The sequence below is a fragment of the Amphiprion ocellaris genome, chromosome 18 (assembly GCF_022539595.1).
Source record: "Amphiprion ocellaris isolate individual 3 ecotype Okinawa chromosome 18, ASM2253959v1, whole genome shotgun sequence".
In the NCBI taxonomy this organism is placed as follows: domain Eukaryota; kingdom Metazoa; phylum Chordata; class Actinopteri; family Pomacentridae; genus Amphiprion; species Amphiprion ocellaris.
In genome coordinates, this window is record NC_072783.1 from 19235863 (window position 1) to 19370434 (window position 134572).

General features: G+C 39.0%; 1 protein-coding gene across 1 annotated transcript; it reads left to right on the forward strand.

Annotated features, from left to right (window-relative positions):
• Positions 1-43556: 43556 nt before the first annotated feature.
• Positions 43557-118094, forward strand: LOC111570565 (urotensin-2 receptor). Its single transcript, XM_023273408.3, has 4 exons — positions 43557-44142; positions 45595-46310; positions 50475-50853; positions 112728-118094. Exons 2-3 carry the CDS (start codon positions 45597-45599, stop codon positions 50850-50852), a joined length of 1092 nt encoding a protein of 363 aa, XP_023129176.1. The 5' UTR covers positions 43557-44142; positions 45595-45596; the 3' UTR covers position 50853; positions 112728-118094.
• Positions 118095-134572: the final 16478 nt, after the last annotated feature.

A 134572-nucleotide genomic window follows, 5' to 3' on the forward strand; every position in this document is an offset into this window, starting at 1 on the left:
ATGTCGCTGTAATACAAGCAAGGCATGGTTCTCTCTTCAGTTTCTCCGGGTGCCGTCTCTGTCTATTTCTTATTATCAGTCTTTGCTCGCAGAGCCATCCAGGCCTGTGGCACATGAAGCCCCTGCAGCCGATACGCTCTGACACATCTTTTCCAATTCGCCTTATTCTACCGTGTGGTGATTGAGCAGGTTAAGAAGGTCCTGTGGGCTGCTGTTGAGGTTGAGTCTGGACTGTTCCAGTACAACGACCTCATCCTGTCTCCTGTCAGCCGCTGAGCTCTCTGGCAAAACAGCAAAAAAAATGGATGATGAAGCTCACGCATACAACTTCCAAAAAATAAACAGAAAGAAGATGAAGGATCTGTGCGTGTGTGTGTGTGTGTGTGTGTGTGTGTGTGTGTGTGTGTGTGCTGGAGGATTATCTCTGGTGTTGCAGATAAAGCACTGGTGCCTGTTGGGGGAAAGGATTACGGTTCAGCTAGACAGTGATGACTCAAATGTGGAGAGCAAATACCATAATTAAATTTGCACATTTGAGCTGTTCGCCAATGAGACTGTCCACTGGGAAAACAAAGAATTTTCAGGTTACTGAGATTTTAAGGTAATACAGGCCATCTAAGGTTGCAACTTCGATTAAAAGCATGTAGAATATCAGTAGAATACCATGTTGCATTAGAACAGCTTTAGTTTCTCTAATTCTGTCACAGATGAATTACTGAATTATTTTCATGCTGTAAAAATCTTTAAGTCCAATGATACTGAGGCATTATAGTCCGTGCTACATTGGTCTATTGCACATAAGATTTTAATTCCATTTCAAATTTAATTATTCTGGTAATTTCCACAGCTTTAATTTAAATGTTTCCCCTTTGATAAATGCTTAAAGTCAGATAAAATAACTAACAGGGATGATATCAGGTTGATATCAAGTACTGAAAATATGATTTTTGTTCTACCGTCAGTCCTGTAGGTACTGGACAGACTAGGAAATAACAACTTGGCATGGTGGAATCAAGTGCAGGTAAAAAATCTATAAGGGTAATGGATAGAGATATTTAGCATTTGAGTCAACTGATGAAGGACAAATTATCGACAACTAAAAGCCAGTATGCAAACTGTTGCAGAACATGTGAAACAAAAGGAGGAAACATATCTAATAATGAATTAAGGCACACCTCATATCAGCATGTCATCAAAATGTTCATATCCTGAAAAGCTACCTTTATTGTTCGTGAACTGGGTCAGCTGCATCTGTTGCAGCAATACTCCAAACATAATTGAATTCTGTATCGGGAATTATAGAATTTCAATGTAATGGGCATTGACGACCAGAGGTGGGTAGAGTAGCCAAAAATTGTACTCAAGAAAGAGCAACGTTACTTCAAAATAATATTACTCAAGTAGAAGTAAAAAGTAGTCATCCAAAAAATTACTCAAGTAAGAGTCAAAAAGTATCTGATGAAAAGGCTACTCAAGTACTGAGTAACAGTTTGGAATGTCCGATTCATTTTTTTTTTAAGAAATGATGTATTTAGATGGACAAAAATGTAAAATAATTCTGGGATTTCCAAATAATAAAATGAAAAACTAACAAAAATAAATAACATCTTTACAAAATGACAAGTTAAGGCACAAGAAAAACAAATTTCCAAATCTCAGTTTTTCACAGCTTAAAGCTTTTGAAACAAATACCTGTAGTAAGGTAATGTTTTTATGTTTGAACAGTGCAAACTACTTCCAGTGACAAGATATATTGTATGCTATATTTCACTTCCCTCCAAATGGTAGAAAATAACAATACAACTAGGGCTGGACCCGAATATTTGAATATTTGGTCGTTATGGTGGTATCCGAATACTAATTTTGAGATCTGAATATTTGGATTCCAGAGTAACGGAGTAAGAGTAGTGTGTCTTCTTCACAAATCTACTCAAGTAAAAGTAAAAAGTATGGCAGAGTAAAACTACTCTCAGAAGTTTTTTTTGGCCTTTTGTTGGCTTTATTAGATAGACATAGTTGAGAGGAAGACAGGAAAGTAGGGAGAAGAATCTTGAGAAGACATGCTGTAAAGAGCCTTGGGCTGGAATCAAACCCAGGTAGCTGCATTGGGCTGCCAGCTCAAGCAGTTGAGCTATCTGGGCGCCTTGAATCTGTATTTTTCAGACTATCACCAGTACGCTGTTCAGAAATGTTGACTGGATGAAAAACACTATATGGAGATGTCAACAAAGTTAAAAAAAAACTGGAGGTGGTCTTTAGGATTAGGGATAAATAGTAATATTTGCTAAATATTGACAATCAACACATCTCATCTCAGGCTTGAAGTCAGCACTGAGTTCTTAAATTTTAAATCAAGACCTTTCTCTAACACAGCTAAATGCATTGAACTGCCTTAACAGTCAAGAGTGGATACTGTAGTCTAAATATATATATATATGTCTGGAAGCACATTTTGCATATGAAAAGAAATACACTGACAGATGAAGTGATTGATCATCTAGTACAATGAAATGTTCTGATGGGTGACCTTGGGTCCTGGCATTCATGTGGATGTACACTACCATTTAATAGTTTGGGGCAGCCAGGCAATTACATGATTTCCATGAAAACTCACACTTTCATTCATGTGCTAACATAATTGCACAAGGGTTTTCAAAGCATCAATGAGCCTTTCAACACCATTAGCAAACACAATGTAGCATTAGAACACAGGAGTGATGGTTGCTGGAAATGGACCTCTGTACCCCTATGGAGATATTCCATTAAAAATCAGTCATTTCCAGCTAGAATAGTAATCTACCACATTAACAATGTCTAGTTTGTATTTCTGATTAATTTAATGTTATCTTCACTGAAAAAAAATGCCTTTATTTCAAAAATCAGGACATTTCAAAATGACCCCAAACTTTTGAACTGTAATGTACTGGACACCCAGTCCCATGGCAACAGCACTTCCCAATGGCAACAGCTTCCCTCAGCCTGACGATGTACTCTACCATGTCACAAAACTGCTCAGCAATGGCTCGAGGAACAAGACAAAGAACCCAACTGAAATAAACAGGATCCATAGAGGCTCCCACCCCACAACCCACAGGACTCAAAGGATCCACTGCTAAAGTCCAGACATCATAGGACATCCCCAGAGGTATGTGTCTATACTCAAAGCACACTGAGCTTCTTTGGCACAAAAGGGACCTACTCACTGTTATTCAACTGATATCAGTGGTGTAGCTGGTGGGTGTATGTCCATACTGAGTTTTGTTAAGTGTTTGTCAGAACATTTGCATACAAGGAAAGCACTCAGAGAGCACAGTGCTTCACCAAGGCTGCTCAGTCATTGTATCATTTCCGACGTCTGAGATATTGAAAAAATTCGTGAAATCACGGCACTATAGAATGTGGCCATTTAATATAGATGTACCCACAGACAAAATGACCTTGTGCTGAGCACAGGCGTGTGTTATGCATGTCTACGTTATGTACAGATACCAAATCGCATCACCTAAATATGTAGCAGGTAGCGAAAATTGATGCACCTCGGAAACAGTAGGATCGCAATCATGTGATTGTCAGCAAGCAGCTAACGGAGTGTTCACTTTTTGCCATAGCTACAGTGATGCCGTGTCGCTATCTCGCAATGATACAAAAAACTTTAACAAATCCGCGGATCCAGAGTAAAAGCTGCATTCCTGCCAAAATATAATTACTTGGTTCTTGTGTCATTTCTGACCTTCCCTGAAAATTTCATCCAAATCTGTTAGTCCATTTTTGAGCAATGATGCTAACAGACAGACCAACAGACAGACAAACAGACAGACAAACATATACCGATCATCACATGACTCCTCTGTTCCTTGGTGGAGTAATAACTGCTGTATTTATACTCAGCATCTCTTCTTAGGCTGGAGAGTCTAATAGAGCAGCACCTGAGCGCAGAATGATCTGAACTGATAAAACCTTGACACCACTATGTGCACAGCCAGACCCAGGACTCATAAATAAAATGTACTTCAACTGAATATTTATCTTCTGCCCATTTTTTCTGAAATTGTGTCTAAAATAATCGTATGCTGAATAATGTGTTAATATGCAGTGCGTCCTTGTCTGCCACTAGAGTGCATTAAATATTTAATGCTGTGGTTTCATTGCTTCATTCATATATAGTGTTTGACAACTTTTCACAACTTGAACCATGAAACATCAGAATGAATGACTTCATTTTATGTATTCCTACGTGTATTCCACCTTAGCCCGATTTAAGACGCTCAAGGATCAAAACAGCAGCAGAACTTCTTGTTACATCGTCTTTCTGTCCCTACATTTCTTTCTTTATTTTCTGATTACAAAACTGTCCTGCTTTCACACAGCTCTTGTGTTTGTTAAATCCGCAGAATATCTTATACTTAGTTAAATGTGAAGCAGCCAATGATGCACCTCAAGGCCTTTCTATGAATTAAGTCCCTGAACTGGACCTGAAGCATGACCCTGACGATTTTAATCTTCCATTACTATAACTTAATGCTCATTTAAACTTTTCCTTGTTTGTTCCTCTGGGTTCAATTTAAGCTGAGGAACTCATGAAATGCTATCCACTGGGATTAGTGGAATACTTTTCCAAAATCCGTCTCACTGGATTTAACTCTGATAAATCCAAAGTCTGTCTCTGTGAACCAGCAGTTTTAAGCATTTTGCTGTTGCAAGAGGCAGAAACTTGCTGAAATTCACTCACTTGCCTTCATCAATTTTCTTTTCTTTTCTTTTAGTTAGGATATCCTGTATTCTCCAGTTAGACTCAGGAGAACATCCTTAACTGCTGATAACAGATTTAGTGGGATTCAAATGAATGGAGGTATCAGCAGGACGCTAGAGCCACAGCTTGGGGCGAGTCTTCAGAGAGTCTGTTGTAGTCTGCATTCATCAGTGAGTATCTCTGAAACTCTGTTATCCAGCTGAGGGGTCCGCTGGACCAAAATCAATTTTGGGAGTTGCCATGGAAAGCTTGACTATTGGAAAAACCTAGATCTCATCTTCCTTGCTTCACTGCGTTCGCTCCCTGCTGCTTTTTCAGGGTCAGGTTTCTTGGTGCCACTGTGCATACGCATTTTAAATGTGGCATTACTTCATCGATTCACAAAACCATGTGGGGACAATGCTGACCTCAACCATGTAAGTGTTGTACCTACTCACAGAAACACCGATTAAATTAAAGCAGACACACTTCTGTTGTCAGACTATGATATAAACTTTTAGTCACACTTCTGAAACAAGTCGAGTTTAGCTCAGCTACTTACTCTTACATGAGACTGTCTTCTCTTTCCCAAAAGCGACATCCCCAAGTGTTCTGTCTTCTTTTAACATTTGTGTTTCATCTCCTCCTCTTTTTATGCTGTAGTTTATGCTCTAAGGCTTCATTAATTCTTAAAAAAAGACAACTTGCTGTAGTGCAGAACCCCTAAAGCCCCAAAACATGTTTTAACTTGTGTACACACGACATCAACTTGAGTGCACAAGTAATTGTTTTGTATACAAAGATAATAACTTGCACAGGATAATGACTTGCATGCACAAAACCATGTGTTCCCATAAGATCATATTTTGTTAGTACCAGACAATATCTTGTATAAAAACTATGTTGCTTAAACAAGATAATCTATTCACACAATATAACTTGTTTGCACAAGATGAGTTGTTTACAGTGGTGGAATGTAGCTGAGGACATTTCAGTAGTTTTTTTGTTTTCACAGCTCTACTTCTTTCTGCTACATTTCAGAAGGAAATGTGTATGGTTCAGAGATGAAAATATTGGTGCTGAAATGGACAAAATGTCTTCCCTTAATCACTTTACATGACTCAAGGAACCATTGTTTGTACATGTCTTTCCATTCATATGACTGAGAACAGTTCAGACTTGTGTTGGAAGTAATATGGAAATAGTGAGATTGGGCTAAAAAGTCGTAGTATTCAGGATGTTGATATATATATAGGCACTTTAAGAACAAATTCACTAGAGATACATTGTGGGTTTTTACTATTAGGTTTTGTTAGAGTACTTTTTCTTTGTAGGAATAAGCGTCTGAGGCGAGATGTATACACACAACTCCTTAACCTGTTCAACAACTTTTTCCATGACATGGGAGCATCAGGAATGTTGGTTCCAGACTGTAAAATAAAAGTTGATGCACTCTACTTTTTCTTCCATTGCCTCAGAGTCACCACAAAAGGTGCCAAGAAGCCTGGAAATTCTACAGTCCTAGAACCAAAAATAATCAAGCAGCCCAAACTTGGACCACGGTATTGAGAAAAACGATTGGTAGTACCATAAAATAGGAATTCTTTGGTTTGAACATTGTGACTGTCAGTAGGCTGCTGATACTAGGATTCAGGTATCATGATGTTTGGATGACTTCAATGTGTGACAACCTGGATGTCCCAGAGCTGTTAGATCTGGTTGGAGTCCAAATCCTTGACATCCAACTACCCCATGAGCTTACCCCTGAGGAACCTGGCCAGACTGTCCAACAGTGACATTCCTTGGATTGGAACACTTTGTGTTCACAGTTCAATGGTAGAACAACTGGAACACATATTTCAGGACTCTACGTAATGAATTTCATTTCAGCTATGAGAGGCACTCAAAATGAAAACAATTCCTTTTCCAATATATTTTCTTCCAAGGATAGAAGGTTTGTTCATGTCATTTTATTTACCTTACTGCAGTGTCTTCACAGAAGGGAGTGCTTTTATTTTTCCATTAGTGCCCTTAAAATAGCGATAAGTCAACAGCAAAGTGACTTGAAAAAAATGTTAAGTAAAAAACAGTAAAGCAAAACTGAATAAATGCCATTAACATGAGCATTTTAAATCTAAAATTATAACTCTAGACTAAACAGTAGGTACTGGCAGTAACCCTGCATATCTGGAGAATAGTCTGTTGATAATTCAGGTTGTTTTTTCAGCATCCATAGCACCTCTGTGCCCTTTAGCCCACCACTTATTAGTGCAATATGCCCCTCACACTGGCTGATCACCGTTATAAAGGTTAATGGCACCAGGAATAGCAGCATTCCTAATTGAACACCTAATTGAAGAAACACGACTAAACAACAACAAGGTTTTTTGATGTTGCTGTTTGTTTGTATTTTTTAATTTAACCAGTCACCCACATACCCCATGATGGAGGATTTTTCCTGCATGCCTCAATGTAGCATGGGCTTGATGTTCTGCTCCCTTGGTAAATACAATGTTTTTCCTCCACGGTTGTCTGAGGTGATATAAACCAGGAACAGTGCTGTATCTCCAGTGTTCCTACACAGTATTTTTGTAAATGCCTGCTGAATACATTATAGTCATCAACTTGTTTATTCTGTACCTCGTTTCTCTGAAGAAATTCAGTGACTTCACAGTCCAGATGTATTCCATTGTGGAGCTGGTAGCACCGTACTGAAAAGAAGGACAGTTTAAAGTCATCCTCCAGTGTAGCGGTTCCCCCCATTGTGAGTGAAAATGTAACATTATATTTGAAGGTTTGTTCACAAGACAGACATCCGACTGCCACTGTCATGACAGCTGAAATGAATATTAATAAATATTAATTGTTATCATGAGTTTAGATTTTGTAGATTATGTGGATCGACTTTACTCATTTATTATTATTTCTGCTAAACTGATGCACAATTTTTGTGTTTTTTGTTTGTGGAAGTGACATCTCACATTTCTGTACATTATGGATGTATGTTTGATATGTTTAAGAAACTCTAACTGACCTGTGTGAGTCATTGCTGCACCGGTTAACATTAGTAGCATTTTTTTTTTTTACAAAACAAAGTACCTCTGCTACATATGAGTTTTACTGAGAATAACAAATGCAGGTGCTTTAAACATATATGTATATATATATATATATATATATATATATATATATATATATATATATATATATATGGGACTTTAACACGTTAATTCCAATTAATTAATTACAGGAAAATTATTTTATTGCACCTTTCTCAGTTCCCTAATTTGTAGCGCACTCATACCACTGATGTACACTCTAGCCCAGTAGGTGGTGGTATTGAACCGAAAGTCTGTTCACCAGCCGTGAAAATGAGTGAATTAGCGCAGAAAGGTCAGGCCAACATGGCGGCTCAGTCACAAACTTTCTCTTTTATGACAAAAACTGAAGGCATTTGAGAAGAGAAATAAGCTGCTGAATCTGTCCTTGTTTCAGTTCAATGATAGCTAGTTAAGACATTTAATGAAAGTTTCACAATGCGTTGGACCTCATTGCATTTGCATGAATGAAACTACGTTATGCAAATGAGCTCCGGGGCAACGCACCATAAGTTTATCTACAACAGTCCTGGTACCAGCAAATAGTGTAGCCAGCCCATAATACAAGAGGGGTATGTCTCTGCAGACACATACTATTGGACAACAGACAACTTTTCAAAACACTGAAAGTGTTTAAGTTTACAAAAAGTCATAAAATGTTAATTATAATAGCTATATTTGCATTTTGAGTTTGCAGTAATCTGTGAATGTAGTAGACAGATGAAAAATGCAGATAAATACTATTTTGTCAAACACTGCAATTTGACAAAAATGTGATTAATTGTGATTATTTAATTACAAAGCCTCCAATTTATTAGGTAAATGTTTTTAATCATGCCCCACCACTAATGCGTCTGTGTGTCTATATATATATATATATATATATATATATATATATATATATATATATATATATATATATACATATATATATATATATATATATATATATATAGATAGATATACAGATATAGATATAGATATATATATAGATAGATAGATAGATAGATAGATAGATAGATAGATAGATAGATAGATAGATAGATAGATAGATAGATAGATAGATAGATATATGGATATACTTCTGCATTCCCCCTGAAACTACACATCTGTAGTTGTCATTAAGTGACAGTTGGTCAGTTATTTCAATTCTCTGCAAGGCTGACACAGTCTGGGATGTTTCTCTTTGTATTACATGCCACTTGTCTTTGTCATTCAAACCAAAGTTATGACAATTGGCAAAAACTTATCTCCTAAAAAAAGTTTAACCGATTACATGAAATTCTAAATTTTATAGTATCTGTTTTGTTCTGATATAAACTGATTGAATATTTGCAGTAATATTTATAATGTACTTTATGCAGAATTGATTTGTCCCTAAACTGAGTGACAGTCTTATTCTTACATGTTCTTCATGAGTTGACTAATTATTTACATGACAGAACCAGACCTCTTCCAGTACAGCAACATATCGATTTATGCACTATTTTATTACTCCGCCAAGGACCCAGAGTTATGTGACGATCTGCGTACATTTGTCTTTTTGTCTGTTAGCAACATTACTCGAAAACGGACTAATGAATTTGGATGAAATTCTCAGGGAAGGTCAGAAATGACACAAGGACCAAATGATTACATTTTGGCAGTGATGCGGCTTATAGTCTTTAACCATGGATTTGTTAAAGATTTCTGTATCATTGTAAGACAGTAGCACAGCATGACTATGACAACAAGTAAACATTGCATCAGCTGAATGCTGACAATAACATGATTGCGATCCGACTACAAATCAACCGTTGCGGACTTATTGGGACTTATCTGTTGGAAATGATAAAAGGAACAATTGATTAAATTGTAGAGGTGTTTCCGAGTCCCATCAATTCCCACCGCCCGCTACATGTTTAGGTCACGTGATTCGGTATCTGTACATAACGTACACATGCGTAACAAATGCCTGTGCTCAACGCAAGGTCATTTTGTTTGTGGGTACATCTATATTAAATGGCCATATTCTATGTTGCCATTATTTCTGATCATCAGTAACTAATAAACAAATGCTGTGAAAAAAAACAATTCTGAATTTCTGCCAATAATGGGGGAATGAACAGCCTTCACAGAGTACTGTGCTCTCTGAGTGCTTTTCTTGTTTAAACTCTGATGGTGCTAAAACCAGGTAACATTTCACCCATTAAGTCCCCTGTTATTTAGTTTTTTGTTCATTTAAAGCAAATTGTTGCAACTCTGTCTGCCTCCCAGGCAGATAGCATGTTGGCTGCAGTTTAGATCTACCTGTAAAGCAAAGCTGTTTGTACAATCTGACAGAGTTAACACACTTCAGACTGTGCTTATTATACCTGCTGTGACTAGAGAGCAACAACACCATACTGACACTGACTCTTGTTTTGGTTTCCTGTGGCCAGACTGCCTTTCATTACTGTAAGTTAGAGTCAGCTGTCCTGACCCATGTCATTTCATGTTGCTACATGTCATCAGCAGGTGATAAATGCTGCCAGGCTGACGCAGCTCTACAACAAATAGATTAAAACCAGATTACAGTGTGACACAGCTGCAGAGGGACACCACTGTGACTGATAGAAAGCAGAGTAAACCTCTGATAGGTACAGACTAAGCAAACAGAGGGCAGCTGTGTCACAGTCTGGTGCTTGGTCTGAATCATGTCAGAGTTTTTTCAGTTTTCTATAGACACAGGGACATCCTACATACACTACCGGTCAAAAGTTTAGAGACACCTTCTCATTTAATGTATTTTCTTTACTTTCATAACTATTTACATTGTAGATTCTCACTGAAGGCATCAAAACCGTGAATGAACACATATGGAATTATGTAGCAAACTAAAAAGTGTGAAATAAGTCAAAACATGTTTTATATTTTGGATTCTTCAAAATAGTCAACGTTTGCTTTGATTACTGCTTTGCATACTCTTGGCAATCTCAATACAACAAACAAAGTTTTTCAGTTCAAATAAATTTTGGTTGACGACTGAATCAATGAATAGACATATGTGAAGTTAAACAACAAAAGTGTTTGTTTCATTTATTTTTCTTTGCATTTTTCACCTGTCTACTACATTCATAGATTACTGCAAACTTAAAGTGCAATTATAGCGATTGTATTCAACATTTTAAGTTTTTTTGTGAACTCCAGCACTTTCAATGTCTTGACATGTGGTCTATTGTGGGCTGGCTACACTGTTTGCTGGTACCAGGATTGTTGCAGCTAAACGTATGGTGCGTCACCCCAGAGCTCATTTGCATAAAGTAGTTTCATTTATGCAAATGCAGCATGGGGAGCGGAGGTCCTGCGCATCGCAAAATTTTCGGCAAACGTCTAAACTAGTCGTCGTTCACATGTTGGCATGTTGGTCCGATGTTTCTGCGCTGAGTCACTCTTTATCGCGGCTGGGGAATAGATTTTAGGTTCATTACCACCACCTACTGGACTGGAGTGTGCATCAGTGTTACTGGTGTACCAGAAATCAGGGAACTGAGAAAGGTGCAATTAAATATGTTATTTTTTCTGTAATTAATTAATTGTAATTAACACATTAAAGTCCCAGCACTAATATACATATAAGAAATACACTATACACTTAAGTTACAATATGATATTATATATAAACGTGTCTGTCTACTGGTAAATTTATTACATAAGTACGTGGAGGCAGGAACCTCACAACACAAGCATACTCCCAAGTTATTTTAAGATTTCTATTATGTTTACAAACATCAAGAAGTCACAAGTAAATGGAAACCACACTATAGCACATTTAAACAAGGAAAGTTTTTCATCAAAATTATTCATTAATCAAGTAAACATAAGAAAATATATGTTCATAGCACCACAACGATAGCCTGATATCTGACAGAACTGTCACATATTATTAAACAGAAGCTGTCAGCTCAAGTCTGTAGTGGGCAACCATAATGGAGCAGTTCATTCAAGCTGCTCTTCATATTTTTGGCTACCAGATGCAGACACAATAAACTGGGATGCACTGTGTCTTCTGACACCTTTCTATCAGAACCAATATCGACTTCTTCAACAATTTGAGCAACAGTACCTCGTCTGTTGAATCAGTACACAGATCAGCCTTCGCTCCCCACATACATCAATGAGCCTTGGCCACCCATGACTCTGTCACTGGTTCACCACTGTTCCTTCCTTGGACCACTTTTGACAGATACTGAACACTGCAGACCAGGAACACCCCACAAGAGCTGCAGTTCTGGAGATGCTCTGACCCAGTGGTCTAACCATCACAATTTGGCCCTTGTCAAACTCGCTCAAATCCTTATGATTGCCAATTTTTCCTGCTTTTAACATCAACTTTGAGGACAAAATGTTTACTTGCTGCCTGATATATCCAACCCACAGGTGACACGATGAGGTGATAATCAGTGTTATTCGCTTCACCTGTCAGGGGTCAGAATGTTTTGCCGGATCAATGTAAATCAGTGCTTTGATTCTCCCAAGCTTCATGTGACTTTGGTTTTTTTTTCATATCAATGTCCATTTCCATATCCAAGAGTGTGATACATAACTGATCTGATTAACAAAATAAATATGTCTCAGCTAGCAGTGCGATAAATATTAATCTACTTCATTTGCAAATCAGCTTCATTTACTATTCTGGCTCCTTTCCTTGTAGAGAATCTGTGTGTCCTCTTGGAATATTTTGTTGCTGTTTTATAGTCACTCACTTGCTAAGCCTAGAGGTTAGTGTGTCTCATTGTCATTATGAAAATATAATAAATATGCTAGTGACTAATAGATTTTCATAATTAATGAAGGAAACATTGCCATCTCCTGACCTTTCTCAAAAGAACACTTGTCTCAGCTGTGCATTTGTAGTATAGTGCTGCATAATTAATGTCAAGTTCACACTTTAGACTACAAATACTGTTTATTTAGCAGCCTGTGGTCTTATTGGATTCAGATTGTTAATACATTTTGAATGAGCAATAAATATGCATCCACCAAGTGTATCACCTGTGGAACTTCACATCTCATCACATATTCTCCAAACGAGAAGGCCTGAAATTTCTCTGACTCTGTAATAATGAGAATGGATGGATCCGCCAAAAATTGTCCAATTATCCATCAACAAATGCTGCTCGCTTGGTCCCTCATTTATAAACATAACTTCTCGCCTCACAAACATTTTATCTGGAGAAACAGAAACATATTTAATGAACTGAAATCCTCTTCTATGAGAAACGTTTTGAGAATCATATTATCTTGGTGAGGCAGTTATTTAAAGCTGATGAGCTTTTCCTACTCAGGATTCTTCACAAATTGTGGCCTAAGTGTAACTTGGAGTATGGTGTAGTCAGGGAAGCTGTCCCTTCTGCACAAGAGAGTAGATGTTTTATTGATAACACTGGAGTCTGGTTTTACTTTGTGCCCTAGAAATGTTAGATATTTAGACTTTTTTTTAGCAAGCCTTTGTGGATAGGTTGTAACCAGCCTTGCACATCTGAACACTGCAATTTCACCTCCTACTACTGCTCCAGCTCTGTCAGGCTGCAAAGGGGTCTTGAATAAACTCCAGCACAAATTCTCAATCTGATTAAGGTCTGGGCTCAGACTCAGCCTCTCCAAAACATTCATCTTGTTGTCTTTAAACCAATTGTGTGTAGCTTTGCTGTATGCTTCCGGTCATTGTCTTGATGGATAACAACTCTTCGTACAAGTCACAGTTCTTACAGTGACTGCATCAGGTCCTCTTCCATGGTTTCTCCTTACATTGCTACATTGTTTGTATCCTCTGTCCTCTGTCTTTACAATCTTTTCAGGGTCTCCTTTAAAGAATCGCCCCCACATTGTGATGTTGCCAACAGAGTGCTTCGTAACATCCTGCTTCTTCATGGATAATTGGCTAATAGCGATCTGATGATTCAATATATAATAATAGTATATCGGTAATGAGGGGTATTTTTTCTGCATTAGGTGCTTTAACTCTAAATATTTAGTGCATTTTCCTGGTTATACTTACCTAATTATGTTCAGTAACATATTCATTGCAGGACAGAGTACTTTTAAGTATGGTGTTAGTACTTTTCCTTAAGTAAAGGGTTTAAGTACCCCCTCCACCACTGCTAATTTGCTGCTTATACATTAACAGATATACATTGTATAGTATATTTGTTTTAAATTTGATCCAAACTTTTCATCCTAAATGATATCATTTAAACAAATGAGTTTAAAGTTCTTCTAATTAATCTGTAAAAATTACACATTAATTTCAAAATATTTCAGTTTTTGTTCTGCTCTTTTTGCTTTAATGACAGCAGCACCCAAGCTGCTTGAACTCCACAAATTTCAGACCTGATAAGCCCTGTTGTTCCAGAATGACCCGACAGTGTTCCAAAGAGCTTCTTCTAATGTCAGGAATGTTTTGCTTTCTCAGTCCTTAAGTGGCTCATGAATGTTCAGTGGGGCTGAGGTCAGGTGACTGTGGAGGAAGGTCCCTGACAGTCAGCAACTCCTTGGTATGCTTTGGTCTTCAGGTCAAAGCTTTGAGATGTGTTTGGTGTCATCAAGTATCAAAGGATGTGGATACTTCATCCACCACTGATTGTTTGCTTAAGATGATAAGGTTTGTAAGTAGTCACAGGTCATATTCTGGCATAAATTTGTACAATTTCTCCTCAAGTGTCATATCTTGAAAATGCATTGTTGCTCTATTTTGGGTGTTTTATAATCACAGAGTTGGAGTGGGAAAAAGCTGAGAAAACAAAATGGTGCTCCCTACTGCAACAGCTTTACAGCCAGTCAGAATTTTATCCAGTTTCTTATTCAAAATCTGACAGCGATGGGTCATCCACCTGAAGTTTTGAATAACCATGTCCAGTCACTTCCCGCTACTTTCACGGTGAGCCGTATCACAGAAAAGTTATATTTCTTCGCTACAGCCCTTTCTGTTACCTCTGAAATACTTCAGCTATGAGCAAAGCACACCTGGGGTACGTTTCACAAAGCAAGTTCAACAAACTCTGAGTGTAACCCTGAACTCTGAATTGATCTACTCTGAGATAGGAAATTCTGAGTTTTCGGTTCCAGAACGGCTGATTTGAGTTGGTTTAATCAACTCGGAGTAGTTTCACCCGGAGTTAAGTGCATGCACCACAACTATAAAAAGCCAGGATCAATGGAGCCATGATGTGACGAGTCACCATGACAACGGGGAAGAGGAGGGCTGCGTTTTTCACCCCACTTGAATTGGAAATCTTAATGCACTCATATGGCGAGTTTGAACACATTTTTAGAAAGAAGTGCAACACCGCTGCAGCTGCAAAAGAGAGGGAGACGGCGTGGGAGAACATTGCTGCCCGGGTCAATGCGTAAGTTTAAATCACAACAACATTACAGGGAAAACTGTTTGAATGGTAGCCTATAAAGTTATTTAATTTAGGTGCAATCCTGCGGGGGAGAAGCGCACGTGGCAGCAGCTTAAGATCAAATATAAAAACATTGTTCAAACAGGTAAGAAGTCGACATAATCTCATAGAGGTACCTCATTTGGATCATGTTTTATATTGTTTTACATTGTATATACTGGGCTACATTAGCATCATCTAATGGTACACATGTGAAAAATAAAAGGTAACCAATGTAAGAAATTTTGGAACAGTATAAAATATTATGATTAAAAACGTTGTGTTAGTCGAACCAAATCACTAACTTGCTTAGCATCACAATCGCTTCCTCCGTATTATTTAGGATGTGACTTTTTCTGTTATACTATTGGTTTTAAAGAATGTTCTATATAATATCGTTATCGAATGAGGATTTTACTGCACAAAATGTACGAGCATGTAACAATGAAAAACTCTTTTATCTATACCTCAAGTTACTGCTTTTACTAGCATCCCTGGTTTAAACATGTATAGTAGAATTCCTGTGTTTTCATTATTAGTCATATTGATTATGTCTTGTTTTTGCTGTGGTATCCATGAAAACAGCAGGAAAGACACAGTTCCCGTCTAGATGCTGACATGGACAGTAGCAGCTCATTTGCATTTAAAGCTACAGACACTGAAACAGCCTGTTTAGAACAGGACTAAAACCAAGTGTTACACAGACAGAGTGCCATACTTTGAACTGAAACTTGAAAGATACATTCTGGGAACATGTGAGACCTATATTAGCTTGTTAAAGATGGTTACAATATGGGACCCTTAAGGTGACCCAATACAATCCCTGTACACAGACACATTACTCACTCGTACTCCAGGGCAGGTTAGCAGTTGGGAGCAGTCTTGGTATTTCCCACTGATTCTCAACTAAATCATACCATCTGCTTAACTCTGTCACTGTGTTTCCTCAAAACTTATCCTGTCTGGGACATTTCTGGTCCACTGCTGACTGTGCAGACACAAAACTCAACAGACACTCATGCACACACAAGTACAAACTTTGCACAAATGTAGAAGACAGCAGATATCCCATCCCAGCACCATAACCAAGCTGTCATGGGGCTCATATTCCTCTGAGTTACGGCCCGTTGATCTTATTTACATTACTTTAAAGGCTTCCCTGTACAATATGTCTACATGCTTGACTGGTTGTTGTTTGGCAGCCTGTAGAACTGCTGTAAAGAAAGGGTCATGGAAAGGTAAAGCGGGGATGAGATTAAACAGACTATACTTGAAGCTTGAATGAATACTGCACAGCTGTTTTCATGGTTACAAATTCACCAGACCTGCCTTAAAACTCCCTGAGTTACAGAGATCACCAAAACTGGAGGATTTAATCAAATTTATTTGTTGTTCTTGTGTGTCTCCTCATAGGTTATGGCACTGTGAATGGGCAAAACTGTCTCAAAGCCTTCTAAACGACCCTCATCAATAACATGACACCCAGCAGTGGCGTAAAGATTTTTACATAATCAGATTCAATAGTCCTGTGAGGTAGCATTTCCTCAGTATTTGAAACCGTTTCTGTGTAACCATAAAACAAAACAGTGAAGTGTGATTCAATTATGAACAGATCACTATCTACATCCTCATCTTACAGTCGAAAGAAAAGATTAGCTGAAGACAATGGCACAGATGTCCAAGACAAAAATATCAATCCGCTGGGTGAGTGTAGGAGAAGCCGAATAATTAAGCATCAGGATGTAAACACATCGCTGTTGTTGCTTTGAAAATGTTCCATGCACATGTCCCTGCCAAGAACATTTTCTTCACACTGTCCCTTGGTTACATTTTCTGAGAACAAGTAATTATCCTGAATTAACACAGTGAGACTGTGAGCGAAATGGCTGCTGGATTCACAAAGCACCTGTAGCTAATTCAAGTCAGGTAATTAGAGGATGATGAAGTCTCCCTGCCAGGCCTTCTTTTTTTCTTGAAGAAATTGATTTTCAAGTTGACAGGGAGCTTGCTGTTTTTGTCTTTTGATTGTTATTTTTTTTACAAGTAGGACTACAAGTAAATCTAATTCAGGGATTGTTAATAGTATGATATTTTTATGAGACTAATAAAATACACTCAAGTGCTTGACGTCATATAAAAAACAAGTTTTTCAGCGATTCCTTTAAATCACAGAAAGCATCTCAACCGTGTTTTTCAGTCTTTTGTTTCACATACATTTGCCAGAACACGATTTAATCAATTGTTCCTTGTATCATTTCCGACAGATAAGTCCTAATAAGTCCGCAGCGGCTCATTTTTAGCAGGATCGCAATCATGTGATCGTAAACAGGCAGCTGATATAGTGTTCACTTGTTGTCATAGTTACAGTGACGCCGTGCCGCTATCTCACAATGATACAGAAACCTTTGACAAATCTGTGGATTGAGACTATAAGACGCATCACTGCCAAAATCTAATCACTTGGTCCTTGTGTCATTTCTGAACTTCCCTGAATTTCATTCAAATCTGTTTTTGCAAACAGACAAAAAGAAAGACAAACCAATGCCAGTCAACACATAACTCCACCGAGGCTCCGCCTCCTTGGCAGAGTTTCTTGATTCATTAGCCACTACAGTTCCTGTTGGATGCATCAAGGTATGATATGTTTCACCACACACCTAAAAGGCTTCCATGAGAAAAAAAGATATCAGAACACAGTTTGAAGATGGGGTCACTGTTTTATAACTATCATACTAGAGACATTTGAGTGTGGAGTCAAGGCTGGTACAGTAAAGTTCAAATGACTGCAGACACACTGCATTTATCCAATATCACTGTATATCTGTGTGACTTTATGGAACCTGCAGTTTGAGATTAAGGGTATGATCCGCTTTTACAGCACCAACCATGTGCAGGTTTGACTCTACTGCAGCAGCTAACTGGCAAAATCACAGCCGCTGTAGCCCGGAGGAGGATTTGAAATTGTAACAGCAGAAATAAGAGCCACAGTGTGTCAGATTAGTTGAAGTGCAGTCACTAATATTAAATTGTTATTATGTTTGTGGCTGCTCATATTTTTAGATAATGAAGCAGCTTGCTTCCTGATCACAGTTATGATGAACCAGCTGTTTTAATTACAGTCATTTAAAGAGCTCCATGAAATCACCCAAGAAGCGGGAGCTGAACTTTGTTTATTAGAATTTTCTTTAATTAATAGGCTCTGATGAGTCTGTGTATCTAACTACAGTCATGTGAAAAAGTAAACATATTGTTACCGTTTTAACATAGTTGGACAAGCAAATAAATCATTTGACTGTGAGGGAAAACTGCTACACAAGTGCCGTAGATTTCAACCAACTGACGCTTTGATGCAAAAAGAGGTCAAGAGAAACAACAAAATTTCATCACAAGGAACATAAATTTGACCTGAAAGGGAGTCATGCCAGGTTAAAAACTTCTGGTGTCCAACAAACAAACTGGTCTTTTGAAATGACGTGATCTGGGCAGGAAAAACTAAGAGGAAGTTTTTTGGCCACAGTCAAGCCTGTGTTGTTCTTTCCACATCTGTTACTATGTGATGGTTCACATGACTGAAATTTCATCAGCCGCTCAAGTCTGTGAAAGTCCTTGCTGATCTTATTTGGAACTTAGTGTGCTACAATGGCAGTTGTGTCCTTGCATGGAATATTTAGACGTCAAACTACTGTACTTGTCTAACAGAGTTTTCTAATTGGACTACAAAGTAGCAGAATAACAACTATGTATCCATGGTGTCCACAGCTATCCGTGTGTGTTTCTGCAAAGGAGTATGACCAAGACTTAACAGTGGACATGTTTAGTGCAGGCCAAAGGCAGCTCTTCAAGAGCAGAACCTGATCCCTGCTCGGCAGGATGGTAGTGGAAATGTTCTGGTTTACGGTTTCTTCACTGTTTCATGGATGGAACATCTTTCAGTCATTGATTCAAATTAGGGCTGGGAATTTCACACATTAATTTTGATTAATTAATTACAGAAAATGAAGAAAAGCATTCAGAGAGTGCAGTACTCCACCACGGCTGCTAAGTCTTGCATGATTTCTGATGAGTGAAATCTTAAAAAATGTTGTGTTCCGCAGCGGTCGATTTGTAGTAGGATCACAATGTGTTAGCTGGAAGCTGATGTAGTGTTCATTTGTAGTCATAGTTACAGTAACGTCGTGCCACTATCTTGTAATGATACCAAAATTTTTAACACATCTGTGGATCCAGACTATAAGCCGCATCACTGCCAAAATCTCATTAATTGGCACTTGTGCCATTTCAAATATCAGCTAAATCCATTTTTGAGTAATGTTGCTAACAGAAAAGCAAACAGACAAACTAACATTGATCGTCACATAATTCTGCTGCTTTACTTGGTGAAGTAATAATGCGGGGAAAAAAAATAATGCATTTAATCACACCCCTGTCAGTTACCTAATTTCTGGCACACCGGTAACACTCCACCCTGGTAGGTGGCGGTAATGCATCTAAAGTCTGCCAGCCGCATAGAAAATGCACAGGATGCACTGAGTGATGTCAGTGCACAAGAAAGTTTGGAGAACAGTGATGGAAAATGAGACTGCATTGAGCTTGTTGGGGGTGGAAAGTTTAAAAATCTTCCCGATGGCAGCTTGGATAAAAGCATGGTTGTGTGCAATTTGTGCAACAATAGGTTTTCTTATCACCGCATAACTTGAAACTGACAGTATCACCTCAGTGCAAAACTAATGTTAGCTACGACAGTCCTGGTACTGGCGAATGGTGTAGCCATCCCACAATAGACCACTTTTAAAGACAATGAAAGTGCTTGAGTTTGCAAAAAATCTTAAAATGTTGAATATAATCGCTATAATTGCACTTTGAGTTTGCAGTAGTCTGTGAGTATAGTAGACAGATGAAAAATGCACATAAATGCATATAAATGAAAACATAAACATAACATTTTTGTTGTTTAAGTTCACGTATATTTATGGATTCTGTCATCAACCAACCAACATTTTTTTAACTGAAAAATTTTGCTTATTGTGTCAACTATTGCTGTTTGGAAAAAAGATTAGTCACAATTAATTAATTACAAAGCCTTTAATTAATTAAATACATTTTTAACTGTGTCCCACCACTAGTTTTTATTTGTATATATATGTGTGTGTGTGTGTGTGTGTGTGTGTGTGTGTGTGTGTGTGTGTGTGTGTGTGTGTGTGTGTGTGTGTGTGTGTGTGTGTGATGTATGCAGTGTAAGTTGTTTGTTTCCCTGGACTTGAAAGGGAAGTTTTTCTGACAAATATTGTTTGTTTACCACATTGCTAATGTGGTAAATGACTGTTCTAGCAGGAAATGGCTGATTTTTAATGGAATATCTACATAGAGGTACAGAGGAACATTTCCAGCAACCATTACTCCTGTGGTCTAATGCTACATTGTCTTAGCTAATGGTGCTGAAAGGCTAATTGATGATTAGAAAATCCTTGTGCAGTTATCTTAGCATATGAATAAAAGTGTGAGTTTTCATGGAAAACATGAAATTGTCTGGGTGACAACAAACTTTTGAACGGTAGTGTAGATAATGGATGGATGGACTTGTTTAGTTTGTGAGTTATTTATTTGTATTAGTATATTTCAGTTGAATGTGTTATCCGTTATGTTATTTCTTCAGCTGTTGTTACACAACAATTTTCCAATTTCAGATAAATAAAGTATCTATATCCGCCTATCCGTCTAGACATATGTATAATGGTAGGCTGTCCCCCCAAGACATGTCTGCAGTCTGACTGAACCAAGCTTGCCTACTTTTGCTTTTCTGTCTCTTGGTATTTTACTTTTTTTTTTTTTAACTTAAAAAATATACTTGTGCTTTAAGGCTAAATAAGAAATGCACGAACTCCGCTGGAGAATACATGCAAACTATCTTATATAAAATCTTGCTCTTGCGTGTCTTCTGCCCATATTTCATTATGTGTGACTCATCCTTTCTTCCTTTCTCACAGAGGTCGTGACTCAAAGTGTCTTTCTGTTTTATCTGGCTTTAACTTCTTTTTCAGAGACAAGAGTTTCCAGTTTTCACAGCATTTCCTTCTCAGCTCCCACAAACTAGAGTTCAGTGTCAGCTGATGCTTCAGGTCATAGGCTAATGGTGCAGCACTGGGAAAGGGACAGGGAATATTATGGGCAAAAAAAGGCAACACAGATTAAGTAGCATGCCCTTGATGTGATTCCAGAAACTGTCGGACAGTTTGTGAGATGAAATGAAATGGTAAAAAAATAATAAAATCTTTATGATTCCAGCACCACCTGGAGATCCCAGCAGAAACAAAAGAGGCTGACAAGGTTTTAAATTCAGTTACAAAGTGTTTATTGAAGTCAGGTTTTGGTGGAAAAAAACTGTGTTGTGTAAAGGAAAGGCAGATCTATAAACACATAGATGCACAGATGTCATTTCTGACAGGAAGCACACATGCATACACAGAAGCGAGTGCTTTTCAAGAATCTCTGTGGGATGACTTCTGGTTTTAGAAAATACAAACACCAGTGAGTCATACTCAGACAGAAAATACCTGCTGTGCTTGCATGCTGACTGTCTGTGATCAGTAGTACAAATAATTGCCGTATTTTACAGGCCTTTATTAGTCTTTCTTCCTGTTTGGAGCCTGTTGTTCAATCATTCAATACATCCTTTGATTGAAATTCTCATTTTCTACCGTGGTATCAAACAATGCTCCTTGAAAATGTTTGGGAAATTATCTTCAAGCTGTGTGTTAGATTTATACAACCCCAACGGGGTGTCGGAAATTGCATTTTCTTTCAGTGCATTATGTTTTCTTAAGCACTAAATGAACTGGTCTTCCAGTGGATTTTACAAATGACTAAATCAAGGCATTCTGACTTTGAAATATTTCTGAGCTAAGTGCTCAAAATGATCATGTTAACAGACTGAATTTTATCGGTTGATGTTTTCAATGTTAGTTTAGCATGTAGCACACTAGCAATTGATAATTAGCATTATACATGCTGTAAAGGCTGATGAAAATGTCATAAATCAAAGTATCACATACATAAACAAGAAAAGCACTCAGAGAGTGCAGTACTCTGCCAAGGCTGGTCAGTCATTGTATAATTTCTGATAAGTCCCTATAAGTCCGAAGTGGTGGATTTGTAATAGGATCGCAATCGTGATTTTCAGCAGGCAGCTGACGTAGTGTTCACTTGTTGTCATAGTTACAGTGACGCTATCTCGCAATGATACAGAAATCTTTAACAAATGAGGTGGTCCTTGTGTCATTTCTGACATTCCCCCAAAAATTTCATCCAATCCGTTGGTCCATTTTTGTGTAATGTTGCACATGGACAGACAGACTCACAGATTAATGAAAGGACACATATATCCGCCATGTTCCTTGGCAGAGTAAAAATTCCACCTGATAACAGTGCTGGCTAAAATACCATAAGTGGCCATCAGTGTTCGTACAGGTCAACATGAATATTCATCCCTTCATCCATTTTCTTCTACTCTCCCTGGTTCTGGGCAGTCCAGATGTTCATTTCCCCAGCAGCATTTTCCAGTTTCTCCTTGGGACCTCAAGGTCTTCCCAGGACACATAAGATATGGAATGCGTTCAGTGAATTCTGGCTCTACCCAGGGGTCAGGTCCAAGTTAGTTGGGCCTAAAACAGCCTTCAAAGGACAGCACCCAGGAGTCTCTCATGAGCAAGAACCTGAGATACTTAAACTCCTTCCTCTGGGGCAGACACCCACCCAAACCGAACAATCCAAAGTCTAACGATCATGTTTTTAGACTTGGAGTTCTCATACTCGTCTTGGCCACTTCACACTTGACTTCAAACCGAGGTCACAACTTGACCGCTGGAGAAAACATGCAAACTATTTTATGTAAACTTTTGCTCTTGCGTGTCTTCTGTCCATATTTCATTATCTGTGACTCATCCTTATCTGTGATCATGAAGCCAACAGAACCACATCATCTGCAAAAAGTAGAGACACTCCAAGGTTCCCTAACTGGACACCCTCCTCACCCTGGTTGTGCCTTGAGATCCTGTCCATGAGTGTCAAAATTAGGATCGGAGAAAATCGGGAAAGGGGAGTCCAACACCTACAAGAAGCATGTTTGACTCCGGCATAGAAAATATAATAATGTATTAATTTTTTTTTTTTTTTTCACCAAGATCCATCATCTGGGGACCATAAATTTATGTACAAATCTTAGAGGCGAGACAAAGTTGTTGAGATATTTCAATCTAATGTGACTGGCCAACTAACAGTGGTATTCCTCGAGCTCCACATCTATTATGGCTAAATTGTAAGATCTTGATATTTAGTCCCCAGTATGAGCCCTGGAGATATTCCATCTTGTATTTCTCATAATTATTTTGAAGGAAGTCAGTGTCAATGTGTACTCCAACTTTTATCTTTTAAATTTAAATTCCAAGTCCTAGCCAAGATAAATTTGATAACATTGTTCTGAATGACTACATCAGTGTTGATTAAGCTCCTCCAGATCCTCAGATCATTATACAACTGTTTTCACAGGGTGTCTGGTCGTCCTCATCACCAGTTTGCTTCATGAGTAGAATTACTGCAGCGTGTCTTTAAAAGTGGCTGTGCTCCTTCAGACTAATTAATACAGGATGATTAATGATGCAAAGCTGGCAGAGAATGTACTCGTACATGATCCCCTCATACGATCTGGCAGCCGTACAGTATGTTCCTTTGTTGGTTTGAAGGCTTATTAGGACATTTACACGGTTAACTAATTATTTTTTGGCAATTACAACCATTGCTTTAATGTCTTTATTGTACAAAGTGTACTTTTGCTTAATGTGATGCTGAAAGTTTATGGCTCAGATTTTCCACCTGTAAAAGCACGCTAATGTGTACGCCAAGAACGGAAAAAAACCTTCTGCAATAAATCTACTAAATTGAATCACAGAACAAAACTAAAGGCAATGTTAACGTAACATTCAATCATATTGGTGCATTCATCAAAATGATGGTCGCTGTTGTTTTAAGCTCCAAGTCCTAATTCATCTTATTGGTAAGATCGCAACAAAAACAACCAAAATGATATGATTTTCCAAAAAAAGCTGACTTTATCTCACACTGGTGAGTTATGTCTTTACAACTACATGTTTGAAGAAGAAGTTTTAATTGGTCTTTGGCAGAACAATGAGTCCAAATCCAGATTAACTACAATATTTATTATTAGCGTGAAAAACAATCTTTCAATTAGACCAAGTTAAACCAGATTTCATTCTGAACTCTGGAAACTGAAAGATGGCAAGATGACAAAGAAACTGAGCAGTGAAATCTAAAGCTGCTCTAATTCATATTTTTTTTACAACAGTGACTCAAACAACGATGTGTAATGTGAAGGGGGTCAATTATCACCCAATTTAACAGTTTCCTCAGCTTTTTAGCCTTTTTTTTTAACTCATTATTTTGGTTTTACAACCTTCAATTTACTGTATTGGTCTCACACAAGGATGTAGGTTTGGTTATTTTGTCACTTAATAGTTTACTTTAACAAAGACCTCATAATATAAGATGAATAAATACTGTATTTGCTTCTTCAGTACAAACTGCACTCTCCTTTACTGCCTTGTGTTCAGCTGAGGTTCAACAGGGCCTTTAGAATACATACTATTAATAACACAGTAAATTTTTTTTGGTTTGTTTTTATTGGAAAGACCAGCAGAGTTAGTAATATTTTTTTTCTTCCCTAAGTGGTGCCTGCAAGTCATCATTTAAAGCAGCGATACTCAACTCCCTTTACCCAGAGGCCCAGGAGGACAGAGGTCACATAATAAACACACAATAGCATTAATCAGATTAAATAAATAATCATTAAAACCCCCATAACTCTTTGAAATTATTTCTGCTTTAATTGACTCAGTAGAAGTCAAGTCAAGGTAAGGCTACTTGAAAAGCACATTTCCATCCTGTCCCAGCCAGAGAAACAGCAGAAAAACTGTCACATTCAATTTAAAACAATAGAGAAATACTTTAAAAAAAAAAAAAAAAAAAAAAAAAAGTGGTGTAACATTGTTTTTTTCAAGTACAACCAACTTGTTTAAAGGTACAGCGCACAGCCAAGGGACATTACTGAACATGTGAGTCAGTTTATTTTCACTGTGAATTAGGAAATGTTGGCACCCAGTCCAGGCCTGTTGGACCTGTAGGCCACATGTTCAGTATCACTGCTTTAGAATAGGGTTGCACTAATAATCAAAGAATACTTTTTGGAACTTAAAACCGAGCTACTTACTATGAGTGCACAGAAATATCTGAAAGTGATATAATGAACTGAAGCAATAATATGAGAGCTGCATAAATTTACCAAGTGCTTCTCTGTCAGTGTTGTGTTTACAGTTACACAGTCAGAATACATTTAATTTAATTTAAAATTTCTTCATACATTTTGTTTGCATTTTCGAAATACCTGAAAATATTCATTAAAAAACAAACAAAAAAGCATTTCTGTCTAATGTAAAACAATATTAAAACCCTGTACCACAACATTTCCATTTCTTTTAGTAAAAAAACAACAACTGAAAACTAATTTGTGAATTTATCCTAATTTCCATTTAATTCCATAGAAAATTTGTTTAAATTTAATATTGTAAATATATTTCTAAAATTAGATACTATTAATGACAATGAACAGGGGGAAAAAGTATTGGTTCTGCAATTGTACATAGATTTTTTTTGTTAAATGACAGCTGTCTTGTATAATTGCAAAGGTTTTCACAATTATCTATCAATGTGCCTGTCTAATTGCTGAAAAAAGGACTGCATGCAGCTTTAATTACAGCAGATTTGGATGTTGAGTGCAGGTATAATTCAATTTGTACAATCATGAAATTAATGATTGCAAGGCTCGTAGCTTTGAAGGCATGGAAACAGAAATATTCCAACCAGACAGTGGAGACAGCAGAAGTTCTCCATGATGTCAGCGATACAGTACACCAACCAAAAGAGGAATTTCTGAAGCAAGACCAGTTTATTTATACAAGAAAGAAATGAGTGACAATTCTGTCACTATTATACAGTGTATTATACAGTATACTATAATACAGTATAATCGGTGTGCTAATATTAAAAGCTTTCTGTTTGTTTTTACATCCCCTTAATGAGTGAAAAACTACTGTAACAAGCCATGTCCACCACTTTTTAGTGCACCCTGGAAACACATTTCTGCACTTGCAATTTGTATTAGCACATGTTTTGTCAATTTCCATGTATTTTCTCAAGCTGCTGTGCTTTGAGCAGGTCAGAGCTACTGTAAAAAATAGGATCCATCCATCCCTCATCTACACATCGCTTCATCCTCAATAGTGTTGCAGGAGGCTGAAGTCTATCCCAGCTGACTTAGAGTGAAGGCAGGAGACACCCTGGACAGGTCACCAGTCTGTCACAGGGCTACAAATGCAGACAAACAATCACACTCACATTCACACCTACAGACATCAATTAACCTCAGCATGTTTTTGGACTGTGGAGAGAAGCCAGAGTATCTGGAGAAAACCCATCATGCACAGGGAGAACATAAAAACTCCATTGCAGAAAGATCTTGTAGCTGCAAGGCAACAGTACTAACCACCAAGTCACTGCACAGTGGTTAGTACTGTGGTTAAAGAGGTACTGAACTCCAGTATATAAACCTTTTTTTTTAAAGCAGGAATGGATCATTTTCAGAGAAATCTTCTAAATTTGTAACTCACTCATATCGATGAGTTTTCAGGGGGTTTAATCAATGACCAGACAGGAAGCTAAAGATCCATCCATCCATTATTTTTACACAGCTTAATCCTCTGGAGTCTGTCCTAGCTGACGTAGGGCAAAGGCAGGGGACACCCTGGACAGGTCACCAGTCTATGACAGGGCATGGGAGGAAGACAGAGTACCCAGAGAAAGCCCCGCATGCACAGGGAGAAGATGTAAACTCCATGCAGAAAGATCCCGGGAAGGATGTGAAACGGGGATCTTCTCGCTGCAAGGCGAAAGTGCTAACTACATCCATCCATTCATCTGCAAACTTCAGCTAACTCAAACTGCATCAAGTAGAAACTATGAAAAAAAGCATGATTTTCCAGAAAATCTCATGTGTGCTGCAATGCACCACACAGTGCATCAAGACATTCATACTCACAGTCAAATGAATTTATGTCGACAGATTTTGCCAAATATTCAGTGTCTGCAGATGAAAGACAGCTGTGTCGGTGACGGGTTCAACCTCCAGATGAAACTTTAGATTTTGGTCTTGGATCTGGATGCCTGATTGTTTCATTTGCTTTCACCATCAGAAACCTGTTTCTTCCATCGTCCACCCTCAGGAAGTCCTTGTGCGACTCAAGTGTGCATAAATATGAGAAGCACTTACCAGAAAAGAGAGAGGAAATGAAAATCAAAAGAATGAAAATATTGGTCATTTCACTTCCCCCTGCCAGTTTTGACTGAACGACAACCAGACACACGGTGTCATCGCACCCACTGCCACATGGAGGCTTGTCTTACACCGCTGTTTGTGTATAGCGCCAGTCAAATTGCAGTCACCACCAGTGAGTAGTTCGGTCCCATGCTGCTTTAGACCGAGTCTGTGGTCACATCTGTCTGCACACACACAGCGAAGTATGTAATGTAATCCCAGCTTGACAGCAGACAGAAATCAATGACACCTTTCACTCCCTCACAGACACACACTCACATGAACACGTCCAGCCACCCTGTGGACCAGTTTAACTCATCAAGTGGATTCCACACTGCGGTCGTGTCCATTAGTGGTGAAAGTCAGCAGAGTCTAGTACAATGGATCCCTGCCAGCTTTCCAGCTGCTTCATCTCTTTGCTCTTTCACCACTATCTCAGAGCTCTCACCACCAAGTCTCCCAAGATGAAGTCTTCTCAGTAGGACTCCACAGAGATTTGTAGAAAATGATGGCTAGATTTTAATATACATGTCAAAACATGCACCCTTTAGACTTATTCTCACTGTAAAACTACTCTGTTAACTTTCTAGACTGAACTGAAAAAAATACTATAACATAAAATATAAACATTAAAAAAGTCAATTAAAATAGAGACAGAAAAATACTCTCTGCTAAATACACAGTTTTAGTTATGTTTGGTCAAAGTGTCTTTCAGTTTTAATTAAATACATTACTAAGATAGAAAAATATTGCTCTGGTGTCCTTGTCCTTTTGTATTAAATGTACACACTTCAAAGCCCTCTGAGATGAACCAGTAATCCGAGGTAGAGATCTTCAGATGGTATTGTGGTAAACCCACTTGAATGTGTATTCAGTCAGTTCTAAAGATGAGAAACCCAACCTGAGTGCAGACAGACCTCACCTTAATAATTAGACCCAATCCAAAATGCAGACCTAAGTCTGTGTCTCCATGGAACGCATACAAAATACAGACTAGTCAGCAATGAAACTGGCTATATCAGGTGTAGAAGGTGCCACTAAATCTGTCCATTAATATTTGTACATAAGTTGTCTTTGGCCCTTTTATAAAGAAGTGGGTCATAAAGTATATCTATTTAAAAAAAATAAACTACAGGTAAGACTGGTTTGTTTTTAACACAGATTCCACTTTCAAGTCTTGATCACCCCGTCAGCATTGATTAGATTGCACCAGTCTACAGCAGTCCAGGTCAACTTACCCAAATAATCCCAAACTCAGGAAAAAAGTTAAGTTCCACAGCTATTTGACCATAAAGGCCTGATTGGTCAGTCTCCTCTGAACAGTTGATGTAGAGATGTGTCTGCTACTAGAACTCGTGTGGCATTTATCTGAGGTGCTGGTAATTTGCGATTTCTAAGGCTAGTGACACAGATGAACTTATCCTCAGCAGCAGAGGTGACTCTTGTTTTTCTTTTCCTGGGGCGGTCCTCATGTGAGCCAGTTTCATCATAGTGCTTGATGGTTTGTGTGACTGCACTTGGGGATACATTCAAAGTTTTTGCAATTTTCAGGACTGACCGACCTTCAGTTCTTAAAGTAATGACGGACTGTCGTTTCTCTTTACTTAGCTGATTGGTTCTTGCCATTATATGGATTCTAACAATTGTCAAATAGGGCTGTCAACTGTGTGCAAACCTGACTTCTACACAACACAACTGATGGTCCCAACCCCATTAAGAAGGCAAGAAATTCCACAAATTAACCTTGATAAGGCACACCTGTGAAGTAAAAACCATTTCAGGTGACTTTCTCATGAAGCTCATCCAGAGAATGCCAAGAGTGTGCAAAACAGTAATCAAAGCAAAGGGTGGATATTTTGAAGAATACAAAACATAAAACTGTTTTTGATTTATTTCATGGTTTTTGTTTACTACATAATTCATTCATAGTTTTGATGCCTTCAGTGAGAATCTACAATGAAAATAGTCATGAACCATTAAATGAGAAGGTGCGTCCAAACTTATGATTGGTTGTGTATGTGTATACTTTAATACATTTACAGCTAATTAATTAAGCTTTCTTTAATTCAGTCGGCCTATTGTTGTGGTATGGTTGTTTTAGGGAAGGTGCATTTAACCATGAGATCACTGAGATGCTTCAACTCAGTGTTTCTTGAATGTACAGTGACGTTCATCATGGAAAATCTCTCATGTTTTCATGTTTGAGGACTTATAAACTTTTGAAAACACAAGAAGTTTTGACATGAAGAAGAAATATTTCAGAACCTGCGCTTTATCTTGCTCAGCAATCAAACTGCAGAAGAAGAGAGGCAGTGATCATGTTTACTCGATTATACAAAGGTCACATTTCCTTGAGTTGCAACAATCCAGACACTAAGATGGATTTGATCTGACTCATCAAATTAACTTTTAACCATTGTTCACCTGTTAAATTAAATTAAACATGACTGTGCAGCAACACTGCTCATCGAATAGCATCGTGATTGTGGGAAAAATGAAAAATCCCGTCGAACTAAGACTTTCAAGTTGTGGTCTCAGAGGATGAGTACTGGTCTCGCCAAGAACTTGTGGGCTATCACATACCAGCATTTCTCAGTAGACGAGCTCAAGTTAGACATTTATGGCAGTTAACAGATGAGTGTATGCCAGGAGACCAAAGAAGAGGGGATAATGCCGCAGTGTACCAAACAGGCTGCTGAGAAGTCTGGGGGTGTTTTGCTGCTCTGGAGTTGGACACCTGCAATAAATCAACTCCAGCCTGAGAAGCAGCCTCAATTCTCCAGAGACACGCTGCACCCTGTGGTTTGTTCTTTGTGGAGATGGATTCATCCTGCTGAAGGGTAATGAGTCCAACCACACCTCAGAGCTTTGAAGAGCTACTTGAAGATCAAAGAAGACCAGGAAGTGCTGAGGACTTTCCTCCACAGTCACCTGACCTCAACCCCACTGAATGTTTACAGGCCACTTGAAGACTGAGAAAAGCAAACATTCCTGACATGACAAGGAGCTCTTTGGTAGTTAGTCACTTCATGCTGGGACATAACATGGGTTTTCAAGTTTTACACAAAGTTGTGGAGTCCATGCAGTTTTAGTGCTGCTAGCATTAAAGCAACAGGAGGGAATATATATCTATATCTATCTATCTACCTATATATAAAGATATCCTGAAAATTCCTGTATATTTTTTCACAAATTTAACCTCTCCCTCCTGTTGGTTAAGCTGATATTACTATTTTAAAGGAAACATTTGAGATTACATTTTAAACCAAAATACAATAGAAGTATCTTTACTGGTGTTCTCAGACTTTTGAACTTCACCGTATAGCTGTCACTGTGTACATGTACAAATAATTAAAATAAAAAATAAAAATTACCTAGTGCCCAAAGTGTGAAAAGTAAAATAATTGACTGCAGGAAAACATCCTCTCTAAATTTTATATTAATATCACTCATGCATTCATATAAAATCGAGATTTTAGTGTTGGTGTTAGTTGAGGTAGAATTTATTTTCAGCTATTTTGTATCCATGATCAACCAATGATTATTTTTAATTTGGATTAATCTGCTGCTTACTGTCTTGATTAATCAAAGTTTGTTTGGTTTGTAAAAAGTCCAAAAATGATAAGAAATCCTGTCACAAGTGCTTTAAATGTCAATGTCAGTTTATTAACTAACTAACTGTTTTAGGTGTACTTGCACAAACTATTAGGTAATTAGTTGAGAACAAATGAGCTGCAACATACGGGACTGAAAAATGAAGTCAATGTTGGAAGTACCAGAAGCTGCAGTTCCTCAAATGGCCACTTGGAGCTGCCTCCAAAAATGATTCAATCTCTATAGACCCCCATGTTAAAAATGTCCAACTGTACAGCAGAAATAAATATGTTTACAGCCTGGTACAAAGTACAGTTCTGATTTTCCAGGTAATGGCAACAGTACAGGAGGGGAATTTTTATTTAAGTCACCCATTTAAATTGTGTTTAAAATTCTGCATAATTGATAGATATTTGTAAAGTCCACCTCAGCTCCACTCATACTCTACTGCTTTGCTCATTGTTAGATTAGCTGCCGCATTGAGCTTCGAAACTGCTTTTCAGGAAAACATCTTTATATACAGTCAGTGATAACATATTGTTCAAGTCATTCATATGTTTTGTGTACGAAAGTGTAATAATTCCCCATGAGATGTGGTGGATGTAAAAAGTGTCATGAAGACAAAAGCAAGTAAAGTACAAGAACTTAATGTGCTCAATTACATTCCAGCACAAAGCCTTAAAATCGAACAACCTTCCACATTTTACTGCAGTCACAAGACATATAGGCAGACTAGTACATTGCTCTAGTATCAAGAAAATCAATCTTTATCTCACCCCTGTGGCCTTTGTGCTTTCTCTCGGCTAATAGATGTTTTTAAGAACCACAGCCATACATTAGATGACAATATAGTTCTAATTGCTTCAAAGATTTGATTTTATGAAATCTCATCACTCCCTGCTCGTGTTTAGTCGATAAATTGCTGGATTGTGTCTCCTGTTGCGTCCCTGGTCTCTAAATGTTGCAGGATTGGACCGAGATTACGCAGGACTCTTTAAAGCTTTAATAACAATATGTGCAACAGGTTATTTCTTTTTGGAACCAGATCCTTCCCTGAATTGATTCTAGCAATATCTGATGAGACAAGCTGAACTTATAAAAAGAAAAAAAAAGGCTGGGGCTAAGGGAGATGAATACCTGAACCTGTGTTATGACTTCGCCTGATTTCTCATTTCAAACGCAGCCTCCTGCTGTTCCACTTTTCTATGGAGCTCGGAGTAATGAATTGCAGGGTGATGGGCTGCAGATGTGCATTCAAACCCACCGGAGAACAAAACAATCTGTTGTGTTTGCGTGTAATCCCTCTTCAACCTGGAGGAATGATTTATAGGCACACTATGAGCTGACAGCTGTGCTTTTGGATGTGTGCGCTTGTGTGTGGAGGCATATCTGTATTGAGAATGATCATGTAGGAGGATGGACTGTCATTGTCTGTCGGTGTAATGAATGAACTGTGATGCCTGTCTTTAAAAAAAAAAACAACTGGCAAACTAACCCTTACATAACTCCAGCTCTCATTTTTCTCTGCCGTTCTCTTTGTGGTTGCCTCCTCTCTTTTTGTGCTGAAAGCAGCTTTGATGTGGCCGATAAGTCACATCCAGTAATGAAGCAGTTGGCTTTATTCACCCTGGAAGAAAGCCTCATTTGGCTACAAAAAGCCTCAAAGCACCAAGTGGGCCGGCCTGAAGTGGAGTCAAGCTTTCCACCCGCTAATTTGTCATGAAGTTTGCACTTAGCATAGAGTATAAAAATTCACTTTAAGATGCAGCTCGCACTATTAATAACACGTGTAATAATGCAGAGGCCCCATGGTTTAGGTTCAAAATGTAAAAATCGTAAAAGTAACTGAGTTATTTACAATCCTGCAAAGAATTACACGATTGTAGATTGTAGAGGTAAATAATGAAGGTAATTAACCTCCATCAGCACACTGATAGAAAGCAGTAATGGCTAGTGGTTACTGCTGCTACAGGAAGGCTACAGCAGCTTTGATTTGTATGCACACACTCAGACACACACTTTTTTCTGCATCACTCGGTGCAAGAAAACTATCTTGTTGTAAATAAAGCGACAACATTAAAGCTTTCGGTTTTATTATATTATATTATGCAAATAATGCAACACATCACTGCTTTTTATGTGCTGCAGAGCATAAAGAAGTAATAAATGTAACTGGACTTTATGCTATAAATAATGACAGACAGCTAGAAAAAACACTGGGTGTAGTGATGAGTTGTCTGTCAATCCCAGGAATCCAGTCTAAAGATCTAAGTGTGAATACATCCATGTGGTGGATCAATATATAACTGAGGGACTTTTGAAGTCCATGGACTATATCTTGCATACATTTTTATTAAAAGTTTAAAAAAACTAATGTTTTTTATGTTCATTATGATCATATTTATTTATTATGGAAACAATCACTTATTGATAAAAAATGACTGGATATTACTAAAATGTCAACCAAATAATTGTCCGATTTTTAATAACAACCACCTTTTAATTAGCTAAACAATAACAAAATGAGCTTATTCAAAAATGGTTTTGATTGTGTTCTTTTTATTAAGTTGAGATAATCATGACAGATATTTCTTTTTTGGCAATTTATCAAATTATATATAAAAAATAACAAATTGTATCTGTGTCCGATAAATCACTTCTCAAGGAAGTGCATTCAGTCACATGACCTGCTCCACATGATGTCATTTCCTCCTGAAGAAAAGACTGGCCAGACTCCAAGGCTTTCTGAGTCATTTAATATAAAGTAGTGTGTGAGTCAAGTGTGGATTTATGGCATGTCAGCAGGTTTACTACAATATCTTTATAAATAACTTTCAATTTCAATTTTACTCAATTGTATATATAATATTTAGAAGAATCTTTCTCTAAAAATGCTATGTGATGTTTGGTTATAGGCAGCCATGTTGATTTTAGGCCTGAAAACAGCAAAAATGTCAACTATGATACCTATCGACTATGTTACAAAAAGTCCCGCAATTATATATTGACCCTGGTGTCTCTCCTGTCTGTGTCCTACAGCTGTCTGGAGCAGATCTGGCCTCGACATTGAGTGTTTTCTTAACCATCAAGTTAATTAATTGCTCTGCTTGTTTACCTCATACTCCTGGTATTTTTAAATTAGGATCCAGTTTTCGTGCATTACTTGTGTAATAAAGTTTAATTATTTTTGCACAAAATGCGCCTCTATGAATTGTTCCCATTCGGGGAAGTCATAAAGTTGGTCACACTAATGAAAACGCTATGAGCTTATGGGTTCCCCTTAGCAGGAGGTGGTGTGTCAGGCATAAAATGGGTATTTTTTAGGCTTAGTACCTCACTAACTTTGCGCTCTCCACTTCTGAGTTACACAAGGAACTGTAGAAAACAATGTATGTCACAGCAGCTTCCTGCAGCTTTTCAATAAATGTGATCCTTTTTTTTGCGTGAATCTATTAGTTTTCAAGTTTAACTGGATGTGAACACAAAACTTAGCCATTCGGAATGGCTATTTTGCTCACTGCAGTAGTAATCTCCATCCCTGAACTGGTGCAGAGTGCAGAGCTAAATGGCCCATAGAGCCACAATAGCCATGATAATGACAACTGAAATAAAGTATAATTATTGTTTTAGCCTCTGAACCCAAAAACCCACCAGTGCCAAAATTACACCATTTATCAACAGTAAACTGTAAAAGCAGAAAAAAATGTTGGATTTTCAAGTTTCCAACAGTCCCAAGACCAGTTAAGTAATGGTTTGCATTAATCGGATTCTATAAAAAACAAACAAAAAATAATAAGAAAAGCAAACTCCGCCAAGGCTGCTCAGTCATTGTATTATGATTTCCAAGGGATGAAATCTTTAAAAAATTCATGGTCTGCAGCAGCCAATTTGTACCAGCCAAAACCAAGATTTAGGATGAAATTAATGGAACATTGCATTTCTGTGAAAAGGGGTAAATTTATGGAACAATCTAGACAAGGAATCAAAAGAATCTAAATCACATGCAAGATTTAAAAGCGTAATTAAAACCAACATATCACTAAAATATGAGGAAATGAATTAAAAGTTACGTAGTGTTTGTTATGAGAGAAAACACTGACAGGAGTGAGAGAGGCTGGGCAGGTCTCTCAGACATTATAGTCATTTTGTTTGCTGTTTATTGTTTGTTTTTAATGCTCATTGTAAACTGATTGTTGGTATAAAGGGGCAGATTACATGTTTATTCTTCTTTCTGCAGCCTTTCATTCAGAAGTTGGAAACTTTTCTTTTTGTATTGTATTGAATTGGTTTGTGTTTTTATTTTTGTTAATGAATGAACCAAAAACTAACATACTGAGAAGTCTATTTTAAAAAATAAATAAATAAATAAATAAATAACCCCTTTCTGCCTTTAAATAGCTGAGACGTAACTTTTCACTCTTGAAGGCTGGTTTCTGGTTTCCACCCAAAATGGAAACTGAAGAAGAATACAGAAAGGTCCACCCTGCAGGTTGACAGGATTATATAGGTTTGTTTACACACCACCGTTTAAAAGTTTATAGGTAGACAGAGGAACATTTCCAGCAACCATCACTCCTGTGTTCTAATGCTACATTGTGTTAGCTAATGGTGTTGAAAGGCTAATTGATGATTAGAAAACCCTTGTGCAATTTTGTTAGCACATGAATAAAAGTGTGAGTTTTCATGGAAAACATGAAAGTCAGGGTGACCCCAAACTGTTGAACGGTAGTGTATGTCTGAGCAGCAGCACAAATTGCTCATGCTTGTTAACTATACGGTGCCGTTTAAGTGTGACAAATATGCAAAAAAAAAGAAGATTTCTGTAGGGGGGAAGATATTTTTCACTTTACTGTGTACACTACAAATGTTTTACAGTTATGATAGACGCACCAATATATGCATACATACTGTATGTCACTTAATGACTGTATACAAAAGACGGCTTGAAAAGTGAAACCAATGCAGTACCCTAAGCATGCATTCCTTCTAATGGCCAGCAGGAGGCGACTCCTCTGGTTACAGAAAGTAGATTGATCATATTGGAGTGTATGGGTAAATGATCCTCCTTCTCACTTGATTTATTACATCATTAAACATTTTTTTCCTAACTAGTCAATAATTTCAGTCAGTAGTTTTAAGACTTTTTGCATATAGGATCATTTAGTCCATTTAGACCAAAATATATGATACCGTCTATTGGAGTACCTTTGATGGTTCATTAGACTCCAAAGGGCTGCACTCTGCAATGAGTTTTATTCTCTGCTTGCTTCACTTTGGGCCATTTCTACAAAGCACCAATCAAACAGGAGACAACAAATTTTCTCTGAAAACATCATGCTGGACCACCCAGATAGCTTCAGCTTTGAGCAAACATGAAAAAACGTGAAATTGTCTGGGTGACCCCAAACTTTTGAACGGTAGTGTATATGAAACCCCAGAAGACCGAATCTGTGTTTTTGAAACTGCCATCTGCACACTGCAGTTTCAAAGTAGAAACATTCAGCCACGTTGCCTGCTGTTCATTTCACTCCTGATGTGTCCTCCAGCAAATAAAAGACGCCATGGGGTAACAAGGAAAACGAAACTCAAGGGTCACCACAGGGGGTCCTAGTACTGCGATCCCCTCCCCTTCTTGCTTTAATGTTTGGATGCTGTTGGCCATGTTTGAAAGTTTCTTTGATGTCCACTCACATCGAACGCTGTCTTATTTGTATTCCCGCATTCTTCCATCATTACTCTCCTCTCCTCCTCTCCTGTCTACTGCATTGACAAACTTCATCCTTTCATGCACAGAACAAATGCAGAGCGGCAGTCGCTGTAGCGCTGCGCTTCACAACCATGATGCATTATGCATGTTCTGCGCTCATACAACATCACGCAGTGCACGCAGCCCTGCACACCTGTCATTACACACACTCAGATTCACACTGTCATGAATGTCATGAGTGCACTTTGAAGATGCATTCATGCATACGGTCAAATTAGTATTTAACCTCAGGCTTAAGGCTAATATAAAGTGTGTGATTTTCTGAGCTGCTGATTGATGCAGCTGCCCCTTAGCGGCCGGTTTGGCTTTTAGTCTGCTGAAAGTGGATAAACACCCACACACATGCGCACACGCACACGCAACAGAGCTGCCAGTTTGATAGGGATAATAAGTTGCTCCTGTGATTTCTCTCTGTTTCTGTTCCTTCTCTAGTTCCCTTCATCCTGTCCTCTGTGGGAGTGTGTGCTGGCTAATGAGTCGGAGGTGAGTGTCATCCCGCGAAGTCTCTAATGATTGTAGAAATCTGCAACAGGCCGTCGCGCTGCATCATTTGCTGTGCAATTAGTCCTGATCTGGCTTTAATAACCACTCATCAATGCCCCCTTAACCCCCTTACGGATAGCCTCTACGTTCACGAGGGTGACCTCTAAGCACACTCGTCATTCCGAAGCGACGGGACCCCTGCTGGGATTAGAGCCGACAGACAACCGTTAGAAACTCCAGCGACATTCCATGTAAACCAGGGGTGTTAAACATGCATCAGTCTGCCAGAGGGTCCAATCCAGACTTCGTAAAGTGTAAAAATTACAGCGAAGACATTAACTGGAAATTGTAAATTTGTAAAACTATAAATTTGAAATAATTTTTAGACCATGACAAGTTGTTTTGATCATAAAGTAAAAAATTATATTGCTCCTTGTGCGTTGTCATTTTGTCTCATTTTTGTAATATTTTGTCTTGGTTTTTGCCTGACTGTTATGGTTCATCTCATGTTTTTGTCATTTTGTGTTTCCTTTTTGTCTCGCTTGTGTTTTTCATCTTATTTTTGTCATTTTGTGTTTTGCTTTATTCGTTGTTTTGTGTATCGCGTTTGTAATTTTGTGTGTTTTTTAAATCTTGCTTGCGTTGTCTATTTTTGGTCATTTTGTTTCTCGTTTTTGTCATTTTTGTCTGGTTTGTGTCATTTGTGTAATTTTTTGTCTCATTTTTGTTGTATGTACATTTTTCTTGTTACTTTGTTACTTTAAGTTGAATTTTTTCATCCCTTTTGTTTTGTTTTGTGTCGTTTGTCTAATTTTTTTGGTCATTTTGTGTGTCATTTTCGCAATATTTTATCTTGTTTTTATTGAGTTTTTTTTTGTCTGACTTTTGTCGTTTTGATCATCAAGTAAAATACTATATCATTCAGTTCCAGATGCTTGTGACTAAATGTTTTGTTCCTTTGTAGATTCTCTGTGATCTGTACGTTGTAATGTGTCAATGATAAACTGGAGGCATAATATTGTTGAAATTGCACTTATTTTTCTGAAGAAATTTCAGGTTGTTCATAATGTTTTGTAAAAAGATAATTCCTTAAATATGAACATTTTTGCACTAAAACAAAGGAAACATTTGGAGTTGTCGTTATTTAAAGGTTATTATGCTATTATTTTACTGGTCTGTCTCACTTGAGATCCAATTGGGCTGATTGTGGCCCCTGAACTAAAATGAGTTTGACACCCCTGATGTAAACCCTCAGTCACACACACACACACACACACACACACACACACACACACACACACACACACACACACACACACACACACACACACATACACACTCATTCCCCCATAACATGCTATTAAATAAGAGCTGATAATTTATTTCCAATTGTTTATGAAGGGCGCTGAGGAGACGCAGCTTGCTTTTCGACTGACATGTTTACATCCAGTTACACCTGCTCGACTCTGATAGGAATTCTTTGACATTTAATTCCGTCATAAAACCAAATGCATGCTGTCAGAAAGATTTGTGTGTCTCTCATGCATCCTGAGTGTCTTTCTCCAGTGACCATTCATCAATTCCCCCCACACAGGCGCTGGTTAAGAACAGTTTATCGGCTTGTTGAGTGACTCAGTGTATTGACTGCGACGTAGAGAGGTTTTATTGTTATAAATGGAATCCGACCTGTGAGGTTAAAGGGTTGCAGCTATAAACAGAGCAGCATAAAGGGGATGTCCGAGTGTTCGTCTCTGCAGAACATCAGTGTCCCTGCAGAACAACTCAGGCCAGATACATGGCAAATGACAAACAGAAATAGAGGTTAAAGCTGCATTTTTATCAGGCTGAAATGACTGCGAAGACTGCTTACATTAACATCATACCGGTTCTAACAAATCAGGGCATATGTGGATTAGATTTCCTCTCACTTGGCATGAGTTCTCCTAGGCATCAAATAAAGCACTCAGTGGATCGATCTGGAGATGAAGATGACAAAAACCAATACTTACTAGCTAAATCTAGCTTCTACCCCTGAGAAAAAGCTAACATTAGCAAGGATGAGCAACCATGTTATTGTGATTAGAGTAGGGTTAGCAAACAACAAATAAAACATGGAATAAAAATTTTACCATTGATGTGTAAGCTGAGCCAATCAAGCCTTTGATAGTGTATTACCTATTATTGATGAATACGAAGCAGAAAATTGTAAAAGAGAAGGTTAATTAAATTAAATTGAAACCCGAATGTCCTCCGATTCTGTAATGACCCTTTACATACTTATAACTTGCTGTTTTCTGTTGCTTTCAGTGTTGTCGCTGTTTGCTTTTGTTTTTGCTGCAAAATGTGCCTACTTGGTTAAGTTTAAGTAACAAAACTAATTGGCTAGACTCAGGAAAATATCACAGTTTGGCTTAAAATACACTACTATAAACACAACACAAAGCTTTGGTTGTTTTCTGCGTAATCATAAAGAGACTATACTGCCTAACAAAACCGCTGCTGCTTGTCCTTTTATTGAAATAAAGGGGTATCAGGTATAGTTCAATATGGTAATACTTCAGCAGTTTGAAATACAAAAAGAACAAAACCATATTTTATTTTTACAAGAAATGAATCATGCTGCTTGAAGACCTTTACATGAAAGATTTGAAAAAATACTCCTCACTTCAAGAGTCAAAGAAACCATTTACAGTGTTAACTATCTCCTACAGAGGTGGATAAATGATGGAATAATTGGATGGAACCTTTTCATTCAGTTTGGTGTCAAAGTTGTAAGGACATGTCATTCATTCACTATTTTCCAAACTAAGAGATAAGATAAGATAAGATAAGATAAGATAAGATAAGATAAGATAAAGTTCTTTATTTCTCCCCACTCCAGGGGAAATTTACATTGTTACAGCAGCTTTATTTACAATATATACAAGGGTGAGAGATGAGGGTAAAGTGGCTTAACAGAAAAAATAAAAATAAAGTTTAAAAGTGCAAAGATGTGCAGTGCAAGAGTGTCAGTGCAAATTTTATGGTTTGGGGTGGTAATGATATAGTCCAGTTTATGTTAACATCAGCCAGTGATGCTGATGTTGTAAAGTCTTATAGCAGATGGGATGAAGGACCTGCGATAGCCCTCCTTCTTGCAGGGTGGATGTCTCAGTCTGCTGCTGAAGGAGCTGCTTAAAGACCCCACAGTGTCATGCAGTGGGTGAGAGGGATTGTCCATGATGGATGTGAGCTTTGACAACATCCTCCTCTCACCCACCTCCTCTATGGAGTCCAGGGAACAGTCCAGGACAGAACCAGCCCTCCTGACCAGTCTGTTTAGTCTCTTTCTGTCCCTTTCAGTGCTCCCTGCTCCCCAGCAGACCACTGCATAGAAGATAGTAGACGCTACCACAGAGTCATAAAATGTCCTGAGCAGATCCCATCACCGTTCAAGAGAGCACATCACTGTTAGAAATGTTTTAACATTAAGTGCTTTTTCTGGCAGTTTTTTATTTCAGTAGTGAGGTCAGTTTGTTCCCTGTTTAAGCTGTAGCACTCAATGCAAAGCAAGACCTGTTCAAAAACTATTTAGACGATGAATAGCTCAGCAGCTAAAAACAGCAAGTTATCACACAGGATCAACTTTCGTGGCCTTTTAATAATCATTTAACCAGGCAGGAACATCACTGCTGAAGCTTTCAGTCACCACTAAAGGGAACATCTCCTCTAATAGCTACTCATTTGTGTCCCAGTGCACTAATAAAGAGGCGTCATAAAGCCCTGGGATAAACAGATAATTGAAGCTTGAAGTAATTATTATCAATTAAGATATTGGCACCTTAAATTGACAGTTACTAGTTGCAACACTAAGAATGTCCTAATAAGTGTTCCATTTAAAACGTATCAACTGTGCAGCAGAGAACTTAACAGACCTGTGTGTCTGGTTACATTGTGTGATGTCTCCGTCATCAGTTGCTGTAGCTGTATTATCCCTCTACATGATATATGCGCACACTATGTACAGTGCACACGTGCTGGCTCTAGTCTTCTGACCTTTGTCCAGAATGTTCATCAATCTTTTCCTGGGAATCCCTTCAGCATGTGTGTGATAGATGTATTTAGGAGATCTTAATAGAGATATTGCATTCAAAGACGGTGCACCGTGAAACTTGCTCACTGAGCCCAGAGAACATGTGCACTAAATTCATTTTCCAGACTGGTTCAGTGTTGATGTTAGCTTCCCGAACACATGAATGGGATAAAATAGTTTAGTCATAATGCATTTCTGGACATAATAGATTAATACGCCAAGGCTGTTCATTCCCCCATATGGCATTGTCAGAAATGCAGTTTTTTTTCTTTTTTTTTTTTACAAATGCAGCATTTGTTTAATAGTTATTGATGATCAGAAATCACAGCAACACAGTGGCCATTTAACATAGATGCACCCACAAACAAAATGACCTTGCGCTGAGCACAGCCGTGTGTTATGCATGTGTACATTATGTACAGGTACCGAATCGCATGACCTAAATATGTAGCCAGCAGTGGGAATTGATGGGACTCGGAAACACCCCCACAATTTAATCAATTGTTCTTTGTATCATTTCTGGCAATCATGTGATCATCAGCCGGGAGCTGACGTAATGTTCACTTATTGTCATAGTTACAGTGATGCTGTGGTGCTATCTCGCAATACAGAAATCTTTAACAAATCCATGGATCCACACTATAAGCTGCATCACTGCCAAAATCTAATCACTTGGTCCTTGTTTCATTTCTAACCTTCCCTGAAAATTTCATCCAAATCCATTAGTCCGCTTTTGAGTAATGTTGCTAACAGACAGACAAGCAGATGAACAGATAAAATAACACCAATCATCACATAACTTGGCAGTGTTCCTTGGCTGAATAATAAAATGAGTATAAATAAAAATGCTTTTGGACTAGTGTGCTCTTTCCACAGGCTTGATGTGCATAATATTTAAATCCAAGCAGGATTGGTAGGCTCCACCACTGACACAGAAAAAATACTAATGAGTAAAAATACATTTAATGCTCTTCTTTTCCTTCCAGCTTTTCCCTTCAGGGGTTGCCACAGAGAATCATATGCTTCCATCTAACCCTATCCTCTGCATCCTCTTCTCTCACACCAACTAACTTTATTTTCTCTTTCACTACATCCATAAACCTCCTCTTTGGTCTTCCTCTAGGCCTCCTGCCTATTCACTATCCCTCCTCTGTCCATTCCATCTCAGTATGGCCTCTCTGGCTTCATCTCCAAAACATCTAATAGACAAATACATTTACTGAGCTCATGATAATGAATGCCAACTATATTCAATATAAAAATTGGGTTTTATATGATAAAAAAATGTCCTATTTTCAGCAAAAACATTTTCAATCCAATTTGTCTAAGCGTGAACTTTATATGCAATAATTTCTTTAAAAGCAAAACACATTTCAAATGATTTGCTTTAATTGCACATTAGATATAAATAAGCTTGATTTGTAAGTATTTTTACACAATTTTGGTTTTCATTTAAAATGGCTCAGAAAGGAAGAGCAGGTCTCCCACTTAGCATGCAGTTTTATTAATGTGTTGTCATTTTGCAGCCTGTAGCGGCAACAGAAGGCCAAAGACATTGTTTGGTTTGGACCTGCCCCCTGCAGTAGATGATGTTTGATGACGGTGCTTAGGAGAAATTGCCGCAGTTGTGGGTGACATTGACCCTGGCACTATTCATTTAAAATAATGGACATTGGATAGGCCGCACTGGAACAAATGGGCATCGCTGGTTGTCTTTTTAGCTATTGATTTGTTTACTGCATGTGTGTGTGTGTGTGTGTTCTGTCAGAGTGTGTAACGTGTCTCAAGTCCCAGTGTTGCATATCAGTTAGTGGCACACGCCCCCGTTGCATGGAAATAGATGGCACAGGGGTTAGAGAGAGAGAGAGAGAGAGACGAACACATTTCCTGCATACCACTCTGTTGCTCGTTCTCTCCGTCTTCTCCCTCCCACTTCTGGCTTCTGAGCGAGAGAGCCTCACCAGCGACGCTCTCCTCTCTCTCCCCTCTCTCTCCCCCCTCTCTACCTCTGCCTCTCTCTCTCTCTCACTTATTACTCTCTCTCAGTCAGAGGGGATTCTCCGTAACAGCTGTAGCTTAACGTGATCCTCACTTCTCATCATCATTTCATTCATTTTTTCCCCCCAGTATTTTCTCTGTTTTCTCGAATTGAAACCTCAGCTGCCGGAGTCACAGCTGACATCCACTGTTTGGATGCTACAAAGGTGCATAGAGCTTAGAAGGAATGGAAGAGAACTTTTAAGGCTGCTCTCGGTGCACCTTTCTCCTGGATCGCTTTATTTGCTGTTGAGAGAGGATTCAACAATGGAGGGAATTTTGTTGTAGTGGATGACTCATTTAGGTTATTTTTCTCCACTTAAAGCTGCTGGACGTAAATTTTTTCTCCCTTTGTTACACCTGCATGCTTCACCTCTAACACACTCTGTAGAATCTGTGGGGACTTTATGGAGTGTGAAATTTTGTCAGTAAGTGTGAAGTTTGGAGGAGCAAAGTGAGATAAAACATGGCTGATGGAAGCGCAGCTGAGTGTTGAACCCTCCTTTCCAGGAAGGCAGCCCAGGTAAGACCATCTATGACCCAGATAGAGCTGGAATTGGCCACAAAGGTACATTCACGTGCATGCATTGTGGTGCTTATCACAAGACAGGTCTATTAGTGAGGGCTGAAGTGTAATACTAACCCAGTCTGACTTTATCTCTGCCGCTGGTGTTTTTAAAACTGCTTAACTCTGACAGGAGGAGTATTCTCTCACTGATTTCTGTCTGAATCTTGACAGCTGCACATTAGTCTGAACAAAGGGACACTTCTGTAACTGAGTTAAAACTTCCCTGAACAGTTGAGGCAGCTTTGATAAATGAGCAGCTTAGATCTAGGCAGCACAGTGTATTGATCTGGAAATGCTGGTGTGATTCCTGTGCTTAAGTTGTGAAGCTGAGTCAGTATTGATGTGTCATTGTGTTTCGGCAGGTATAAGACAAGACATCTCACTAACCCCTGAATGTACGGCTGATTGAATCAGTCCTGTACTGAGGTCAGGATTTGATGTTCACTCAGGGTAATGTACATGAGGCGAGGCACTCTGGAAGTCCTTAAGAGAGCAATCAACAAGGCTCTTTATGTCTATGCTATGAATATTTAAATAGATCTGATTTATCACACTGTGTCTTAAATTCTTCAGAGAATTCAGAGAACAGCAGTTCCCAAACATACAAGGAGGGTTGTTGCACCAGGACTTGCTTCATTTTGCCTGTGTACTCACAGAGAACAAGGATGCATTTCATCATCGGGGCTCAGAAACTCTGCTGACGTAACTAATACTTGGATAGGACATCACTCAATAAGTGAAGCTGTCATTTCCACCAGCAATGTTCAGTTTTGCTCATTTTCCAGCAATAAGCGATCACAATTCAAGTTTCAAAATATTACTCTCTCTTTTATTTTTCTGTCATTATGTTTGCTGAATGTTGCCCAAACCTACCACTTCAATCAGACTGTGGCACTGTGGTTCAGGTTCTAAACTTGCCCAACATCTCATTTCATGACAAATTTGGGAAAACTTGTGTAACCTAACAAGAATCGTGCTTTGTATCGCTCAACATAAAAAGTTATTGAATTGGCATGAACTTGTATCTCTTTTTGGAGCTTTACTCTAAAGTGCATGAGCACAAACAGATTTTCCTCAGTACATGTGAGTTGGTTTTGTTTAGGTCTGCCTTTGCAGATATGCAAGCAGCCAGCAGTAGTGAATGAAAAATGCAGATTTTGCAAATGATGAGTAGAAATGGAGCCTGAAAAGAAGCTTTGCATAGAAAGTATGCTCATTAAGTCCTTTAATACCTACTTCTGCCGCAAATGGAGACTATGAATGATGGAAAACAGGCCAGTATAGTTTCTCTGGCTATGAAAGAGCTACTTCAATGATATAATTGTCCCAGGATTAGTTTATGTTAGACGACAAGACGTTAATTTAGATTTTTTGTAATTCCATACATTTCTGTTCCCATCCATCCAGACATGACAACAGTGTCCATGGAGCCTGTAGGAGTTCTGGTGGAGAGGGGCGCCAATGCCACTGATCCCCCTTTGAGCTCGCATGAGGACACAGCCGCCACCTTCACCATCGGCACCATCCTCTCCATCATGTGCCTCATCGGAGTCTCAGGAAACATCTACACCCTGGTGGTCATGTGTCAGTCCATGAGGACTGCGGCCTCGATGTACATCTACATCATAAACTTAGCTCTGGCAGATCTGCTGTACCTTCTCACCATCCCCTTCGTGGTCTGCACACACTTCTTAAAGGGATGGTACTTTGGGGATGTGGGGTGTCGGATTCTGATCAGCATGGACTTCCTGACCATGCATGCCAGCATCTTCACGCTGACGATCATGAGCACGGAGCGCTACTTTGCGGTGCTCAAGCCGTTCGACACGGTCAAACGATCTAAGAGTTACCGGAAGGCCATCGCTCTGCTAGTCTGGGCAGCTTCTCTAATTCTCACCCTACCGATGATTGTTAGCATCCAGCTAATGACAGTGGGCACCAAGGCCATGTGTCAGCCCACCTTGTCACCGCTCTCCTACCAGATTTACATCTCCTTCCTGTTCTGCACTAGCATTGTTGCTCCAGGACTGATCATTGGCTATCTCTACATCCAACTCGCACGGACTTATTGGATTTCACAGACGCAGACCTTCAAGCAGACCAAGAAACTACCTAATCAAAAGGTCAGTGAACCACAAGATAGTGTATTTCATGGGTTGTGATTCTATTTCACACTAGTTTGCTTTCTCAAGGGATTTTCTGTGTTTTTCTCATCATTATCAGAGAATTATGCATTGAATATTTACAAGTGTGCTCAACCATTTATGACAACCCCATTTCAAAGGTTCCCAGAACATCATTTGTCAGTGCTGTGCACCAGTGTTACAAAATACCATTGAGGAAAGAAAACTTCTTGTCTGATCAGAAGCTTCTATGATTGAAGATCGGACCCAGAAATAGTGGGGTTAGAGAGAGGCAAACATGATATTGGAGAGTGACTGCAGTCAGGGTGAACAAATAAAAACACTGACTGCAAGAGTTCAAGTGTATTGGCCCATCCAACTACCCCAGCCTCCTCCTTGGTGGACCATGCGACTGCTACATTGTCTGATTGTGGTGGAAGATGTATTTTGACACTTTACTGAAGTAAAACTACTTATATCACTCTGTAAAACTACTCCATTACAAGTGAAACCTTGTATTTGAAGTATCATTTAAGTAAAACTATGTAAGTATAATCAGAATACTGTACTTAAAGTAGCTAAAGTACTCACTGTAGACAAATGGCGTCTGTGGCTGTTATAGTAGTATTTATTATATGAGATTATTATTTCCCATGCGTTCATTTGAAAGTAGTATTTTACGGTTGCAGTTAATGGACTTGGAGCACAACTATTATATATCCATTATAGACTCTACTGCTGATTATTTTTTTGTATTATTCATAGTTTAATTTGAAAATAATGAAAAGTACCCCTCAGGATTACTCAGGGCACAAAATGACATTATCACAATGCTTATCTTGTAGAAACCTCTAAATTACTGAAGTTATTAAAGAAGGACCAAATCCCCACTTCAAAAAACTTGAAATTTGAAATGTCATTAAAAATGACTCAGACTGTTGGTGACCAAAGCAAAATACTATACTTTTTAATTAGTTTTCTTTCAGTTGACAAATCACATTAGCCCTGCTTCTTGAAACAACTTAATTTATAAGTATTACTCAATACGCTTTCTTTAAAATTCTTTATACTTTTTAATATAGTCTCTCCAAGTCAGTCTGGGGCCCAATTCTTGGTCTCCTGTTTCAGCTGCTTTACCCCAGGACATGTCTCCTACTTCTTACAGAGTCTGCACCTCAGCTGGAGATGAATCCAGACTCATTTATCAGATCCAACCTGATGAATGGCCTGGAAGCCAGGCACAACTATGGTGTACTAACCTCCATAGATATTTCACTGACAATATTACTGATTAAGCCACACTTTTCACAAAGTGTTTCAGAACTCCTGAGGGAGCACTCCTATCCCATAACTCTCAGTGTTCATAATGTTCTTTCTTACAGCTATTATATGAGATGTGTTGCTCAGGATTTTCCAACAACACTCATGTCATGATTGACTGGCAGAGTTGCTATTTAAGATTTTGTGTATAGCAGCATCACTTAAAGCATTCTATTATCACTATTCTCTTTACCAGCTGCTTTTCTATTTTCCATTTCTCTTTAGCTCTCTGCTCATGCTGAGGTTGAGTTCGTTCCAATTTGATTCATTGCGAGGCTTAACAAGGCTTCATTTTGTCTTATCAGTGTGACTAACAATGTGGTGAATGTCGCCCTTCAGTTATATTAAGGGCTGCTCATCGGATTTTGGAGCAAAATCATAGAGCAAAAGAAAATGTCGGCTGCACAGCTTTCTCTTTCCCTACTGGTGCTGTGTTTAACTGGGGATCCTTTACAGTTATCACACTGGGAGCAACAGAGGTGGACCCCACCCTTGGTTTTCATTGTACTCATCATGTCAAAGAAGTCTGTTTGGACCAGTCACCAAAAAGTGGAACAGGATCAAAGAGCTTTAGCTGTTAATAGATATAAGGTCATAATTTCTTGTCATTACTCTGGTGAGTTTGAATTACTTTTTTTAAAAAAAGTCTTTCAGCCTCCTGCTGACTATAGAATATACACTACCATTCCGAAAGTTTAGGGTCACACAGACAATTTCATGTTTTCCATGAAAATTCACACTTTTATTCAAGTGCTAACATAATTGTCTGTCACACTACTGTGGAACAAGGTCTTTTATTAGCTCTTTCTGTCTTTATCTCTGTATGTTGTGTTGTATTAAAATGTCACATATTTCAGGGAAGCAAATAGATAAGAAAAGAAAAAAATAAACAAAATAATATAAACAAAAATGAGAACAGTGGATCAAAAAAAAAAAAAACCCTTCCACATCTAGGATCATGCTTGCCAGGAAGAAAAGTTACATTATATTTGCTTCAGAAGCTCATTTCTAGCACTTGCAGGAATACTTGCAGTTGCCTGAAAAATACTTCAACTGTCATCATGGGGTTAAACAACCTCACATAAAACACATTAAAGGAATGAACTGAAAACAGACAAGCACAAGAAGAAACAAAACTGGATATAGGAAATCAGTTCAGCCACATCAGACCAGGCAATCTTTATCCTCAAGCTCTCAAAATCCTTTAAATCCCGTTTTGCAGCGAAGTCACAACCAGGACCACTGAAACACCAGCGGACCACTCGGTATCAGCTCAGTGTCAGATTTAAAAATACCCTAGGTGTGATTTTCATACTGAGAAACACGTTTGTGTTCTCTGTCACAAAGCCAAACCTGTCTCCGCAAAAATTTAAAGTTTCTTTACAGCTAAACTGCAATCTCAATTATGTTTTGAGTGAAAAGCATTATCCACAAGATTACAGTTTTTGTGACAAATCCCAAATATCAGTCTAGTCATCATACGTTTTCATTTGTTTTCTCTTACTCTCACTCCTTAAAACATGTAGCAAAATGGAAGAATTTTAACCCAAACTGCAATATTTTCCTAAACTTAGCCATGTGGTACTGTGGTACTACAGTGTACTTCTGTATTTATGTTCATGTCAACAAGTATAATATGTTCCTAATCCTTTGGTGAATAAACCTAACCAAACAGAGAGAGAACACCAAAAGTAAATGAAACTTAATCCGAAGAATAAGAATCCCACTTACTTACACATACCTTCAAACTGGAAGCCTTTCCTATTACATTGCACTCTTACCATTTGGGTGTTAAAACACACTTTTTTCAATATAAAAATGAGAATGCAGTTCTTAGGTTCTGTAGATCATAGAGGATTTTTTGTAGACAGAGTTGCACAATACCCAACATATCAGGAGTTGACATTTTCACATTTCTCTACCACACTACCTTTGAAAGACTCAAGGCTACACAGTTGGCTTGCTATCTTGCAGCTCACAATGCACAACTGTCATACCTTTATTTAAAGTCACTGATGACCTTTTTTGTGGCAGCAAAACAAAAAAAAACTTTTCTTGTTGGATCTGCACGTATTTCATAGGAGTTTTGTCTGAAAACACTGACTCTTGCTGAAACATTTATGTTTAATGCGATCACAAGCACCAGACATCTATCCTAATGATCTAATAAGTTTTGACTTCTGGTGTTGACAAGATTAAACAAGAAAAGCACTCAGAGTGCACAGGATTCGGCCAAAGCTGCTCAGTCGTTGTATGATTTCCGACAGACAAGTCCCAATAAGTCCGCAGCGTTGGATATGTGGTAGGATCGAAATTATGTGATCATCAGCAGGCAGCTGACATAGTGTTCACTTGTTGTCATAGTTACACTGACGCTGTGATGCTACCTCGTAATGATACAGGAATCTTTAGCAAATCAGTGGATCCAGACTATGAGTCACATCACTGCCAAAATCTAATCACTTGGTCCTTGTGTCATTTCTGATCTTCCCTGAAAATTTCATCCAAATCCGTTATTCCGTTTTTGAGTAACGGACAGACAGGCAGACAAACAGACTAACAGATGGACAAACGTACGCCAATCATCACATAACTCCGCTGCGTTTCTTAGTGGAGTAATCAAGGAATTGGAGCTTTTGAGTGCTTATATCAGGTCTTGTGATTTCAGAAGTCTTGCGAAGACAAGTGATTGGTCGAAAAGACCAAAGCAGAATTTTTGTAAGCTGTATTCACATGAATTTCGGGGAATACAGATAACACATGAATGTTGCTCCATCAGGCGTGCTGCCAAGTGAAATGTGAGTCTCATTAATAACACCTCTCTCTGTTCTTGCACCCTTGCAGGTGCTGTACCTGATCTTCACCATTGTGCTCCTCTTCTGGGCCTGTTTCCTGCCCTTCTGGATCTGGCAGCTGCTGGGTCAGTTCCACCCGTCACTGCCTCTGTCCACTAAAGCCAAACGCAACATCAACTACCTGACCACATGCCTGACGTACTCCAACAGCTGCATCAACCCGTTCCTCTACACGCTGCTCACCAAGAACTACAAGGAGTACCTGAGGAAGCATAAACGGTCGTGGACGGCCGCCAGCTACTTCAACCGGCGGAATCGTTTCCAGCGTTCACCACGCCGGTCGCCGTCTGCCAGCAGCCAGCAGTGTACCGAGAGCTTCATGCTCACTCACACAGCCTCGCTGAGAGCTCATAACAGCAGTTTGTGAGGTAGGAGCAGCTTTCTCTCACTAACATATGTGATTTGTTAATTGTTGTGGAAACCAGAAGAAAGCCTAAACACACCTTAGGGCTGCAGTCATTTCCAGCAGTTTTTCTACTAACAATTATAAATCAACAGCCTGAGAGGCAGTTGAGGCTGTAGATTTTTGAAGCTTTGTTGGAGGTTTCTATCACAGGAAAGCCTAGCTTTGATGTGTTCTGTGATTGCAGATGGTATGTATTTCTGGCCCTCTGAAAGCTTGTCTGTTTAGGATTCCTACTTCCTGGTATGCAGTGTAAACATGTCCACATGGGACAACTGGTGCCTCTTAATGTTTATGTGTGGAAGTGGGTGAGCTGGTTGAGACATGTTCAGCAACAATAAATATTCTATAGCCTGGGAAATTCAGAAGATTAAGGACAGGAACTCAATTAGTCTTAAAACAACGGGTGTCCAACAATTTGTACGATGAATAAAAAAATCCTCTGAAGAAAAAACAACACATCTATCTAACTTAAATCCATCATTAATCCAACTGATTTTATATAGATAGATAGGTTGCTATCTGGCACTATACTGCTATGACATAACTGCATATCACACTGACTGACTTCATCTCTGTGAAAGCTCCACTTACACTTTTTTATATCAAAATAAATTTGCAATGGACTCAGCTGAACAATCAGTTGTAAGTGAGATGTTTGCCTGTTGTGTAGTTCTGCTTTCTGTACATTAATGATATTCACATCTGACAAAGGATTATTTTATTAAACAGTAAAAAAAACTATTTGTATGTTTCACTGTTAGACACGTGAATAATGTGCATGTGTGTATGATAATGCCAGATCCTTGTCTAAAACAGTTCTAAATGGTGTAGTCAGCAACTCTTATCCAGCAGCAGTGAATGTCACTCATATTAACTTCCACACACTGTCACTCCAGTATGTCCTGTGCACATCTGTGCTAAAGGTCAACAATCTTTCTCCAGAATCACAGACTGCACCTTTAGTTGGCACCTTAAGTTGGCACCTTAGAGTTGTAGATCTGTATCACATATACATCATTCAAAAGTTTGGGGTCACTTAGAAATGTCCTTATTTTTGAAAGAAAAGTGTTTTTTTCAATGAAGATAACATTAAATCAATCAGAAATACAGTCTAGACATCGTTAATGTGGTAAATGACTATTCTAGCTGGAAATTGCTCATTTTTTTAAATTTAATGTCTACATAGAGGTACAGAGGAACATTTCCAGCAACCATCACTCCTGTGTTCTAATACTACATTGTGTTAGCTAATTGTGTTGAAAGGCTAATTGATGATTAGAAAACCCTTGTGCAATTATGTTAGCAGATGAATAAAAGTGTGAGTTTTCATGGAAAACATAAAAATGTCTGTGTGACCCCAAACTTTTGGAACGGTAATGCATGTCGAAAGGGTGTGAATTTAAAGAATACTGATTAGAAATCTGTGGGAGAATTCAGTAACCCAGTGGATACATTAAAAAATTAACATATGCTGTTTATTTGTGGAGTGGCTGCTTCAACATTACACATCCATGCCAACCACTGAAACTGACTGCACTAGGTGCAGATCTCTGCAGTGTATGTGCTGCAGAGATCTGCACTGCAAATGTATAAATAGACCAGTCTTTCATTGATGTTTTTTATGCAAAGCATACCCAACACTTTTACACAAAAATGGTTCAGTAAGTGTATTTTTCTTTAAAAGTCGAACTACAGATATACAAGAAAATTAACATGGACTTTCAGTTTAGGGTGTTGATCATTTCACTGGTATTTATTTTGCAAGTTGCAGAGTTTACTTTAGATCATACATGTTCACTCATATTACACAAACTTGGCCAATAACTTGATGTTTCACAGCACTGTGTTGGGTCCAAAGACACAACAATCCCAACTGTCTTGTTTTGCCACAACCTAACACTGTACATGTGCTGCAGGTGTAGCCACTAAGATGATTTATTCTGCTGCACATCTGCTCCACTAATGGTCAGCATACGTTGTGTGATTAGTGTAGCCATGGTGCAATGCCAAAGATGGTGGTTGTATGACATGAACCTTCCCTCCCCAGGAAAAGTATATGTGTGGTTTTTTACGCACTGATGTGAGCATGATGTCATGAAAATGTGCATAATAGTTAGTTTAAACACAAGACACTTGTGCTCCAAACAAAGAGGATGTGCACTCAATGATGAACCTAGGATCCCTGACCCATCAACATACACACCAGTGAGCAGTGATTCCTAACACATCTCTGGGGGTCATCAGGTGGAAACCTCCCTTCAACGGTGTTAGTCCCCCCTCTAGTGCCAGTTCACACTGCTCCTACACAATCCAAACAGCACTGCCACGTTCAACTGACCCAGGCCCGTTTCGGAGATGCTCCAGGTCGTGACTAGTGCTGATGCTTCCAGTTAGCTAGTGCAAGATGCTGAATACCTAATGCCAACTGCTAAAAAAGAAAAAAAAAAGGCAAGCAAACTATACTTATAACCTCTCCAAACCCCTCTAAATGCTAATGCTAGCTGCAAGACTACTACCATGTGCAAAGCAAACTTACCACTGACAAAGAAACTATACAAGCCAGCTCACCAACCTTGCTAATGCTACATGCTAATGCTACATGCTAATGCTACATGCTAATGCTAATCACTAATTGCTAAGATACATCACTACTTCAGCCAAGCTCACCACAGACAGAGACTATACAAGCAGACTTCATCTAGGATGCAAGTACCAATTGCTAACTGCTCATTGCTACTGCTACCTAACAAGAAAACCAACAAAAGAAAACGACAGCCACCACCTTACACCACAGCCTTACCTGAGGTGGCAGCATGGTCCCAGAGAGACTCTAACAGGCCACTCCCCCACCTTATCTACACTTCCTCTTCCTGATCTCTGCCCATTGGGGCAGGGAAAAGAGGGCGGGGAGAGCAGAGTCAAGGAGAGGGCTTGTCCTCTGCCTCACTGTACTCCCTTACCGCCTCTATCTCACCCCCCAGCTATTATTATTTCTCCTAATCCATATCACTGACTAGATCTAGCAGCCATATCTGCAATGTCCCTCACCATCTTCCTCACGCTCTTCCCCTGCACTCCCAGCTCCCTCAAAAGTGAAACAGCTGACCCTGCAACAAAGCCCCTATACCCCACCTCAACTTCGCAAACTCTGGTTCTCCATCCCATCTGCTCAGCTTCTGTCTTTAAGTCTGCATATCTAGCCTTCTTCCTCTCATAAGCTGCCTCCACTGAATTTTCCCATGGGACTGTTAACTCAATGAAATACACTGTCTTTTCCTTCATAGACAACAAAACAGTGTCTTATAGATATAAAACCTGCTGGGAAAATTGTTTTTTAAACCTTGTTTTATGGCAAAGTCCCCAAAACCTTTTGTATTTTTTTGCCAGATCGGTCTGATGATTCCGTACAGGTTTTATGTCCTTGCAGGCATTAAAATTACAATTCTAGCTCTCTCCCAGTTCATTTTGGTACTAGCCTGGTCTGGTTAGCCAGAAATAACTGACTGGATGTCTTACCAAGATGGTTGACAAATGGCAAGACTCTCCTAGACATACTATGGCTTCATCTCTTCAGTTTGTGAAACATGTTAAACATATACACAGCAAAGCTGTCAACACTGGACATCATCTGTCCTGAATGAAAGACTTTCACTTTGTATTCAATATCACATTCATATAGCCGCTTCTGAATGGACTGGTTTCACATTTCACATCACATTCATAATTACAACTTGAAAAATTTTACTTTTTTGAAAGCTCAGATGTAGCCGATGTGCAGCTAAACGTACTAAAGTGCACATAAAAGCAAGCAAACATGGTTTTCTAACATCAGCTAATGTCCCTGGTTAAAGGCAACGTGCTGAAATTGGATCGATAAAATGCTATGACAACAAGCATGGTATTTTTAAACCTCTACCATAAACCACCTGTCAAAACATTGATGTGTTCTGTTCAAATTACATTGTTAATGTAGGGGCCATTAGTGGCAGGGTTGCCAACTATTGTGTTTTTGTTTTTTTCCCTACTTTCAGGGTCTGTTCCACAGTCTCACACTGCCCAGACAAATAAGAGGAAGCCTCAATGCTCCTACTTTTTTAAAGGTTAAACCGGCTGCTTTCTGCACAGAAGACAAAATCTGAGCATAATTGTTACAACCGAGCTCACCGGGGGAAAGGGAAGTACCATAAAACCCACCAGATGGGTATGCTTGTACGAAAGTGGAAGAAGTTTCATGATTTTTTGATTAACAGAAAAATGGCACAAAAAGAGGCAAGGAGGGTGATAGATGCTACTCAAATACGTAAGTGGACAAAGACAGCTTCTGGTCTAACTAGCTAATAAAAGAACCCAAAATTAAATCCTACTTACCTGCTTTTTCTTACCGAAGCAAACATTACAACATGGTGTAGAACCCACAGCATGGGGAAAATGTGTATTTAGCAGTTAACAGGAATTTACAACCTGGCCCAGCCTCCAGTACCAGCCAAGCATCTCATAGACAGAACAAGATCAGTTACAGAACAACAAGCTAGTTAATGCATTCTGGCACAGCAAGAAACTACCCAAGTACCAAACCGCATGTCACCCAAAACATACAAATGAAAAACAGAGAGGTGAGTCGCTTATTCTTCATCACAGCTGCCCTGAGCGGCAATTTGGCTGAGCTTTCAAGTAGATGCAGTGAGACCACAGACTGCATATAAAAGATGGACACAGAAACCATGACATCATCCATTGGTTTGTGGGATACTGTTCTGAAACCACGAGTTTGGAGTTTCAACCTTTGGCCTTTTAAAACCAGATGGGGATCTAACAGAGACACCTAACACATATCCAGTTTTATTGTGTATTTTAGTCTAAATGGGACCATAATTACTCTGCCAAGGACCGACAGAGTTATGGGATGATCGGCGTACGTTTGTCTGTTTGTCTGTCTGTTAGCAACATTACTCAAAAACGGAATTACAGATTTGGATGAAATTTTCAGGGAAGGTCAGAAATGGCACAAGGACCAAGTGATTAGATTTTGGCAGTGATGTGGCTCATAGTCTGGATCCACGGATTTGTTCAAGATTTCTGTGTTATTGCGAAATAGTGTCACGGCATCACTGTAACTAATACAAGTGAACCTACGTCAGCTGCCTGCTGACAATCACATGATTGCGATTCCAATACAAACCGTTTTGGTAGAGTACAGCGCTCTCTGGATGCTTTTCTTATTCATAAAATGAACATCATGCTGCGTTGAAGGAGACTTGAAGGTAGTGAGTAAAACCAGAAACTCATAAAAATAAATGTTTACTGAGGTGACAGATCAAGTGAGAAGTAGGATTTTTTCTCATACTCTTCTGTACAGTCAGACTCCTGTTTGCAAGCAGAGGAGTCACCTGCTGCTGGCTGTTAGAAACAATGCAGGTGTAAGGCACTTCTGCAATGGCTTCACTTTTCAGAGCCAAAGGATATGTCCATCTTTTTTGTACATTCTGTTATAGAGGCAGGTACAGCTTGACTGGAGCGCTGGGCTGGGTCCTTGATCCAATCAGTTAAGAGGGAAAAGCAGAAGAAGGAGAAGCAGTCAGAGTGATAGACTGAGCAGGAAACAAGGGTGAGGTTCAGTCGCCATAATACTTCAGTATTTAGTATGCAGACAAAAGATTTTACATTTCCCAGTACATTGTATATTAAATGCAGAAGGCCAAAAATACAAGGATGTCCGACTGCAATTGATTTTGTTTTGCAGTATTTCGCCAAAGCACGCCTTATTAACCATTCTAATCCTCAGTGCAGTGCAAGATGTAAAACATACGTTATGTTGTCCTGCATGAGTATAAATCAGCCTGACTGGCAGAGAGCATAGGCAGATGACAGCTTATTTCACAAGGTGTGTACAAGCAAGACAGTCAAAGCTTAAGGTACAATATTATGACAAAGTAGTTGGTCCCGACTGTATGCATGCAACAGTGAATAATTTGTAAGGGCAGCTGCAGTATGACTTGAAAATAAGAAGAAATTGCATTCCATTTGAAACGCAGGGTAAGGTGGAGGTATCAATTCAGGACTGGGATGTGCACACAATATTTTACAGAGTTGGAATGGGATTAGTTACACCAAAAAGGAAGAGGAGTGCAGTCACCCATTCTGCTTTGTCCACTCTTTCACTTTGCTTGACAATTTCACATCTAACACAAGCTAAAATGTCCATGAAAATAAAACTCTACTGTGACAAAGACAGAGTTTTTTCCTCTGAGGTTATTAAATGCCTGCAGCATTACACAGGAGAAGGATTTATGTCTTTAAATCTTTACATCTTTAAAGTGAAAGAGCTGCACATATTTACTCACATGAACAACAGCAGTAATTTCATTAATGACACAATTTTAAATTATGACAGAATTGCTCAGGATCTAATGACAAGTCACACTGTGTTCTTTTCTTCATCACAGACAGGTGAGCCGTCACATAGAGTACTGGTTTACCAGGTGCAGTTAAATAATTTGTTACGTAATGCCCATTCTCTGCTTGAGACCTGAACTCCATCACAGCTGTCGGAATATTTTTGTTTTACAGTTAGTGTTATGGCCTAACCCGCCTATCATTCTGGAACTCAGCATTGCTTCACTTTCTTGTTGTTTCTGTCCAGTTACCCTAGACAGCCGGGTCGTAACAGTTAAAGTCTGAAGTCAAAAACATTGTTCTGTCATGTCAAGCCTTAATTATGGAGAGTTTTCCGTTTCACAGCCTCACAGCAGGCTATTTGCAGCAGTGACATTATGGGAGTGTGGATGAGTTCCCAGAACTATATATAGAACGTGTCCTTGCTAATCCTAAAGTAGCTACCAAAATATAGCAACAGGTAGGCTTCTAAAAATAAAACACATTTTAATTGTACCATTAGTTTCCATCTGTCATTACACATGGTCAGAATCATCAGTGTTCTTTGTAAGCAATACAGGCAGCGGATATTTTGAATTATTATGTATGATGGGACTTTATGAAGGAACTTCCTCCCAGCACCAGCATCTCCTCTACTGGGATTTTTGAATGGCCGGTCACCCAAATTGTTTTCAAAGATCCCATCCGGGGAAGATCAAGTTTTTTAGATAGTGTTTTTATATATAGGATTATATGCTATAGGTGAAATAAGTAGTGAACTCCATGGCTCAGCATTTTCACCTCAAAGCTGCAGCGTTCAGATGACAGTCTCAAAAACCTGGATTCACACTTCCCCAGTTTCATACGTAACATGATACCTACTGTAGTTGGTAGCTAAAGCTTATGACCCAATTAATAGTGCTTTAAGCATGCAACTTGCTTACCATCTAGTATATCATTATTAAAGGAACTGTGGGTAACATTTCTGTGTGTTTATCTTGGTTTTATCTTAAGTTAAAGGTGCATTCACACAAGCAGCAAAGCAAAAATTAGACATTAGACAAATTTAGTCCTGGTTTGCTTAGCATTCACTCTGGCATGTTTATCCTTGACTGAAAAGATACAAATCAAAAGGCATTTTGATGAAGTTTCAACCTCATTGGACAATTTTATCATACATACACCCATCAGGCATAACATTGTGACCACTGACAGGTGAAGTGAATGACACTGATTTTTTCTTCATCATGACACCTGTTAGGCAGCAAGTGAATATTTTGTCCAATATTTGTGCAATATTTCATCATTCACTTGTTTCCCTCTCATACAAGACATGAACACGGTATAAACTGTCATTTAAATGAATAGAACTGACAGACTATATAGCTGTTATTAATAAATATGACAATAACATTTAAATGACACAATTGTGTTTGAACAATCTTTTATGATAGTGTGCCAGTTTTGGATCATCTTAGTAAATATGAGCTTGTTTTCTATAGAATGTTTGGCAGGTTTATGCCGGATCGACTTTTCTTCAGCTTAGAAAAAAATAGCCTGAGGACGTCTGCAAACAACTGCATTATCTGATTCCTTTCATTCAGGTTAGAAGTTAGTGCAATTATTTGGTACACTCATTATGCACACTCATTATGCACACCACAAACACTGACGTTTAGTTTATATAAAATCATCATACTTAAAAAAAAATCACAATTACATGTTTTTATGTTTATGCTTGTACACTTCCCAGTGGTAAAAAATTAATTTCCTCTTTTGCATATTAAACTGTGTCTATTGTCATGCTGAAGTAAACACTTCTATATATTCCTTGTTTATAAAATTTACTAAATACATTATTAATGGAGCACTTAATTCTACAAGCACAGTATGGAAACTCCAATAATGTGGATTTTTCACTGACTTTACCCCAACGACCATTTTGCTGATTATTATAAATGGAATTTTCTGCTGCCAAGAAAAAGCAGTAACTCTGTGACTGAAATGTTCTGTATTATATTTCTTTTATATTGCCTCAAGGATGCTTCTCCTTAAGGTTTCCTTTCCTGCTTATTTCACATTTTTTTCTGTTAGCTTGCAGTTTTTAACTGCCATTATGTTTTGTTTCCATTAACCAATTCTGTTTTTATATTGAAAGACTGAATAACGGCTCTTGTTTGGAATCTGTATGAAGTTAGTTTCTCGGCTTTTTGTCATCTCAAGGTGCCCTGCATCTCGGAATACAAACGCATTCGGTGTGTATTTATTTATGTGACTGCCAGTCTGCAGGAGTGTCTCATACATTAAATGGGTTTGTAGATGTCGGCCGCAAATGTTCCTTGCAGAGGAAGCTGGACGACTGAGTGGCAGTGCAGCAGAGGGGAACAGAGGGTGAAGAGCAGGGGGAAGTGGAGGGGAGGAAGGGGGAGGGAGCTGCAGGACACACACAATCGCCTTTCAGCTTACAGAGTTTTGGTAACTGTATCTGTCAGGAGGTGAAACACACTGGATTCTGCTCCTTTGCATACGACATCTGCGTCATAAATATTTAAACGCTCCTTTGATGTGAATCATAACTGAGTCCAGATTGACAAAGCAGGATATTACAGCTGAACGTTTACCTTTTTATCCCCACTGGATCCCTAAAGGTGGGAAACTATTTCATGTTCCACAATAATATAACTATTTCTTCCTGTCTTTACACAAGTGGAGGAAAAAAACAGAAGGAAGAATCCAATTTTTACAATCAGCTAATATATTAGCAGTGCTTTAGCCTTGATTACTTGGTGGTGTGTGTCCAGGCTGCCCGCAGAGACAGAGAGCAGCAGTGAGTCATATATTTCTACTCTCTGCCTTGGAATACAATGTGCTGAGTGACACCCACCATAATTCACAAGGACAGAGGATATGGTTCCACATTTGTGTTTGCACACAAAAACAGACACACACAGACACGCACACACACACACAGACACACATATATGGACACAATATCTGTCTGTAATACCTTCACACCAACCTAACTCCACGAGTCTGTGCATGTGCTTAAATGGAACTCTTTATTACTCTGCCAAGGAATGGCAGAGTTAGGCTACATGACAATCAGTGTATATTTGTCAAAAATATACAAAAATCTTTAACAAATCCATGGATCCAGACTATAAGGCTCATCATTGCCAAAATCTAATCACTTGGTCCTTGTGTCATTTCTGACCTTCCTTGAAAATTTCATCCAAATCCGTTAGTTTGTTTTTGAGTAATGTTACTAACAGACAAACAGACAAATGCCATGTTCCTTGGCGGAGTAATTAGTGTTTAATATCATCTCAGGAACATCCATCCATCCATCCATTATCTATACACCGCTTAATCCTCACTAGGGTCGCGGGGGGTGCTGGAGTCTATCCCAGCTGACTCGGGCGAAGGCAGGGGACACCCTAGACAGGTTGCCAGTCTGTCGCAGGGCTACATACAAAGACAAACAAGCACTCACACATTCACACCTACGGGCAATTTAGAATAATCAATTAACCTCAGCATATTTTTGGACTGTGGGAGGAAGCTGGAGTACCCGGAGAGAACCCACGCATGCACAGGGAGAACATGCAAACTCCATGCAGAAAGATCCCGGGAAAGCCGGGACGCGAACCAGGGACCTTCTCGCTGCAAGGCGAAAGTGCTAACCACTACACCACTGTGCAGCCCTTCTCAGGAACATTCCTCATCTTTTTGACCCAGTGGTGTCGCCCCCTGCTGGTGGGGTTGACTATCCTTTTCTGACCTGGATGTCTGCATTTAAAACTCTCCTTCCTTGGTTTCTACACATAAGACAAGTGCGTGTCTAAACGTGTTGCTTTGTGCAGTTCATGTCTCTCTGAAGGTTGTTGCTCGGTCTGGTCTCACTCTTCAGCAATCACAGCCTCACTTAATGGGCTTTGATTTAAACCAACAAGTGTGGAAACATTAAATTGCTGTTAACAATATACAGTATAAGCTTTTAATTATAATGACATTTGAACAGTTTATGTTCTGTGAAGAAACACAGCGTGATTTTACAGCTATCTCAAACTTGGCAGACTACCAGCTGGAAAATCCTCTCATTGGCTCTGTAGTGATGAATATGAGAGGCATAACAAAGCAGCTATACTCTCGAAGTGGGGATTGAGTTTATATCCTGCAAGTGTGGATTGGAATTACGCACACTGCAGTTAAATGACCTTGGGAGACAGCAGCAAGGATGTGACTAACTGGATTCTGTGAGCGTAAAGCTGTGATATAATTTGCTCTTGTGCATAATGTCTCCAGTACATAAATGTTTAGCTGACTAATACAAATGTATAGAACCTTGGAAGATCTTATCTATTCTTCACTGACATTTTATTCATTATTCATTTGTTAATTATAGGATTGTAGAATTGTTTCACTTCTCCCACAAAGACTGCTTCCCAATCCTTTGGTGACATTATTTGGAAAGTTGTACATACAAAGCCTGGCTCAGGGAGACTTAGAGCAGATTTTAAAAGCAGCACCTTGGAAAAATCTGTTTTCAAATGAATGAGCTACTGGAAAACTCAGCGGGTCTCTTAAAATTATTTATAACTCACAACTTTATTCCTTTTCATTGGTTTCCACACAAATCTTTGATTGCCCCGAAACGTATTTTTACAAAAGAGCCCCTTGACATCGCGTGAGCGCTGCCTAATACGCTCATGTGCTAAATTCTGAGGTGACACAAAAATGTTTCCTCAATAAAAAGTTCTGCGTGGTGACAGGCTGACTGTGTGGAACTGCTAATGCATACTGATAGCAATACATGCTTATTGCAGTGCAGACCTCACAAGGAAGCAGTTTTTCATTTCAGAAAATGGAAAAAAAAAAAAAAGAACATGGTCAGATTTTTAGCACTTACTGTGGAAAACACATACTGCATCGGCTTGTGGTTTAATATTCACCACAGCAGCAAGGGCATATGGAATCTCTGCTTCGACAAGCTTAATTATTCCATACATATAGAGGATGAATATTCCCGCACTCTCAAGTCTGAGATTTCCCCGTAATGTGCTGCTAAAATGTCCCTGGAAATTACCAGGCATAAGAGAGGAGGAGGACATTAGTTCAATTACTTCAGTAGTGTCTGATCATCTATGGCAACTTTGTGCACGAGTGTCAGTTGTCTACAGAATAGGACTCAAAAGAACAGTGTCTGGGTGTAAAAATAGCCATCTATTACAGGCATACAGAGCATCATACATTCACAAAGTCTGCATCTATTGCATATGATTATGAAGAAATACTTCTATATGTAACATGTTCTGAAAACACAGTAATACATCTTACATTTTCATTGTGGTAGTGGCAGGTCCAAATGCTCGGCCTTTTCCTCCCAGATAAGAGCAGGAAATTAGTCAGCAAAGGAGGTGGAAATCTTCATGAAAGAAAAGATTTTCAAGTAATGTTCTCTGCGCCTGCTTTGCCAGAACAGAAAAGGTGAATAATTCATACGTAAAAACAAACAAACCGCTCCAATCCATTTGTACATACCTCCTATACATTATACATTACCTTTGAAGCACTGTCTTTCAGGGATTTTACAGCAGGGAATGTTGATTTTGCGCCCAGGAAAAATTCTCCGATGCCTGTGGGCTATTAAAGAAAAAAAGAAACCGAAGGCCAAAGGATTACAACTTTAAGTGTTGATTTAAAGTGTAATTAGGAAGCCCATTGCACTATGAATGACAATGTGGGTCAGTAATTGGTCAGACACTTTGGTCTAGACTGTATTATTGCAACAATAACATTTTGTATGAACATTCTTATTCCCCAGAGAATGAAACTTACTGACTCTGGTGATTCATTCTGGTCAGAGGTTTCATTTCTTCAGTCCTACTGTATATTTCAACATCTACTTGGTGGACTGCGATGAAACTTTATACAAACATCCATTGTACCTCGTGGATGAAGCTTACACTTTGTAATGATCGCCAGGCTTTTCCACTAGCAGGTAAAGATTTTCCCTTATTCAGAGAAATATCTTAAAGGTCACAGTTTCTGATCTATGCTCAAAGAAAACAAATGAAAGGATGGTATTTTCTCGGATTTTGTGGGTCTCCAGAAAGACTGGGAGTAAGTAATTATGTTCAAAAACTATGAAAAAATGGATTTTGCATAATATGGTTCCTTTCACTGCAACATGATTTGACACAAGATTTTGTACATCAAAATTCAAGCAAGTTCCATAACTGGTCTCCAGCTACACCATGCAAATATTTTTGCCTTCATCTTGGTAGTTCATCAGGAGGTTTCCTGACACAATAGCTATATACCAATTATCTGAGTGATTCACAAATACCAAAATAGAAACTAACAAGAATAGCACTCAGAGAGCGTAGTACTCCATCCAGGCTGCTCAGTCGTTGTATCATTTCCGATGGATGAAATCTTGAAAAAGTTTGTGGCAGAAATCACGGCACCACGGAATGTGGCTATTCAGTACAGATGCACCCACAAACAAAATGTCCTTGCCTGAGCACAGGCGTGTGTTATGCATGTGTACGTTATGTACAGATACCGAATCACATGGCCTAAATACGCAGCGGGTGACGGGAATTTAACCCCTTGATGCCTGAAATTATTTACAATTAAATTTTTTTTTTAAAATTGTGTGTTTTCGCTTTTCAGCTGATGCTAAAATAAGTGGAGATCATTAATTTGCCTAATACACATAGAACAGATATATAATATTAATAACAGATATACAGAATATAATAATTTAGGTCCCACTCCCACCGGTCCTACGAGAAACCAGTGCTTGCGAAAGGTTCCAAGGAACGTATTGAATATGCACAAACTGGCATTGGGGGAATGGATACGCTATCTCGGCTGCAGTCTGAATGAAAGTGGCATGATGCAAATTCGCGACAATAGGTGTCAAGGGGTTAATCAGCATTTCCTTGTATCATTTCTGACAGATGAGTCCCAAAAAGTCCACAACGGTCGATTTGTGGTAGGATTGCAATCATGTGATTGTCAGTTGACATAGTGTTCACTGTTACAGTGACGCCATGCCACTATCTCGCAATGATACGAAAATCTTTAACAAATCTGTGGATCCAGACTATAAGCCACATCACTGCCAAACTCTAATCACTAGGTCCTTGTGTCAATTTGTGACCTTCCCTGAAAATTTCATCCAAATCCGTAATTCCCTTTTTGAGTAACGTTGCTAACAAACAGACAGACGGATAAACAGATGGACGGTTTCATACATAGCAAACAAAGAACCAACCAGGGTGAAGCTTTCTGTGGCAGTGTTTTAAATTTTGATTCTTGATTTGAACATAGGCTGCACAGTGGCTTGGTGGTTAGCACTTTCGCCTTGCAGCTAGAAGATCCCCGGTTCACGTCCCTGCCTTCCCGGGATCTTTCTGCATGGAGTTTACATGTTCTCTCTGTGCATGCGTGGAATCCAAAAACATGTTCAGGTTAATTGGTAACTCTAAATTGTCCATAAGTGTGAATGGGAGTGTGATTGTTTATCTCTATATGTAGCTCTGTGATACACTGTTGACCTGTCCAGGGTGTCCCCTGCCTTCGCCCTGAGTCATCTGGGATAGACTCCACTCCCCCCACGACCCTAATAAGGATTAAGCAGTATATAGATAATTGACGGACAGATTTTAACATGTATGACTGAGTTATGAATTTCCATTGTGTAGCAAAAGTAGTTTTACAAGGTGAGGTGGTGTACATGAGCTGCAGCAAGTGGGAGGAGTGAAAGGAGAAAGATGTGCACATTCAAAAACAAGCAGAAGTGTAGAGTTACATTTAAGGCATTTTAGCTATGGAGATATTAGTAATTTAAAAGAATTCAAGAAGAGTTCAATCAATGACTTGAAACAGACTTAAAAACATGCATTCATTAAAAGTGTCCAAACCCTTGAACCCATAATCTATAGTCATGATGGACAGTTTAACATCCAAATTGATGCAGCAGAACCAGATTAATGATGTTTTTAATTCAACACCTTCCTCTTCTTCTTCAAAAACTTGCTATCTCTATTACCTAGAATGCGTCTTGACTGCTGATAGTTTGGTTAGTGTGTCATGCTAGACGTGGCTAATGTAGCTTTTAACTGCTCGCCTCAAGATGTAAGGAGATCCTGGAAGCTCATCTTTCTAACTCCAAACATCTGGAGTTTTGTCATTCCTGACTCCTTTTCAAAACCCAGCTGATTCTGACTCAAGTGCACACTTGTCTGTGGAGACAAACGGCTTTATATAACTTTTGTTCACATAAGTAGAAGTATTACAAATCACTTGTAAATGCGACTCTATCAAGTCTGCCCATCAATCATAAACTGCTGGTCATTGTGTTTTGTAAGATGGTGAATGCGTTAGCATTATTCGGCTAAATTGCATGTTTGCATCATCATTGTGAGGATAATTCGATGCTGACATTAGCATTTTATGTTTTTCTAAGAGCCCTACGGCAGCCTGTAGACTAATTTGTGCCGGACTGTAGATTATTGCCAAAGTTAAATAAATGTGAATGGATATGTTTGTTTGGCACAGTTGGTTGTTGGCATAAGTCGTCAAAGCCATAAAAGCAAACAGCTCTTATGCTGTTCATAGAATCTATGTCCAGTTATGTACAATTTTTGTCAGATCCATAAAGATCAAAAGAGAGAAGCCTTGACCGCTATTGCAGCTGATTGTGAAACCATCATTTCCTCATAGAGTAGACATTCTCCTTCCTTAATTATAATTACTTTAATCCCATGTTTGGAGCTGCACACTTCGGGCCCACTTTAAAGCTCTCCTCATCTGTCACAAGCTGTGCCAGAGCATGTTATAGAAATATTGATAGACGACTCATTAACTTGGTTATCATCTTATAGCCTTTTTCCCATAGAGCTTCCGTCTCAGCAGCCAAATGAAAGAGCAGTCGCACTGAGAGTTGTCGCTTGGCAGAATTAAGCAGAGGTCACCTCTGTAAAGGTCGTCCAGAAATGCACACACTTAATTCTTCCCCTTTCACTCGTGATGCTGAAAGGACTATCGATCTCCCAGCCATATGAAAGCTGATTACATTGACTTGGTTCATTTTGGGAATTGGAAACGGGAATTGCTGTTCCTCTCTCATCATAGGTGATTGGAAGCTTTACCTGTAATAGCTACAGGGAATATTGTCTAGGAAAGTCCCCGCTGTGATCAATAAGCATCTTGACTCACCTTCCTCTTCTGTTCAACAAGATTGTATAGAGGTCAGGATTGATCGAGTGCCCTCTTTTCTTGGCAGGGTTCATGTTAATGTTCCAACCTTCATTTAGAGAGGTCGTACGATGATGAAACATGGTCCCTGCTGATGATTTGATGCACATAAATGTATTACATACATTTATTTCCCCCCTTGGGGCACAGTCCTTTATCCTCATTAGATTAGAACACATATATTTCAGCACTTGTCTCTGAGGAGCTCATGTATTCTATTTATTTTTCTCTTTCCCAGATCCTACTCAGACACCTTATATGAATTGGGAATGAATGACAGTTTGTGTTGAGCTTAGCAAAGTCAGCATGCAAGGGCTGAAGACAAGAAACTCCAAGCGGGTGACAGCTAGTGACAGCTTTGTATTTTCAGAGCTTTCGTTTTGTGCGCTGAGCGCTTCAACTTGCAAATATTGCATTTTTTTTTGGAAAAAGGGCTGCCCTTTTCTCATTTTAAATGATAGGTAAATTGTCAGGGATGTCAGATGTACAGAGATACACTTTCTAGCAGCTCCCTGCACTTCTCTTATGGTTTATGCAGTATATAGACCTACTTGTGCATAAATTGTGTACTTTCAGTTTCCATTTCCCGTGTGTACCCAGTAGAACCAGCTGTTCCAGTATCATCTGAGTAAGCTTTATGCCCCGATCAGCATTTAGGCCTGCCCTATCCAGCCACCCACCCCACCATGCACTGTACATCGTCTGTTCCTTATCGCCTTCAAGTTTCCATTAGGTAATGTTCACACTGTTCATGGAAGCTTTGCTATCAGCTCAAGCAGCAGAAACTAATTAACTGGAATCAGAACCATATGAGATAACATAGGTTAAAATAAGATCAAAAGTTAGAGCAAAACTGTTATCTTAGCATGGATGTTATTCTCATATCTGTGGCCATTTTGACCATAGGCATTACCCAAGCATTCGCCTCTATTGCACAGATTAGTGGTTGTAAATCAAGCATAAATACATCAAGTACCACAAGCCTCCCTCCCTTAACTTTACAAAGATAATAATTGCTTGGCTGGGGCATGTCTGACTGCAGTTTCAATGTTCCGTGTCTGTGTGAGTATGCAATCTTCCACTCATAGTCCAAAGACATGCATTGTAGATTTATCCAGGATATCAGATATTAGTGAGTCCAGGAGAAAGAATTATACCAACTTCAGTGATTCCCTGACTTGTCCCTGTACCTGAAAAACCAATCACATTTCCAGCAACCTCCCTCCACGACCCTCTACAGTGTAAGTCAGGTATAGCTGATGGATGGATGAACAAATGGCTGCTAAGTCCATGGCAACAGGAATCGGCTCCTCAGATTAGTCGGTGTAGCTAATCGATAATCTAAGACAACTTTCAATCTAAATAAAAGAAGCTTTGTTTCTTATTGTTTCAAATGTACCATAATTCAACAGAAGTGTTTTTATTAAAACAAGGATAAGAGTTTACAGCCACGTTAAGCAGCTGATATTCTTACTTTTTTTTTTTTTTTTTTTAACAAAACACATATGCACCCTCAGCATCATTGTTTACCAGCTTGCATGAACTGTGTGTATCTGGAGGATGACAAAATGTGGTGCCAGGTTATGGTCTATGCAGCCCTGGCTGAAAGCAGAACTTAAAGCATGTGGATAGTTTTGCATTATGTTGAGTTCAGAACACAGGAAAAAGTAAAACTGTAGCTGGTTCCTCAGTGGGACAAGTACTGACTCCTCAAAACTTTCCCACATTGTTGTCATGATCCAAGGAATGTGGCGGAGTTATGTGATGATTACCGTACGTTTGTCCTTCTGTTAATCTGTGCGCAACGTTTCTCAAAAACGGATTTGGATAAACTTTTCAGGGAAGGTCAGAAATGACACAAGGCCCACCTCATTAGATTTTGGCAGCGAAGCAGCTTATACTCTGGATCCACGGATTTGTTAAAGATTTCTGTCTCACTGCGAGATAGTGGCACGTCACTGTAACTATGACAACAAGTGAACACTACATCAGCTGCCTGCTGACGATCACATGATTGCAATCCTACTACAAATGCACCACTGCAGACTTATTGGGACTTATCTGTCGGAAATCCGCCTCCTTGGCAGAGTAATAACAGTATTTAGCTGGTACAAAGTTCAGCTGATGTTGCTGGAAGTGCCACTGGTTTTTCAGGTACAAGTCAGGGAATCACTGAAGTTAGTATAATTCATCCTCCTGGAATCACTAATGTCCATCAAATTTCATGACAGTCTTTCACATAGTTGTGAAAATACTTTAGTCTGGACCAAAGGAGTGGACCAACTGATCAATGCAACTGACAGAAGGACCGACATTTCCTCTTTCTGCCAAAACTTCAACTTAATAGAGCTCCCTCATGTAAAATTTCTTTGGAAGGCTGCTTGCTGCTTGCCTCCTTTACACAATAAACTGTTTTGCCAGAGGTACAGTTACCTGATACCTAAAAAAACAAATAGTGAGGGCAACAAAGAAGAAGATATAAGCTGAAAAAACAAAACAACAAACCTTTATCACCAAGCCGGGGCCACATTAATAACTAATGCACTACCTTTCATATTGAACTCAGTAGCTACTGATGAGTTTATATTTAACTAGATTATATACAACTCAGTGACTCTCTGTACACCTTTTACTCTGGAGACAGTTTCCCCTTTGCCTGATTTGTAATCCAGCCTTGGTTACGCTGGTATCAATCAGATACTGCTGTATGTGTCCAGCTTGCTGTCTCCAAACCACACTGAACCAGTGTGACAGTGTGGGAACTAAGTTGCAGACGGAAAACATATTAGGCCTGGGATCTGAAGGCTTGGAGACATGGTGGCTAAAGTGATAGTGAACCATTTCTTTAGCACTCTAAGCCCTGGTTCTTACCTCTCATGCAATATGCCTACATGCCCTTAAGCACTTGAGGAAGTGTTCCTGGCTACTGCTGGGAGGATTTCCAGCTCCTGGAGGCAAAATAAAGGCAAAGACTGATAGGGGCGAGGAGAGGGAGGATAGAAAGAGTGAGCGCATGGTGTACATTTTAACAGAAAGATGAGGACAGGGGACCTTTTTTTTCTTTAATTTGTTCCGCTGTTCTTGTGTCATGAAAAAGTGATGTAAAAGGAATTGAAGAGGGAGAAAATAGATTCAGCGGGAAGACGAGAAAATAGATGGAATTTCTGTGTCAGTGAAGAATAGATGTGTGTGTTTATAGTCAGGTCCTCGGCTGCACACACGCTTGTAAATACTTATCTTCTGACCCTGGACAAAAGTGTCTGGCATCTGCACACAATTTGGCATTGTGGAGTAAAAGGAGCAATAAAACCCACACAAGCAACGCTAAGACATTTAAACTCCGCCCTGCGCTCATTCCTTTTAATCCATGTCTACTGTACTGAACACCTTCAAATCCTGCACCTCCTGCTGCTTCCCTTTGTTTCCCCGTCTTCCTCTAATAATAGAAACATTTCTGTGCTTTTGAAGAACAGGATGATACCGTTCAGTGGAAGGTGTTCCGATGCAGAGATCCATGACAGAAGTTTAGCATTTTAATAGTTTTCTTTTGCTTTTATAAAAATTTTTTTCATCTCATAACTGAATTTGTAAGTTGAACCGCGAAGATCCTCGCCGCAGCATTGTCAGTCACGGTGAATTATTATTGCGCCTCACAGCAGCAGTAAATGGAACTGCAGAGCCATCCGTTTTTCACAGTTCAGGCAGGCATCCTGGGACAGGTAGTGACCTTGTAAAATGAGCGATATGCCATTTTAAAACAACCGAAATGGACTGATTGGGTGGAAGCAGTGTCCCTGACAGTAAAAGTTTGGAACATCCTCTCTTTTATCAGCCCAGGGGCAGAATGGAAGCTTGATGCTGGATCATTCTGCAAAACAATCCCGCATTCTGTCTGCTCTATATAGTATAGTTTAAAGCAGCAAACATGTTTTTAGAACCTGCCACATCACAAAATCCTGATGCAGGATGTTTCAATGACACTTGATCTCTTTTTTTGCACTATATCCAGCTAACACATACAACAGAGGCACAGAAACAGCTTTGGGGTTCATTTGTGTTCTTGGAGAGAATTAGGTGAGATGACTGATACCATTAATATTTTTATACAAGATATGAAGTATTACATTACTTTCTACTAAACATTAAGTAATGATCTTTTAGTACTAGCCTTATTTATTTCTCTTTTTAAGTTGTGTAATAAACAAAGTCAATTATTGGATTAAAACTGAAGATAGTGTGACTATATCACTGAAAAGCTGCAAAATGCAGAACAATAAGGTCTGAAAACTGAGAGACAGATTCAAATGTCAAAAGAAAAAATGAGGGAGAAACAAAACCTACAGAACAGAACTAAACAAGTATGATTCACCCGAAATGCATCAACAACATTCAGACTGTCTTTGACTAAATCTGTAGGAATAACAGATAAATTAACATACACAGTTCTGGGTTACAACCATTATTTATACTGTGACAAATTCACACCATTAAAAGTTTGGTGAATTAGGTATCAGCAGTGTGTCTTTGCAAATGCACCAATGCATCTTGAGACAACTTTTACTTCTGAAGGATTTCCACAGTGCAGAAAACCTAAAAGCATGATGTTTCTAAGACAAGTTCTGAGTTCTACACAAGTTTTGTGTGATTTTTAAGCTGATTTCTACATCGTTAACCCCAATGAGCTTTTCTGTAAGTCACTCTGATTCTAAAAAGATGTGTATCGTGTGTGTTCAGACTGGACTGGGTCATGACTTTGACAAGGAGTGTGATTTTTGGCACAAACGGTGGCAGACAGGCTAAGACTTTAAAAGTGCCTTAATTGCCTCCGTGAGTTGTGTGTTGAGAAATGAGGCAAAGCTCAGACACATATTTCTATTTCATGGCAGGCAGACTAAAAACCTTAATGATGGCTCCATGCTATTTAATTGTTCCTAGCAGTAGCTGGACACTGAGATGGTCACATGTTAATACAAACATTATCTGTCCTTTTAGTTAAACCTGAGTTTTTCTTTCTGTGACGGTGAATAAATGTCTGTGTCGTCCTTGAAAGTAAAGCGTGCTACTGAGGTGTCCAGAACAATCCCTAGTCTTGGCTGCTTGTCCGTGAAATATCACATGGCTGGCACCAGACCAAGATTTTGAAGCTTCCCTGAGATCATGTCAAAACGGATGCATTATTTATCATGGAAAAAGTATTCATCTGAATCCACTGCATTTGGCAGTAATAGCCTCCCTAAGGCCAGGCGGGGTTAAGACCTGATACCTTCATCCCTCAGCAGACTTTTTCTGGCTGCAGGAGAACATTTGATCATGTATCTGAGACCAGGAAGACTCTAAATGAGGAGGATGCATTATTTAAACCATCCTGAAACAAAGCGCTCCGTATTTCCTTCTCCAGACTCTGCTGAGTTCTTTTCTCCAGCTGTGCTGTATCTGTCGTAAATCACTTTTCACTGTTTCCACCAATCGATATCCCCTGTCCGTCTCTTGGTTCTGCTGCCTGTCTGACGTGTCTCCGTCTCCCTATCCAAACACTGGAAATCAATCATTGAAGGACAGGTTTGTGAACTGGGATACCAAGAAGTTTTCAAGCAGTGTCCATGGGAACAAACACAGCTTCCATTACAGTAAACCAAAATCAACACACATTTGTTTGTGTGTGGCTGGCTGCTGAGGGATCCACACTCTGCAGGGGCTAATCTGGTGCAATAAATCACAGTCATGAAGCGACCATAAAAAGCCGATACAATCAATAGGATGTCTGGATGTGTGCTCACAGAACAGCCTGCAAGCGTAATGCAACTCTACAGCTTTCCTCCTCTCTTCTCACTACCAAATACACTGCATTGCCAAAAGCATGCAGACGAAGTGCAACATTGAAGAGCTTATATCACTGACCACAACTGAGACATTTGCGAATTAAAATGCACATTTGCTAGAAAACCACATTTTTCCCTTAGTTCCACAAAAATAAGACTTAACCCCCTGTTATCTTTATACCACATTCCTCTATACCAGAAACTCTTATAATTAGTCATTACAAATCCATCCTCAACCTTTTTCATCATCATAAACTGAAGTATAAATACATATGCTGCGGGTGCGGTGGAGCAATTGGTTATGCAGCAGTGAGATACATACATTTACCACACATAAAACACAGACGCCCTGGTAACCATATGGTTACAATACGGGCCACGTATCTACAAGATCCCTGTTTCTAATCCAGTTAGAGCCCTGTGTAGCATGTCATATGCTTATTTTTTACACCATATTTCCAGTTGACTTCTTCACAAAAAATCTAAAAAAAAGAACTAAAAAATAAAACATGAATGCACTCTGCAAATGACTACACGTGGCTATCTTAAACATAATAAATCTGAAAAAAGGAAAAAAAGTTTAAAACAGTTGAGATCATACAGGGTTTGATCCCATGATTTTGATGTCAAACTGCAGTTTTGATGAATAAACATGGTTATTTCATGTACTTCCCAGCATACATTGCATTTGAGCTGAAACACTCTATAAAGTGTATTTTTTTTTTATTTAAAAACATTTACTTGATTTAAACTTGTTTTGTATCGTTTCTTATTTGTCACATGGATTGTACTGTCTTCTTGATCAAAATTAAAACTGGAAAAGAATTCAGAGAGCGCAGTATTCCGTGAAGGCTGCTCATTTCTTGTATCATTTTCAATGGATAAGTCCCAATAAATCCACAATGGTCGATTTGTGGTAGGATTGCAATCATGTGATCATCAGCAGGCAGCTGATGTAATGTGCACTTGCTGTCATTATTACAGTAACGCTGTGACACTATCTCTCAATGATACAGAAATCTTTAACAAATCCGTAGATCCAGACAATAAGCCATATCACTGCCAAAATCTAATCAGTTGGTCCTTGTGTCATTTCTGACCTTCCCTGAAAATTTCATCCAAATCCATTTGTCCGTTTTTGAGTAATGTTGGTAACAGACAGACAGACAGACAGACCAACAGACAATTGTCAAATAACTCTGCCATTCTTTGTCAGAGTAATGACTGCCATGTCGTCTAAGAAACTCATTATACATGAGTTAAAGATGACATCTGTGTTCTGAATTTGCTAATATTTTCACAGAATTCAAAGATACTACCAAAGTCGGAGAACAATTGCACATTAAGGACAAAAAAGCTCCTTTAGCTGTGTCCACCTTGTCAATGTTGCACAACCTATAGAAACTTGGATATTTTTTGGAATGGTACTACTGACTTTAAAAAAGAAGCCCTCTTTTGTAAACTTAAGAAAAAAATTATCGTAATGGAGTTTTGGGGATTTTTTGATCAATGAAATGGTCAGTGTTTCAAATTTGAGGAAAATAATCATTGAAATTATTTAGTTAATTGATGAAGTCATCAATAGAAAAATGCCTCTTCCACACCAAACTAGGAGGATCATGTCTTTATAGACTTGGCTTTGTAGGTATCACTGTATGTTGCACTGTATAGCAGGAAGGTGAGGCCTTATTCAATCCATGATAAACAGTATCAGGTTTAAAGTTATTCAAATGTCACTGCATTGTAAAACTTACTCCTGTTTCATTTTTATTACCACAAGGCTCACATAAATATGTAGCATCCTAATCTCTGCAAAGGTGCTGCAATGCCTGATTACTCATTGGATCATTCCAAACAGTTGCTCTGAAGGGTTCTCAGTTTACAGGCTGCTCATATCTAAACCTGAACACATTGATAAGGAGATGAAACAAAGACCACAGCCATGAATTAAATAAGCAAGAAAAGTCATTACTAATTAAATTAAATCTGTAAATAAGTGGCATCTCTTTATCAAAAACCCGGATAAAGGATTTAATTAGCCCTGTGCTATCAAGGGTTTACTGATGCATTTGCAAAAGCACATTCTGTGTGGATTTTGAGTTCTACAATAAATGAGATCATGTTTTTTAAAATGTTAACTAGCTCAAACAAACAGGAAATTACAGCTGCATAAAAAATGGATTCAAAAAGGGTAAGGTTGGAACACACACATTGTAGTGCTGTGCAAATCGCACAAGCAGTTTCTTCTTGTCGTATTCGTCATTACACCTTCTCATTTGCCCGTAGCAGTGAGCTAATGGCCAACAGCAAAATATTACCTAATAATACTCTACTGGTGTCTGCATTTATTCATTTCCAAATAACACACCTATATGTCCAAAGCAGTGATTGTACAAAAATTGCCATCTGGTTTCTGTGCACACATGTGGAACGTGTGGACAGATAGCAGCACCTTTCACAGCATATCTAGCAGAGCCAAGCTCCAGAGCAGAGATAAAAAGGAGTTGTTGTGCATTAAACTGCAGCAAAAGCAAAATAAATAAATAAATAAATAAAGATGGATGGAACGTGTTCAATGTTCCGAGGGGATCATATGCCTTTGTAAGAACAGAACAAAACTATAGATCCATTAAAACTTGAATCGGGCTCCTGGTGGTCCTCAAGGCAGCGAGAGTCTGAGCAGTGACAGGACAGCTGCACTCGCACTGCGAAACTCTGATCCCATGTCATAAAAGTTTATCTCCTGCATATAACCACAAAGTACATAATTATATATATCTAGAGATCTGTATGCAGTGGAAACACTTCACTGTTTTATGAGATAGTTGTATGTCAGACCGTATGATTGCTGGCCACTTGAACATATTAATATGCACTGTTTGTCAGGATTTGATGGTTTGTCATCATAACTGAGAGTTCATTTATTGATGTAATGACACAATCTAGACTTTCAATGTAATCTGTACCAGAGATTTGCAGCTAGCTGTCATACATGTCTCATGTCTTGTACAGCATATTTACAGCAGCTGTCAAATTTGTTACTCCACCAAGGAATGCGGAGGAGTTATGTGACGATCAGTGTATGTTTGTCTGTCTGTAGGTGTGCAACATTACTCAAAAACGGAAATGTAAAAAATTTTTATAGGGTCAGAACTTTAGCTCAGGTGTAGTTAGATGAAGCACCATATAATACTGTTGGATCTTCTAGTCAGGTAAAGTAGTATTCTGTTAAACTTTTGCATGGTTTTAATCCTTAATATATAAAGTACTTGGATAAATTCACATTACAGCACCTTAAGGTTTTAATCCCAAAAGGCACTTCGGCTCAATGGATGTTGTTTTAAATATAATTATAAACATCCGTGACTTTAGTTGACTTTACTTGAGCAACGGTGGGTCCTAGTTTTCATGGGGGTTGTTACTTTAACATTGCGTCCCCCTAAACATTGCAATTCCTGTAAGCAGCAGCCGCCACTAGCAGGGCAACGCATCTTGCCTCAATGCAAAAATTGCTCAGGATCGGCTTGACAAACACGATACTTTTGTTGTTTTCCTCAAGCCCAAGGGGACCCAACCTTCAAAGTTCCCAAATCCCAGGATGTGCTGGAGCAACATCCCAGTACACCCTCATACATCTGTCCATGCACTGAGGAGGTGATATTAGGCAGGTGGTTTTAATTGTGTTGCAAAAGTCTTTCCATTTTCAGACCACTTTCCAACTTTCTGGCTGCCACAACAGGTTGGCCTGTCTCTTCTTTTTACATTTTCTGCTCCCCAGCTCGATCTGTCCTTTTCCAGCCCTCCCTTACTGACCTCTCCCCATCATGCTGCTATCTGAAATAGTTGACTGTGCTGTAATCCCCCACTTTAGTGATATGTTTACACCTCGGAGACAGAATGCAAATATAGCATTGCCCTTGTTTAGTCACCTCAAATCAGCAAACAAAGGGATCAAGTGATCCATCAAATTGAAACATCCACTATGTTGGCACTGAGGATAAAATGGAAACACTGTTTAATCTGGAACTTAGAAATGTCCTTTAAGACTTAATGAGATGCTGCTGCTTTCATTAGAAGCCAGACAGCGTGTGTTTGTATAGCAGTGATTTTCCTGTCCCCATTCATTTGCTCCTGAGCCACAGCACAGACAACCACAAGAGGTGGGCCTTGTTAGGATCTTGTAGTGCAGATTTTTACAATAACCCGGAAACCTCGAGACATGCAGGTGATGAAAGTGGAATACAGGGATCTGGGGCCGTGCTGACTCAATAGCATTAAGCTGAATTTGCTGACAGTATATCCTGGTAGTATGAGAGGCCATTACTGGTTTCAAATCTAGACACAAAAGTGAACTCTCAGTCATGTTCCTGAGCCAAAACCCTGTTAGAAGTGTCTATATGAGAAGCATGGCTTGGAAGCCTGGTCCTAATAGCTATTTCTAGAGATAATAGGTTCACAAGTAAATCACAGAAAACAAGAGACATTTGATATTAAAACAGATATAAAAAGAGCATACAATGAAAAGGAAGCTTTAATATGTGGAGTGAAATTGAAAATGTAGATTAGAAAATTGAAGCCGTTAAATTGCCACTTGTAATAATTTTGGAGAATGAAAATGAAGCGTAAAATATAAAACTGCAGGGTTTCTTTTCATTCTTTTGTGTGGAGCGCTGGTCTGCTCTGACTGCTGGAGACTCCATTGTGAAATCTACACTATCACCACCATCACCAGGCCTCCATACAATAATGCAATCATGAGTCTAGCCTTGATTCGTACACTATAGTAAGATTAATTTATCTATGTCTGCTCCTCTGAATGTGTGTTAACCAGAAAAGAATTTTGGTGAGTGGCAAAGAATCACACAGACCTTTGAGTTGGATAATAATTTGAGGTGGCTTCTGTTCTCCAGAAGAGACAGACAGGAAATTGATAATATATGTGCAGAATAAACCAACAGAGTGAAACTATAGTCATAGGGGTCGTAAAACCACTGATTGATTTTTGGGTTTGCTTACAGCGTCTATTTGCTGAAGCACATTTGTGTAAATTTTTCGAGCTGAGTTCAGCATGACTGAACAGTGATGTGCAGATTTGACCAACAGCAAGCCGTCTTTACATTCCTGACCTCTGAGGGTGCTGAGAGCCGGAAAGTCCATTAGCGAGCTTGTTACAGTGATGATTGAGATCCCAGCGTGCAGTAAACAGAAGGAAAATAATTTCCGGAAGCTCAGGCAGCTGGAGAGAGTTAGAATTTAGCTCCTTAGCAACGACAGTTTACCAAGCAGCCCTGCAGGTGCAGTTACTACCACATATCACCATACTCATAGGACCAAATACTTGACAATAACATGCTGATTTATTGGTCTAACCATTGTTGTTTTTGGATTGTCCTTTTGTCCACTCACTCACTAGGAAATACAGTGTTTGCTACTTAGCAGACTTACTCAGCGATAATGGCAGCCAGCTGTAGATACATTTCAGACGCTGTACTCGGTTTTAATGTTGCTACGTAATTATACGCCGGGCATTTGTAATTATCTTTGCCACAAAGACAAACGCCACAACATCTGCACCATATTTTGGATATGTACACATTACAATTGATAAATCTGTCTACAATATTGAAATAAAACTGTAGAAGACAAATCTGCAGTGCATCCACCTAGCATGACAGGGACTGCATTCAGTGATATAATTTTATTTTTTTGTTATAGACATATAGCGTAAAGGAGGAGTAGGTGATTCTAGCCTGTGAAATTCAGTAAATATCTCCACACGTACTAATAGCTGTCCATTCTCTGTGTGAGCTCTGTGTGTTCCTACACAGGCCTGGCTCTGTGAATGGGAACCAGTATGACTCCGACTGATCCACACAACACTACTCTGTGACGCTGTATTGTAACAGTGTGTCCTGTGCATGTGCACAGTACTGGGGGGAGGTGAGATGAGGGGGGAATAGGGAGCAGTGGAAGCAAGAGGGACAGTAAATCTGACACATGCAAAGTCTCTAAATATGCTAACTAGCTGAGTATCATTACTCTTTCTCCAGAATCACAAATTCAACCTTTAAGTATTCGAGTGCGGCCTGGGAAAATTCATGGGAAAGTCCACCTAAATGAATAATTTAAATCTCTTTGGATTAACGCAGACATTGCCACAAAGACTTTTTCTTGACACTGGAAAACATATGGGGGTTTGTTGTTGCTGTTTATACGAAAAATTATTATTCAGATATTTATTAGGCTTATTGGTTAACATACATGAAAATCTGAAAGTCAGCCCACTCGTATGGAATAGATCATTATGTGAATGTAGAACGTATAGGGTTGATACTCAGTGTTGAGGGTGTGACCTCATCGCTCTCCACTAGGAAACAGCCAGCTCAGCAGAGTAGGGAGTGATAAAAAATAACAACACTTCAGGGAACTTATATTACAAATGTTGTTACCGCTGGACTGAGCCAGGCTTGGTGGTATCTTTTTTTGTAGAGAATAAATTACATTGTGTACTGTACATATAATCAGTGATATTTATGGCATATGCATGGATGCTTGTCTATATATACAACCTGCTTGAATATCCATCTGTCCATTATCTATACACCGCTTAATCCTCATTAGGGTCTCAATGGGGCTGGAGTCTATCCCAGCTGACTTAGGGTGAAGGCAGGGGACACCCTGGACAGGTCACCAGTCTGTCACAGGGCTACATATACAGACAAACAAGCACAGTCACATTCACACCTACGGACAATTTAGAATTACCAATAAACTGCATGTTTTTGGACTGCTGCACAGTGTCTTGGTGGTTAGCATCGTCGCCTTGCAGCTAGAAGATCCCCCGGTTCGCGTCCCCGTCTTCTAATCTTTCTGCATGCAGTTTGCATGTTCTCCCTGTGCATGTGTGGGTTTTTTCCAGCTACACTATTTGACAGTGTTGCGTATTGTATATTTGACAGTGACAGGTGACTTCATTAGGATGAATGCATGAGGGGAACAGTCATTGTGTCCACTAATTTTGGTTTATAGTGCTCTGTAGGGGCTGCCGGAGGGAAGAGGTTGGATCAAGTTGTGTTTAGGGCATGGAATATCTTCAGGGATTTTCCCTCCACTTTTCCTGACTCTGCACATGTATAAGTGGACATTCTGTATGGTGGATGGGTCGATGCTAGTAATGCTTTCTGCAGACTTGGCTGCCTGTTGTAGTTTGCTCCTGACATGTTTGGTGACCTATCTGAGCCAGGATGGATGGATGTGCAGAGAACAGACTTAATGACTGCAGTGTAGAACTGATTGAGCAGTTCTTGCAGGTTGAACTTCCTCAGCTGCCACAGGAAGCACATCCTTTGCCTGGCCTTTTTTTTTTTTTTTTTTTTTTTATGATTGTGTCAATGTTGTTCTTCCACTTCAGGTCCTGTGAGACTGTAGATCCCTCAAACCTGAAGGATTCCACAGCTGGCACCAGAGGGACTCCTGCTGAATCCACAGTCAGCTCCACAGTTTTTAGCTTGTTCAGCTCCAGGTTGTAGTGGCTGCACCACAGTACCAGCTGTTAAACCTCCCAGCTGTATGCAGACTCATCACTGTACCTCATGAGGGTGATGACTGTTGTTTGCACATTTCAGGAGGTTAAGAAATGGTTCTCCGGAAGTGCAGCCGTTGGTGTGGAGGATTAAAAGCAGTGGGGACTTAAGAGTATGGAAATATGTTAATATGTGGAAGTTTCAATGTGACCTGATGTCACTGATGCAGCAAAATGTATTTTGTTAGCAGATTTGCAGTTGTAAAAATGTGTAAATTCTATCCAGCCAAAATCCCACATCATTTTGTGAACATCATTGTTGCCAAAATCAATTAAGATGTGAAGTTGTGTAGTGTAATTCTAGCTTTACTGCACCTGTTCACCCTGTCTGCATTTTTCATGATTTATTTAAGCATGAGTCACTGGCTGGGCTTTTAAGCTGTTTGAATAAATTAGTATTTGTGCCAAATTTGCGGAGTGTGTGGTAAAGTGTGCAGAGGTTGTACTCTCTGGTCTAATCTGACACACTTTTGAATATTTGCAAATTTGCATGTTCCATTATTATGATTATTTTCATCAGTTGTAATGTAACTTGTGTCGTGCTAATATTATCTGACTAATATGATTTTAAGTAGCTTTTTGGTATTTGGTCATAAAGTATTAGATAAATTTAGATGTTAGCATGGTAACATTTGATAATTATTACTAGATTTTATCAGTATTATTTTTTTATAATTATTAGTTAAAACTATTTTTTAGACATTGTTATAATTTTTTGACAAATGCAAGTTAGCAGCCACACTTACTAACTAGAAAAGCACTCAGAGCGCAGTACTCCACTAAGGCTGTTCATTCCCCCATATTGCACTGTCAGAAATGCAGCATTTGTTTGTTAGGTATTGATGATCAGGAATCATGGCAACATAGTATGTGGTCATTTCATATAGATGTACCCACAAACAAAATGACCCTACGCTGAGCAGAGGCATGTGTTATGCATTTGTAATGTATGTTATGTACGGATACCGAATCATGTGACCTAAATATGCAGCAGGAAGTAATGGGACTTGGACACACACCCACAATTTAATCAGTTGTCCCTTGTATAGTTTCTGCGCAAATAAATCCCGATAAGTCCACAGCATTCGATTTGTAGTAGGATCACAATCATGTGATCGTCAGCAGGCAGCTGATGTAGTGTTCACTTGTTGTCATAGTTACAATGATGCTGTGCTGCTATCTCGCAATGATACAGAAATCTTTAACAAATCTGTGGATCCAGACTATAAGCTGCATCACTGCCAAAATCTAATCAGTTGGTCTTTGTGTCATTTGTGACCTTCCTTGATAATTTCATCCAAGTCCATTATTCCGTTTTTGAGTAATGTTGCTAACAGACAGACAAACAGACAGACAAACCAACGCCAACTGTCAAATAACTCCGCCAAGGCTCCGCCTCCTTGGCAGAGTAATTAGCATCAGATTTTATTGTTATTGTTATTGCTGTCAGTTTTTTTTAAGTGTTTGGTCAAAAACTAAATGGGCAAATGTAAACTGTGTTAGCTTGCTAGCATTTGCATATTAGTGCAACAATTTAAAATTTTTATTACTGTTATTTCCATCGGTTATTTTGGTCATTATTGATGTAAATGGTGTTATTTTACTAAATGTTGCTAATTAGCCACATATTTCATTATTTTTGTTATCATTTCAGTCAGTTTTTTTTTTTTGGTATGTGGTCAAAGACTAAAATAGTGGACCAATGTCTTAGCATTCTAAGATTTGGTCATTTGGATTATAATTCATTTTTGTTACCATCTATTTTTATTTTTTATGTGTGGTCATAATCCCTTTTTCCTTCTCAGACATTGATGCATTATCACCTAGTTGATCTGGGGAACATGTTAGGAAACAAACTCATGCCTGTTAGTAAGTCCAGTAAACACAATGAAACATTAGCATTCATTTGGCGTCACGCTACCTGGCCACTTAATGAATGAACTGAAATCCAATACTCAGTCTACTTTTAACCCTCTTAAGCAGAATAATTGTTTAGCTGCTAAATGCTCCACTGCGTTCATGTTGCTAACGAGCTGCTGTTTGGTGCTGAGCAGGCAGGATGAAGTGGCTTTAGAGGAGGATGCTCTATAGGGCCGAGGGCACCCGGAGACTTCAGCCATATTTCTCTGTGGGTTTATCACTTCCCATGTTGCACACAGCCACTTAAATCAGTGTCAACATAAAAATGTTATTAGTGCAGCTTTAAACCTGATGATGGGGCTAAATAAAAACTTAGGAGGATCACCAAGGTTATTGCAGTTTAATGTTTCTACCGGGACAGAACATCAATTTTATGGCTCTATATCTATTAGTGTTACAAACTCAATGGTGGGGCCCACCAGTCATTTGGAAAAATTATGGACACCTAAATACTAAATTTTGTCCCAGATCATGAAGTTAGGGAGTTATTGATAGAAAATTTACAACAATCACAATAAACCTTGTGAACGTCATTTTGTTTGTAGGTGCATCTATATTAAATGGCCACATTCTGTGTTGTTGTGATTTCTGCCACAATTTTTTTCAAGATTTCAGCCGTCGGAAGTGATACAACGACTGAGCAGCATTAGAGTACAGAGCTCTCTGAGTGCTTTTCTTGTTTCATAAGTAATCAACTTAAAAACTAGTGTTTATGTTTGCAATCATCTAACAAGTTATAATTTAGATGCCTTTAATTGCACCAAACAACCATGTAGTTTGATGGATGAACATAATTTCATTAGAAATCATCATAACTCAGAAAGATTAATACAGTTGCCTTGTTGTTTTGTTGAGTGTAGAATGACTCACCATCTGCCATACGTTGAATAATTAGAAAGAAGTTCTATCAGGGTGAATGTCAGTCTGTTCAGACTCCTATAGCTGTGGGAGGTAGTGATAATGAACTGCATATATGGTATGGAGAGAAAACAAGGTTAAGGAGGTTTCCAGTAGCTTTGGAGGGCAATGAAGGGAGCTCAAGATCAGCCAGGAACATTCTAAATTTTGCCACTGTTGTACTATCTTGTGGCACTTGGACCAATTCAAGGTTCTTGTAATGTTGGAGCATTACAGAAGATGTGTGGATGTGTGAACAAAGAGACTCTTTCTCGTCCACACACTCAGGTGCTTTTGACATTAGAGGCTCCAGAAAGGCAACAATGATAGATGAGGCTCTGGCCAATGTGGTGAAAGACAAATGATGTCTGAGCAGACCACAATCCCTTGCATGGACCTTTTAACCTCACAAAACACTCTCACACACAAGTGAGCCAGCAAAGTAGAGAGTGAGAGACAGATGGAAAAAGCAGCAGGAGTAAAGAGGCAGTGGTAGGGCAGTAATCGAGATATTTGAAGCAGCAATGGATCGAAATAATCTGGAAGTGAGTTTAAAATTGTTAACAAGAGAAATAAATGTCTCCAACCAATAATTGAAGCCTAGAAGGAGCACCCAGGGTAAGATCAGGATGATTAATAATGCTGAATATTGAAATGTTTTGCATCTGAGAGAGCCTGAGATTAAATGTCTCTCACTGATTGTTCTCACAGACTAATTGTGCTGTGAGACTCTTGCTCTGAGAAGGCCACGGCTGAAATTAGTATGTCATGTCTATAAATATAAATAGAGGTTCTTTCCAGTGACACACACACACACACACACACATACATTCAGGCACATGCATTTCAGAAATCCCAAAAGCACTCATGCTGATCTCAAGTCCCACTGTAATTGGCCCTATAGAATAATACAAAAACAAGGAACAGCAATTTAGATTAATGTCCTGGAGGGTGGGAAACCATTCTCCTCAACACGCAATTTTAAACTGTTTTTATTAAAAAGAGTCCAATATGTGGCAAAAAAACACATTACACTGACAGTTTTGTTGTGGAAATGTATTTTATTGTTAAAAAAAAAAAAAAAAAAAAAAACATCCAGTAAAAAGCTTTGAAACTTGTCAGATTGAACATTTTGAATACATTCACTCATGTAGCCACAGTGACCCAAGTGGAAATAAAAACACTGGTGAGAATGGGACCTTAGTTTACTGAAATCACTCTGGATTCTGGTACAAACCACACAAATAGCAACCTCAGTAATCACCAGTACATTCACATGAGAAAATCTGCAATAGAGTTTCCCTCTTACTTTAAAATACCATCATCAAAACATGCATTTGCAAAGTAAAAATCATGATTGATGTAACCTTTAAAGATGGCTGGGGTTTTATCTTGTAAAGACAGATAAATGAAAAGTCAAAATTGAACCAGCAAAAGCTAATCCACATCCACGCTTTTAATGTAGAATGGGAGTTAGACCTGAAAATATTAACAATACACTTTTCTGACACTTTTTTGTCAAAAAGTGTTTAAAACATATCTATGAGTCACATCACTGCTTGGGCTGACATTTCTGTTCAATACGCTGAAAGCACACATTGTATGTTTTTGTGTTTGACTCTCATATTCCGTCTTCACTAGTTGACAGTGGTCCCCCAGAATTCACTATTTTCTAATATTTAAGCAACATTTGATGAAAATTACATTGACCAGCTGTTTTAAGGGAATATTATACATTTTTAGTAATAATAATAGATATCTGTGAGCTGCTATTGAAGATTTATGTGTTCATAGTGCAACAGACAGGATAGCTAAATTATGTGTCGAGAGGCGGAATCCAAGACTCGCAGACTGAACGGCACATTCCTGGGAAGTCTGTGAGTACTGAGCACTGTCCAAATCCACAACTCCACAAGGGGCCACAAGTGGATTTCCAGAGAATCCGCTTGGGGTATTCACTTCACCAGACGTCACTTGGGAAATTAGCCACAATCCACAGTGGTATGGATGTGACAATGTTAAATAAACAAATGAAAAGGCTGAAGCTTTGGTGTGTCAGTAGGTGAATGAGAAACACATTGTAAAACACCTAGTGAAACCTAACTGAGTTTAAAATCTGCTACACAAATGTGGATCATGTACATATAACCTACCATATTTAGTTTGGAAACATTTTTTAAGCTGTCGACTAAGTTATTATAGAAGGTAACTTAGTCGACAGCTTAAAAATGACAAATAGATTCCATGCCTACAAGACATGGCAGTGATTTCACATTTATCCTGTTTGGTTTGGGTAAAATTAACTCAGATCCATCCATCTATCCATTTTCTATAGACACCGCTTAGTCCTAATTATGGTCACAGAGGGCTGGAGTCTATCCCAGCTAACTTAGGCTGAAGGCAGTGGACACCTGGACAGGTCACCAGTCTATTGCAGGGCTACATATAGAGACAAACAATCACACTCACATTCACACCTATGGACAATTTAAAGTTTGAACTCAGGTTTATGTTGTGTAAAACCTGTCAATCAGCAACTTCAGTGAATTGTCATTTTAAAAACCTTGATCATTCAAATTCCACTGAGAGAAAGTGGCGGATTTTCCTGTAGTGTGACTAACTCAGAACACGTATTTGACTGCTTTACACGGACTTTGTTATCCTCAGTTTTGTGCTTCATAGACTGTAGATTACTGAGGGTAACACTGCTGTCTTGAGTTTTCTTTTTCATGTGGATTAGCTGAGTTTGTAACAGCTTTCTGATGCATTTGGTGAGACCACTGGGTTCTCCTTTGCTTCCTTTGGCCTGACCGCCAAAGACTCTAAGACTCTATCATTTGGTCCAAAGAGAGAATGCTTGTTTACTCTTGGAACAGTCTGAAGCCTTATCTCAGTGTAGAAGTCATTCATCTCTCGGCAAGCAGCTTACTTCTCCAATGACCTGAAGTTAACAGGGGTCACCACACTGAGATGGAAGTCTGGTTTTGAAGTGAGCCACTGAGAAAAGTAAAATTTATAAGTTAGGTTTGAAAAAACAGTCCACTCCGAAACTGAGTAAGGCATAAAGGAGCCAGAACCCTAATAGGTAATGGCAGCTAACATGCCCTTCAGTTAGGAGCTCTACAATCAGGCATTTTTAAACTGCTTCAAATTGGCATGGGAAAATTTAATCCCTTATTATGAATTTATCTATGTTCAAGCATTTCTGCTTTCTGGTGCTTTATTAGATAGCACACCCCAATGGCTGAGATGGAGGCAGAGTGACATTCAGCACAGACTGGGAGTTGCATCTGAAAGGACATTTCAAGTACATCCTGCATGCTTTCACCTGCTGAGCCAGCAGGGCCCTTCAAAGTTCAAGTCCTCCGCAGATTAAAAGTCTTCATGGGACCTGATTGCAGCAATAACTCCCCGACACCGTGGATTACTGAGAATCAGACTCGGCGCTTGTGTCGCAAAAACTTTGTATATATGCACTCTGAAATGTGTTGACACGCAGCATGTTGCATCTCAATTATGGACTTGCAGGTGCTACGTTACTGGAAAACATTCTTGTTGTCAGCCCAGGCATGGTGAAATCTCATAAATAGCCCGCCAGTCTTCATCTGGGCCAGATAAATAGATTACCCTTCTGAATTAAGTTGCGAATGGAGGCATTTAGGCATGATGGGAGCATATGTGAGAGGTGGACCGAACTCACTGAAAGATGAGACAGCAGGAGAGAGAGATGGAGGATGACTTTAGGGCAGGAGAGGCTGATGGCAGACAGATGCTGGGCTTATTACAGTCAGATCACGCAGGGCGAAGGTTGGGCGGACATCGCAGTTTGCTTAATGGGAATTTTTCTCAGCTTCCCGCAGAGAATCCTCCAACATGGAGCTCAAATATGTAAACAAACAGGAACATGTTGCAGATGCTTCAACTCTGTTAAGGTCTTTACACATTCCGGTTACCAGCATTAAATGAGAGTTATGGTTGGATCATAGCACAGCCTTAAACCTTTTCATTCAACCAGGATTTTCTCTCTTTCTTATGATGAAGCTTAAAATAATAGTCTTTTATTTCTGTTGCATCTTTCGAACAACAACAGTGCTTTCACATTTAAAACAAGAAAAGCACTCAGAGAGCGCAGTACTCCCCCAAGGCTGCTCAGTCATATGATTTCCGACAGATAAGTCCCGATAAGTCTGCAGCGGCTGATTTGTAGTAGGATCGCAATCATGTGATCGCCAGCAAGCAACTGACATAGTGTTCACTTATTGTCATAGTTACAGTGACGCCGTGCTGCTATCTCACAATGATACAGAAATCTTTAACAAATCCTTGGATCCAGACTATAAGCCGGATCACTGCCAAAATCTAATCACTTGGTCCTTGTGGTATTTCTGATCTTCCCTGAAAATTTCATCCAAATCCATTAGTACATTTTTGAGTAATGGTGCTAACAGACAGACGGACAGACAAACAGACGGACAAACATAAGCCGATCATCACATAACTCTGCCGTTCCTTTGGTGGCGCAATAAGGTAAGATTATAAAATAATGAATTAATTAAACAAATTGAACTCACAGTTTAGGCAATCGATCAAACTGACGTTTCCAAAGACAAGAATGAACTGCTCAATCTCAGCAAATTCTTTTAGCTTACTTCAGTTTCCCGCCCATTTGACTGTAATGATTCAGTTCTAACCTTTTTGCTCCTCAAAAAAAAGAAAATGAAGAAAAAAAAAACACAACCTCATATATGTTTCAGTCATTTCTAACTTTCTCTAATTTCTAATGAGGTAAGTTTCTTTTTTTTCTCTTTACAATCTCTCAACAGGAGCAAAGTAAGGAGGGTTATTTTGTAGCTATTTTAGGTATGTACAAGCTGAAGCATTATGACAGATGAAGTTCCAACCATATTCTTGTGTGCACAGTCTGCAACAACTGATGGTGGAAGGGCAGAAAAGTCGTCCCAGACTGCCAGCACTTTGTTACAGTATCTGATGGCAGGTTGATTTATTCTCTTCCTATATAATTTTGTTTAATGGCTAAATAAAATAAGTTAAGTGCACACTTTGTTCTGCGCTGTAGGTAGTGTCACAGGCATTCTCTTCCTGGAGTTATTAATGAGGCCAGTGCCTTTGTATTGATCTGGTGGTAAAATGAAGCTGTTTCCTGCCAGGACAACTTATCTTCTCTCTGTTCACACTTCTTGTATCTGTGAAAGCCAGAGAATTCAGAGAGGAAAGAATATGAGAGCAAACAACACTTAAGTTGATGTGAACTTTGAATATTCTTCTCATTTTGTGAAAAAACCCCCAAAAACATTAATGACACTTTAGCTACTGAGCACACCTTTCTCATTTTCATTCACCATTGAGGCCATCTGTGTTTTACTCAACATTTTTGGCTTCAACACAATATCTATAAAAGTAAAATTGAACTGGCGGGGACATACATCATCTATATATGCTATTGAAAACATTCCTTTAAAAGACCCCTTCGGGTGAAAAGAAAACTATACTGCTTGTTAACATGTACATGTGGTGCTTTTTTATGTGCTGTAACACATATCATGAATGAAATAAACAGTCAACATCAAAGCTCTGCATTTACACCTTAAAACTGCAGTGCACTGATGGCACAAAAACTCATATTTAATATGCAACAATGCTAAGGACCCTATCCTGTCAGCTTGCATGGTGGGCCTTTCTGTATCATTATTCTTCTTTAGAAATGGTTTTAATCATATATGGCTGAATTACTACAATATTACAACATGTGCCATTGTGTAGCATAGAGTAGTTTTGCAGTGTCTAAGCAGAGTTGTAGGTGAGCTGGTCTGCTCAACGTAGCAGTAATGGAATAACCATAACATGATACAATTCTGGGTCATCTAACATTTTAGTGTTATTGCACAGGGATTTACTCACTTCTCTTCTGTTACGTTACTGTTATGATGTTTATCTGACATTATACAGTTGAACAATAGCGCAGCAGTGTGAGCTGTCTGGTTTTTAGGACTCTAGTTATGGTGATTGCACACGACTGTTAAAACTTAAAGCAGTTGGCTGTAACCTCAGAGCTCCATCTGCTGCTATGTGATTTGAATCGAAACACAGACTATAGTGTATATGATTCAATTAAGTCACATAAGGAGCACTCAATATTTCATTACACAAAATGGCTGCATTTATGTTTAATAGTGTTACCAGCACTTATACTGTCAGACAGAAACCCTGGAAAACATTAATGTGAAGGATGTTAGATCTCAGAGTATCATAAAATTTTAAATCCTTCTTATACTTTTGGCCAGATGTATACTGCACGCACTGGCGTTGGAGTTTAATTCTACAGGAAAAGGAAAAGTGATAAAGAGCTAAAGCAAATTCAGCTCTGCTCCTACTCGCATTCATGTGCTTCCTGTTTTACAATAATGTTTCGTCCTCTGCCGAGAGCTTCCTCTGACTAACGACTGGCTTCTGTGATCTGATGGAAGCTTGTCGACGAGGTGCATTAAATTCATCATGACGGCACAACTGGAATGTTATCAGAGAGAAGCATATCATTGTGCACCATTTCAGACCAGAGCAAGGTCATCTGCAGAGAGACCTTAATTAGGGATACACCTCTGCAGCCACACTGTGACACGTAAGCTACACACCACATCTCACGTTGCCGACATAATTAATTGGAAATGTCATCAGTTCATGTCTGAAAATGTCATTAATTCATACGCATGCAGCTTACAGAGGCGGCATGGAGAAGCTTCATTATGTAAACTACATGCCTCCAGAATGGAAGAATGGTTGATATGCAGGGATTTTCTTGTATTAGAACTAATAAATGTGAAGTTATTTACCTAATGACCTGCGAAAAGAAAATAAAGGTATTTGTACAAACAAAGCATGCAAGCAAAGAGGAAAGTCTCCTGCAGTGATAAATAGTAAAGGGGACAGTCTGCACAAACATATATTTTCTTCTCCCTGCAATCAAGATGGAGACACACAGCACTAATGAGAGAAGTCAGATGATAACAAGTTTCCAAAGTAAATGCTTCAGGGCTGTTGTGAGAAGAGCCTTAACATTATTCAATAATTACTACCTGTCGCAGACCAGTGAAAGAGGTGGTAAACAAGTGGATGCAATTACCTGAAAGTTTTTACAGCTACACGTGTTGCTGGGATTGATCACAGGCGTTGTTGTTCAGCTGAAGCGGGGGGTGGGATTCACAGGATGACTGCTGTGATTACTGGCTACAGGTTGATGGTGAAGCTAAACCCTCAGGAATGAGGGAACTTATTTTGTTTTCAGTACAAAATGGAATGCATCTATTTCCTTCAGTGAAGTCTACAGAGAGTCAATGCTGTATTCTCCTGAGTGTCAAAGAATTTATACTCAAATTCATCATTTTTGGTGTAACGGATAAGTTCCCAGGCAGGCTTCCCACAAGACTAGACCGACAAAATTGTAAAGAGGAAATGGTAAGACTTTAGTCTTAGCATGATTACATATTTAACCCGTTAATGCATCCCTTGGGTCATTAGCAGCGTACAATACTCTGTGCAACTCATTATTTATAAGCCTCTGTGCCGGCAACAGCTGTGGCTGGAGGCATTATGTTTCTGATTGAACATCCATCTCATTCTCATGAACACGATATCTGTTTGAAATCTTGAGCGAATTACTTCAAAATTGGCACAGAATCTCAATATGACTCAAGGATGAACTGACTGGACTTTGATTGTCAAAGCTGGTCAGCATATTTTTGGGCAGAACTCAATCATTCATGTTCTGATTCGGACAAAATGTTACAATAATGTCAAATAGATTCAGATAAAATGATGAAGCAATGATGCTTTAGATTCAAAACAAGCTGTACATCAATCTGACACCCCCATGTTCATTATCCAACACATAACTTAGAAACAGAAGGATGTAAACTGAAACTTGGCTGGTTTTTAAAAACAAACAACTGCAAGGTGGTAATTATAGTTTTCAATTAAGCACTCTACTCCCTGGTGTTCTTTCAACTATTTGTCTCTCTAGAACCACACCAAACAGCAGCGTTCTCTGATAATTCTCTGTTGTTTTGTCACTACAAGCAACACTTTTCACATTATGCAGAGGCATTTGATCCCTTGTTAACATTAAATATTTATTAGTACAGCTTTTAGCAGGTAGCTGTGGGTTTATTGTAGCTTTTTTCCTCCACAAACTGCCTGCTGCAGCAGGAAACGTGGTCTATCAAATGGGTTTGGCTGCAGATGTCTGATTCATCGTTGCTACATTAAATATTAAGTAACAGCAGTAGTATATTTTGTTAAATTTAATGTGCTTTTTCCGCACAGTGCTCCAAAATCTGACTACATCCTTCCTTGTGTTCTTTCCTGTGGGACAAATGTTCCTGGTGAGATATGTGTGTGAAATATAAAGACCAGTAGAGAACCTAGCCAAAGCCCAGATACATAAATATCCGTTTTATACTTTACTTTATTTAAAACCTCCGAGAACAAATCGAGGCGCAACCCTCAGTTTCAGTGCTGCAGAGCTAATATATGCAGATACACCTAAAACTAAATGGCAATTAGAGAAAAACACATGGCTATATCAAGCAAAACCAAAATGTAACAATCCATTAAAGTGTAGAAATTAACAATGACAAGGATAAATTTTAAAAAAAAATCAGAACAATTAAAATGTTACTATGGCAGCCATGTCTGTGAGCAGGTACAACGGTTACCAATATTCCAAGAGAGCAGAGCTGAGAGATTGAGTGGGGAAACTTTTGCAATATAGCTTTATAAATAATAAAATCTAAAGCTGACCTCACTGAAAGGGCAGGCCAGACATTTTTTTTTTGATTTAGTATACAATGAGCTACACCATAACTATCTCCAGTGACGAATCATAAGGTGGAGAGATATGATGCATCTGAAGGTTTGAGAGTGGAGTTGAATCCATAAATAACATCCTCATTGTCCAACACAGAGAGGAAAACTGCTTCAACAAACATTCTCCTCATAAATAGAGAAAAACAAGATTTATTTCTAAAAAGACCCAGTTTCAAGATCTGCTTGTAGAACTTGTCAAGATGGACTTCAAAAATATGTGTTTTTCACTCATCCAAATACTAAGATATTTATAGTGCTGCACTCTCTGTTATGGTGTTTTTAAATGAACCATAGACAATATTTCGAGCATTCAATGATAGGTGTAGATTTGCAATTTAAATAGAATCTGCGCAGTGATAAAGAACTGTATCATCTGCATAAAGATGGAAGTTCCTATTCTACGATGCAGAACTTTTAGGGTTTTTATTAACAGTGAATTAGGATGGCTTCAGGATAGAACCTTGAAGAACTCCTTTTGTAACGGGGGAAAAAAGAGGACCAGATGTTACCTGTTGACACGCTGCAGCCTGTCATAGAGATAATGTGAAACCAGAGGCTACTACCATCTTGAAAACCAAAAGAAAAAGTTACTGTAGTTGAAGATAATGTGCATGTGTGTCCAGAGCTCTCCTGCTTTTGCTATCTAAAGCTAAGAATACATTATTAGCAACAAATATGCCACACTTAGACTTAAAGCTTGGCTGAAATGGAGTTAGAATAGTATAACTGACTCAAGTTTTTGCAAGGTAAGACAGTTTTGAGATTGGTTCAGATTTGTGGCTTTCTGTATGGAGACACAAAACATAGACAGTCTTCCAAACTGTACAAAAGCTGCCAGAGGAAATGCTGAGATTGGAGATATGAATTGTGTTTTTAAAAGAAATTATGTGCTGAGTATTTCAAAGCAAATGCTTCCACTTTGTAATCACCTGTTGATTTACATGCATCAATATTACATAAGGAATCAACTACATCCACCTGAAGACAGGAGATAAGTTAAAGCAGTGGTTTACCTCAGTGCTGGTCTTAAGGAGTGAAGACCTGACAGCCGACTGGACCATCACTAAGACTGTCAAATAACTGACAAGATGCTGCAAAATCTTTATTAAAAGCAGTGCAGATTCCATGGCAGTCAGTTATTTGAGTCAGGCCATTAACAGCAGAGGCAGACAGAGTTGTTGCCATTTTATCAGAATGTACTTGTTTTATAAGAGGAATTGGTAAGAGACTGCACTAAATAGTGTTTTCTGACAGCAGCAGTGCACTTATTCCTGAACTTTGTAAAGGCGGGCCAGTAACAGGTCTTTGGGCACCCAGCCAGAGGCCATGATTTACTTGTGGAATAAAATAATCTAGAAGGCTGAGCAGTGAACCAGGGAGTGAGGCAACATTTCGTTCTTGTCTTTTTAAGAGATGCATGCTTATCTAAAACAGAATTAGAAACTTTAGGAAAATGACTGAAGGCAAGCTTAGGATGAGGGATTTTGAGAATGCCAATGAGTGGACTGGAGTAAAGGTCACAAAGAATTTCTTCTGACCACCGCATTTGAAAGTAGATTTCATCTGTTTCACATTTCTAATGCAAACAATTGGTCACTAACACCAAGGTTAAAAACAACACAGACAGGATGTGTCTCTGGTTTGTTCATTAAGTCAGTAAAGCCTGACTTAGGGGGATCCTTCAGGACTGGTGGGATAAGAAAAAAGTTGCATTTAAAATTAAATAAAAATAACAAAAACAAAGAAAAAATCCCCAAATTGATCTAGATGGCAGTCAGAACAAGACCAGAAATAAACTCTTGGATTATTACACCTCACCCATAATGTAGTTGAGTAAAAAGGAAAAAATAGTGACAGAATATCAACACCAGCAGCAGCATGATATGACACTAATTACCAACGCCTCAGTGGCAGTACATGTTTGTGCTCTTGCCTCAGAATACATATTTGTCCCACAGTGATTATAACATTCCATGTGATTTGAGTTGATATTTAGTCTGACTGGATTGGCATGACTGTTAGATCTATAAAGACACAACTTTGACCATGGAGGTACAATAGAAACTAATATGGATCCAGTTAAGCTAAAGGTAGTTTAGATACAGCCTCAGCTGCGTTTATGTTAAAGGACGATTCTGTTTTACCTCAACATGATGTATTTCCTATTAATATGGCTACTGTAGATCTCTCTGCACTCCACCTCTGCTGCAGAGATTCAGTGAAAGAAGAAATTAATTTGGGCAAAACTTCTCAAAAGCATGATCTTTACTTGAATCCTTTTAAACATTTGTTCACATATCTGCTTAAACTAAGTACATCAAGGATGTCCATCCAGAGGCGATTCACTGCCTGAGCTAATCACCCTGCTTACTCATCTGCATAGTTTACAGCTATTTCCTTACATGTGTGAGGCTGTCAGTAGTTTTCCATGTCACCTCTGTTCATGCTTTAGAGGTTGTAGTAAGTTAGATATCCACAGAAAAACCTTTTTGTTCAGATGCTGTTGATCTTAACGTCCAGTTAATTTTGTGGGAGATGAAACATCCTCTCCAGGACATCACTGTCCAAAGCTGCAGATTCATTAGCTGTAGCTTCACAGCTGGAATAACTCTCATCTATGGACACAATTCCATCATCAGTTTCCCTGATCACAGCAGAGCAGTGCACAGGAACAGGAAGCACAGTTTCCTGAGTTAATTGGCTGTCTTTCTACCTACATTTTTACTCATGAATTTATCTTTTCTACATCCTCTCTTCTCCACAGCATTCTATTTATGTTTTTTTTTTAAATTCTACTTTTTTGTGCGTTCCTACCTACACTGTTAAGCGTCTTTGACTATCTTGATATACACTAACATTCAAAAGTTTGGGGTCACCCAGGCAAAATCATGTTTTCGATGAAAAACACACTTTTATTCATGTGCTAATATAATTGCACAAGGGTTTTCTAATCATCAATTAGCCTTTCAACACACAAATTAGTACAAATTAGTCTTGAAAAGAAACAGTGAAAATGATTCATGGGGAAATCTTAATTTAAAAAAAAAAAAAACAAAACACTGTAGGATATGTGCTTTTGTGCAACTCCTCATTTCCCCGAATCCTTACAGTGGAGGTGGAGAGTACAATGTTGGCATGAACCATTGAGCCACAACACCTACATTAATGGCAAAAAACACAACAGGTTGAAATAAATCTCACTCCTTGATTTTCACTACTAAACAGTGATTTGTGTCTCCATCAACTAAAGCAGGAGGATAAAGCAGCTATTTGGAGTGAAGCTTTTAAAAGCGTCATGGAAAATGCTGTAGTGCCAGCAGCTTTGCTCCATTAGAGGCGGTCCGACATCACAGGCAGCAGCACTACTGACACAGAGACAAAGACTGATGAAAGCCTGTCCGTCACTGTGCACAATGAAAGCCCGGCCATGCGCTCACAGGATGACATCTGACGGCAGCTGCATAAAGCAAATCATTTCAAATGGCACATCCAAGATCCTTTACAGACAATCAAATAAGTAGCTGATAAATTCACCAAATGAGATATTAAATCCAAGACAAATGGAGGCAGGATGGTATAACTGTTCAAAAAATGTCAAACTTGAATAGGATTTTCTCCACAATTAGGGAGATTCCCTGTTGCTTTCTATTTATCGCCTGCATTCAGCTATTCTGCTTTCCATTGCTAATTCTGCTTCCCAGTAACTGTTTTTGTCACCGTCACCCCTGCACAGTGTATTTAAAGACCCCCAGGAACCTCAGCTTAAGCAGCTCCCACCGAGGGTCAGAGGAAATCAGTCTAAAAGAGTCAACAGATTCACTCAACCCTGCGGGGAAAAAAAATTAAAAATGTACCACTGTTGAATAAATGAAGAATTTTGGTCAGTGCTGCCATTCACCTGACAGTTATATCGGGAAATAAAGAGAGCATGATTCATGGAAACTGGGCCTATGCTGTTCTGAAAGAAGACTGAGGTGTCTGAAGTGCTCTGCTTACAAGTCTCAGCGAGCCTCATTCACTTTTGGTCGAGTGAAATGTGACACGTGGATATAAAGATGTTCTTGCTATATTCTTCCACCTTGACACGAATAGCCAAGGGGAAAGCCATGAAATGAACACACACAGGAAAGAGAGTATGGCAGAGCATAGAGGAAGAGGGGATAAAAGGGAACTAATAAACCCAACGTCTGATCGTCAGAGTGAAATCAGAAAGTTAAAGAACAGTTGTTCAACAGGTGTTGAGAAGAAGTTAAAGTCTGGCAGACGGAGACATGATGGGTCATAAAGCTCTGCTGTGTTTAACACATTTTCCTCACCGCTGGCCAGTCTGCTTTGATCAGGTGTCGGGATTTCAGTTTGGTTTGACAACGTTTTTTAGATTCAACAAGGATGAATCACAGTGTGTGCATAAAAATCAAGGCTTCGTGGGATAGTTTGCTCAGCAGTCGGCCACATACACTTTGATAGACCTGCAGAGACAGACACGGAATATATACTCAATAGCAATCTTTCTTCCCTTTTCAACAAGGTTGTTAAGAGGTCTTGACTTCAATGTGATACTCAAGACTTTAAAGGGAAGAGATAATCTAAGTTTTAGCCCTTCACTTCCTACTGTGTGACTTTACCAAAGTCCTGTATATGAGGAGGTTGGGGGGGTAGAAAGTACAAAGTGTTGCACTGGCATGGTTATGTAGTCTCTGAGCTAAGAAAACAATACTTTTCATCATATTTTATAGAGACTACCTTACTACCCACTCAGTGTTTATGGTGCACCTTCATTTACAGTATGGCACATTATTTTGGATTACAGTATAAAGTGTAAACTAAAACTTAAAACAGCTATCAAAACACTTCAAGATTGATCCCATGATAATTTCAAGCTTTTTTTTCCCAGTTATAAAACCACAAAGAGTGATCACAAAGTCATTTGGCCTCTTTATATAGTCTTTTAGCTCAGAGTTTGATTTAAGACTCACGACTTTAATGTTTTGATTCACAACTTTCATCAGCCATTAAAGCTTTAAAGTCCCACTGTAAATTAGCTTTTAAGCGTCCAAGTCCAGACAAAGATAGTGGCAACCTGGGGAACATAGAGCACTTAGCCACAGAGCCACAAAGGCAGTTTACATCAGATTTATGTTAGCCGGAAAATGACTCTTTCAGTTTTCTTTTTCTTATTTTTGACATTACATTAGACTATTTGAGCAGATATTTTTGTCATATCAGCTTAAGAAATGCTATTATGTCATTATTGTGTTTACAGCTTTTGTATATTAAATTACACTAAATGCACAGTTTACAAAAAAAAAAACAGTTCAGATGGATTAAAATATAGTCTTTGTAACTTTTGGATGAAAAAAGCAGCTTTCTTGTGTAGGTTTCTAAACTGGGTGGTAATGTTAGCTAACTTTAAGTAACTTTGGGTAGATATTGTTGTTTAAATAAAGTTTTCCCACTTTTTGCCAGACATGCATTTTTTACACAACATTGTATTATATCAAATGTAGACATTTGGTATTTTCAGAATCAATACACTAAACCAAGACACTGACCAGACGATGTTTGTGTTCAATGTTGCTTCACTTTTTAGTCAGTTACAACTTGTGGCCACAGTGGTCACTAAATGTGGCCTCAGTTAAAATGCGAGTAAGATCAGGCCTTTTGTTTGAAAAATTTTAATGAAGTGCTCAGTTCTGTGTTTGTACAAGCTAACACTAGATATGATGAAGGTAAGAATCAAGCAAGATTGATGGGCCAACAAAGAATGCTAAGATTTCAGTGTCACAAAGGTTTCTGTTTTAACCTGCTAGTTCACTGCTAATAGAATGTATCGAATAGAAACATTTTATTGATCCCAAAGGGAATTTCTGGAAATTCTATAACCTGCTCCAATGCAGATTTAGTTCAGAGTTTAGGATTTAAATCGCTGTAAGAAGTGCCTCCCTTTCACCAGTTCTTTTCCTGGTCATGTTCTCGACAAGTAACATAAATTCTCACTCGAGGGAATATGATACATCTGCAAAGCTGTGGAACTGTACTACAGTAATCCCTTTGAATGAAACCGTGCACTTACAGCAGGCAAACTGTATGCATTGCATTGTCACGTAATCTACATGCATTCTGGTTGGTGACGCAGAAAATGCATAGCTATGTTTTTAGGTTTGGTCCTGATTTGCTGCCAGGCCTGTAGAATGCAGATCAGAAAGTTGGTTGCTCTAATGCTATTTATCACATAGAATATTCAATCAGTTTCATTGGTATCACTTTGATTTGACAAAAAACTAAAGTGGATCCTGTTACACCAGTAACAGTTTTCTAGCACAGTAAAGGTTTTCTACCACCAAAAGCAGATCTTTATATCGTAATGATTTTTAATATTCTTTGCTCTCCATTACAACAACCTGTTCCTCTGACTGAATTAGGCAGCATTCGAATTGTCCATTATAATGGGTTTTCTTGAGCCAGCTAATACCAAGAAAGCCTGACTATGTTATATTTACCTCCTAGCAGTATTCATCATTCTATAGGGAGCTTAGCACATCAAACTTGTTTTGACTCACTGATCTTCTCAGGGATACACAGTACATTAAAAGCGCCAAAATAAAGTCTGGAAACCTTTGAGTTTCCCAGATGCAGACGCGTGTTTGGATTTCCTGTTGATGTGAGAGTCTGATGAAGTGACATTTAAATACGGGACGGGATCAGAGTGGTGACCTCGTTGTGACGTTGAGGATTTCACTTTGACGTATCCCTGGAGTGAAACAACACTCAGCTCTGTCCTCATCTTCCGGTGACGCAGGCTTCATTACAGCGTTCCTTCTATCCTACTTTGAAAGAAAGCTTTTCCAGCGACCTTTCCTTACCTCCCTTTGTTCTCTTCCAGAACAAAACCTCAGTCATGCGTTGTGACTCCCTGTAAAAGCATCTAGGGAGATGCAGACACGTGAAAAAGCTCGTCTGATCTTCACTGCTTTTACAGGAGGAGAGAGATGAGTGAATTTTAATATCCCTGTAGTTAGTGACTTGGAGTCTCAGGAGAAGACCTCAGCCCATAATACAGCTGCACATACACATAACCTCTCCATAACATTACTCAACACTATACAACAGGATTAAACTTTAACAGTACAATACAGTATGTACATCACCATGTAATAGCAGTAAAGTTATTACTAATGAATAGTGGTGGGACACAAATAATTACAGGCTTTGCAATTAATTGATGGGGATTAATCACATTTTTGTCAAATAGCAATATTTGACACAATAAGCAAAGTTTTTCAATTCAAATAACTTTTGGTTGACGACTGAATTGATGAATAGACATATACGTGAACTTATACAACAAAAATGTTTAGGTTTCCTTTATTTTTATCTGAGCATTTCTCATCTGTCTACTGCATTCACAGATTACTGCAAACTCCAAGTGCAATTTTGGCAATTATATTCAACATCTGCGACAGACTGGTGACCTGTCTAGGGTGTCCCCTGCCTTCGCCCGAGTCAGCTGGGATAGGCTCCAGCCCCCCCGCGACCCTAGTGAGGATTAAGCGGTGTATAGATAATGGATGGATGGATGGATATATTCAACATTTTAAGACTTTTTGTAAACTCAAGCACTTCCAATGTCTTGAAAAATGGTCTATTATGGGATGGCTACACCGCTTGCCCATGTCAGGACTGTCGTAGCTAACATTAGCTCTGGTGCTAATAGCAACATGTTTTGCACTGAGGTGATATCGTCAGCTTGAAGGGCTGCTGTGATAAATAAATTCTTTGCGTTGCACAATTTGCACACAACCACACTTTTATCCAAGTTGCCATCAGGAAGATTTTTAAAGAAAACTTTCCACCCAACAAGCTCAATGCAGTCTCGTCTTCCTTCACTGTTGACCAAACTTTCTTGTGACTGACATCACTCAGTGCATCCTGTGTATCTTCTTCATGGCTGGCAAACAGACTTTAGGTTCATTACTGCCACCTGCTGGCTGGAGTGTGCATCAGTGTTACCGGTGTGTCAGAAATTATGGAACTGAGAAAGGTGCGACTAAATGCGTTATTGTTTTTAATGTTATTTTTAAAGTAATTAATTAATTAATTAATTAAAATTAACACATTAAAGTCAGTCCCACCAATGATTAATAATTTTGATATATATCTGTGCTATTCAGGTCACTTTTTATGGTAGGACTTTGATCAAAGTCACCACAAATAACAGCTCCACTGTAGAAGCTTTTGTAGATCTATAATGATGTGTCACTCTTTCATTAGATTAATTTTGATAACTCCCACCATTAAAAAAAACCATGTACATCAACAACAAACAAAGCAGAGATTCATTATTTTCCATCATCGTGTAATTTGTCCCCTTCATGACCATCCAGCATTTTCGTCATGGCAGGACGCCTCTCATCCAGCAAGCAGCAGGCTATAAATTCCCATAATCCAATGCTTTTATCTTGGTTTGTTCAAAAGATTCCATCTACTGAGGCTTCACAGAGGCATACTGTATCTGTATGCACATGCTATAATCCTTCTATTTTCAGTCATGAAATTGCACAAGGATGTAAATATTAGTAATAAGATTTCTTGACGTGTCCGTTTTGATTTTGATACTGAGCATTAATATTTATATAAATGGAGTCAGGAGTGAATTTCTGTACACAAGAACAAAATCATGCAAAAGTTGTTGACATATAGCACATTTACCTTGTTATAATAATCAAATTTAAATAATTTAACTTTAATTTTAATGGAACATGTGTGCTCTAACAATCATCATATCATTCATGTGTTTTTGCTAGCTGATAATTGATTCTCAGTAGACTGACTAATGACTAATGGAAAGGCCTTACAGTGCAATTTTGATGGCAATTTCCTCTGTGTCCATCTTTCAATGAGCAAGAGGTATCAGTACATAATTACTTGTAACTAATGTAACTCATATCATATGTTTTAGTGAGTATATGTACTGTATGTGAGCATAGATTGATTTTAATATTTGATTGTTTCTAATTTTATTACTTGAAAGCAGGGATAAGCATTTTTTATATCACTTGGCAAAAAAAATCCATATTAACCTTTAAGCATTTTGTAATTCATGTGGTGTTAGAGGAAGTTTTGCATCTCTTCATAGCTCACTTTTAGATTTAAAAAATATGGCCAGTGGCAGGAGATTTTAGTCAATGATAGGGCTTTTTACCTAGAGCAGGTGAGAGAGTAAAAAGAGCAACAGGGACAGTTTGTAATTTGTTAGAGTACTTACACTTGGAGAAGTGGAGTCTGAGATGAAGCCAGAGATGACTTTTGACTGTGAACATGGCTGTTTTTGCTCATCTGGAAGAGCTTCGAACAGAAAAGGAGAAGAAGAATTGCATTAGAAGAGCATGTATATTTTTTTTATAATTCTTTTTTTATAATTAGTTGCTTCCCACTGCAGCTTTAAGTATGCATGTATATAGTACATTGTATTTAGCGCCACATAAAATTACATTCCAAAACAACTCAGCTGCATTCTCAGTTACATTTTAGGGGAAACATATTTTCTGTCTGATTACATTTGTTTGTGATGTATCACAAATCCAGTCATCATATCTTTGCCATTTTTACTGCTTTATTGTTGCTCCTATAAAGTCAACCAATCATATGTTTAATGTGGCAGGACTTGTCAACTTGGTCACCCAGAAAATGGAGGTGAAGCTTCAAACATGTTGTGAAAGGGTCGTATTTTAACCTAAACTGTGTTATTATCCCCAAGCTAACCAAGTAGTTTTGGTAAATGAATCTAACCAAAGAATAACAGTCCCATGTGGAACTAAAAGCCCAGTTTCCTGTGCCAAAATCTTGAGCCTCCAGTCAACCATCCTACATTCACATGTGGACTTTGTAATTCTTTAAAATTGTAAGCCTTATCTGCAGTGTCCTACCTGAGAAAATACAAAGTTACATTTCACTCAAAAGATGCATGAGAAAGCAATACAATTGTGGAGAAACATAATTTTGTGGAGCTGTGATTGATTTAGTTTCTATGTATATATACATACTTGCATGTGTATATGACTGTGTGTGGACGTACACTACTGTTAAAAAGTTTGGGGTCACAGAAATGTCTTTATTTTTGAAAGAAAAACATTTTTTTCAATGAAGATAACATTACATGAATCAGAAATACAGTGTAGACATTGATAATGTGGTAAATGACTATTCTAGCTGGAAACGGCTGATTTTTAATGGAATATCTCCATAGGGGTACAGAGGAACATTTCCAGCAACCATCACTCCTGTGTTCTAATGCTACATTGATGATATTGCCTGGGTGACCCCAAACCTTTTAACGGCAGTGTACATACTTACATGTGTATATGAGTGTGTGTGGACATATATGTGCTGTATTCATCCATCCATCCATTATTTATACACCGGTTAATCCTAATTAGGTTCGGAGGGAGGCTGGAGTCTATCCCAGCTGACTGAGGGCAAAGGCAAGGGACACCCTGGACAGGTCACCAGCTTATCACAGGGCTACACAGAGAGACAAACAATCACACTCACATTGACACCTACGGTCAATTTAAAATCACCAATTAACCTCAGCTTATTTTTGGACTGTGGGAGGAAGCTGGAGAAGATGGTAAAAACCCACACTGTACAGGGAGACATGCAAACTCCACACAGAAAGGTGCTGTATACAGTACATGTGAATTTCCCATTATTGCAACTGCTATAAAATGGCAAAAATACTCAAAAAAAAAGCCAAATGTCATACCTTTCACAAAACAAACAAATAAGTAAAGAAACACTGTTACCATCATCACGAGTACACATTTGTAACAAATACATTTAGTTTCATGTGACTGCTTCACAATAAAAACCACTGTGTGTTTCTCCAGTTGAGTGCTTTTAATGTGAAGCAAAGTAAACAGTAAACATTTTGTATGTCATCAGTGACATTAAATCCCAAACAGTGTCGCTGGATTTCATGCAGCTGAAGCTCCAACCATGAAGGTCACATTGAACCCAGAGTCAAAATGATAAGCTCCACTTCTGACTACGAAAACTACCATTTAGAGAAGTGGATGCAATGGAGTCCAAATACACTGAATGGCTGTTGCTGGAAAGGTTTGATTGCATGAAAATTGGAAGGATTACAATATTTTGGTATGGCAGCAGAAAAGTTAGCTTGGCTCCCTTGAGAGCAGTATTATTTTATCATTTGTACTTTTGCTATTATTGTAACTGTCAAGCTGAAATAAGCATTTTAATTAAGATGAATATATCAGCATATGTCTAGAGAGGAAAAAAATGCTACATTTCTAATTTATGCGTTAACAAATCTGTATGAAAAGGTTGACTTTCCATGTACAGAAGCACACACACAATATCGACATACTGTCATTATCAGTGGTCTGTGCGCATTGATGTAATTGCATGTGTGGATGAGGCCTGCGGTCCTGTGAGCCTAAGATAAGCCCCAGCCAGTGTGCTGTGTGTTCAGCCAGGCAGGATGAGCCACGCCGCTGTGTCCTGCCAGACAGTCAGCGAGAGAACGCAGGAGGCAGAAGATGTAGCCGCAGGAGGACCAGCAACTCCTACTCAAAAAACTGGAACACCAACCCTGCCTTTAACCCGCCCTTTACCCCAACATCCAGCCAAAATCACACCCAAATCCAAACACTCGATTTAACGCTGCACCTCTCGAGGTGTTTTTCATCCAGAACTGGCGTAATCTACTCCAAATTTAATTCATCTGAGATCCAGGTTGAGTGTGTTCCAGCGTGCATGAAATGCATAACAATAACAGCTCTGATAGTCACAATAAATACCCTTTAAATCTTTCTTCCAGCTCTGCCGCGGAGATTTACCCTCCTCTGCTGCTAATGTGTTTCACTTTGCAGTCAATGCTCCTAAAAACCCTGTTAGCTCCTTCCAACACTTCAAATATAATAGTACAACTCTTTAAAGATGCATCGAGAAAGCATGCTGAAGTTTGCTTTTTTTGCCAGTCTGAATAATTTACATGTGTGGAGTTACAGGAAATAGCAGAGGAAAGCACTCTCATTCAGGGAACCTTCGCTTCCTTAGCAGATTGAAATCCACTCATGGTGTCTGATGAGCTCTTGATGATGGTGCCTTGGCAAAGAGGGGGCAAATATGCACCTCGCTGCCTGCCGGCTGCTGCCAAGTGGGCTGTAAAGTGGTTGGGTTGCCACTGAGGTAGCAGGGGAGGTCTGCAGGAATAGGACAGTAGCAAATAATGAGAGAGGGTGGCAATGAAGGAGAGACATCAATGGAAAGGCGCAGAGCCAAATGCATGGCAATGTCCAGTCAACAGGTGCCCAGTGAACAGCTGGACTGAAGGCTGGGGAAGGAGAGTCATTCAGGTTTCTATTTTCTGCTCACTGCTATTCAAGCAGCAAAAAGAACACGATGCAAGCTTCAGGGACAAGGAAGAGAGTCAGCAGCTTAACTCCCTCAGAGCTGTGTAACTTGCATTAATGATACATCCTCAGTATATGAGCACACTTTCATCAAATAGCCCCAGTATTTATGCCTCAGCTGCTGTTGATAAAGGAAGTCATCGTCTCTACTGTTTGGCCCAGTGGAATCAGACCCTACTGAGATCTGCTGTAAAGAAAGAGGGGATTGAGGCAGTTTAATGTTTGTGTTCTAAAGCTAGTGGTAGGAAGTAAAGCAACCCCAACATAAGACTTCTTCATCATCGTACTTGGTGGTTTAGCTGTGGAGGCTGTGGAGGAGTGCTAGTGTGTATGAAATCAGCCTCCCGAGCCATTTTTCTAATATCCATGCAACATCATTTGGACAGTTATCACTTTAGAAGTAATTTGTCGAGTCACAGTTAGAGGCACTCAGTGCTGCACAATTTTGACCGTTTTACTTTGTGTTTTAGATGGTGTTCAAACTCCCACTCATCACTCACAATTCAATTCTCAGCTGAGGGTACAATTAGTACTTTTGTAGCTCCATAGCCTGAAACGGACAGTCACTAGCGTGAAATCAAGGATTTGTTTCAGATGAAGACTTTTCAAAGGTGCATCTGCCATCATTATCACTGTAAGCTACATTTTTGCACACACAAACAAAACCTAAAACAGCAAAAATCAAGGTTAAAAATTTGTGCTGAATGACTTTTGAATTAAGCACAGAAACTGTCTGCTGCAAGAAAATGCAAAAATGTTGCCTTTTAATGCCTCTCACTTCAAACCACACAGTAGAAACACAGACAAGGAACAAAGCAATCTTGAAAAAAAAACTAAATTGTTGTAACTTTGTGTGTTCATTAGGCACCCCTGTGGCTCATAGTAGGAAGAATGTGTTTTTCAGGACCTTTAACCAAAAGTAAGAACCAGCAGGAAGCAACACTGAAATTGCAGGGGTTATATTAATATAAGATGATTCAGCACACTGCACTGTTGATGCAGCATGTCTGGATATTAGTGGTGCAGAAAATAAATTCCTTTAGCTTGACCTGAACCATTTGCCTTAATAGTTCTTTTTTTACTCCGCCAAGGAATGGCGGAGTTATGTGACGATCGGTGTACATTTGTCCATCTGTCTGTCTGTCTGCTAGCAACATTACTCAAAAACAGACCAATGGACTTGGATGAAATTTTCAGGGAAGGTCAGAAATGACACAAGGATCAACTGATTAGATTTTGGCAGTGATGAGGTTTATACTCTGGATCCACAGACGTGTTAAGATTTCTATGTGAGAAAGTGACATGGCATCACTAACTATGACAAGTGAACACTATGTCAGCTGCCTGCTGACGATCACATGATGCCATCCTGCTACAAATCGACCGTTGCAGACTTATGGGGACTTATCCATCCGAAATGATACAAGGAACAACTAATTAAATTGTGACGGTGTTTCCGAGTCTCATCAATTTCTGCCACCTGTTACATATTTAGGTCGTGCGATTCGGTATCCTTACATAATGTACATATGCATAACACACGTCTGTGCTCAGCACAAGGTCATTCTGTTTGTGGGTACACCTATATTAAATGGCCACATTCTGTGTTGCCGTGATTTCTGGTCATCAATAACTAATAAAAAAATGCTGCATTTCTTAAAAAAAAAATAAAATAAAATGCTGCATTTCTGACAATGCCATATGGAGGAATGAGCAGCCTTGGCGGAGTACTGCGCTTTCTGAATGCTTTTCTTCTTTGTTATTGTGGGGATTTTTTTCCCCGTTATTAATCAGACCAGAGAAGTAGAACTGTTAAAATGCTACCACTGGATACAAAAAGCTTTCCTCAACAAAACTGAAAAATTATCCAAAATTGACTTTTTAGAATGGTTCAGCTTTCTGGGCTTATCGCATCTTATGAATGTCTTAGCCCAGCTCACTTGTATGTCCAAGTACCCGTGATGTGAATTTCGTTTACCATAGAACCATCAGTATGCATCATGACTGATGCAGTGTGACAAAAATCAATACTCCCTCATTCTTCCTCCGTCCCTCTCCTGCCTGTCTGTGTGTCCCTGTGTGTGGGTGAACTTCTCATGTTGTGGGAACATAAATCTATTTACTGTCACTTTGTGGGGACCCACCTCCCACTGGGAGACAAAAAGCAAATCTCCATAATATAAATAATGAAATTTTACAGTGAAGACTTGTTCTAAGGTTGAAGCAAGGTCAGGTTTAGGCGAGGATTCGTTACAGTTAGGGTTAGAGTAAGTCTCCAGCAAATGAATGCACATTAATGTAATATCCTCTGAAGTGATGGTGGCGTCACTGTAGAGACGGCATCCTGTCTGTCAGAGCTATAATCCTATCTCCTGTACTGTCAAAACAAAGTAAATTGAATAAAAAGACCAAAAATAGTCAAATGATCACAGGTGAAACATACTTAGGTCTAATAAATGTCATAAATTTGGCACCACTCCTACTCTTCTCTGATTTAACTAAAAGGAACACACCAAGTGAGATAGAAATTTGCTCCTAAGGTGCTGAAACAAAATGCAAAAAAAACCCTAAAAAAAAAATTTTACAAATCATCCATGTTTCTAAAGTATCTTGTCATACAGGTTCGCGTGTATTTAAAAACTGACCGTGGAAGCATCAACACCAAGACTGTTAAATAAGTAGTTTTAGATGGCAGTGAGTTGAGTTACTTGTATTTACAATTTAATGATTCATGATCATGGCCTGATCACACCCAGGTAAGCAGCAACTAACAAATGATTAATTCATGTGCTTGGTTAGCTACAGACTCTTCAATTCCCAATAATCCCTCTGGGCAAGGCATCCATGGTTCACTGTGAAATATAACGACTCCTACATTTCAGTGTTTCTCTGTGCAATATAATGGCTGCAATTTCATTCAAATGCCCACCAACTAGTGTATGTTCTGTTTGACAATAAAAGTGGCTATTCTATTCTATTCTATTCTACTGAGACGTGAGCTACCTGAACTGCCTAATGAACTGCTACTAAACGCACAAATGTTAAAGGTGACTTCACATGTCAACAGCCGTGTACAGCTGCTACTCAGCTAATACCTGCTGAGTCACATAGTAGCTCTCACATTATAAATATATAGGCTGTCTGGGTGCAAAATGAGTAAATCAGCAGAACACTGTATGTTTATTGTCCCTATAATGTAGGATGTTCTCCTAAAAGGACCTCTGTGTTGAGACATGTATTTTCCTGAACAAAAAGTGGAGCTTGATGGAAAAAAATGTTTTAGTCAATCAGCTCTTTGGCATCAAGTAAACCAGCTGCATCAGTGTGTATCAGGTAAAAACACATACATAAACTGGATTAGAGGAGAGGGGGAGAAAATAAAATAAAAAAAGACAGGGATGTTAAATGAAACAAAATTAATTCAAACATTTTTCACTCCAGCAGCAGCAGCAGCAGCAGCAGCAGCACAAAACAGTGGAAAACTGTCTATAACCAGCCCTATTGTGTGCCAAGTACTTTTGCGTCTGGGTGTGTGTGTGTGTGTGTGTGTGTGTGTGTGTGTGTGTGTGTGTGTGTGTGTGTGTGTGTGTGTGTGTGTGTGTGTGTGTGTGTTCTGTATCTTTCAGCTCTCACCTTTGCAGGGCAGACTGATGCTGGATGTTCCAGTCAGAGAATCCAGTAAACTGGATGTGGAAAGAGTGACGTGAACTTCACTTCAAACAGCATCTGCTCATGCTAACGCACACGCTGGCACATTCTCATGCACACATTTCATTACACTTGAAAGTCATTACAGTTGAAAGTGCTGCTGTGGTCCGGTAGGAACGGCTATTTTCTGTAGAAACACAATGCTGTTGCTGCAGTGAGTGTGGATGAGGGACCAGACCTGGAAAATATTCTCCTCTCCATAAATCTGAATGCACAGGTCTCTCTTAACACACTGTGATCATAATCTTAACGGAGCTAACCTAATTAAATAAAACATATTCTGTATATTAGCAAATGCAAATAAACTAACAGAGATGCTCACTTGGCTGTACGCTCATTCATAATAGAAAACAGGCCACGTCATGTGTTTTTTTATGATGATTTGGGTGTATGTGAAAGAGTTTGTGTGGATAAAACACATTTCACAGTTCCCACTCCAAACGTACTCAGGGAGGCTAAAGACACAAGCCAGTCACAGCACTACTGTCAGTGTGATTTGATGTGTGGGGAGTGAAAAAGAACAACTCCATAAATGTTTGAGTGGGTGTGGAGAGGAGCAGACAGTGAATCGGGGAAACTGAGAAAAACAAGTGAGAGACAAATCTAGCAAGTGATGACTGAAAGTTTAGAAAGGTGCCAGCTTACTTGGATGTAATCACTCTTCGGTTGAGAGTATGACTAATATGCACTTTTATTCTGTTTTTCCTCTGGCTCAGTCAAAAACATGATTCGGGGAAGATGTGATGCCTTATCAAGTTTGACATTTTGAGATATATGTTTACTGCTGGGCTGCACAGTGGCTCAGTGGTTAGCACTTTTGTCTTGCAGCTGGAAGATCCCTGGTTCGTGTCCAGCCCTGGGCCTGGGATCTTTCTGTATGGAGTTTGTTTGCATGTTTTCACTGTGCATGTGTGGGTTTTCTCTGGGAACTCCAGCTTCCTCAGTATTCTACTTCCTAATTATCAGACAGAGCAGCCATGTCTGGGTAGGCCTTGCACTGCAAAAACTCTAAATCTTACCAAGTCTTTGTCTTCTTTTTAGTCAAAATGTCTCATCCCACTTGATTTAAGATAAATTCACTTAACAAGTGACATTTCAGCAGATGGAGGAACTTGTTTTAAGACAATGCATCTTAAATAGCTTGTTAAGTCAAACAATCTTGAAATTATCTTGTTTTGAGCTGTATTTTACAAGAAAACTCAAAATAAGTTTAAAGTAAAGATCACTTAGTGATCATTTTTCTCGTGAAAGGTTGCTTCAAAAATTGACATGGTGAAAAAAAAAGCTCCGAACAGGTTCAAAAAAGTGAAAGTTTGAAGAAATTGAGAGAACATGCACATACAGACCATATCTCACTGCAGTTTTCAGTACTGACAAATTTCAGTCCTCAAGCAGAAATGCACCTGCAACCTAGTAATTGCTAACCAACATTGTATGGCGCTAACCAGTTATTACAGAGGAAAACACAACATAATGTAATATTGCTTACAGTGGAAGAGCAAAAGTTTTAGTGCCAACTAGTAATCAACACAGAAATTCCAGTTGGTGCTCACTAAGTAGGAAAAGTCCTGACTTCAGCCTCGCTGGAAAGACTGAACACCTCACATTAAAAATCCCTGCTTTGGGCTGTATTTTTCCTTTGATGTTTGCAATTTTTAGTTTGATTATTATAAAATGACCAAAGATCCTTCCTTTCATTTTTTTTTTACAATCACAGTGAAACTAATATGGATGCACTAATGGAATTAATTGAGCTATATTTAACTGTTTTATATCAAACAAACAAATATCATCATTCAAATAACACCACAGATTACATTATGGTGATCTGCCTTTTCATTTTATTCTTCTGTTTTTTTTTCTTGTTTTATTCCTGTGCATTTGCAGAAATTGAAAAAAAAAATCCTTAGATTAATAAAGTGGTTGATCATGAGGTCACAATGAGCAATGGATTACTTTATCATGTTCAGATTTTAATTCAAAAAGTCCTTGTGAAGGCAGAGAAAGAACAGTAACATGTAGCAGTTCTTACTGGACCAGCTGCCAATTATTCATACCTCTATTCAGCCCACATAAGGCCTGATTTGAATGGATCAATTACATGTATTGGATGCATGATAATTAGAGAGTGGTGTATCATTGGTGTATCATCAAGTAAATGGTGTGTTTACTCTTTGGGATAATTTTGAAAAATAGATGAATGGTGGCATAATGAATGAATTTGCATCTGACCCACTTCCATTTGATTTGAATAAACACAAGGGAAGTTGTAATATGCAGATAGAGTTGTGAGAGATATTTAAAAGTGTGAAACAGATTAAGACTGAAGGCAGAGAGCTTCCCTGCAGATATGCTGACATGACGATCATCCAAATGGGGCTAAAGGATCAGCTTTTTGTTGTGTTACACTTGGTTGTACAAAGTGTTTAGGAGTGCTGACGCTACCTCCATTAGTGCTATTAACTCACAGACTGTAAATACAGACTGACAGCTCCTCTGTAACGTCACCCACAGGTTTCCTTGATGGCAGGTTTGAAGTTCAGTATCGTGGATCCAACATGTCATTCATTGTTGCTGAACTTTTAATTATGCATAACATAATTATGCATGAGTAATGTAAAAGTGTATAGAGAGAGATTTCTGCAGTAAAGTTGGACGTTTAAACATGGGTTTCTAAGGGAAGTAGCTTGCTTTTGGAGCCAGCCTCAAGTGACTATTAATGGAACTATACTTACTGATGCTACTATGTTGGTGCTTGGATTAACTACATTGACCATTATCTTTTGAGTAGTGTTCTAAACATGGCAAATTTCCATTTATTGGCTATTTTATTCACAAAGTAGCACATGATGACAAATTGCTACAGAAATGGTCTGTTCCTCCACGTGTAGAATGACAGTTAACTACAGGAAGAGGGACCACAAGCTGTTTCAAAACAGCCTCCCCAAGAAAAGTTGTAATTGTTGTAATAACAGATTTTTGTGCAAACATGATCAATAATTAGTTTTATTCTGACATTGACCCACAGTAGCCATGGTAATTACATAATGAGCTCATGAGGAGAGTGATAGTAGTTCTGGATTTGCAAAGGCCATGGATGGATGGGTGGGTGGGCAAAACACTGAACTTTATCACAGGAGACTGATGTTTCGACTGTCGTAACTTGACCACAACTTTTTCATATCCTTAACTGTGGTGATTATTGCAGCAATGACAACAAAGATCCTGTGTGGAGGAGCAATCAAAAAGTTCCAAGACTGTGATTAAAAGAAGATAAAACTGATTTGAATTTTGGGCTGCACAGTGGCTCGGTGGCTAGCACTTTCATCTTACAGCTAGAAGATCCACAGTTCGATTTCCTGTTGCATGGAGTTTGCATGTTCTCCCTGTCCATGCGTGTGTTTTCTCCAGGTACTCGGGCTTCCTCCCACAGTCCAAAAACATGCTGAGGTTATTCGATGATTCTCATCTGTAGGTGTGAATGTGATTGTTTGTCTCTATGTGTAGCCCTGTGATGGACTGGTGACCTGTCCAGGTGTCCCCTGCCTTCACCCTAAGTCAGCTGGGATAGACTCCAGCCCTCCCGTGGCTCTAATGAGGATTAAGCGGTGTATAGATAATGGACGGATGGATAGATGATTTAAATTTGGATGCTATCATCTTTGAACAAGTCTCCTTGTACAGCCTCCCACCACTCCTGCAATGCTTGTAACATTCCCTGAAAGTCCTGCTATGTAAGCATGTCAAGCACTAATCCGCGCTGAATCTCCTCCAGTGCATCAAAATGGCTGACCAGGAACTTGAAATTTATTGAGGAAGAGGAACAAGCCACAGGGATGCATTGTAATGGTGGTGCCCTCAATTGCTATCATGCCACATTACAGATCATTTGTGCCAAATAGTTTGTATCAGCCCCCTCAGGATGTCACAGTAGAACTCTGCATTGACATCCTGAACTGTGGGGAATGAATTACCAGTGCACAACCATGTCAGTGTTGAAGAAAACTACCAGCATGCTCGTGGTAGCACTGCTGACCTGATGCGTCTCCTTTCACATGAAAGTATAGTTAACACAAGACTGTTGTCGGGGATCCTTGCCAAGAAACAAATACAACATAAATGCAACATTGACATGGAATCTAGCTTCTAGCTTCATGAGAACTACTGCTCTGTTGCACCTGTTGTTGCACATGACTGTGCAGCAACAGGAACAGTCTTGGAACTTTTTTTGCACCACATATGTTAACCCAATTTCTGATATTTCCTTCTAAACTTGACTTGTTTTGCGTTTTCATCCCTAAATCTAACATTCTGACTCTATCTGACGGCCAATAAGCAGTTACACCTTCTTCTTTAAGCAGGGTTTCATCTTTGGAACTGCAACCCGTCAGCCAATCAGCATGGAGTTTAAATTTTAAAGTAAAAAAGTGTAGGAAGGACAAGAACAAATACATTTCTTTGTCAAATAACAAAATCATGTCGATTTTGATTCAACAGCTGTGTGTGCAGTTCTGTAAAACTCCATCTTGGAGAGTTTTGGCTCACTGAAAGCAATTATACATACTGTATGAGGATAAACTTTGCTTTGGTATAAAAGAGACACCTGGGGGATAATGGCAGGGACACCGCAAACACTGTTCACCACTAATCTGATTCTGCCAAGCAATCCTGTTAACTATGCTCTCTAAATTATGCTATAATGATTTCTTTGAGTGTGTGTGTGTCTAGGCAATTCAAAAAAAAGAGCTGTGCCTATCTTTCTAAATGCACACAGGAACTGATAACTGCATGTTGGCTATTTTTACCCACATGCTGTTTACAAAGAGGCGACGCTCTGCAAACCGTGGGGAGTGTGTGTGTGTGTGTGTGTGTGTGTGTGTGTGTGTGTGTGTTTAGAGGATTTACAGCAGCAGTATTAATAGCCGTGTTCTTTCTTATGTCTCCCTGACAGATATGACTGAGCTGAGGAGGGGGAACAAAGGACAGAACGAAGCTGTTGGAGACATGGACAGCAGCAGACCATCAGCTCCTCATCGCTGCCACTCTGAAAAAGGACGAAGAAGCTTCTTTTGTATTTCTTTTTCAATATGCGTGGGCACAATAGTGTTGTATGAGTGCCAGCAGGAACTGAATGAGACGCTGGCTGCTGCTGTTTGAGACTATATGAAACAGACTCTGATATCTGTACTGGTTACTCCTAGAACTTTCTGTGGCATGGAGCAAGAGATCAGCGTCTTGCATAACAAAAAGAGGCTGTTCAGCTTTTCTGATTTTCTGTTATGGTCCCCTTTCTGTCCTCCTTATGTTGAACTGGGTCAACCTGCATGCGAAAATGTCTTTGAAACTGTTGTTGGTGACTGAGAGGAGCTGTGTACACAACAGGGGAGTCATGCTGTTGGCACACAACAAAGGAAAGGCAACATTATAGTTTGGTTTACAAAAATAAAAAAAACAAAAAGGGAAACAATATAATCATGATATAATCAAGCTGCAGTGAAAAAGTGCATGACGGCTGCAGCTGCAGCTGCTTTGATGCAGTTCCTATATAGAAAACAGTAGGTAAGGATTTGGGGGAATACAGCTATTTGCTTTTTTTCCTCAGAATTGCACACAAAGGTGAACTCCACTCTGCTTATCTGTAGTCTAAATGTAAAGCTGTCTTCAGAAGCTGGTGAGGAAAAAGTCTAATATAACTATATCTACCTTAAAGCTCTGAAACGAACACCTTATATCTCTTTGTTTTGGCTTTATAAAATCCTAAGCGTACATGTGACACATTGTGGTTGCTGGTGGGTGAATTCTGTTTCCTGTTTCTAGTCTTTGTAACAATTGAAGCTAACCAGACAGTTTACATGTACAGATACAAGAGTGGCATCGGTCTCCTCATCTGCCTCTCTATGAGGAATGACTGCTTTTCCCAACACGTTGAAATATTCCTTCAACGGAAGACAGACAACAGCACTGTTTGGATAAAATTGAGGCAGTCTCTTTCATTCGATTTCAAATAAAGCAGCTGCATCTCTTTAGCAAAAAGTTGTGCAACAAAGAACTTAGCTCTACTTTGACCACAGCTTATGTCACAGCGCACTGATCTGCAGGGTTTTATTTTCTGATAAGCTTTCAAACTCAAGGATTTATAACTGAAACAAATGAAGCCTATTAGATTTTTTTTTAATACGGTGCTGTTCTCTATCCAAACACCCAATAAGGCTGGCAGTATTCTGCATTTTCTTTACTTCTAACAAAGGCAATGAAAAGACCAAAACCGATAATAAATGGATCCTCAATATGATCTGTGTAGTCAAAGCTAATACAACAACATCCATAATCCTCTGCACAATAGAGCTCCATTGTCATCCAGAAACTAATAAAAACACACCAGTGAGCCACACTACCACAAGAGCACACAATCTGGTTTATTTAGAGTCAACCCCACGTATACCTTGCTGCTGTAAATACTCAGGAGAGCTCTAACTGTGGATTAATCTGCAGCTGAAAATAGTCACCAACAAATGTACTCTCTCCTCCTGCGTGAGAAATTTCTTCATTCTACCGTATCAGGCTGTTTTGTGAAATTATAGGGACTTTAAAAAAAAAATTCTCCTGAGGCATTTCTGAGGACATCTTTAAGATGAATAAATGGTGCCACAAACAGGATTAGAACTCTGATATTAGGACTTACACAATGCAGGTTTTGGTCTTTCAAGGGAAGTCTAGAATAACACCAGCCTAAAACACTACAACTCAAACTGAACATTTTGTAACAAACTGTAAAAAGAGAAACTGAAATATATGGTTGAGAGAAAAAAAAAGATTTCCCCGTATAGATATTGTATTTCTTCTGTTTACAGATATTTAAATTCCTCCACATGTCAATACTGCTTGTTAATGCTACTGTGCAATGCTATCAAATTCTGCAACATCCCAACTAAACACTGAAAGAGCCAGAAGTGCTTTTGGTGTGTGTTCTGTCAGGTCTGTGAGGCTCCTATGAGGTCTCTATTGTCACCCCAGGCCAGTCTGATCATCTTACAGCTCCAATTCTAATAAAAGAAATTATACAAAAATGAGTTGCAGGTAGGAACAAAGCTGCTACATCTCTATTGATTTAACTCCCAGTGCAGCAGCAGACAAGCTGCAAACATTGCCTGGTTGATGCGTATTTAACCAATCAAACCTCTGAAGAAATCTTTTTCTTGGGTTTGGGAGGTTTTGTATGCAGAAGCTTGAAAAGGGAGAAATTTACACAGATATCACAGTGGGACCTAGAGATGTTCAGTAGCCTTTTGTAGATGTAGCCTGCTGGCTTTAGCACTCATGTACACTGTATATAGACACACAAGAAATCAACACTGGCTATGTTGTGGAGTAAAACCAGATTTTATACCCTGAAATTGAGTCTGCCATGTCATAGATAAACCTATTTACTGGCGGCAGATGGGACTGCTTGCAAGTCAAAAAGCGTGACAAGGTTTGGTTGCTTTCTGCGCTCTTTGAGTAGGTTACTTGGAATACAAGACGAGGAAGCGTTAATCCTAACACTGTGTCATAGTACGAGCTCCATTCCTGCATTTTAATACCTAGGCTACAGTGAGTGTTAAGATTTGGTTTCACTTTTTCCCTGCATTCTTACATATAAAAAGCAAAATGGGAGTTTCTGCAATGTTTAAGGTCCACATTAATATTCATTACAAGACTCAGAGGCTATTTTAATAACTGTTTTGGATTGTAATCACAAACTAATCAAAACTTCTGAATTGCTTACCCCTGATGCAAAATTTAATTTATGGGAGACAGAGCTAAGCTCAGTGGACTGTGGCGAACCCTCTGCAAAACTCACTATCATAAGTACACATTGCATATATTTGTATTAATTCAACTTCAGTTAGATCTAAGTCGGTGTTGACTTAAATATAAACGAATCACTCACAACATTAAAACCTAACAGTGTGTAAGTCCCAGATTGCTCGATGGAATTGAGATCTGGGAAAACACCTTAACTTCTTTGTCATGTTCTTCAAACCATTTGTGAAGAACTTTCACAGAGAGAGGACACCACCTTCAGGGAATACTGTTGCCATGAAGGGATCCGGTAGGTGGTGTGTGTCAGTAGCATCCACATTAATGCTGGGTTGTCAGGTGGGGCAGCTGTGGCTTAAGTGGTAGAGCGGATTGTCTACTGATCGCAAGGTTGGTGGTTCAATCCTTAACCCACACCTTCACAGGTGCTATGGTAACTAAATAATTATTGCCCTTCACTTTGCATGTCAGTTTTAAAATTGTGGCTGATCGATATTTAATCAATTGAGGACCAGTCCACCAGTTTCACACATGAAGATCAAATGACTTGTTTTGGACAGAACTGCTCAGCCTGCTGAAACAGTTGCACAATGTTTTCTGTTGCTGGAAGCTTTCCTCATGATTTCATCACATATTTCTCTGCTTAGGCTTGTAATCTTCTTGGATTACAAAAGGAGGCGAATTGTTTAAAAGTCTTTAAATTTATCAGGCAAGGACAAACAAATGGGACTCAACCCACTTTGAGCCTCAATTTGACTTCTTTGCAGACTTTTCATTTCTCAACATTCAACTGTTATGAGTTTTAAAGCTTTATGGAAGTACAATATGCTGTAGTAATATTTCTTTAGTTATCAGATATGAATGAATGGTCTTGTTTCAATAAGGGACCAAAATGAAATGTTTAATTATAATATTTTAGCCAATTCCCTCATGTCGGTTTAAGTATAAGAGCCCTAGAGGCCTAATTCAGTCTGACTGCATCAGAAAGCTGTCAGGCTACACTCATCAACATTCTGAAATAAATCTGCCTGTCAGTAGCGGCTTTAGTGAAAACCACAAGGGCTGAGAGAAAACATACCAGGGCATTTAACACTAGGCTTCTTTAACTTATTTTTGACTGACAGAACAAAACTATCATCCTATTAGTCCTGATGAAAGATAGTCCAAAATTTCCTAAATAGATGGATTCATAGCAAAATGTAGGTGTGTAGCTGCAAGATGTTCAAGTTTCTTAACCAGATATTCATTTTATTAAACTCTGCATTCCATCAGTGTGAATCAAATGTTGCTGTCATTGTATACAAAGTAAACAGAAAGACATAACTAGATGCCAATTCATCTGGAGTGCAATGGACCAACCAAATACGTGTTAAAATGAGTTCAAAATGTTGGAATTTGAGAAAAAAAGAAAGACTTGAAGCAAATTTACTTCATAAATTTATATGACAGATTAGTTGCAAGGTAGCAAGAATGTATGTGTTTTTAGTTTTCTTACAGCTAAAATCTGTCAGGACAATGACAGGCAAATAAACACCAGCAGACCAGTGGTAAAGTTTGTCCTTTTTTCTTCTTCTTGGCTTAATGCTTTCTGTCTGAACACACCATAATGTGGGATGACTGATGATTGCGATGAGTCTCAACCAAACTATGTGGGTTAGGAACCAAAAACCAGTCCGCTAAAAGTAGGTAAACACTGCATAGAGCTGTAGAGTTGGCTGTTGATTCTTGGTGGGTTGAGCATTATAATATAAACTCATTGCTATTACAGTTTTCATATTTCCTCATAAATGTCATTTGTGGTGAAACATACTCCTGTAAATTCAGTCCCACTCAACCCTAAAAAAAAAAAAAAAAAAAAAAAAAAAAAGCCCTTAAAAGTTTAGGGCAACCCGATAGCTGAGTGGTTAGAGTGTAATCCACTTGGGCACTAAGCAAGTTCCTGGTTCGAAACTTGGTCAGTTGGACCTTTTATTGCATGTCATATTCCTACATTCTCTTCCTCTTTCCTGTCTCTATCTACTGACCCTGTTAACAAAGGCCCAAATAAATGTGTTGGAAAAAAAGTGTTTAAACCAGGTTATTTCAAATGCGTAGCCTGTATGAGTCTAGCTCGTATGGTTGATATAGCTCTACCAAGTTCAGCTTGAAAATACATAAATCACAGGGTTAAGAAGAGACTTTTCCATGCATGTTGATGTAGGCACTTGAGACATTCATCTTGTAAGAGGTTGTACATGTGGGCGACCATGCTTTAGTACACTGTGTAAATCTCCACCTGCTTAATTAGGTTGTGTTATGCTATAATAATGGATCAGAAATGCCGTCCAGTCGGAGGTTTGTGTGCCCTTGGTGGATGTTGTATTTATATTTAATTGCATTCTCCCTGCGGGTGGCATGAACACCTGGAGCTACATCACAGAGCAACACTGATGCTGTTTTTCTGTTGTCTCCTGTCAAATAAAGACGATGAGTGATGTAAATTATGTGCACTCTTATTAAAGAAACAGTTTGACCTCTCTGTCTCTGTGTCCTTCATAGGGTGGATGCTAATCTCGGTAATTAATTGGTTTAATCATACTTCCTATTTTACCTTGTACTACTGAGAGGTTATCTGAAGGAACCTGCTCATAATCCCTAATGAAGATATATACATATGAAGAAGTGTGTTAGTTTACAAACTTCAGTGACTGCAAAAAATTTCAAGTTAACAATGAAATAACATATTTGAAAACTGTAGTCATGTGCTGTTTTTTACTGAATTATTTTCTACATTGTAGATTAATGCTGAAGACATCAAAACTATAAAAGAACATATATGGATTTATGTTGTTAACAAAAAGTGTTAAGCTTCGGTATTTATCTACAATGTAGAAAACAATACAAATAAATAAAAAAGCATTGAAAGAGAAGGTGTGTCCAAACTTTTGACTGGTAGTGTATTTGATGTGATATTTAATAAATCGTTATTTATTTACTATCATCACAAAGTCAAGTCAATGACAGCTCAAAACCTTCAGCCACCTGAGCAAAGCCCTCTACATTAAAAAAAATAAAAAAAGAACAACTGGGTCACTGGTGTCCTTGATGTTGTGCATGAATGGATGGAGCAGACTGTGGCTCATACTGAAAAATAGACCTCGAGACCCAATATGATTTACCATGCATTTCATCTCAGACTGCAAGCACTAGCTATGCTTGTGGGTTAGATTTTTGTCCTGATTTGACGGCACTCGCTTGATGCCATGATGTTATTTTAAAGTCACTCTAAAGTCAGTTGATTAACCCTGTAAGGCCCGCAGTTGCAAAACTGAAAATTTTTAGCTCTTAGCTTTCTGTAAATGTTGTTTTTGAAGGTCAAATTTATACATAGGTTCTGGATCTTATTATCTAGTCTTACAATTGGATTGTTATTGGATAGTAGACATATACACCGATCAGGCAAAACATTACGACTACCTCCTAATATTGTGTTGGTCCCCGTTATGCTGCTAAAACTCCTCTGACCTAGTGATTCATGGACACAGGACCTCTGAGGATGTCCTGGGCACCGGGATGGTGGCAGGGAATTCTGTGGGTTGCAAGGTGGGACCTACCTAGATCAGATTTATCCTGGAACATCCCACAGATGCTCAATAAGATTTGGATCTGGGGAGTGTGGAACCCTGGTGAACATTTTAGCTCTGTCATGTTCCCTGGACCACTCCTGAGCGGTTTTGCAGTGTGTCGGTGTGCATTGTCCTGCTGAGGGTGGAAACTGGCATCAAGGACTGCTGTTGCTAAGGGGGCAGGGGGTTGGGGGGTTGCTTGATCTTCAATGCTTAGGTGGTACATGTCAAACATCCATATGAATGTCAGGACTCAAGGTTTCCCAGCAGAACATTGCATTATAACAAGATGATCAATGTTATTTACTTTACCTGTCAGTGGTCATAATGTTGTGGCTGATTGGTGTATATTGGTCCAGACATCAGGAAGTGAACACACAAAATCTTAAAACTTTGCTTCAGGCTCATCGCTTTGACTTATGAAACATTGTAGAAATACATTAAATGTTGCAATATTACATCCCTGAAACCCTATAATTTGTTCTCTGTGGGTTTCAGGGGGTGAGACCACTAAAATCTCATCTCAGTGTATCAAAGTTACATCTTACATTTTTTTTGTACCATATTTTTTAGTGTTTTTAGTTATTTTATGTGCTTTACTTGTTTTTGTTTATTGTACTGTGTTTTTGATGTGTGAGGGTGTTTTAAGTGCTTGAATGTAGTTTTTAAACTTTGTCTTACAGCCGTGACAAAAGACAAATTTCTATTTTTACTTGGAACAGACAATAAAGTTATCTATCTATCATGAAATGAATCCCTACCTTCTTTAAAATGACTTTGATGGAAGAGGGTACTTCAAAAACTTCTCAGCCTCACAAAAACAGGATACAGATTGCTCTTGCATTATTTTTCAGCATAGTCTCTTTTAACTTAAATGCACTTGGTCCACTAATATTCTAGCTTCTCTATCCCTTTATAGAAGAAGGTCACGTCTTAAGCTTAAAGATTCTCCTCAACAGCAGTGATGACGTCATCATTACACTAATAATGATGACCAGTTTGGGAAAGAGACAGAACTGGCTGCTCTGTCTGTTTCTGCCATTTGTACTGTGTGGACGGATGCATTGTCCTCGGGCAACAGCAACCAGTTTGAAACTTTCCTGTCCTTTTGTCTTTGATTGCTTTAACAGTTTCTATAGATTCTATATTTGAGGTGTTGCTGACAGAGATATAAGGGTTTACAGTATCAAGTTAAAGCTCCAATGTAAGTTCCTTGTTTGTGGTGGGACCAAGATCTTTTTTAAGTACCCAAGTAAATGTTGCTTCTTGCAGCTTGAGCCCACCAGTTCACCTGTTCAGACACTGTAAATGTGCACTACTACTGCTGCAATGCTAAGTTGTGACATTGAAGTAATTCAACTATATATGTTTAAAACTACTCTGAAGAATGGGAACAAGACGTTTAACTCCAGGCAGAAAGTTGACAGGATTGGTTCTTTAGGTTTGTTGCATATAAAACCCTGCAAGTCCGATTTTGTATTTTTGTGTTCAGTACACTGTAGTTTCAAGGTGGAAATGCTCAGCCATGGCACTGATTGCTTGTTTCGCTCTGGATGTTTTTTCAACAAGGTATCATAAAACCAACTTGCTCGTCTCCAGAGGGGTTCTGTAATGATGAATGCGAAGCACCATATAAGTCACTCCTGATATCTGTGAATTACTTGTCATAAAACTGTGAATTTCCTCTGTGAATAATCAGGTGAGAACAACTGTGTACGTCTCATGCCTGGAGTGAAGGAATAGTAATTATAGAAAGCCACACAACAGCTGCAGTGCCTCACTTTTTGTCTTGCAGTCAATAGCAAAACAAAGCTGAACCCATAATTCATGTCATGTAGAGTATATTCAGCTTTACTATCTGAAAGTGCTCTCTCTCTCTCGTTGCCGAGTTCAGTCTCTTAACCAGTATCCCAAGAGATCTGGTGCTGATCAGCATTTTAGGACATGCATGCATGCTCTCCGGGCCACTTTACAGGCATGAAGCAGAAAATTAGGACTAAAGTAGCAGAACATTTGGATTCATTGGACAATGTTAGGGAATTCTGCGATGCCGAAAGAGGAATCAGGAGGCAAACTCAGAGACACTCTGGAGACTCAGATGGCTTATGTTGAGAATAAGGTTTACTGAATTCAGGAGAAATGATACAGCAAGTAACACAGTGATGTGGCCACTGGCAGCATCAGTTCAGACACACCGACATTCAGGATGTCATAAACTAGAACCACCTCAGTCGTGACAAAATGAGTAATTTTTCCTTCACAGACAAAAGTTTTGCTCGTTGTCTGCCTGGTTCAACACATTCATCTCCGCTGAGGTTTGTGGTTTTTGCTATAAATTTGAAAGTGAGGAAAGGCAATTAAAATGTAGTATAGCTTCATGGTGAACAAAATATTCAACCACAGTCCTAATGAGCTGCTGGATACTGCTCTTTGCTGGCCAGGATACATACACCCAATAATTTATCCCCTCTCCGCTGTTGCTGCATATCAGACAAACAAGATAAACTTGCAGGTTCATGGGATCCAAACATGTCCCTGGGGTGTAGTCTTGATGGTCAGATGTAGGAGCTAAGGAAACGATGGTGGGGAAAATGAATGCCTTCTGCCCTTCCCTCAGAAACTACTTTCAAGATACGTTTGATCAGGGCTCATAACTCTGACCTGTTACCTGGAACAACCAAAAGACAGGCTGTGGCTTTAGAAGTGTAATATTTGTATTCAGCCCGTTTACCCCCAAAAATTCTGTTTCTCCTGTGATGGCAAATCACAAATATTGATCAAAACTACTCAGAAACTCAGGGTAAAGTAATGTCAATGGTGCAGTTCGATAGGCATGACCAAAAAGCACCACACTCCAAGTTGACAGATTTTTAAGAAGAACTGATAATCACAGAGGTTGTACATGAAACTACAATTTAGCCAACTTGGCGAGAAACCAATATATAGAGAAATGATATTCATCTCTACATTACTTTTTAACTTGTCACTTTTTTCTAAAAATTTAAACATAAATATATGGGGTTGAGGGTACACAGTGATAGATTTAGGAATAAGATAAATATCACCTTAAATGCCAAAGCAATAGTTGGCACAAGGTTGGCAAGCAACCAACAGAAGCCCTGATGATAAAGTTTTTCTTTTACGTAATGTACAAGGAGTATGTTCTGGGGATGAAACTGAAATGAAAGACTTGATGCTTTGGATTCCTGGAAGGAGCATGATCTCCTGGATTAGTTTCCAATTCGTGCTGGAGCTCTTTGTGAGAGGTCAGCCCTCCACAGCCTGTCAATAAACAGCAGCTTACAGGAAGCCTTAAGCAAGATGGAATATATTGTCGGGACCAGTCCGCTGGGACTGGTTTAAAGCTATGTTATAGTGGATGTGTGGAGAGAGGTGTGTTCCAAGGCATCAGTGGTGCTGTGAGTTGGAGGCAGTGAAAAGAAAGATGTGCCAGGTAGATTGAAATGTTTCTGGGCATCTTGAAATGCTTGGAGGCCCACAGGCCCATGAAAGTATGTGGGAAGAATAGCCGAGGCTGGTGCTAATGGGGATCTCAATAAAAGAAAGAAAGAAATGTCACTGAGCTTGTCACTTTATAGGCTCTCAAAGAATCTTGCAGTTGAAAATCAGCCAACTGGGTATGCTGACACACTTACAACAAAACAGACTGTGTTGTCCTCACTGGACTGGCAGAGACATCTAAGTTTTATACCAAATGCCTCTAGTGACACTCCCCTCAGCCTCAGCTGCTCTTAGTTGGTAGAGTTATTTTACAAAATGTTGCCATGGCAAGACTTAAAATGAAGATCATAGTCATGGTAACACTATAGCTGCTAAACATCAACAGATTAACGCTGCCTTTATGATTTATATGGATGTATTAACAGAGCTGGATACAGCACTGCCATTCAGCCTTGATGCCTATTTTTCCCAGTGGCCGCTTGCAATATTGCAATGAAAAAATCTCCCAAAGTCTTTTTTTTCCACTCAGACATGTTTTTTTCAGCCAGCAGGTTTTACATTTTTAAAACTGTCTCAGAGGCTAGAAAACAGAAGATTATTTTTGTGATGTCTGTACAGACTTTGGGGTGTGCAAGCGGCACAAGCAAAAACAATAAATCACATCTACACAAGGCTATACAACATGGAAGCAAACCTGAAAGCTAGAAAACTGTTTCTGTAATTTCCATTAAATCAATAGCTTCTTCACAGGCTGATATTAGCATTTTGCTCAAATCTAAGTATAGTTTTGCAGAGCTGCAGAGGGTGTGGACAACATACAATCTTTGCATTTACTGTGAAAATAAGGTCAGTCATACAGAAATACAATTTTTTTACTGACTCTAAAGCTCTGGATTGTACAGTTTCTTTCAACTCTTTCTGTTGTTATCTCACTCAAGCCTTTGTTGACTAGGTTCAATTCAATATTCCTAAAGTTTTGAGACAAAGGGAAGTGAATGCAGCATTTCATTCGCCAGTTGAATACAAATACAACTCAAAGTGAAAGCTCATGCTGCTCCATCTACTGGATGTGTCTAACAATATGTCATCATGTTTTAGAGACTATTTTACGAAAAGATGACTTGGTTGACCATTAATTGCAGGGTTGTTGGTTTAACCCCTGACTCATCGTGCCTACGAGTCAAAGTTACAATTACACTTACATAATGCATTAGTGTAGTGTTCTAAGAGTCCAGGGCAGGATTGTTTTTTTTTTTAATCCCACTCCTGACAACTCCTGCCTGCTCCTGCAATGTGTGTTCCACTTCCATTCACACCCAGACAACATAGAGTTCTATTGATTTTCCATCTTCTCCTGTGCTGCAGGGAAAACCATTGTTTTCCTGTGTCAGATGTTTCAATAGATGCCTGCCTGTTGTTGGCCAGTCGACCGTGCAGTGGTTAGCACTCACATCAGGAACGTTCTGGGTCATGTGACTTCCTCTTAGTCCATGTACAAAAACACAGTGATTCTAAATTGTCCGTAGGTGTGAGTGTGGGTGTAAATGGTTGTTTTTCTCTTTGTGTTTGTTGTGTGTTCAGTCCAGGATATATGCTGCCTACGCCTCTACAGGATATAGTGTGTATATTTTAAAGGATTTGCTATTTTAGTGCATTAAGTACACATTTCATGCATAACTTGATAGCATCTTGTTAAATTTATGGTTTCACTTTAACCTAGAGGTGTCACATTTGAGCCTGTTGTACATCAACACTTTACAATGAATTCTAATCCTTTCCTGTTAGCATCAACTGATAAATTTATTCAGATGTTAGACTTCTTTTTGGACTGTACAAACTAGGTAAATTGAAAGTGCCACCCCCAGTTGAATCCCAATCCCAGTGTAGTCCTCTAGTTCAAAGTTTGTTTAACTTCTGGATCAACCTCTAACTAAAATATTTCTGATATTCTGACTAATCTGCCAGCTTCTTTACAACTTGTCTGATCATACAATCATGCACATCTTACTGCAGTTACGTTCTTTGGAATTCACTAGAAAGGATGATACTGTTGTTTGGTCCCTCCGCCATTGTTGGATTGAAGTTCATGTGAGTATGCAGTCCACTGATATATCACTTCAGATGGTGACAGGAGTTCCTCTGAGGGAAACTGCCAAGGGAAGCCAGTGGAGTCTTGTCAAACACTACTGGGACACAGCATAAGTCTTGCTTACTTCTACAGTCATACACCTGCTTGTGTCCAGAATTATCTTATCTGTAGACCTCAGTATGTTTGACTGAATATTGATGGTCATTTCCTCCTGAGGGTATGGCCTTATCTGGTCCTACTTACTTAGTACACAGCTGACTGCAGGCAAACATAAATATGTGTGCTCACCAAATACTGACTGCCCTTCGAACAATAAAATGTCAACTACTAGTTATGTAGTGAAGCGGTAAAGAGATTTGCCTGCTGTAGTGAGGGAGTAAACCATCAACCCCCAACTAAGTATTACAGATCTGTTGTTGTTCCATATAACTAGATGGTCATAGAGAAAAGAACATGAGCCAAAGAAGAAAAACATTTTATCTTAAAAATTCCTCTTGCTCCTCCATCTATCTGATGTGAAGGTGAAAAAAATGTCCCTAATTTGTGAAATTCCTCTTTCAGTATCTGAGCAGCACCAAACCATTCTGTCAGTGTCCGGGAGCAAAGTTTTTTCCTGTTGGCACTGCTGCTCGGAGATTGTTGCCCTGGCAACAGATGCAGACTGATAAAAACAAGTAGAAGCGTCTTTATCATGGCCTTGAAATGTAGCTATTTAAAACACGGCATATTGCAATCTATGATATAAATGGCTATCATCTGCACTGAAATGACTTAGAGATAGTTGACAGAAACACAAAGAGGAACAGCTGTTCAACTTGGCGCAAAGTTCATAGCATCTGAATTCATAGCAATCAGATGGTTAACAGTTTTGCTATCATTAATGGTATACGTATACAGGGTATGTGCATGCACACACATACACACTCACTCATCCACACTCTAGCAAAAGATGAGATATACAGTGGATTTAAAAGGCATTCAGACCCTTTCACCTTCTGTAAACTTTACTGTGTTACAACTATGATAACACTCAGTACCCCATAACAAAAAGTCAAACAATGAAACCTCTGTTTTATGACAGTATTCAGACTCTTAACTCTCTACATTCTAGAGATCTCCTTGGCAGTTACAGGTTTGGGTCATAAGTCTTTAAGTCTCTACAAGCTTTTCACAGTTGGATTTGGGCAGTTTATCCCATTCTTCCTGCAGATCCTCTCAGACTCTGTTAGACTGAATGACAAGCGTCTGTGAACTGTGAACACCTTCTGGCCTCTTCACAGATGTTCTCAAGGGTTTAGGTCTGAGCTTTGGATGGGTCACTCCAGCATAGTCAGAGAATTGTCCTGTAGCCATTCTAGTGTTGTCTTGGCTGTTTGCACTGGGCCAGTAGAAAGGTGAATCATTGCCCCATGCTCAGGTCATGTGCAGTCTGGATTGGGTTCTCTGCTTCCACCACCATCTGCACTGTAAGGATAGTATATTAACCAGGTGATGAGCAGTTTCTAGAGTTCAATGGACATAGGGCTTGGAGTCTTGCATAAGTTTTTTAAATTTTTTGGCTCATCAGACCAGAGAAGTCCAGTTTCCTTCAACTCTGCAAAAGATGACTAAAGTTTTGTTAGTGTTAATATATACTGCTCTCCTCCCTAACAAAGGCTCTTCATGCTGGGTTGCTCAATTTGGCAGACAGCCAACTCCAGGATGCCAACTTCAGGGTTGGCTGCTCATTCTGCAGTTTCTTCCAGTTTGAATTTGTTAAAGCCTCTGTGCTGCTGGAAACATTCAAACTTTAGAAAGGTGTTATATTTTGCCCTGATTTAAGCCTTGCCATAATTTCATTGCAGAGGCCTATAGAGAGTTCCTTAGACTTCATGGCTTGGTTTTTATCTTGAACTGCAGTGTGAATTGTGGAACCTTTTATACATAAGTGTTTCTGAACTCCTTTGAAGTTTAAGCCTTTGGAGTGTCAGAGAAAAGTTTCACAAGATATATTTATCTTATTTATTTTTTAATATATATGCAAAAATGCACTCATTATTGCCGGGCTTTCAGTTTCTCTCAGTGCTCCTGTTGTCTTTCCTCCCTCTAGGTCTCTATGACTGTGCTTGTGTGTCTTGGAGTGAAGCTTCACCTACGTAACCGGCAGCTGGCCCACCTGTTCACCATTACCTCACCATCGGCTTCTCCACCAGCCTTCGCCAGGTCGTTCCATCATCCTCTGTGGCTAACCCTCCCAGCTCACAGTCTAGCTCCTCTGAGAAAGTCTCCTCATGCTAATTAATGTTCTCTTTGTGACTCGGATTCCCAATCAACTACAAACCTGATCTTTTTCCACATAAAACAACCTGTCTGCCTGCTGTTTCTCCTCCACCATCTGAAACACCACTCAGCTCCATCTTCTAGAACTCCCCAGGCCTCCAGTTTAACCCCATCACCTCCCATTCTCCAACACACTACTAACTTAGCAATAGACCTTTTACCCATCTTCCTGATGTCCTCCATTTGGGTCCACTCTTTCATGAAAACCCAACAATTACGTGTAGACTGGCAAGCAGAAATTGCAATTTTATCCATTCACAATGAAATCTACAGCACAATAAATGGTGCAAATAGGGAAGAGGTTTGAACACTGTCTGAAGCCACTATAAGCGATTGATTGTATTTTGATTGTTTACACTGAAAAATATTAGTGTTATAGTAGAAAAATGAAACAATTAGTGATAAATAAATTGTCTCTAAAACAAATCCAGCGAAAGAACAAACTAGAGAGGGTAAGTGTATGTGGAATATAAAACATCTAATATACTCGCTAATTCAGCCAGTAGATAAATCATTCATCAGTCATTTAGCTGCTAAACATATTTAGATTTACTGCCCAGAACACTTATCTTTATATGCTTCTTTCCTCCACTGAAAAAAACCTAAAGCTAAAAAAAAGATGCCCACAGTGTTAAGCCAGATGTGACATAAGAAATGATGTAATTTTCATTATCTTTCATTGCAAATTTTGAGTTATCATACATTTTTATTGCTGCAATAAGTATCTTCTGACTCAAAATGATATAAGTAAGTGGCAAAAGGTGGTAAGATATTGTGTTAGAGATGTTAATGATTATTGTTTATGTCATTTCCCCTCCAAAAGAATCCTTTAGAAAAAATCTTACTGTAGAGACACAGTTGTTGCTACAAAGTGTAGCTATTTGCGTTTCAGTCACAATAAGAGCATCACATGTGAAGCTTTTTGCACTTTGTATATGTTCTGTGAACTTAGAATACAGGGAACATCACAGGTAAAAAGTAATGTATTAAAAAAAACGTGGCGCCATCTCAATGGACATTGACCATACTCAAATCTTTTTTTAACTGTAATGGAACAATTATGGGATCAAACCCAAGACAACAGCAGGCTTCAACAGTCTGAGATAGTCAAATCAAGTGTCTATTCCCCAAAGTTCCAGTCTTAAAGCCAAAGTTTCCTCTTTATGTGAGTATCCTGTTACCACAACTCAGCAAGGATCCACTGTCTAGGGAGACAGGAAGAACGAAAATGCCTGCAACTTGAGGAGATATCAAATTTGTCCAACTCAGACTACCAGAGTCTCATAGTAGATACATCTAAAAATGCATTTTTGCACAGAAGGAAGTCAGCAGATTTTGTTTCTTTTCGAAGGGAATTGCCCTTGGTCTGAGCGAGTGTCAGGTTTGGCTGACTTTGAAAGGAAATTTGAAAATGAGACAAATATGCCATATTTTGCAACTCATCTATATAGAAAACATTTAGAAGTGCTTCTGGTTTCCATCACTTGTCCTTCTCATATCTCAGAGGTCAGAATGGGTGCGGAGTGAATGGATCGATCAGTAGCACTTACACATAAAATGACCTCACCAAAACTACTACAGCCTGCTCCTGATCTCTGCTTGAGGTTAGCTGAGGATACTAGCATAGCACACTGTGAATGAAGTGCTGGTGGTTGAGCTGCACTGTGGGTAATGTAGGCAGAGGATTTAGACATAGAAGAAAAATGAATGGAACAAAAAAAGCAGTATCTCAATCTGCTACATTGATTTGAAGCAATTAACACTGTTCTGTACAATTACTAATTATTCAGTTGGAAGTCAGAAGTAATCTGATCAGAATTCAGATAGTGGATTGGATCAAATCTCAAAAATGGGTTGTTTAAAAAAAAAAAATAAAGATTCTGGAATCAGATTTGATCAGGCAGTCCAATATTTCAATCAAACTTTTAGTGTTATCCCCAATGGGTAGAGCAAAGGGATGTTCTCAGTTTGATTTTTCATGTTTTCAAAACATTGTCAGCCTTCATTGATTGTCTAATTCATGCAATCCAGTTATGCATATTATCAGGATAAGACAAATTCGTTTTACTTTTTTCCATCAGTAAGTTTTTCCTCTTGGTCAACAGTAACAGCTAGCTAAATATCTAGCTTCTACTCAAACATTAGTATGGACTAGCAACCCTGTTACTGTGATTAGAGTAGGATTAGCAAACAAAAAACAAAACATGGAATAAAATTGTTGCCATTGATGTGTAAGCTGAACTAATCAAGCCTTTCAGAATTTATTACCTATTGCTGATGAATATGTAACATAAAATTGCAAAATTGCTGTGTTTGTCCATTGTGCTTGGCTATTACACATTGCTACAGTCCAGTCTGTAACTAACTGCTATATGCTGTAGAAAGTGCAATGTAATAGCCTTTTAGAAACATCCATGGCAGCACTGTGTGTTTTTCTGTGTTCAGTGTGAAATACAATGTAACCTACCTGTTGCATTATTCATTCATTTATTTATTAACCTTTATTTAACCAGGAGAAATCTCACTGAGATGAACAAATGCTTTTTCAAGGGAGTCCTGGCCAAGGTAGGAAACAACAAATACAAAACACAGTTATAAAATTACACAGTTAAAACGTAATTAAAACACGAGCAAAAAACAAATAAAAACTTGTATTTTTAAGCAAGTTATGAAAAACAAGTGCATGTTGTGGAGTCGTCCTCAAGAACTCATAGTTTGGATTTAAAAGCGCTCAATGAGATTAACTCGGTCTATTTCCAGTCTTTCTGCAACATATTCCATGTAAATGGTGCATATCAAACAAAAGCCTTTTTACCCAATTTAGCCTGGCAAATGGAACAGAAAGCAACAAATGATCTTGTGAATGGAGAGAGTAAAGATCAGCACTTTTCTGTGCAGTTAGAGAACAAATGCAGGTAGGCAGTAGTCCAAGTATTACCTTATATATGAAAGTATACCAATGACAGATCCTTCACGTGGCTAAAGCAGGTCATCCCACCTGAGAGTATAACTCACAGTGGTGTGTCGAAACTTTACAATTCGTAATAAACCTCCGAAAAGCATGGTAAACAGTGTCAACCTTTCAAAGACTTTGAGCAGAAGCATGCATTATAAATAAAACCGCATGGGCGTTATAAAGAACCCATTAATTGGTCTTTACATACAGAGTAGACACTGTGAGATGTAGTTACAATTAAAGTCTCAATAATCTGGTATTAACTGATCCCAGGAAGCAAAATATAGGATTTTCAAATCAGATATTTCCAATTCAGATTGAATTTTGAACAATTGGGCCCTATGTGGACAAGCAAAGACTGCCATGGTGCCTTAAAACAAGTCAACAGACCCATACTGCGTTGAATTCATCATTGTGATTATATGACAGATGTTATGTGGTTATTCCTCAGGACTCTAAGGCCCTTTTCCATTCCAACCCCATGCCCTTCCACTCTGTTATGGAGTGTAACACAGTGGGAGTCACACTCATGGCTGTGGAGGGCTCTCGTAATTAAGTGGTAGAGTAAAAGAACGGTGGCAAACCTTCACCTCTCTCCAGTTGAAACAGAACTTTGGCCAGCATGGTGTCCAACCAGCATCTGTGGCGATATCTACTGCTATTCATCACCTGCTGAAAGATCCATTTCAGCTGCATTCAGGCATTTCCTCATAGACAACGAAAACATTTCTTATATTTGTCATTATTCTCATCTTCTTTCTTGTTATTTTTCATTATATGTAATAAAATTGTTCTAAAAAAAAAAACACTGCCCATATCTTGTTTTTTTTCTCTTTTAATGACTGACATTTATCTTATTTACTACAGTCTACAGTTATTAGATAACCACAAGAGGATGGGGCGATGGAAGGTATGTGCAGTCTCTTCCATTTCAAACACAAAACCAACACTGCACTTGTGAGTGGTGCAGTTATTCAGCCTGCATCAAAGCAGACTGGGTGCCAGTGGGCTCCGTAACCCACTCCTACTTAATGCTGGCTGGTTTGGAATGTCACTTAATGTGGCGGACCCTCCACACGAATGCATAAATGGAGTCAGAGTGTATAGTGAGAGGAACGGAATATAACTTCAAAAACCATAACCAAGACGTTGCCTTGTGAAATAGCATAAAGAAAAGTCAACACATATTTCCTGATGCCTTCCAGCATATACACCTGTAAAAGTCACTGAGCTCTGCAAACGTGGCAGATGACTCTGTTCTCTGCTTCTGCTTTAGATCTGCAGCATTTATGCCACTGTTGAAGCGAGGAGATGGCAGATAGCTGTCTTTATTTCTTTGCGGTATGGTTTCCCAGGCACATATAAACACACTAATACAGTTATTCCCTGGAGCTTCACTTACACTTACACACACACAAACACACACACACTGTGCAGCAGCAGTAGTCAGCACGCATTACCAAACCATCAAAACAATTAGAAACCAATTTATATGCATTGAATTCCCATACCCTCTGCAAAATGGATGAGCTCCATTTAACAGCTCAAGTGTGTACACTCCATCACAACATAACATGTGACACTTGTTAACCAGGGGCTATTACCAGCATGAAAACAGAAACAGCCACAGCTGGATCCAGCTCTGTTTAGAACCACTGTTATTACAGTGCATGTAAATGAGGACACAAAGGCCTGAATTACAACAGCAAATTGTAAATTTAGAGCCAGTGGCTGAAGAAAAGTCAGGTAAAGTCATCACAGTCAGGAACAGCAGGTCACACACTTAACAGCTACTTGAGTCCCTGAGTAGCTGTCTGAGCTGATGCTGTCCATATTTAGGTGACACTCTAAACAATAGCCCTGTTTATTCTAAAAATAGTACAAATTGGAATCGTAAAGTGACGTTCTGAGCCAGTGGCTGGAGAAAGATCAGGTCAGGTCATCAGTGTCAACAGTAAGAGGTCAGACACTTCACAGCTACTTGAGTTCTTAAGTAGCTGAGCTCATGATGTACGTATTTCTATGACACTTAAATGAATGGGTGTCTTTATTCTGAAAATAACCTGTGTTTACAGGATGGATGACGCTGACGACCTGCTATACGGCATCTAATGCTTCTGTAATATGTACAGACTGTTCGAACACCACTTAGCCTGTTGATTCAGCTCGTGCATGAACGCAGTCAGCAATTGGAGCTGCAGCAGCGGCTCATGGGGATTAATGATGTATTTTAAAACCATAAGCGCCTCATTTCCTTAATGAGCATCTGAGTTATCTTCTTTTTCTGAGTCACGAATCAGTCAAATCTGAACACATCAGACACATTTAGGTTCAAAGTGACTTCCACTTAAGAAAGAAAAATGTTCCTTTCCACTCCATATGCAGTATATATATATATATATATATATATATATATATATATATATATATATATATATATATATATATATATATATATATATATATATATAAAGAGTACCTTGTATCTCAGTAACTCAGTGTTACATTCATTGTGGACAGAAACGTCTCATAGGTAACTCCACTCTCTTGTAATGGTACCAGTTTCCCAGTAGGCTAAAAATGATGCACACATTTGATTCTCTAGTCTCCTCTAGCGATTTTCAGCCTCACTGTTTTTGTTGTCCTCCGTCTTCCTGCCTAGAAATCAAACTTAGTCCACCATCTAAAAGGTTGTCTCAATTCCTAAAATGCATCTCAAATTTGCATGGGTTTCTTCACGCCTGTGACATATTAAAATGACATGACCCACAGCTGGAATATACAAAAAAAGATTGACAAATGAGTGCATACAGTCATGACATATGTTAATCTTTAACTGTATAGTAATCATTTGTGTGTCATGACTCTTGCATTTTATTGCACTTGTGAGCATATTGAATAAAATGTGAATGGATGACATTTGTATATTTTTGTCACATTATGCCACATTGTGATTTAACCCTTTGATGCACAGTGTGGGTCAGGAGATAGCCATTTTCCATTGGATTTGGGTCACTTTTGATCCATGTTGTACATCAGAGGGTGACATGAGCAGTAAACGTATGGTGCTCAATGCCATTAACACTGTTATGCTCATCTAACAGAACATAGCACCTGGTTTGATCAGTCAGTATTTATGTCCCCTTTTGTTCTTAGTTTGTCAGGTCTGGTTGAGTATTATTACTCAGCCAAGGAGGTGGAGCCTTGGCGAAGTTATGTGACAATCTGCGTTGGTTTGTCTGTCTGTCTGTCTGTCTGTCTGTTAGCAACATTACGCAAAAACAGATTAACGGATTTGCATGAAATTTTCACGGAAGGTCAGAAATGACACAAGGACCAAGTGATTAGATTTTGGCAGTGATGTGGCTTATATTCTGAGATCTATGATTTTTTTTAAAACATTTCAGTCATGGGCGCCTCAGTAGTTCAACTGGTTGAGCAGGCAATCCATAAACGGAGGCTATAGTCCCCAATGCAGTGGCCTGGGTTTGATTCCAGCTCACGGCCTTTTACTGCAGGTCTTCCCCCCATTCTTCTCCCTACTTTCCGGTCTGCATCTCTACTAACCTGCCCAATAAAGCCAACAAATGACCAAAGAAATAACTTCTTAAAAAAAAAAAAGATTTCAGTCATCGGAAATGATGCAAGAAATGAGCAGCCTTGGAGGAGACCTTCGCTCTCTGAGTGCTTTTCCTGTTAGATCAGTGTAGTTAGTTTCCTAACTTATTCTGTTATCATAGCCAGAGTTCAGTTCTGTTGATTTGATCTCTTTTATGGGATTTTATGTGGGATAATACGGGATTATTTTGTCATTTGCCCGCTTAATTAAAATCCTTTCGTTCAGAATGCACCTGTGACTCCTCATACTTTCGAGCTCCGTTCCTCACAATTACTCAGGCATTAAGGCAAACAATATTGCTTGTGCATTTTCATCTACTCAGCAAATCTAAAATTATGAGACCATGTCCTCTGTCCAATAACACCATAATCCAGTGCACCTGCAGAGCTGCCACCCCAGAATAAACTCCACTATAGCAGTCTGCATGCAGTAGTCTCACATTTGAAAGTTCTATAAAAGTGCCTATAACGTGTCTGAGTATCTCAAGGCCTATGCAACTTTACTTTCAGATGTCCGCTTAGGGCCCCAAAACCTGTTCAGCTTCTCTGAAAACCTGTAAATCAGAGCCCTCTTAAATCAGGGTCCCATCCAGTGGGCCAGCTGGATAATATACTGCAGCAGTGAAATGTGTCTTCCTCGTCGCTATGAGCAGTTGTCATGGTGGGTCAGCTGGGTTTTTCAAAACAGCGCAAAGCAGGCAGATTGATGGGAGGAACAGCATGGTCGTGTCATCTGCTGTTGTATTTCAACATGTCACACAAATCGTTGAGATTTACTCACCTCTCTTTAGAGATGTGCTCATATTCATATTACATATATAAAAATAGGCCCGCATATACTGATAAGACTGCAGATGCAAGAGGTTGAAATGAGGTTTTTAAGGTGGGAAGTGGGCCTCAGCCTTCGTGATGAGGTAAAGAGTTCAGCTATGAACTCAGACTACAGT

Bases quoted from the DNA above. Each gene is read 5' to 3' on its own strand.
- LOC111570565 (XM_023273408.3), top strand. From the start codon at position 45,597: ATGACAACAGTGTCCATGGAGCCTGTAGGAGTTCTGGTGGAGAGGGGC. The intron at 46,311-50,474 runs GTCAGTGAACCA...GCACCCTTGCAG, and splicing joins AGAAACTACCTAATCAAAAG to GTGCTGTACCTGATCTTCAC.